The 144,179-nt window shown below is 46.0% G+C and overlaps 1 long non-coding RNA gene across 1 annotated transcript; it reads right to left on the minus strand.

Moving 5' to 3' along the window:
• Positions 1 to 21,431: 21,431 nt before the first annotated feature.
• On the minus strand, positions 21,432 to 111,715 carry LOC138258751 (uncharacterized). The gene is made up of 3 exons (XR_011198548.1): positions 111,640 to 111,715; positions 23,754 to 23,813; positions 21,432 to 22,276 (listed from the first exon to the last, which is right to left on the minus strand). It is a non-coding gene; the product is annotated as an uncharacterized lncRNA (long non-coding RNA).
• Between the last annotated feature and the right edge of the window lie 32,464 nt (positions 111,716 to 144,179).

Below are 144,179 nucleotides of genomic sequence, written 5' to 3' on the forward strand. Positions count from 1 at the left end.
GTAGGGTGAGCATGCAGGGGATGGGATGCATGTATTACAGGTATAATTCATACAAGAGGATTATAGGTGACTTACCAGTTTCCAGTTCTCCGGGGATTCCACTGAGACCCTCAGAGTGCAGGATCACCAAGACCTTCTCCTCCCATGATGTGATCTCCAGGGAAGGAGGTTGGAGCCCACTGCCAGTCTTCATGAGTGCGATTTGGTGTCTGGATGCCATGGACTGGACCTTCCCCCTCATGTCATTCCATCTCTTCCGTATGTCATCCTTTGTGCGTGGGTGGCTTCCCACTGAGTTCACCTTGTCGATGATCCTCCGCCATAACTCCATCTTCTTTGCCATTGATGTTTGCTGGACTCGTGCCCCGAACAGCTGTGGCTCTACCCTGATGATTTCGTCCACAGTGGTCCTTAATTCATCATTGGTAAATGGGGGTGCTTTTGTCGGGATATGGTGAGTGTGATGTGTGTGTGAGTGTAAAATATTTTAAGTGAAGTGTGATGCATGAGAGGTGTGCAGGTGTCTGTGATGTCTGTGTGCAGTGCGATCTTCAGATTGGTTGTGCAATGTATGTCAGTTGTTTGCCGTAGCAAGGGGTTGTGGGTTGTGTGTGTGTGTTTTATAGTGGGCGGTGGTGTGGTGTGTGTATGTGTTTCAGGTGTGGGTTATTCGAATTGGCCTATGTGGTATTGTGTTGTAGTAGAGGTTCCATTTCGACCTCCATGGTCCTGACCACCAATGGTTTACTGCCACGCTATGACTGCTGAGCTGATTTGTGGGTCGTATTGGGGGGAGCTGTCTTTTTCTGGCATGGCAGTGTGGGTGGTGGGGACGTCTGTCTGCCGCCATCATTTGGCCTGGCGGTGTCAGATTTGTGGTTGTGTTCTGTCAATTTTGTTTTTGTGTGTCGTAATTGGGCGGGTGGATTACTGCCACCTCTGTGGTTTTTTGGCAGGTGCCAACACGGCGGTCTTCGGGAAAGACCACCAATGTCATAATGAGGGCAAAAGTGTCATAATCGGTCTTTTACTTTAGTGTGAATGAGTGCCAGAGCGCTCAGAGAGTAAACATTATGTTGTATAGATGGTTGTCAGGTTAGCGTAGAGTTCCAATCTTTGACAGTTGGGAGGGACTGGCAAGGAGGGAATTCACGCCTGACCTGTGCCACTACTAAATTCTTAAAAGCACAGCTACTGCCTCCAGAGTGATTACATTCTGACATATTTTTTGCGACGAGCTGCTATTTCTTCTTGTTCAACAGCTAGGTCAGAACATGACTGGCGAACGTTGAAAGGCCCCAAGGCCTCACTGTTTACATCGTGAGTGCTTCAAGAAAGTTTCTGATAACATCGTGAGTGCTTCAAGAAAGTTTCAGCAATTAGTTTAGACATCAGAGGTAAGCGCAATTAGCCCGGCGCTTAACTGTATAAGAAGAGACTTAATTGGAACACCGAGGCGTGACCACGTGCAATTTTGTTACCGGCATGGTCGTGCGTTGCTTCCCTTACGTTAAATAGAACGTCGCAAAATGTGCGATGCAGAGTGCTTTACTGGCATTCATGTTTGATTGCGGACCGGCGAGACAGTTTTATTAGAAATTCTTACTGGCACTTTCAACCACTGTGTGGGTTCATCAGCGTGGAGCTTCTGGGACAGCAGAAGTACACACCCATCAGCTAATCAGTTCAAATTTAAAAGGACTGCATAAAAAGTGTTAGAGGAAATGCCCTGAAGCTGTGTTCTATAAGTAATGCATTGCAAATATAGACAAGTCCTCTCTTGTATTGTATAATCTCAAAGACAAAGTAAACAGGAAAATATAGACAACTATCATTATATATACATATATTAATTTATCTTATCAAATATGGATGTTCAATCGATTGCAGCACCTCCACCATTTTTTTCACAGCCAGGAGATCCATATATAGAATGGGAGGAGTGGTTAGACATTTTTGACAATTATCTTGAAGCATTAAATGGCCAAAGATTTCGTCTCAGTAGGAAGAAAGCTATTTTATAAAATGCTTTAGGGAAAGAGGGTCGACACATTTTCAAATTCTTACCGGATTTGAAAATTCAAGGAGATGAAGTGGACCTGGATGTGTATCTTGAAGCACGGAAAAAATTGGAATTGAGGTTCACCAAAATTTAAAATGTAGTCATGAGGCAACATAAATTTACACTTAGCCTCAAAGGGAAGGGGAATCGATTGACAATTTTGTATCAAGACTGAGGGAACTATCTGTAAATTGTCAGTTTGGTCAAATGGCAGATGAGATGATAAGAGATCAATTAATTGTTCAATGTAGAAGTAAAAAAACTGCAAGAGAGGCTAGGGACTGCAAATAATCCTACATTAAAAGATGCTGTAGAAATAGCAAAAGTGGTGGAAGAATCAGAATATTGTATGAAGGTGAGGGACAAAAAATGGCAAAAGAAGAAGTGGCAGCAGTAGGAAAGTACCATAATATGTCTACCATGTCAAAGACTAAGAACATTAATAACAAGTGAGCAAGAGAAGTAACTAACAAGTCTGCTAATAAGAAAAATGCACGAGGTGTAGTAGTTACAATCATTCCACCGAAGCAAAATACTGTTTTGCAATAGGGAAGGAGTGTAGAAAAAGCGGCTTGAAGGGACACTTTACCAGGATGTGTCATAGTCAGATGAGAGGGAAGGTAGCTGCATTGTCAGAGGATGGTGGAGATGATAACATGCAGGAAGGAGAAGACAGAATTCTTTATGTTGAGGATGAGGAGATGACTAAGATGAGGAAACAAAGGCCAAGAGCTGAATTTGTGGTTCAGGGGAAACCATTAGAATTGATGGTAGATTCTGCGTCTTTATATACAATTGTTCAGAGAAATTTGTTCATGTCTGAGTGGCCACAAGTAAGACTGCTTCCTACGGACATAAACCTAGGAGGAAACCAAATAGAAAAAATAGATATTAATGGGTACATGATTACAGAAATTAAATTTGGGGGAAAGAGTACTAAATGAAAAGTTTACGTACCAGAAGCTGGGCCACCAATTTTGGGATGGATTCATCAATATGACCTCCACATTGTCATAAATCCTCGAGCACGTAGTCAAATTTTAGTTGTTGAAGAAGTAACGTTACAAGACATTATTAGGGATGCAGGTGATGTCTTCTGTGAAGAAATGGGACCATTGAAGGGTTATTGTCATAAGATTAAAAGGAAGGTGTTCAATCCCTGTTCAACACAAAATCAGGAGTGTAGCCAGGGAAAAGGTAAAAAAAAATTGATAGATGAAATGTTGACCAGTGGGGTGATAGAATCTGTAGAAGCATCAAATTGGATTTCTCTAGTGATTATTACAGGGAACATGGATGGCAAACTTAGGTTTTGCGTTGACTTAAGAAGCCTAAATCAAATTGTGATTATGGACAATTTTCCCTTTCCCAACATCAATGAACTTGTTTTGATGTTAAAAGGGGGAATGTTTTTTTTCAAAACTTGGAATCAGCATGCAGTTTTATCTGGTGATAGGCATGTTTTAATTCAAGCCGTTGACGGCCTTCATAACCATGGAGGGCATGTTTCAATTCACTAGAATGCCGTTTGGACTATGTTTTGCATCAAGTGTTTTCAAGAGCGTGATGACTGATTTGTTTAAGGGGATACAGAATGTTATCTACTTTCGGGATGATCTTGGTATTTGGGGATAATGTGGAGAATCACAATTTGACATTGAGGCACGTTTTAGACAAAATTTCAAAATCTGGTCCGACTTTAAAAAAAATAATGTTTTTCTAGCAACAGAGGTAGAATATTTAGGCCATACCTTATCACATGATAGAATCAAACCCAAGAGAGATCTGTTAGAAGCTATCAAGTTGCCACCACCACCTCAGGATAAAGACCAGTTAAGGTCTTTATGGGCTTGATCAATTTTTTTTCCAAATTTGTAAAAAAACTTTGCAGAGTTTTTGAAGCATTTTTTGAAGAAAGGGGTAAGCCTTGTTTGGACTACTTCTCAAGAACAAGGTTTTGAATCTATAAAAAAAAGACATGTGAGGCTAACATTTTGGTTCTTTTGATGTGAAAGGGAAGTCTGTCGTTACCGTGGATGCTAGCGTCACTGGGGTTGAGGGAGTTTTGTCAGAGCTTCATGGAGCCTGTGAGAAAACTAGCATTTGCATCATGCTATCTGACACCAACTGAACGTAATTATTCTGTAATAGAAAGAGAGGATTTGGCAGCAGTTTGGGATATGGAACACTTCAGGACCTACATTTGGGGAAGTCAATTCAAGTTAGGTACTGATCATAGGCCCCTGATTTGAATTTTGTCTCCAGGGGAGCTAGTAAAAGTTTAGCCAGGTTAGCGAGGCTAGCAGCGAGATCGCAGGACTATAATTATCGTAGAGAATATATACCAGGGTGGAGGAATGTGCAAGCTGACTGTCTGTCACGATTACCACCAAACTGGCAAACATTTGACAAAGAAGCAGTGATTAAAAGTGATGGAGAAAGTGCTGTTGCAAGTGTTGGAGATGTCCAGTGTTCATCTGGAGCAATAAGTAAGGAAGAGTGGAGTGAGGCTATGGTGCAAGATGATGTGTTAAGTGATGTAGTAAAATTGATAGTAGGCAGGGGACGTGGGGAGAGCACATTACCAAGGGCGGTTAGGACATATGGTAACGTTTTAGACAAATTGTCTATGGTAGGAGACAGAATATTGGTTCGAGGTGAGAAAATTATACCTCCCTTGGGAGTTAGGAAGACATTCTTTGATATTGCTCATGAGGGGCACCCAGTGCAATCCTTAACCAAGAAAATGCTCAGGGAGGATTTCTGGTGGCCAGGTATGGATGAGGATGTGGTGCATTGGGTGGAGTGATGTAACATGTGCATGCACATCGAAAAGAGACTGAAGGTAGGAAAACAATCAGAGTTTGGCATCATAGGTGACCCAGGACAAGTATGGTACACAGTGTGTGGGAACTTTATTAGTCCCACGCATGGTGTTAAACAGGAAAGTGGTTGGTGGTAAAATTCCTTTCGGAGATAACCACATCATCTACAGTACAGGTACTATCCGACATTTTTAAGAAAGAAGGGTTTCCTGTATGCTTAATCACAGACAACGGTAAACAATTTACCTCATATGAGCTGAGACTTTTTTTGCTTCTTGTGGAGTAAAACATTCTCGCACATCTCTTTACAATCCTCAGGCCAATTGTGGAAAGGGCTAACAGGCTGGTCAAATATTGTTCCATATTATATATAGATTGGAATTTTCTGTGTTTGCTCAACGGGTAACTAATCATTACTTAGATTCCATTTGGAACTATTGTAGGAGGAGGTTTTTTTTTGTCTCTTTTGTTTACAGGTCCCTGTCCCGCTCCCCATCTGCATTCTGGGGCACCTGTACATTGTTTTTGGCACCAAAACTGAAAAATGCAGCTACACTTTTCTAAGAATGGTGTACTTTAGATCATCACTTATTACATATTACTAATAGCTAACTATTTAGAGTACATGAGAATTCTGAGATATTTTGATGTTGAGTTGTCAAACTCAAGACATAGGCTTCTGATACTCCGTGTACACTACTTTTTAACAACTTAAACCAACTTAGCAGCATATTGCAATTTTTTACTGCTAGGCATTTATTTATTCAAACAGTTTTCAGTAGCCATGGTCTAAGGGCACTAGTGCACTGTAGGAAATGCACCTTTTTATGCATATTCAGCCCAGATTTTCCACCTTTTGCTGGACCCCATTTTTTGATGGCTTTTGAACTCTGTGCACTTTACACCTACTAACCACTAGTAAAGTGCCTATGCTTCCCCTCTGACCATGGTTAAATTGGCTTATTCCCCATTAGCACATTCAACATGCCTTTAAGTCCCTACTATATGCTGTGAAAAGTGCAACCAAGGACCAAAAACATATACAAAAAATTATGGCTGAATTTCTTGAATTAATCTCAGCCACTGGTAATCACTCAGGCCGTATCCCATTCCATTGTTATTTTGCACACCATGCCACCTCAGTTGGGACCCAGCCATATGCAAATGAGTCTTGACCTTTCTCAATCAGGAACAGTCTAGCCCACCAGTTTCACTCTTATTCGGGCTCATCAGTCATGTGTAGTTTGGTTCCAGTGACACAGTGTGCCCAGGACCCAGGACTAGGCATAACAATTCTACTTAGGGCATCACACTGAAGTATACAAAAAAGAAATGGTTGGACTGCTTTCATTATTCTCAGCTACTGGTAATCACTTGGGACCTCACCCTAGTCCATTGTTATTTTGCAGATCTTGCTACCTCTGTTTGGATTCAGCTATATGCAAATCAGTCTTTACCCTGCTTCAATAGGAACAGTCCACCCCTGAACTGGAACACCACCCAAGACCTGTTTCTGTCTTATTAGGGCTCATCAGTCAGGTATAGATTGTTCCAGTGGCACACTTTTTTTTTTATATATATACCTGTGGACTGCAGAACCTAATGTGTTATCCAGTGTAGTGGCAGTGCAAGCATGGCTTCAGGCCTACCGTGTGTATCCTGACAGTTTCCTTGGAAATATGCACTGCAACTTGTCAAAATAACTCCCTTTGGCAGGTAAAGCCCTCCCTTTCAATTATTCATAAGTCACCCTTATGGTAGCCATGTTTCTCACATGTTGCTTAAAAGTGAGACATGTCGAAAAGGTGATGTAACCATGCCCCTACAATGACAAGACCCAATACATTTTAGCTGTGGCAGATCTTGCTGTCCTATGTAGAAACCAGAGAACACATTAAATACTAATACTGTATCTCAGGAATGGGGCCAGCTAAAAACAATGAAACTACTATTTTTTAAAGTTATTAAAATCAAATTCAATGGTGAAATCAGATTTTCAATAAGTATTAAGTAAAATAACTTCTAGAAAGTTACACTTTACCTGCGTGAACTGTCAGAGGCTAAACAATATAAGTCTCTGCCAGCCCACAGCCTTAAATAGGTGTAAAAGTAAAAAAAATTGTGAAATGCCTTTCAGGAACAAACAATAGGGCGACCTGAATGGGCAGAGATGACTCATCTAAGCTCCACACAATGTGCAGGGGTGGGACTGCAGGCATCCTTTTTTAATACTACAATGTCAAATCCTGCTTTACAGATCTGTTGAGCCACATGTAACATTTGGAACACATTTGAAAGGGAAATAACATTATGTCAAGGCAATTCTTTTGGAACAACTATCTGGGTGCTGGAATACTCTGTTTTTGCCCCACTAGATGTCTGCCTCTAGGTTTTCTGTATGTGCAATGTCTGTCTCAAAATAGAGTTTAGTGTGAAACGTGTGAGGACACAAGGCCCTCGCCTCAGCCCATGCCTCAGAGCCGAAGTTGACTATGAGGTTCACCATCTTGGAATTGCCCTGACACATTGCATTTTGAGCATGTTTGCAGTCGGGCAAAAAGAAACCACTGCAAAAGTAGGTAGGTCAAGGGCTGAAAACGCTTACCTCATTGGTTAGGGAGGTGCCGGGTGTCAACTTCACTCACTAGCTCATGCCAGGCAGAAGACTTTTTGAACTTGCGTAATATCAGAAGATGACTAGACCTGATGGCTGAGACATGAGAGGAGCACTGAAGGACTACACCTGCTCTATCTTGTACCCAGGTAAATGTAATAGACTCCAAGAGTCATTTGGCTGACCTCCTGTGTGCCTACAGGGAGACAAAAAGCTGCAAGAGACATTTCCCAGGAAGTACCCAGCTGGCCTTTGGGAGCTGGACCTGGACTGGACCCTATTGTTGACCTCTGCCTGACACCCTGTGTGTCTCTAAGCATCTTTTCTGATGTTTTGGGTGGCTTTAGAACATAAAATCCTTGACCAGGACAAACCTGCTTATTGTATATGACCCTTGCTCCTTTGCTGTCAGCCTCAAATTATACCTAGCTTCCGGTCTACCACAAACATTGACTAACATTGGTGCTTTTTGCTTTGAGGACCTATTTCAACCTAAAAATGTAAAAAATCATATCTGAAGTAGCCCTTATTGGATTTTTGTAATTTTGGTGTAGTTTAATTTAATTACATTTACCCTATTTTTCTAATTTAGGTTGAGATTTTTATTGTTTTGCATTTTGACTTTATTACTATTTTGGTACTGCATGGATACTTTAAACATTGTCCTAAGTTAAGCCTGTCTGATCTGTGCCATGGCTATTGGGGATTGAGTTCAGGTTAATTTAGTAACTTTGAGGGTTCAGCCTGACAAGTGTTGTGATTATTCCTTGAAGTGGTCATCCATCCCTTCTCAAATAATAATCCAACATCTTACAATCACGATAATTAACAAATGCTACTAAAGAAAAATAGGTAGCGTGTCAAACAGTCAGAGCCAGTCACAGATTATAGCTAGTATTGTAAGACTGTAAAAGGTGTTCTGGGTCTGAATTAAAGCAGTAGATTCATCAACATTTTGCACTGGTTACAGAAGCAAAAAGTGATGCAAACCAGTGTAAAGTGTTAATAAACTATTTAGCTTCCATCTCAAAACATTATTTGTGCTGGAAAGTAGCCTGTAAAGTAACATAATTACTGCTTTGCACTACTTTGTGTTGAAGGGGTGCTTCATAGGTGGCACATGGGCATTTCCATGCTGTGACCCATAGTTTGTGATGCAAAGCCCTTTCTACAAACAATGGTAAATAGGGCTTTATGCCAACAAAAAATGCCAAACTTTTCACATTGCATTTCTCCTGCACTGAGTAATCTTCATGAGAACTGTCACAGGTGATGACTTCATAGAAGTGGAGAGGATGATATTTCTGTATACAAAGATACAAACTATGGTTGGACGAAGAACTGGTGGAGGCATAAGAAGTGCAAATTGTGATCTGGCCATGTTTAGATGTGCCATTGTCTATGAGTGAAATGACAGTCTGGTGGTGAATTTGAAATTTACACTTTGGCTTAGTTTGGTGAAGACCCTTTCCTGTTTTTAGGTTTAGGTTAAGTTTTTGATTATGTTTTTGTGTTGTGCAAATCTCACCCTTGGAATCATGTCATGGCGCTTAAAATCAAAGAAAGGAGATCTAAGCTGTAACCAGCATAAAGGAATAGATGAATTTAAAAGAAAAGCAAATAGTGACATGTTTGTCATCTTCTACTATTTCAGTGGTTCTTAAACCGTGGTTCCGGGTCCATGACTGAGCAGAAAATTAAATAATGTTAACAGGTTAATCATGTGTATGTAAATAAAAAAGCACAATGTAAAATTAAAATATTTAAAACTAAATATGTTGACATTTGCAATTGGGGGTTGATAATGAAGTTGGTGTCCTTAGATTGATTCAGGGAAACAGTTCAGATGCATCAAACAGAAAATAATATGGGTAATGAGTGGCCTCAATTGAATTTAGAAAAGCACCAGCCTTTCCCTTAAAATGAAAATGTTCATTTTTTGATGTTTGTGAATTAAATAAAATATTCCATCAGCTGGATATCTGTAATTTCTAACGAATCCTTGAATCTCTATTTTTGTGTGTTGTTTTTAGTTCCACATCATCCAACTTGCTTAAGCCGGAGTCCCTGGTTTCCAGTAATGACTCAGTGGAGGTCGACGGATTCCAATAAAGATTCTGTGGGGGGTTTTCGGGTTCGAGCAATGATTAAGTTGGGGCCCATGAAAGACAAAAATTTAAGAACCAGTGATCTACTATTTCTGAATTTGGAAAGGAAGGCCCGGGCATCAGTGACATGAAAGGCAGAGCACCCCTTGTTCTGAGCAGGGGATCTGATGTGGTGAGCAATGGTGTCACCACAGGGGCCCATTGCAGATTATCATGGCGAGTAAGTTGTGGAGCTTGATTTTGGTGTCAAGCCTGGCTGTCTGATTGACAGGCTCAACCTTCATGGTTGGGCCGGTTAATGTTCCTTTGATGAGAGAAACCCTGAAATTCGAAGGTTTTACGTATCTCCCCGTGTGATGATGAGGGACATGGTCATACATGCTTCTCTCTAAATGAAGCACTGACATTTAGCAGAGGCACATTTATAAATTACTTGTGTAATGATCTCCTCCGTCTCATCATGTAGATTTGTTCTGTCCTGTAAGTTTTATGTTGGAATTCTTTTGGCTCACTACAGACTCCATAGAAGTGTGACATAGTTGTTAGAGTGGAATGCAATAAAAGCTTGGTTTAAAATATTGAGTTTGCAGTTACACACAGAAGAATAAATGTGTGTAATATTCAGCTCCGTGTGTGTTGCAGTCATTGGTGGGGACCCAGGCTGGGTGGGGAGGTCTCTACAGTGTGCACATGCTGGCTCATTTATTTAGGCTAGAGTAGAATTTGTCCACAGATTCATCTGACTTGTGTACGGCTTGGTGAAAGAGAGGATGTGGCGTAAAGCCAAAGCTGCTGACTTTGGAACTGGGGAGCCTGGTTAGAGTCTTCGCGCAGGCTGGATATCCTGTGATTCTAGACAAATCACTTCAGGCCATATTTATTATAGGTTTTGCATCACCCTGCACCAGTCAAGGAGATGCAGGGCACTGCAAAACCTACGATGAGATTTCTCAAGCCACACAAGGCCAGCCTGCATGGCCCTACCTGGCTTAGTTGATGTAGTGTAACGCAATGCAGCTCAAGTTGCTGCCATGCATTACACTTCATGGTGAAGGGGTTACATGGGTGAAGGAAGGTTGTTCCTTCGCATCCAGCCATGTATTCTGATAAATTCCCAGATATACCAAGAGTGGTAGACCTGGAAGTGTGTAAGAATTGTATGCCTTCCCCCAAGAAACACAGGAGAAATATCTTTATTTGTCCTCGTATTTCCTCTTCCTGCGGGTGCTGCACACTACAGCACATGCTCAGAAAGAGGAAAATCCCTCTTAGGATTGTTTTTGTGCAGGAAGGTGACCCTTCCTGCACAAAAACAATGCTGCCTACAAATTGGGGCCCATATTTGTACATTTTGTGCGCCGCATTTGCTTCATTTTGTGACGCAGAAATGGCTCAAACTTGCAAAATACAATTGTATTTTGCAAGTTTGCGCCGTTTTTGCGTAAAAAAGAGGAGCAAATGCAGCGCTAAAAAAGTTTAAATATGGGCCTGGGTGCATACTTGACACTAGGCAGCAGTTTGTGCCCCAGCCCAGGCAGAGATCAGGAATGCGCTGTATAATGTTAAATAAGGCACATCCGAACCCTCTCCCTTTCACAGATCGCAAAGTGGCATTGCTGAACAGTGTGAAAGTTTGTTAATTATGCCCCTTAATCTCCCAAAATCAAAAAAAGGAAAAAAATAATTTGTCCTTGTGTCATGTAGCTGGTGCTTATGTAAAGTGCTCCAATACCTTCGGGTCGAATTCGCTCTGTATAAAACCGCAAAAAACAAATTCTCAAAAAGGGTTCTGTTTCAGAGGAGCTCTAAATCACATATTGCATTAAGACCTCAAGATAGAATGTGGAAGGAAAGCAGCTAACTTAGTTGACAATGGAAACTTTGTGAAATTTCGCTCATACAGTAAGAAAGAAGAAAAGACAACAGATATCAGTTGAAACTCAAGTGCAGTCGTTTGTAGTGCACACCGGCCTTGGATCAATTATGTGCATGAGAACATTGAAAGGCCTGCAGCTCTATGTGAAAACGTGTAATTTCAGCTTTTTTCCATGGAGGTAGGAATGCACAAAAATCATAGCATGTTTTAGGGGAAATTAGACAATGAGACAGACGTCTCTAGTAGTTTCCGAGACCCTCCTGCAAAGAAGACGTCGTCCTTTCATCCCTAGGGCATGTGCATCCCAGATGTGTTGAAGTAATCAGAAATACATCAGGAAAGTAGCTGGCAGATCTGGAGTTCTTCGCGGATCCGGAAATGCTAGTCTGGTTTGCTGTGCATGACAGGCCATTAAAGGAGAAAAGGGAGAGGTACACCTGTCATACTAGAAAAGGTGTTTGTGGCAAAAAAGCCAAGAAGTAGTAGAAAAAAAAGACATATTAAGTGATATACCCAGAGGTACTATTTTGCAATGCCTATATAAGCAAAAAAGACAGTTCAATGAAAGATCCCCTAATAGATTGCTCTAACCAATGGGAAGTTGACAGAGAAGTGTAGAAGAATGTTTAGGGACAGCTAAGAGGTATGCAATAAGTATAATCAGGAGACTTGCCTTGAGGGAAAAGACAAGAAAACCAGGACAGGCAGGCAGTGTAGGACGCTGGCTCTCTTTGTAGTGTAGTAAAATGAAGTAGACCGTGCAGAGTCCAGTGGATCCCCAAAGATGTGCAGAGGCAGAAATAGATAGGCCTAGAGCTCTATTTGTGGTAGTGTGAGCAAACAACTAGGTTTATCAAGGAGTTGTGTTAAGCATTTGTTGTACTCACAGAGGCAATAAATGACACACACACACAGTAAATCCGAGATCAATTTGGAAAAATAACAGTTGCTTTTATATATGCTTTGAACCAAAGAACTTCGTAATAAGGTAAGCAGTTTTCAAATTAAAAATACTTTGCTGTTTTAAAAATCGATACACTGCAATTGCAATTTTCAATAATAACATATGAAGGTAAACAAAGATGTAGTTTTGCAGGTAAGTACATGACTTATGGTCCCAGTCTTTAGGGGTTTAGTCTAGCACTGGGCAAGGTTCAGGTTGGTATCCTAGGTGCACCCGCAGCAGCAGAGGGGACGGCTGGGTGCAGAGGTTGAAGTTGAGGTGGGTGCCCAATATTAGTCAAAGGAGGATGGGGGTGAGGGATGGGAATTGACACGTTGCTCACAGGTAAAGACTAGAGTTGGCAGAGGTTGGTCTCCAGGGGTTAAGGTGAGCACTGGGGGGGTCACAAGTTAGCACCAAACATACACCCTCAGCGGCACAATGGCGGCTGGGTGAGGAGTGCCAACACGGTGTATGGTGGCCAATGTGTTCCAATGGAGGCAGGGGTATCCACTGCAGCGCTGCTCACAGGTGAGTAAAGCTGGGTCAGAGGTCAATCTCCTGGTATTGAGGTAAGTACAAGGGGGACCACAAGTTAGCATCAAACTTACACCCTCAGCAGCTCAGGTGCGACCAGGTGCACAGTGCCAGTACAGCATCTGGCACCAATTGTATTTCAACTGAGGAAATGGCTTCCAGAAACGGGCTGCAGGCTCGGGCCAGGACGCCGGGAGGGGTCAACCCATGGCTACCCAGGTAAGTTGAGATGCCAGGAGTCATAGGGACATTGTCGGTTCAGCACCCCAAGGCACAGGGGCTTCGGGTGCAGGGGTGTCTTTAGACATTGCAATCAGCTCACAAGGCAGGTGGCTCTCGGAGAGATCCCTCAGATTTAGGTTGCAGACGTCCCTGGGGAGTCCGGCACGGGTCAGCCCACGGTGGACTCTTGGTTGGAAGCACAAGGGGACCTTTACTGGACAGGTGGGCCACGTGGACTCATGAAGTGGGCACTCCTATTAATATACTTAGTTTTCCTGCCAGTCCTGCTGCCAAACGTGGGTTCTGGAACTGGGGGTCGACCTCCTGCACCCTTTGGAGAGGCCTGGCTCGCACTTCAAAGGCAACAAGGCCTTTGAAGCTCCCCTCCCTGAAATGTTCATCCGCATGGGAGAGGTGGTCACACCTCTGCTCAGAGCAGGCCTTTGTTCTGACCCCTCAAGAGCACTGGCTCTCACCTCAGAGGACCACAACTTTGTCTAAGGTGGCTTTACTGGTTTTGACCAGTCAGTGCACATGTTAGGAGTTGGTATGTTTTGCAGGGGGCACCTCTAATGTGCCCTCTGAGTGGATGAATTAATAATTCCATCAATGGATTCAGTGAGGGTTTATTAATACAGGATGTTTGATACCAAACATCCCCATCTTCAGTGAGTCCATCATGTAGCTGGGGACCTCGTGATGACCAGGGTCCAGCACCAGCACCAGCACATGTACTCAAAATGGCTTCACAGTTCACTTACTATGTCTGAGAATCGACAAAGACATAGCAGGGGCATATCTGCTCATGCAGGTATGCCCTCACATGTAATATAATGCATCCTACCTTCAGGGCAGGAAGGCCTGCCAGAGGGGTGACTTAAATATATTGCATGCAGTATAACTGGACAGGTCACACAGGCTGTGTGCCATGTAGTGATTTCATTTTGGGTCTGCACCAAGACACGCAATCTGCAGAGGCAGCACTGGGTGCACTTAGGTGAGATGGTCCCTGAGGGTGGCACAATCTGAGCTGCAGCCCTCAGGGGCCTTCTTTTAGAACCTCATGCCCTTGGTACTAGGGGTGCCATTTACTAGGGACTTAGGGGTATATTTATGAAAAATGACTCACAACTCCACGAGCGCAGTTGTGGTCATTTTTATTTACATGAGCTAGCGACATTCGTTAGCACCCTCCTTGCACCATTTTTATGAAATGACCCAGGGTGGCGTTAAGGAATGGTTAGCGTAAAAAAAAAGAAGGTACTAATAGCTGCGCAATGCCTTAAGGAAAAATGACATTAATGCTGCAAAAGTGGCGCTACACTGTTTTGTGGCACGTAAAAATGTCGCACAAGAGTTAGCGCCATTTTTACACTGCAGTAGCATCAAAACAAAAGGCAAAAGCAGAAAAGAGTGCACCTGCAAGAAAAGATGTAATCATCAGTCCAGGAGAAACCCCAGGGAGACCCCAAACACCCAAGTACCAGCCAGGATGGTCCAAAAAAGTCAGAGGAGAAGGAGAAGAGAATGCGCAAGTGTCGCTTTAGCAAGGAGGAGCGTGACATTATGGTCAGAGAGGTGACGGAGCACCAACACCAGCTCTTCTTCACCTCCAAATTGCCAGTTGGTAGGGGAGATGCAATATGGCAGCAAATAGTGGACAAAATCAAAAGTGTCGCTGAGGTAAAGAGGACTGTCGCTGAGGTAAAGAGGACTGTCACTGAGGTCAAGAAGTGCTGGCAGATTGCAAGCGTAGGACAAAGGACAAACTTGCCAGGAACCGTAAGGCAGCACTGCAGACTGGAGGTGGAGGTCCCACACCACAGGAGGACCTGGATGATATGGAGGAGATGGTTGCAGCAATTATCCCGGAGGAGCTGGTCACTGGAATTGCAGGACAGCGCAGACTACAAGGAACCACCACAATTGCAAGGTAAGTGTCAGGGGGGGATATCTGGAACTCCACTAATGACAGAAGGGGGAGGCACATAGGACAAACTCAATGCATGCTAAAGGGTTGCATCAGGACACATAGGCCCTGAATCAAGATGTACCATCCTCACCCAAGCCACGCATGTGCAATCCACACCAACATATACACAACGTCAACATAAGCCACTCACTATGGTTATACTCCACCATGTAAATAAGCACCACATTGCCTGGTAGGGACGTGCAAATAGTGTGGCTGTGCCATTACAACACCCATTGCCTATAGTCAAAGCCCCTGTACAACACAACGTAGACATCAGAGACTAGGACAGAAGTCAATACCACCTCAATGGTGGTGTCAGGGTGGTGTCTCTGGCCAAAATGCTTCCCTTCCTCAATGTCGCATTGTCTTTACTCATGTGTGCTGGATCTTGCAGCACACATTGACATGCCAAATCTGCCCTAAAGCTTGCAACATGTGGAACACAACCCATACAGGGTGAACCCATAACAACTCACACACAACCATATGCATCATATGGGAATGGGCACAAAATAAAATGCATACAACACATTGTGCATGTATGTGAACATCATGTGTGCAGCTGAACAAGTGGCTGTAATCTCACCATTTGACAAGTTAGAGGGCTAGATCAAACAGAAAATGATGGTGTGTGCTGCTGTGCAAAAATAAGGCAGCATCACGAACTGTCATTTTAAAAACGCAGGGATGTGCCATATTCATAAGAATACACTGCACCCCTGTGTTACCCCCCCCCGCGCAAGTGAAATCAGATGTTGTGTGCGAATGCAGCCACCCTTGCGCCATAGTGCAAGGATGGTTGCATTGAGGGGGAGCATGTTTATTTGCAGGAAGGAACACTGTCCTGCACAACAACAAACTTAGAGGCATATTTAAGAGCCTCTAGCGCCACCGGAGCATCCCTTTTAGTGACGCTCCGGTGGCGCTATGCCCTGTGCTGTGTTTACAAGGTGGCATTAAGCCACTTTTTGTGGCTTAATGCCACCTTGTAGGAGGCTGGCCTGGCTTATAGTGGGTACCTGATGGTACGTATACCTTGTGCCAGGTCCAGTTATCCCTTATTAGTATATTAGTAGTGTTCTAGCAGTTTAGGCTGAACTAGGAGACATGCAAAGCTCCTACTATACCACTTATATCATATAGCACTACAGCATAAGAATCACAATACTCAGAGTTACTAAAAATAAAGGTACTTTATTTTATTGACAATGTGCCAAAAATATCTCAGAGGATATACTCCCTTAGGAGGTAAGTAAAATACACAAAATATTCACACAAACCAAAATCAGGTAAGTAAACAGTTATAAAAGTAGTGCAAACACTGTAGAATACAATAGGATGCAATAGGCCTAGGGGCAACAAAAACCATATACTAAGAAAGTGGAATGCAAACCACTTAGGGACCCCAGGCCTAGTGTAGTGTGTAGGGGGTCGCTGGGAGTGTAAGAAACCACTAAGGGTGTCCAAGATACTCCACCCCAAGACCCTGAAAAGTAGGAGTAAAGTTACCCTACTTCCCCAGATACACACTAAAGTCGTGATAGGAGATTCTGCAAAGACAACAACTGACTGCAAAGCACTGAAGACGGATTCCTGGACCTGAGGACCTGTAAAGGAAGGGGACCAAGTCCAAGAGTCACGAAAGTGTCCGGGGGGGGCAGGAGCCTACTAAACCCCAGATGAAGGTGCAAAATGACTGCCTCCAGGTGGAAGAAGCTGAAGATTCTGCAACAACAGAAGATGCCAGGAATTTCTCCTTTGCACAGAAGATGTCCCATGGCGTGCTGGAGGATGCGAGGTTGTTTCCACGCAGAAAGACCGCAAACAAGCCTTGCTAGCTGCAAAGGTCGCGGTTAAAGAAAATGGGTGTGTCCCAGGAAGGACCAGGAGGTCACCCCTTGGAGGAGGAGACAAGAGGGGGTGCTCAGCAACACAGAGAACCCACACAGACGCAGGCAGCACCCGCAGAAGCACTTGAACAGGTGTTCAAGAAATCTGAGCACTGCAGTCACCTCAACACTACAAAAGAGGGTCCCATGAAGTCGGTGGTCAACTCAGCGAGTTGAGCAATGCAGGACGGAGTGCTGGGGACCTGGGCTATGCTATGCACGAAGGATTCCTTGCAAAAGTGCACAGAAGCCCTAGCAGCTGCAGATCACGCAGTACACAGGATTACTGTCTGGCGTGGGGAGGTAAGGACTTACCTCCATCAAATTTGGACAGAAGGACCACTGGACTGTCAGGGCCACTTGGATCCAGCTCCGGTGTTCCAGCGACCATGCTCGTCCAGATGAGGGGGGACCCAAAGGACCGGTGATGCAGAAGTTTGGTGCCTGCGTTACCCGGGGGAAGATTTCGTCGACCCACAGGAGATTTCTTCTTCTCTACCAGTGCAGGGTGAAGACAGACAGCCCTCAGGGCATGCACCACCAGGAAACAGTTGAGAAAGCCGGCAGGACTAGGCGCTACAAGGTTGCTGGTAGTCGTCTTGCTACTTTGTTGCGGTTTTGCAGGCGTCCTGGAGCAGTCAGCTGTCGATCCTTGGCAGAAGTCAAAGAGAGAGATGCAGAGGAACTCTGTTGAGCTCTTGCATTCGTTATCTGAAGAGAAACCCACAGGAGAGACTCTAAATAGCCCTCAGAGGAGGATTGGCCACCTAACCAGGTAAGCACCTATCAGGAGGGGTCTCTGACGTCACCTGCTGGCACTGGCCACTCAGAGGCCTCCATTGTGCCCTCACACCCCTGCGTTCAAGATGGCAGAGGTCTGGGACACACTGGAGGAGCTCTGGCCACCACCCCTGGGGTGGCGATGGACAGGGGAGTGGTCACTCTCCTTTCCTTTGTCCAGTTTCGTGCCAGAGCAGGGGCTGGGGGATCCCTGAACCGGTGTAGACTGGCTTACGCAAGGAGGGCACCATCTGTGCCCTTCAAAGAATTTCCATAGGCAGGGGAGCCCTTAACATCTATTTCCAAAGGGAGAGGGTGTAACACCCTCTCTCAGAGGAAATCCTTTGTTCTGCCTTCCTGGGACTGGGCTGCCCAGACTCCAGGAGGGCAGAAGCTTGTCTGTGGGTTGGCAGCAGCGGTAGCTGCAGTGAAAACCCCAGAGAGCTAGTTTGGCAGTACCCGGGGTCTATGCTGGAGCCCCGGGGATGCATGGTATTGGCACCCCAATACCAGATTTGGCATGAGGGGACAATTCCATGATCTTAGACTTGTTACATGGCCATATTTACCATTGTGAAGCTACATATAGGTATTGACCTATATGTAGTGCACGTGTGTAATGGTGTCCCCGCACTCACAAAGTCTGGGGAAATTGCCCTGAACAATGTGGGGGCACCTTGGCTAGTGCCAGGGTGTCCTCACACTTAGTAACTTTGCACCTAACCTTCACCAAGTGAGGGTTAGACATATAGGTGACTTATAAGTTACTTAAGTGCAGTGTAAAATGTTCTGTGAAATAACGTGGATGTTATTTCACTCAGGCTGCAGTGGCAGTCCTGTGTAAGAATTGTCTGAGCTCTCTATGGGTGGCAAAATAAATGCTGCAGCCCATAGGGATCTCCTGGAACCTCAATACCCTGGGTACCTAGGTACCATATACTAGGGAATTATAGGGGTGTTCCAGTGTGCCAATCATAATTGGTAAAAATGGTCACTAGCCTGCAGTGACAATTTTAAAGACAAAGAGAGCATAAGCACTGAGGTTCTAGTTAGCAGAGCCTCAGTGACACAGTTAGGCACCACACAGGGAACACAGGCAGGCCACAAACTATGAGCACTGGGGTCCTGGCTAGCAGGATCCCAGTGAGACAGGCAAAAACAAACTGACACACAAGTGAAAATGGGGGTAACATGCCAGGCAAGTTGGTACTTTCCTACACAGTCCCTTCACGTGCAGCCTTTTGCGTGGAAGGGACGTGCAATGGGTGTTGCTGTGGGCATTCTGCAGCACGCATAGAAAGAGCAAAATGCCAGGCATATATCATTTCAAAATTACGCTTTGGCACTACTATGTGCGCTGCATTCTGCACCACACACAGAAGTGCTAAATTGCCACAGGTGATTGTGTATGTGCAGGAAGGGACACCTTCCCACACATAAACAATCAAACCCTTCCACGAAGTCATCCTTGCACGAAGGTGTAAGGATGCCTGCATTGGAACTAGGCAGCTCAATTTAGCGCCAGTGCAGGGGACAACCCAGGGGTGTGGCGTATACAAATAAATATGGCGCATCCCTGCATTTTGAAAATGACCCAGCGGGCCGCTGCCACTTTTAGTGCATTGTTGCGCTCCATCATTTTCCTTTACTAGTGAGCTTGAACCATGTGTGATGCATAATGTTACACATAAGTACAACCACAACCCTGGGTCAGTGACATGCCACTGAGGCTCCAGTAGCAAATACATGATGTCCCATGTCAACAGCCAATGCAAATTAATATTGATTTTACACTATCTCATTGCAGAGGATGATGGCTTACCTTCTGCCGACCTGCCTGTCCTGGATTTTCGTGATGACATGGATGACCAGCTGCCAGCCATCAATGAACAGACTCTCCAGGATGTCCTAGGATCACTCCATACAGCACCTCCATTCGCAGGGAGGACACACAGAGTTGCAGGGTCGTCACATGAACCACCCATCCACCAACACACTGCACCAGCTAGTACTCATACAGCCATGGCCTCAGAGGACCCAGAGATCAGCTTTCAGAGGATAATGGTAGGAGTCCAGCGGGAGCTAGCCAAGGAGGTTCAGGTAGGGATGGAGACCATGGTAGGTAGCCTAGAGGGAATGTGAACGTGCCTCTGTCCAAATAAGGACAACTCCGCTGCCATCAGAGGACCCACTCCCAGCTACGTGGACTCCAGCAGTTCTTGCGGGCATAGCAGCTGTCATGAAGCAGGGGCTACAACAAATGCCCTCGCAAACTGCCAGCAGTATGCAGAATACCCTGGAGTCCATACAGTGGGAAGTGGCCTCCCTCAGAGAAAACATGGCTGGCTACCACCGTGATGTTGCAGTGTTGAAAAATCAGCAGTTCCTCCTTGCAGGAGTGATGCCTCATGTGTTGCCACAAATGGCAGCTGCAGGCACCATTGACTCCACATCTCTTTTCCCTGAAGTGTGTGTGGCCCCCTCTACCACTCCAAAAGCATCAGCCATGGCAGAGGAGGCACCACACACATCAGAGGATGAATATGTGGCAGGAATAACATTCACAAGGAAAATCACCTGGTAGCACCAATCTGTGCCACATGTGTAGTGTCTCCTTAGTTCTGGGCTTAAGATCATGGCAATGATGCGACAGTAGGAAATGTGCCCTCTTCACCTAACCACTGTTGAATTGTCTGCTATGTGATGTCATTGTCTCTTCCATACCAATTGGCCATGTTTTTAACTCCTCACTAATGCACACTACTCCTAACCTTGTCTTATGACATGTTCCTCAACCCTGGCCTCTGATTGTGCTACTTGTGGTAAATGGCTGTTGTATAAAAATAACAATTACAATTGCACCTATAAATAAAGCATCTAATACTCATGTTACATTTCTACATTTAATTTGATCCATCTACTCAGCTAAAAGATAGCATTGTGTCAATCCTTGTCAATTTGTTCAGAATATCAGTACATGAGTGCATGACTGTCAGACACTAAGCCACACACTAGGATCCTTCACAAGAGAAAGCAGAATGATGGTGTTGTCGGCTACAACCAATTTACTCTGTATACTATATGATTTTGAACCCATATCCTTTGAAGCAGACATACGGCATGTATGACTCTGAACTAAATCAATGGTCTTTTACCTTCCACGTATTTGTGTGGAACAGGAAAAGCTAACCCTATCAGTGACGGCCATCTGTCTGTGTTGCAGGATACAGTTCCAAATGTGCCTGTTGTCAGATGTACCACATTTGCCAGAAATGAAATTGCAGGACCCCACCAATGACAGGTGAAGTACCATATTTACCTGTTTAAGATAAAGAATACATACACATTGTGAATGGCTGGAACACTGAATGGCAAATGTATGCACTAGTAGACAGTATGTAGCAGCTATTCTGACAGCTCCTTGGTCATAGGGGGATGCACATGGGAAACCAGGGAAATCAAGACAGTAAGCATACCCTAGGCCATTCTCCCATCTTGGCCAGTGCACTCATGAGAAGCCCTAGACACTCAAAGTACAAAATTATTAGGTTAAGATGAACAGGATTTATTTTAAAAACATTTACCAAATGAATACCTAAAACCTACCCTATGCTAAACTAACCTATACTAACTATACTTAATTAACAACTACACCTATATAACCTATTCTAAACTTATCTTACACATGTAACACCATACTCTAAACGTGGGTCGCCTACTCCCTTAAGAGAGAAGCTACAAGTAGGACAACATAAACTATGACTCCACATGTCCTAACCTAACCTATGGCCTAAACAAATGTATATTTTTTTGCTATTTTTATTTTATTATATATATATATATATATATATACCCCAACATGTACCCTCACCCAAGCCCCAACAATAAACAAATGTTGACAAATCCACCACCCACTATACGTAACCTAACCTATGCCTACACTACACTAACCTAAAAATACACATCTAAAACCCAACATAAAACTTTGTAAAACAGTAAAAGGGAGGGGAAGGAACGGGAGGTTGTACGACACAAAAAAGTTAATTTCCTGCTTTTCTTAATCTTCTTCTTGATGTATTGCATAATGCTCCAGTTTTCTGCTGATTCCGCCTCCAATGTTTTAAGTCTGGCTAAAATTTTCCCTTCTCATGTCTTGTTCAAACTGACTCGGGACTACTGCTGCAGGTGGCTGAACTGGTGGCTGGGTTATTACTGGTGCAGCTGACGTGGAGGGCCTTGGTCCAGCTGTGGCCCCCTGCAGCCCTGATGACTTTGCTCTGGTGTCCTTGTGTGGCTGCTGTGGAGGTCACACAATTTCCCTGATACTTTCTCACTTCTGAACCTCCTGCCCATTCTGCAGTATCCGGTCTCAACCTCTTCTATGTGGCGGTAGCATTCAGCCCTCTTGTGGAAAGCTCGCTTCTGTTCTTGTGTCATGTTGGCAGCTGAAATATGAGGAGAAGCAAGCATCAGTATCAGCATTAGATGGAGGTTGTACAGACATTTAATGTACACTACAACTGAAAATAACACATACAGTCCAACACACATTCCTCAACAATGCCTTACTCCTCATCTATGACTATTTCCTACCAGCCATCAACAGTATCATGTACATGTCACTGGGATGACAGCAATCCACTGTTAATCAATAGGGCCCAGAGCTGATTGGACAAAATTGTCCATTATCAACTTTTGTGTCACCTAACTTGTGAGGATCACACGCCCCAACAAGTCTGGATTTCCTGTGTCCCTGTGCATAAGGGGGGCTTTACATGCAATCCATCTCCTCAACACCCCTGGTCAAACATTAAGGCTTGCCCAGACATCGTGGAGGCAAGATGTGGGTCATATGATAGGGGGTCTGGTAACTTCCCAATGGCTATTCTAAGGTTTGGTAAATCAACATTCATGTGTCTTGGTGTAAGACCTGGCCTGAGCATACGTTACAAGGGGACACGCCATTGCCCATGATGTGCCAACATGTTCAACTGATGCATTGTTCCCAGGAAGTTTGGCCAAAGCCTGAGCTGCACATCAAAGTTGTCAACACATTACAGAACTGACACCCCTACCCTGTGCTATGTAGTGCTACATGTGTTAAACGGCCCACAAATGGTGGCTGTATGGGTGCCCTTAGGCCCACAGTGAGTTTGGCACTGCACTGGGTGATGCAACAGTATCCTGAAACATTGAAACATTGTACATCATTTGCACATGCATGTCAGACATCATCAAAGTACCAGGTTTGCACACAGCATTCACATTATATGCATATGTGATGTGACCTACATCACTCATAAATATCATGGTAGCAGGACCATGTTGTGAAAACTGCAGAGATCTGGCGTGGGAAGCATCATAGACTTTTCCCACAACCATCTGGAGCTGAGTTGTCTACTTATTGTGTACACTACTGACAGTTGTGCAGCACAATGTGGCTCCTTGCAGTACTACAGACTCATTCTATTTGAAGGGTACTGAGACATGTGTCTCCTACATAAGCCCCCTAGAGGCCTGTGCTGGTATAACCCACATCTGTACCATTTTGTCAGTAAGTGTAAGCTTTATGTGGGACACAGTGCTGACAATGGTGCTGTGACAAAGTGGTTGTCAACAGGCATGCTATGTACATAAACAGCTGCCCTGAGACCTATCATGATATACATCAATGAATGAGTGACCAGCCATTACAATTCCTATTTCACACAAGACCATGTCAGCCCATTTTTGCTCCTTGAACTACAAGCAACCCATTCTCATTGCACAACATTCCAACATACATGATGTCACCATCCATTCTCCAATCATATCATATCATATCATTGGTCAGGCAAAACCATCTTTCATAGAATTCCACATTTCAGACTGACTTACACCAAACCCTGGATTAGCACACAGGACGCACAAGATGACACTTACTGGATGCATTGGGGTCTTCAAATCAGGCAACCTCTCCTGCGGTGTAGGGCGCAGATCCACCTGCAAAACATGAATGGAAAACACTGCTTAGTGTAATTTTTACAAATCAGTTAATGGACAACACTGTTCACTAAACTTGTTAGGCTGAGTGAGCAAGTCATCCTAGTAGTAGATCACAGCAACTGACAAACATCTATGCTCAGTCAATCATACATACTCTCAGATAATGTAGACCCACGCACCTACAAACCATCACTGTCCCTGACACTCCTGTGGTGCTTCTCACTGCACCATTTATACATGGCATTGTCATGCAGGTGCCTGTTAGCACTACACCTCCATGACCATATGGGACTGCTTGACACTGTATATTGCACGTGAAGGGCATGTGATGGCTGTTGCAGGGTTGTTGCAGTGGCTTTCCCAATGTGACACCCATAGTATTTGAGCCTGCCTTAGATGTAGACATCTACTTGATTGTCACAGCAAACTGACAAACTACTACTGCCCAGGGGATCTGTGGGTATTCCATGGTGTTGAGGAATGCTGTGATATATCCTTCAGTGAAGTAAGTAATATGTGTGTGCCATCACAAGGCACACATGTAATCAAAAATGCTATGAGAGTTTACACATGTGAAGATAGTTGTACGTACCTGCACATTGACTGATTAAAATCATAGATGTATTGCCAATAGTGTGTGACCAGCCATTGTTGCCATGGTATACCATTATTTGTCCAGGGAGGGATAAGAACATGGGCATAGAAATATGCCTCAACACGAAAACACTTGCTCAGTGGTCTGAGGATGCCTTTGTTGGTGCAGGTTACTGAGTGATGTACCAGTGATGGAGCAGATGTTGGGAAGCCCCATACTGCCAGTGAGAAGCGGGATGCCTGTGGAACTGACTCTGCACATGTGTGTGGTAATAGACATAGTATATGGTTTATGTGATACACAATGAACTGAAACAGGGAAGTGCTAGTAGTCTGGACCCAGTGCATGGTCAAGCTCCCTTACATGGCTTTGACCAATGACACAAAAGGGGCTGATAGAACAACAGTAGTGCAGCACCAATTGCATCTATACAGTCCTTGTGGCCCTCAGTGCACCCCTTACCCCCACCATGTGTGCGCATAATGAAAATTAAGGCACAGCATGATGCAGGCAGGGTCCAACTGCATCTATTTATGTGTAGGTAAATGAGGTACTCAGCAGGAGTTGCAACAGATCATCTCAACTTCTGCTGAGTACATGGTGGCCCATCTCATACATTTATGTGCCCCCATATCACACCTGCTCTCTGCAGCCATTCAGAGTGCATGACAAATTTAAATAAGGGATTTCTAATTTTTCCTAGTGGATTATGCATTTGCTTCCCAAAAACAGGTTTTGTGACCTCTTTCCATACATGTTGCATGGCGCAGGCCTCATTTGGTAAGACATCCCACACATTCCAAAGATCTAGTTTTCAGTAATGTAGCTGGCCTAACTTCCTTGCCCCCTATTCCTCTGGCCCGGTCAGACCACTTCTTAATTTCCCTTAATTTGGCCACCCCTGCCGCATGTAGATCTTCACAAGTTATAACCCAACATTATAGGCGCTGGCACATGCTTAATGCTAGTGACTGGATTAGCACTTTGGAGAGTTTGAAAACCTCCTGACTGGAGAATAAGGCCTGTCACTTAGATTAATTTAATGATTGCATCATCAAATGCTCAGACACTCTTCTTCCTATTACAACTAAGTCTGGGGGCCGTCTGAAAAAAAGGCACCCCTTGGTTCTCCTCCCATCTTCTCCAACTTAAGAGGGAATGCAGACGCATGGAAAGATGATGGAGAAAATCCTATGATATTTCTTTGAAAGAAGAATATAGGAAAGCCATTAGATTTTTTCACGCTGAAATTAAATTAGCTCAATGTACATATTATGCTACCAAAATAGAACACGGCTCTAACTCTCCTAAAGAGATTTTTCATCTACTGAAAGAAATTGCTCAACCCCACTCTCACAGTGAACTTGTTGAAGCCTCCCAAGAACACAGCAAGAATATGGCATCAGTATTTCAGCAAAAATAATCAGATATTTATTTGGCCTTCCCGACTGGTACCCTCTTTTCTCAAGCCCCTGGAGAGGAGCGTATTAACTGTTCTGCAGTGCTTTCACAGTTTTCGCCTCTATCCTTGTACTTGGTCTCTAAATTACTCTTTACCCTAAGGTCTGGCTCCCCACTCGATCCTGCTCCCCCTTCAATATTGGCCTTAGGGTCTTCTGTCATAGCCCCAGTTTTGACAGACCTGCTGAACTCTGCGCTGTCTAGTAGCACTATCCCAGACCAGTAGAAACATGCTATAGTTAAACCCCTGTTGAAAAAACCTCATCTTGACGGAACCATGCTCAATAATTTTAGGCCCATCTCCTTGTTGCCAGCTCTATCTAAAATGATTGAAAAACACGTTAATGCGCAACTCTCAAATTTCCTCGAAGACAACAATATTCTTCGTCCCTCTCAGATGGGCTTTAGACCTCTATGTAGTACGGAATCACCTCTAATTGCAGTTATGGAAGAGGTCAGGAAGCGTCTTGATCGGGGATGCGTGTCTGCTATTATTCTCCTGGATCTTAGCGCTGCTTTCGACACACTCGATCACAACATGTTACTTTTAAGAATGAGGGAGATTGGAGTTACAGGCAGCGCTCTGAGCAGGATCTCCTCCTTTTTAGAGGAGAGATCATTTCAGGTGCTAGATCAGCCATTTTTCTCCAGCTGCTTTTAGAGAAGCTGTGGAGTGCCACAGGGCTTGTCTCTCAGCCCCACATTATTTAACATTTATATGTCTCCCCTAGCAAAGATAGTGGAGCCATATGGTCTTTCATTAGTGTCATATGCAGACGACACCCAGTTGGTGGTCTAATTTTCAACTAATCCCAGCTCTTATGAGTCTTCACTCTCCCCTCTGCCTACAGGCAGTGTCGGAATGGATGTCTGAATGTAAGCTTGAGCTAAATGGAGATAAGACCGAAGTAATGATTCTAGGACATTGCTCTAAGCCAGGTCTTAATTCCCCAATGTTGCAGTCTTAAGGGGATTTTTCCCCTCCCAAGGAATATATCAAGAGCCTAGGCGTTTGGCTTGATCCTTGGCTTACCATGGATCATCACGTTAAGAAAACGTCTTCCACAGGTGTTTAAAATACTTCCACTCATTGAGAAAAGACTTATCATCCAGGCGCTCATTATTTCTCATTTAGATTATGGTGATGCCTCGTATCTTGGGGCCCCAAAATATGTGAAAAAAAGCTACAGGTGGTGCAGAACACTGCTGCCCATCTCCTCTTTGACATACCCATGCATGAATCTGCAAATTGGCCATTTCTTCTTTACATTCACTCCCAGTGGAACAACGTATAAAGTTTAAAACGTTGTGTTGTATCCACAGGGCACTATACAATAAAGGCCCCCATTTTTTAAGGCCCCTTGTTTCTTTCCATAAGCCTGTCAGACAGCCCAGGTCCTCATCAGCCGCACTAGCCTCAATCCCCAAAGTAAAAAAATCCAACTGAGGCGGAAGGTCTATGGCTTATCTTGGAGCCAAATTGTGGAATTCTCTTCCGCTTGGCCTTCAAATAACTAGCCAAGAACTTACCTTCCGACGTTCACTCAAACTTGACTGTTTTAAAGCTTTTCCCTCAGTCTGTGTCTTTATGGTCTGTGACTAGCGCTGGGAGGTCTACGAGTAGCCATGCATTTTACAAGATCCTATAACATAACATAACATTTGGTGTTGCTCATTACCGAGTTGCCCTATGCATGCATCACAACACTTTGTGATGGTTGTGCAGGGAAAATGGCACATCTGTCCTGCATCGGCTTCATTATTGTACATTTGAATTGCAGGCCTAAGGTGGCACTGGGACTGTTCATACAGGTAGCATACAACATGTCCAGATCCACAACCATTACATGCAGCACTCAACCGTATCTGCAACTGTCATGCAAAGGCAAAAGAAAGGACTTTGTATGGAAATGGCCAACTAACCAACTGCTCCACCAATCTCAATGCCCAGATGATCCAGAAGATCTAGCTCCCTTGTAATGAGATCTGCCCAGTGATGCTTGAGTTGGTGGTCGTTCCTTCCTGTCCCAAAGATCTGTGTTAAGTGGTGGAGCACCTTGCCCCACCGCAGCCGCCGTGCCTCTGTGGGGGAGCCAAGAATGACACAGCCTTCCAGTTGCAGTATCATGGGGAGATAGTGTTGATCAAGCAGATAAACCCCTCCAGCTCATCAGCCGACGTCCACGCCATCCTTCCTTTCCCAGACATACTGGACTGCAAATGCAGTTCACCCAAAACAAAAAATAAATATACCTAACATCTAACCCAAATACCCCAACAACTAAACTACCCCAGACAAACAACCCACATTTCAGAGATAAAAACAGTATACTTACAACTCAAAAGACAAGTTTAAAGAAAAATAAAACACAACACCTACAGGACACAGCACAATAAACACTTGAAACACTCAAAACACTCCAAAACTCCTACAACACCAGCTCCACACATCCTCACACAGTCACAGCCAAAAAGACAGTGAAGTGAAAGCGAACTCACTGTGCCATGTTTGCAGGCAGGATGTCCTGTTTCATCACTTCCTGGGAGTGTGCGTCACGTTTCCAGTCATGCCTAATTTGGTTTTAACGCATGACAGTAATGCGTCGTTTTTCTCACCTTTAGCATGAAATTGCCTGTGGGCATGTGACAGACATTCAGGGGCTAAGCGACTTTTAGCTTAGGGGAATTGTATGGTATATGCGTATGCATGAAAAATGTTGACGCATGACAGTCATTTTTCACCATAGTGCATTAAGAGGCGTGTGAGCGTGTAATTGCCGCTGAGGGCCCAAGCTTAATTTTACTTACGTTGCAGTGTGGAGTTGATGCGTTTGCATCATTTATTTTTTACGCATGACGGAATTGCATTGCATTGTAGGCCTTGAGTGCACCCTGATTCACTTAACATGTCACACGGGCTGTGCTACAATGTTGTATATGCGTTATGGCTACATGTGTGTGACTATCCAATAATGTAATTACGCTGACATTGGTAAGTTGAACCTATAGGTTTGTTCATGAGTCTGCTGCATGCGATTACTCATACCTTGTGCATATGTGCATTCATAGCTACACTGTGTACAAATACATGTTGGCACATGTATGCTATGTGTGTACATATGTGTATGAATACTAATTTGTGCTAGGTTGCCTTTTGTTCAGAATCCATACATATTACCATGCCTGAGCTATTATAGTGGTACATGTGTGTTGAGATATGTGTTATATGTGTGCATGCCTCCAACTGGGCACTCACATTTGTTGACATCGTGTTTTTTATGACTGTCACACACAATGGCATACAACTGTGTGGAAGTGTTGTAGTCTAGCATAGATGCCAGCCTACTTATCATCACCACTGTGTGAGTTTGTATGGCAACACAAAGCCATGGTTGCATGTGAAGAGGTAGGTTACTGGTGCTCCAGTTTACTCAGCCCCCTATGCACATGCATCAGGCCCCTGACAATGTCATACATTGATGTAGCTAGATCCGTGGTGTGTGGGTTTATTGAGCAGGGACCTAGACTCTTCATGATTGCTACTCATCAGAACTATGCACGCTCCCCAGCAGAAAGACACATGCACAAGTGTGGTCATACAGACCAGGATATCATATTTCCCTCTGCAGTACTTGATGTGAGCTTTCCCCTCACATGCACAGCGCTCGGGTGCTTGCACATGTGGGACATGTCTCACTATTTGATGCCCTTAGTTGTTTCCATGGTCAGCTTGTTTAGGGCTTGTATATTTGTTTTGACTTCAATATTGGAAACTTGGCAGGGTACAGATGGTGTTGTCTGTCACTGCCTCCTGTCATTGTGGCATGCAATGGCAAATACTATGGTATGCTAGTGGCAAACATGACTGGGTTATGTACTTACCTGGCACCATCTCTGTACATATATTAAATGTTGACATGTAGACATTAATGTGTTATACAGTCAGTATTGGTGTATGTGTGTCTCTTCTCCATGTTTTCCTGCATTACTGGTAAGACATGTATTGTCTCCTACACTTCACCCATTCTTTAGGCTGCTTGCACTTTGCACACATCTTCTATAGAAACATTGTCTGGTCATACATGGACATGATACAACATGTGACTTGCGTAATTTGTAGATGTACAGATCTCCTACTACTGACTACTTGATAGCTACGGTTCCATTGACAATAACCAGGCACAAAAGTGGGGGGGCATGTCAAAAGAGGCACTTTCCCACAGGCAGACAGACAGACACACACACCCACCCCACCCCCAAAAAAAACAGGCAGTTGCACAAAGAATCCTAGTGACTTTGGCGGTCATTACAACCCTGGCGGTCGGTGCTAAAGCGGCGGTAAAATCGCCAACAGACCGGCAGGAAAAAAAATGGAATCACGACCGTGGCGGAAACCGCCAACAAAGACAGCCACTTTAACACTCCGACCGCCACGGCGGTACAAACAAACAGCGCGGCGGTCACCGCCAACAGACAGGCGGGAGTCAAAGTACCGCCCACAGTATCACAACAGTCCAATCCACCACCTTTTCCGGGGCGGATTCACCGCTGATAAAAACACGGCGGAAACAGCCATTTCGAAGGGAAAACGCTCACCTCTACACACCCCACGAGGGACGAGGACACCATGGAGCCGGAACTCCAAATCCTCCCAGCTATAGTCTTCCTGCTCCTCTACCAGTAGCACGTACGCCGGCGCAGAAGACAACGGTGAGTACTGCACCTACGACACAGGGAAGGGGGGAGGGAAAAAACAGTGACACACACACGCAACACCCCCACCCCCACCCTCACCCACTACAACACACACACTAATACATATCTATACATCACAGTTACACCCCCCAGACCCCCTGGAAGAATGCAAAGACAACAGGAAATGACTGTAACCATTGAAATATATTGAAATACAGCAATCAAAAATATATACACACTAAAAACTATTATATACACCAAATTCACAAGTCAAGGCATTGTACCAGGTATTGTCCGTGGACCACTGGGCCCAAAAAACATGGGCAAAGTCCACACCGGATACCTGACCTCAATGGAGAGAACACTGCTGGGGCATCAGATAGCAAAACTACAGGCACCTCAGGGGGAAGGGAAGGGGGGGCACCTCAGCCGGATGACTGCACCACACCAGATCCACGAGGGGGCTCCATGTCCACTGTTCCATCCTGGGGAGTGCAAAGCCACAGTCTCTCAAGTCTCTACATTGGGTGGGTTTCCACTGTTTCATCCTGGGGAGTGCAAAGCCACAGTCTCTCAAGTCTCTACAGTGGGTGGGTTTCCCATTGTTCCATCCTGGGGAGTGCAAAGCCACAGTCTCTCAAGGGGATAACAGTCTCCACTGGTTCTGGAGGGTGCCTGTTGGCCAGAGTGCTTCTTCCTGTGCAGGAATGAGGTAGTGGATGCATGTCTCCACTGGTTCTGGGGGGGGCCTAGTGCCCAGAGTGCACCGTGCAGCCCTGTCCGACACAGATGCGGCACTGCCCCTGCCGCCCATGGGCCAGCGGTGCGTGAGATGGCGGTCCCCTTTTCAGCGGTGCTTGGGATAGCTGTGCCCTGTTCAGCGGTGCTTGAGATGGCGGTCCCCTGTTCAGCGGTGCTTGGGATAGCCGTGCCCTGTTCAGCGGTGCTTGAGATGGCGGTCCCCTGTTCAGCGGTGCTTGAGATAGCGGTCCCCTGTTCAGCGGTGCTGGCCATGCCGGGGTGCTCATGTGCCATCTGGCTTGGGCCTGGCGGGGCCCTCTTGCCCACCTGTCCTGTGGGTGCCGGGGCCCTCCTGGGCAGCTGTGCTGGGGCTTTTGGTGGCCTCCTGGCCAGCTGGGATGGGGCTTGCGGGGCCCTCCTGGCCAGCTGGGCTGATGGCGGTGTTGTCGGGCCTGCTGCCCTTCCCAGCCTTTCCTGCTCTCCTTTGGCCCTTCCCCACCTTGGCCGGTGTCCCAGCTGCCTCGACACTCCCGCCGGGAGCCCTGGTAGGGGTTTTTGTCCCTGGTGTCTTTACCCTCTGCCGCCGTGCACTGTCAATTTTTTTATGTTTCTGAGGGGGGGGGCTGGCTGTGCTGTGGCTCCGTACCAGACTGGCTGCCCTGGTGGGCGGTGCACTCCAGTGTCCATGTACGACATGCACCACCGGGCCCGGTGATGTAGTGGCTGAGGTGCTAGCTCTGGGCCTATGACATGGACGGGGTGGGGGAGTTGAGGGAAAGTGGTTAAGTTTGGACAGGAATTTTTTTGGGGAGCAGTGGGATGGGTAGGTGTAGTGGGTATGGGAGTGGAGGAAGAGGTTGTGGTTGTAGGAGGTGTAAGTAGGGTGGCTTTGGGTGCAGGTGCCTGGGCTGTAGGCTGTCGTGAGGTGGATGGCTGTTGGGTGGGTGGCTGCCTGCGTTTGTGTATCTTGGGAGGGGGCGACACAGACACACTGGGAGAGGACACAGGGGACGTGTAAATGGCAGTGGGGGTGGTGAGTGCACGTGTGCGGGGTGTTCTGGTGTGTGTGCTGCTGAGGGACGTAGTGGCTGAAGATGCTGTGCATGCAGGTGTGAGTGGAGACAAGACTGGCAGGGAGGAGGGAGACGTGGAGGAGGGGGACACAGTGGAGGCAGTGGATGTTGGTATGTCTGTATGTGGATGTTGCTTGTGTGACTGCCTGTGGGATGTGTGGTGCTTATGTCTGCGTGAGCTGCCCTTGGGTGTTGCGGTGTGTGCAGGCTGGTCTGATGGTGTACTTGGGATAGGCAGAGGTACAGGGGATTGGGTCTGGGTGGAGGAAGTTGGAGGGGGGAGGCTAGACACAGGGACAATGGCTGCCATTAGTGCTGAGGCCAGAGATTGCAGGGTTTGATGAAGGGCAGCCTGACCAGAATGAATGCCCTCCAGGTATGCATTATTTTGGTGCACTTCCCTTTCTACACCCTGGATGGCATTCAAAATGGTAGACTGCCCAACAGTGAGGGACCTGAGGAGGTCAATGGCCTCCTCACTGAGGGCAGCAGGGGTGACTGGGGCAGGGCCTGAGGTGCCAGGGGCGAAGGGGATGCCCGCCTTCCTGGGTGAGCGGACACGGGGCAAACACTGAGGGGCTGCTGGGAGGGCGGTGCTGGTGCGGGGGTGGCGGCTGTACCTGTTGTTGCAGGGGGCAGAGATGTTGCCGCCACCACAAGGGAGCTCCCATCAGAGGACGAGTCCGATCCACTAATGTCCGCTCGTGTCCCCGCCGTGGAGCTCCCCTCGCCCTCTGTCCCACTTGCGATTTCAGAGTCGGTAGTGTGGCCCTCCATGGCCATGTGGGATGCAGCTCCCTCGTGCTCCGGTGCCACTGCTCCTCCGCCTGATGATGCTAATGCACACATGAACAGGAAGACCACAAAAATGGGGGGGGGAACAGAAGAAAGACATGTTGAGTGCATGCATTCCCGCTACCGTTGGCGGACAGCACAGACACAGAAGCCCCCTGCACTACGCCACGCACTTGGGGTCCACTTTGCAATCCCTGGGACATGGCCTACAAGGCTATGGACGACATCTGCACACATAGGTGACACAGGGCCATGAATAGCTGTACTTGGCATCCTACAGAGGTGGGGAGCGGGGGCACAGGGCCGTGCCTTACGGAGGGGCCTCGCCTATGGAACTCGCCCTGGCCTAGGGATACCCACAGCCCTCCTCCCCCACCCAGACATCTTCACAGCACGCAAATTTAGCAGAATGTGAGAGTACTCACCCCCTTGTATCTGCTGTGATGCCCTCACGCGCCCATCCAACTCGGGGTAGGCCACCGCCAGGATCCGGAACATCAGGGGGGTCAAGGTCCGACGGGCACCCTTCCCACGTTGGGAGGCCATCCCCAGCTGAGCCTCCGCCGTCTTCCTGCTCCATCTGCGAATGTCCTCCAATCTCTTCCGGCAGTGGGTGCCCCGTCTGTGGTGGACCCCCAGGGTCCGGACGTCCTTGGCGATGGCACGCCAATATCCGTCTTCTGGTGGGCGCTGACCTATATGAAATGCACAGGGGGAGAAGAAAAGTATTTACCTTCTGCACCATCAATGTGAGTGCCCCCCCCATCCCTACCCTTGCCATGTGGCACATGCACTCACCGTCGTTTGAAGCATGCCTCAATCTCTCCCCCCCCCATCTTTCATCCACCCCACTCAACACAGGCATAGCCCATACAGCATGCTCCCAGTGTATTTACCTGTTTGTCTGGAGGACCGTAGAGTAGCGCGTACTGGGGGAGGACCCCATCCACAAGCTTCTCCAACTCCTCCGATGTGAAGGCAGGGGCCCTTTCCCCAGTCGCATGAGCCATTGTCCCTTCCAGACCGAGGTAACAGCAGCACTTGCAGTGTAGGTCCTCTCCTGTCGAAGATCAGGTATCGAGTGAATTAACAGAGAGAAAATGGCGGTCACGTCCGCGGCGGTGCGTACCGCGACTGCCGGCCCACATCGTCATTGGCTTCTGAGACCCATAGGGTCCAATGTTAACCAATGCAGCATTGCGCCGCGGTCTTCGACCGCCTACCGCCACGGTGTACAACGCCAGCGCAGTTACCTCACATCCCATTGTCACACTTTACAGGTCAGGCAGCCACCATTTCAGGAGCCTACATGCCTTACTTTTTGTACTGCGTCACACATACCTAGGCCTTGCATCCACACTCATACAAGCCATTAAATGGGTTAAGATCCGTGTTTTTTGAAAGCTGGGGTTACGTACCTCTGGAATGTTTGACTCTGTGCACGCTGTTGTCCTTCATAGGCATCGTCCGCTGGGACATGTGAGGAGATGGCGGCATCCTCCGGTGTACAGACCGCTGGTGGACCTGTCGACAATGGAGGAGAGACATCTCATCCTGACATAGAGGCTTGACCGTGCCACTATTCTGGAACTGTGTGCCCAGCTGGAGCCAGACCTGATGTCACCCATCCGCCATCCCACAGGAATCCCCCCTCAAGTGCAGGTGCTGTCAGTACTCCATTTCCTAGCAAGTGGGTCATTTCAAACAACAGTGGCCATAGCATCAGGGATGTCCCAGCTATGTTTTCCAACGTGTTGTCCAGAGTGTTGTCTGCCCTGCTGAAACACATGCAGAGCTACATCGTTTTCCCTGAGGTGGAGGATTTGGCTACAGTGAAAGGTGACTTCTATGCCCTTGGACATATCCCCAACATCATAGGTGCCATTGATGGGACCCATGTGGCTTTGCCCCCCTCCCCACAGGAGTGAACAGGTGTACAGAAAGCAGAAGAATTATCATTCCATGAATATCCAGATGGTATGTTTGGCAGACCAGTATATCTGCCATGTGAATGCCATGTTCCCTGGCTCAGTGCATGACGCCTACATCCTGCGGAATTGCAGCATCCCTTATGTGATGGGACAGCTCCAGAGGCACCGTGTGTGGCTAATTGGTGACTCTGGTTACCCCAACCTGTCATGGCTACTGACCCCAGTGAGGAATCCCAGGACTAGGGCAGAGGAACGCTACAATGAGGCCCATGGGCGAACTAGGAGGGTGATCGAGCGGACCTTCGGCCTCCTGAAGGCCAGGTTCAGGTGCCTCCATATGACAGGTGGATCCCTATTCTACTCACCAAAGAAGGTGTGCCAGATCATCGTGGCCTGCTGTATGCTTCACAACCTGGCTTTGCGTCGCCATGTGCCTTTTCTGCAGGAGGATGGTCCAGATGGTGGTGTTGTAGCAGCTGTGGAGCCTGTGGAGAGTGAAGAGGAGGAAGACGAAGAAGATGACATAAACAACAGGAACACTGTGATACTGCAATATTTCCAATGAACAGAGGTAAGAATACAAACCGGCCTACTACATGTACTTAAACACTACTACCTCTGTACTGTATGTCCTTTTCACCCAGTGTATGGTAACTGAGTTGTCACTTTCCCTTACGATTTCAGAGATCTGGGTGCCACAGTGTGACATCTCCTTTGTTCCCCCATGGACTACAGCTGTGTGACATTGGTATGTTGGCATCACAATGTAAATAAGCATTTTGGCACTGTAATTACAGATAACTATATTCACATTCACAGACAGACTCCTGATTGTTTTGTGCAAAAACGGTGTTTATTAAGGTGCAAAATATTGGAGGGGGGTTGTAAATAGGTGAGGGGTGATGGTGGAGGAATGTCCATGGCAGAGTCCAGTCTATTAGTCTCACAGGTGCAATGTCCAAATGGGTCTGGGAAGTGGAGCTGGGGCAGTTTAAGGATGGACAGGGTGACAAAGTGGGACAGTGGGATGACTATCAGGGTGGTATCCTTTCTTGGCGGGGGTCTTGGCATCTTACTCTGTCCTCTTCCTGGATATCTGGGACCGCTTGCGGGGTGGTTCTCCTTCTGCAGGGGGTGGGGTGCTGGTGGCCTGTTGGTCCTGTGGCGGTGCCTCCTGTCCACTAGCGCCGGCGGAGGTGGTGGGCAGTTCTTGGTCCATGCTAGTGTCAGGGGCCATTTGTGGTGCCACAGTGTCCCTCAAAGTGGTCACTACCAGATTCAGCACCCCTACGATGGTGCCCAGGGCGGAGCTGATGGTTCTGAGTTCCTCCCTGAAGCCCAAATACTGTTCCTCCTGCATGCGCTGGGTCTCCTGAAACTTGGCCAGTACCGTAGCCATCGTCTCCTGGGAGTGGTGGTATGCTCCCATGATGGAGGAGAGGGCCTCGTGGAGAGTGGGTTCCCTGGGCCTGTCCCCACCCTGTCGCACAGCAGCCCTCCCAGTTCCCCTGTTTCCCTGGGCCTCTGTCCCCTGGACCGTGTGCCCACTGCCACTGCCCCTAGGTCCCTGTTGTTGTTGGGGTGGTGGGTTAACCTGGGTGCCCTGTAGTGGTGAACACACTGCTGCTTGACGTGTCCCGGAGACAGAGGTGTTGGCCCGCTGGGTGGGTGCTGTGCTGGTGTTTCCAGAGGGGGGTAGGGGGGTAGGTCTGCAGTGGCCTGTGGCTGTGTGAGGGGAACCAACTGTCCTGAGGTCCCCGATGGGCCGGGCTGGTCATCTAGATCCAGGTCGACAGAGCTGCTGTCATCACTGTGGGCCTCTTCTGGGGGGGGGTGGACTTTTGTGGACCCTCCTGTGCGGTGACGTTGCGTAGGGGTCCTGTAGGGGTATAAAAGCATGATTATTGCATCTGTGTGTGGAATGGTGTGCAATGGGTGGGTGCCCGTGTCCCCCAGTGCTTGCATTCCTGTGTGGGGGCTTTTGTGTCGGTGGTTTGGGGGGGGTATGGGTATGTGCAGTGGGCATGCTTTGGTGATGGGTGTCCATGCTTTGTGGTCGCATGCAGGGCTTGGTGTTGGGATGGGTGGGTTGTGATGGTGGGACATTGCAAGCAGTAGGAGTGATAGGGGTGAGGCTGAGGGTGGGGGTATGTGTTGGCATGCAGGTGGGGTGGGGGGGATGAAGTAGTGAAGATGTGACTTACCAGAGTCCATTCCTCCAGATACTCCGCCGAGGCCCTCAGGATGCAGGATCACCAAGACCTGCTCCTCCCATGTCGTAAATTCTGGGGGAGGAGGTGGGGGTCCGCCGCCAGTCTTCTGCACTGCAATCCGGTGTCTGGATACCATGGAACGCACCTTCCCCCGTAGGTCGTTCCACCTCTTCCTGATGTCATCCCGATTTCTTGGGTGCTGTCCCACTGCGTTGACCCTGTCGACTATTCTGCTCCATAGCTCCATCTTCCTTGCGATGGACGTCTGCTGCACCTGTGCTCCGAATAGCTGTGGCTCTACCCGGATGATTTCCTCCACCATGACCCTGAGTTCCTCCTCCAAAAACCTGGGGTGTCTTTGCGGTGCCATGGGGTGGTGTAGGTGATGTGTGGGGTGGAATGTGTGGTGATAAGTGTGGTGATGTGTATTGGTGTGTTGTGTGAAGTGCGTGGTATTTGTGTGGGTGATGGTAATATGTGCATCTGGGTGCTCGATACTTCTATATGGTCTCTCTCTCTGTGCGTCGTCCCGATTTTTTTTTGGTGGGGGTTTGTGGGTGATGTGGGTGGGTGTTTTATATTGTATTGGGTGTGTGGGAGTGGTGTTTGTATGTGTATCAGGCGTGTGTATTTGGATTTGTCCAATGTGGCTGTGTTTTGTAGGAGTGTGTGTATTTTGAGCGCGGCAGTGTGTACCGCCAATGGGATACCGCGGTTGAAAGACCGCCGCGTGGATTCGTGTGTCGTGATAGTGTGGGCGTATTTCTGTTGGCGTGACGGTGTCGGTTTGGTTATCGCCAGTTTATCGCTGGCCTTTGGTGTGGCGGACTTCTGTGGGTGTCTGTATTTTGGCGGTTTCCGAGTTGTGGGTCATAATGACCGTGGCGGTTTACTGCGGCCGCGGCGGTGTGTTGGCATTCTTCTGCACGGCGGTAAGCGGCTTTTACCGCCAATGTTGTAATGACCCCCTTTATCTTTTAGCACTCATAGATGTTTTTGTACTTCACAGCTGTTTTCCAAGACTGAATCATTGAGAGGACCGTTTTTGGTAGATACCCTTTGTACATGTACCTAAAATATTCACATTACCTGAGAATGCTTTAGGGTCTGATATAGAAAGCAATTTTACTTGTCGCAAACACTGCGATTTGTTAAATCAGAGGGGTTGTGACAAGTAAAAAGCCTGTTCCAATATAAAAAAACATTTAGCGTTTCGAAAAGGCTGGGGGTAACCCCTGACCCACAGGTTTTCCTACTGTAGAGGTCCACCTCCTACCCTTTACTCTTCATCTGGGGCACCACACCCTCCTTTTATGGACATAACTCCTTAAAATCTGTGTTTTTGGGGTGCCCAGATTGACTGTCCCTCATGGCTCCTTTCTTGCCAGTAAGAGCTCATTTCCAAGGATGTAGTCAGTGGTGCCTGGGGACTGACAATGACCCTCGTATATGCAAGCACTGATTCCATTCTAAGGATACCATGGCCATAGGGAGTAAAACACTCTGCCCAGGGGCCTGGGCCAACCTACATTTGTGTCATGTTTTTGGGAATCCATCTATGCTCCCACCAAGGACTGGATGGCACAGGTAAGCTGGAGAAGTGTGACAGTGTCTCCATTTATGAGGATATCCTGGATGTGATGATTACCACCCTCCAGGATCACAAGCTTCCCTTCCGGGTCCACCTAGCAACCAAGGGATACTAGGACATGCTCTACCCTCTCCTGGGGATAACCTCCCCTTAGGGCTACAATAGCCACCCCTGTGGTAATCCCACATGCGGATGGCTTCTTGGGACATACAGAGTCCCCCTTCATATGTTCTGACTATAGACAGCCATAACATTGGGGTGGCTGAAAGGGTGCCCTGGGCTTCTGCCCATCAAAACCTTCTGCCTTGTGTTCTGTGGGGGAATCAAAATCCTTTCCTTCCAAATGCTTTTGGGGCCCTTTGGGGAACTTTTCTGATTTATCCTAGCCTTACGCTGCCCTCTGCTGAGAAGAACCTGATCCACCCTTCCTGTGCTCATCCCTGAGTATCTTAATGGATACTCTTTTGCTCATCCAGAAGGTATCTTCTTTCACAAGCTTTCTGAGCTCAGTGAGCTTGCTGTCTATCAGGTACTGGAGCAATTCTGTAAAACAAATACTTAAAATGTGCTTTTTGGTCATCAAATTATACAGCCCATCATCATCATTTATTTTTCTGCCCTTCACCCTAACATCCAGTGAATTGCTATAAGAATCCACAAATTCACCTGTGACTGGTATGACTGCTTCTGTCTATCCCTGACATTCAGACAATATATCTCAGGGATCAGACAAAAAATAGTGATTAGGGCTTCCTTTATGGGACCACACTACATCTAGCCAGCTACATCAAGGGCATATAAGGCATCCCTCCCTGCAATGGGAATGTGAGTCACAGACTGGCCCACTAGTCCTCTTCTGCATACATATGGCTACCTCATATGCTGCAAACCACTTATCAATGCCATTCACCAACCCATAGCTATGCACCCGGTCTTTGCGGGTGTAGATTTTTTTTACCTCTCCTGCGCACTTCACTATCACTGCCACCATTTTCACTGGACTTAGATGCACTTTGGGTTCTCAAGACCATCTTTTACTGGCTCCTCTTGCAGGCCAGAAGACCCTTCTTCCCCTCCAAGTCCAGTGTTTACGTCTTTTCCTCCAGGCCCAAAGTTGCTGCTGCTTTTACCTATTTCTCTTCAGAACCCAGAGATAAGTTTTTCTCCTCAAGAGCAAAGGGTAGCCAGCTGCAATTTCAAGGCCCTCTCTGCCTGTCTGTTCTACAGCTCTGATTAGCCCAGGTTATGAGAGGACATGCTGCCCCCTGCTTTGGGCATTGTAGGTGATCTAGCCCCTGTGGGCCCATCCTCCTCTTGCTCTGGAGCCTCTTCAGTATGAATATTGTTTCCTCCCTACTCCTTTTCTTCCTCACCAACTTACTCCTGTGAGGTATGCTGTCACATGTGTACTTCCTTCAAGGCTCTGTGGGGAATCTGGTAATTCTTCTTCTTCTTCTTGGATGCCTTCACCAGCTTTAGGCTCCATTCTTTGCACACGGTCTTCTGATCTGCCATTGTGAGGCTGTCCATGCTGCTCAGAACCACTTCAATTCTTCCAAAAATCACAGGTGCAAAAAGTTGTGGGAAGGAGTGAATTCAGGAAAAATCAAAAATGACCAATTAAAAACAAAAAAGGGATTTTGATTTTAACTGATATCACTAAGTGGACCACAAGTCTTAGATCCCACTACTGAACACCATTGTAAGAAATTGGATTGTTATCTGGGGTGGGCGACTACCCATCTCAAGGAATAATCACAACCTTGTCAGGGTGAAGTTCAAAGTCACTAAATTAACATGAAGTCAAATGCCTGGTAGCTATACCACAGAGCAGACAGGTTAACTTAGGGCAATGTGTAAAAGATCTTTGCAGTACATAAACAGTAGTAAAGTTGAAAGGCAAAACAATACAAATCCCAAACCGAATTAGAAAAATACTGGACAAAGTGACACATAATTGACACCAATATGACAAATATCCAATAAGGGGAACCGGAGATATGAATTTTGAAAGTTTTAAGTAAGAATAGCACCAAGAAGCACAAAGGGGGTCATTCCAACCCTGGCGGTCGGTGTTAAAGCGGCAGCCAATCCGCCAACAGGCTGGCAGTCCAAAAAATGGAATTCCGACCCTGGCGGGAACCGCCAACACAGCCCGCCACTTTAACACTCCGACCGCCATGGCGGTACAAACAAACAGCTCGGCGGTCACCGCCAACAGACAGGCGGCAGACAATGTATCGCCCACACTATCACGACCCACCAATCCGCCACCTTTTCCGGGGCGGTTGCCCCGCCGATAAAAGCACGGCGGAAACAGACTTTCCTAACGGAAAACGCTCACCTCTACACACTCCACGAGGAATCGGAAAGCATGGAACCGGAACTACACATCCTCTCAGCCATTGTCTTCCTGCTCCTCTACCAGGAGCACGAACGCCGGCGCAGACGACAACGGTGAGTACTGCACCTATGACACAGGGGAGGGGGGCGGCAAAAAATTACGGGGACACACATACGCCACACACCCACCCCCACCCTCACCCACTACAACACACACATCAATGCAGAGCAACAAGTCAGAGTGACACCCCCCAAACCCCCCCGGAAGAATGCAAAGACAAAATAAAATGATCATTAAAATTGAAGTATATTATAGCATATTTGAAGTTAAGTGAATTATGAAATATCTAAATAAAATATATTACATCATCAACAATATATACATAGGTCAAAAGTCCGGTCCATATTGTCTATCATCCATTGTTCGTGGGCCAATGGGCCTAAACACATGGGCAAAGCCCACACACAAGAACCGATTCCATTGGAGAGAACACTGCAGGGGCATCAGATAGTAAAACTACAGGCACCTCAGGGGGAAGGGAAGGGGGGGCACCTCAGCCACATGAGTCCACGACACCAGATCCACGAGATGCCTCCATGCCTACTGTACCATCCTGGGGAGTGCAAAGCCACAGTCTCACAAGTCTCTACAGTGGGTGGGTTGCCCACTGGACCATCCTGGGGAGTGCAAAGCCACAGTCTCACAAGTCTCTACAGTGGGTGGGTTGCCCACTGTACCATCCTGGGGAGTGCAAAGCCACAGTCTCACAAGTCTCTACAGTGGGTGGGTTGCCCACTGGACCATCCTGGGGAGTGCAAAGCCACAGTCTCACAAGTCTCTACAGTGGGTGGGTTGCCCACTGGACCATCCTGGGGAGTGCAAAGCCACAGTCTCACAAGTCTCTACAGTGGGTGGGTTGCCCACTGGACCATCCTGGGGAGTGCAAAGCCACAGTCCATCAAGTGGATTACAGACTCCACTGGTTCTGGAGGAGGCATGGTGGCCAGAGTGCTTCGTGTAGCCCTGCCCGACACAGATCCGGCCCTGCCAGTGGGCCAGCGGTGCTTGCGATGAACGCCCCAGAGGAGCGGTTCAGAGACGGCGGTGCCCAGCGGAGCGGTGCTTGAGATGAAGGGCCCAGCGGAGCGGTGTGTGAGACGGTGGTGCCCAGCTGAACAGTGCTTGAGATGAAGGGCCCAGCGGAGCGGTGCTTGAGATGAAGGGCCCAGCGGAGCGGTGCTTGAGACGTCGGTGCCCAGCGGAGCGGTGCTTGAGAGGAAGGGCCCAGCGGAGCGGTGCTTGAGAGGAAGGGCCCAGCGGAGCGGTGCTTGAGATGAAGGGCCCAGCGGAGCAGTGCTTGAGAGGATGGGCCCAGCGGAGCAGTTCAGAGACGGGGGTGCCCAGCGGAGCGGTGCTTGAGATGAAGGGCCCAGCGGAGCGGTGCTTGAGATGAAGGGCCCAGCGGAGCGGTGCTTGAGACGGCGGTGCCCAGCGGAGCGGTGCTTGAGAGGAAGGGCCCAGAGGAGCGGTGCTTGAGATGAAGGGCCCAGCGGAGCGGTGCTTGAGATGAAGGGCCCAGCGGAGCGGTGCTTGAGATGAAGGGCCCAGCGGAGCGGTGCTTGAGACGGCGGTGCCCAGCGGAGCGGTGCTTGAGAGGAAGGGCCCAGCGGAGCGGTGCTTGAGATGAAGGGCCCAGCGGAGCGGTGCTTGAGATGAAGGGCCCAGCGGAGCGGTGCTTGAGACGGCGGTGCCCAGCGGAGCGGTGCTTGAGATGAAGGGCCCAGCGGAGCGGTGCTTGAGACGGCGGTGCCCAGCGGAGCGGTGCTTGAGAGGAAGGGCCCAGCGGGGCGGTGCTTGAGATGAAGGGCCCAGCGGAGCGGTGCTTGAGATGAAGGGCCCAGCAGAGCGGTGCTTGAGAGGAAGGGCCCAGCGGAGCGGTGCTTGAGAGGAAGGGCCCAGCGGAGCGGTGCTTGAGATGAAGGGCCCAGAGGAGCGGTGCTTGAGAGGAAGGGCCCAGCGGAGCGGTGCTTGAGAGGAAGGGCCCAGCGGAGCAGTTCAGAGACGGCGGTGCCCAGCGGAGCGGTGCTTGAGATGAAGGGCCCAGCGGAGCGGTGCTTGAGACGGCGGTGCCCAGCGGAGCGGTGCTTGTCTTGAAGGGCCCAGCGGAGCGGTGCTTGTCTTGAAGGGCCCAGTTCAGCGGTGCTTGTCACGGCGGTGCCCTGTTCAGCGGTGCTTGTCTTGAAGGGCCCAGTTCAGCGGTGCTTGTCTTGAAGGGCCCTGTTCAGCGGTGCTTGTCACGGCGGGGCCCAGTTCAGCGGTGCTTGTCTTGAAGGGCCCTGTTCAGCGGTGCTTGTCACGGCGGTGCCCTGTTCAGCGGTACTTGTCTTGAAGGGCCCAGTTCAGCGGTGCTTGTCTTGAAGGGCCCTGTTCAGCGGTGCTTGTCACGGCGGTGCCCTGTTCAGCGGTGCTTGTCTTGAAGGGCCCTGTTCAGCGGTGCTTGTCACGGCGGTGCCCTGTTCAGCAGTTCTTGTCTTGAAGGGCCCTGTTCAGCGGTGCTTGTCTTGAAGGGCCCAGTTCAGCAGTGCTTGTCACGGCGGTGCCCTGTTCAGCGGTTCTTGTCTTGAAGGGCCCTGTTCAGCGGTGCTTGTCTTGAAGGGCCCAGTTCAGCGGTGCTTGTCATGGCGGGGCCCAGTTCAGCGCTGCTTGACATGTCGTCCCAGGGAACCATATCGGGCCAATATTTCCCGCTCAGTCGCCATCCGACCTTTCACTTGCGGGGCCCGCCTGTGCTGGAGTGCTGGGCCCGTGGGTGTCCTCATTCACACCCGAAATGGGGCTGGTGGGGCCCTCCTCCGCAGCTCGCCTGCTGCCGGACTTGTCCGCCCTGCTGCCCTTGCCCTCCTTCGCGGATTCCTTGGGGCCCTTGCCTCCCTTTGTGGATGTGCCAGGGTAGTGTCTTTGGGGGCTGCCGTCTTAGGCCTCTCGCTCCGGCCCTTCCCTTTATTAGTTCTTTTCCCAGGGGGTGGGCTGGCTGTCCCCTTGCTGCTGCCCGATGTTCCTGCCCTAGGAGCTGGTGGACTCCAATAGCCCTGGACAATGTTCCTTGTAGGTGCAGGGCTTGTGGTGGCTGAGGTGCTGGTTGGACTCTTACGAGATGGAGGGGGTGGGTCAGGTGATGCAAAGAGGTTAATTTTGGAGAGGAAAAACTTTTTAGGAGCAGTGGGAAGGATAGGTGCAGTGGGTATGGGAGTGGAGGAAGAGGATGTAGTTGTAGGAGAGCCAAGTGTGCTGTCTTTGGGTGCAGGTGCTTGTGACAGAGGCTGTTGTGAGGTGGATGGCTGTTGGGTGGGTGGCTGCCTGCGTTTGTGTGGTTTGGAAGAGGGGGTGACAGACACAGTGGGAGAGGACACAGGGGACGTGTAAATGGCAGTGGGGGTGGTGACTGCACGTGTGCGGAATGTTCTGGTGGGTGTGGTGGTGATGGACGTACTGGCTGATGGTGGTGTGCATGCAGGTGTGAGTGGAGACATCACTGGGAGGGAGGAGGGAGACGAGGAGGAGGGGGACACAGAGGAGGCAGTGGCTGTTGGCATGTCTGCATGTGGATGTTGCTTGTGTGAATGCTTGTGGGATGTGTGGTGCTTATGTCTGGATGAGCTGCCCTTGGGTGTTGATGTGTGTGCAGGCTGGTCTGTAGGTGTGGGTGGGATAGGCAGAGGAACAGGGGAGTGGGACTGGGATGAGGAAATTGGAGGGGGGAGGCAGGAGACAGGGACAATGGCTGCCGTCAGTGCTGAGGCCAGAGCGTTGAACGATCGCTGATGGGCAGCCTGACCCGAATGAATGCCCTCCAGGTATGCATTGCTCCGATGCACCTCCCTTTCTACCCCGTGGATGGCATTCAAAAGGGTAGACTGCCAAACAATGAGCGTCTGGAGGAGGTCAATGATCTCCGCACTGAGGGCAGCAGGGGTAACTGAGGCAGGGCCTGAGGTGCCTGGGGCGAAGGAGATGCCCGCCTTCCTGGCCGAGCGGGCATGGGGCGAACACTGAGGGGCTGCTGGGAGGGCGGAGCTGGTGCGCTGGGTGGCGGCTGTACCTGTTGTTGCGGTGGGCACGGATGTTGCCGCCACCACAAGGGAGCTCCCTTCCGAGGACGTGTCGGTGTCGCTGATGTCACCACGGGTCCCCGTTGTGGAGCTCCCCTCGCCCTCCGTCTCACTGGTGAACTCAGAGTCGGTTGCATGGCCCTCCGGGGCCATGTGAGATGCAGCTCCCTCGTGCTCCGATGCCACTTCTCCTCCTCCTGATGATGCTAATGCACACATGAACAGGAAGACCACAAAAAAGGGGGGGGGGAGAAAGAAAGACATGTTGAGTGCATGCATTGGCGACACCGTTGGCGGAGAGGACAGACACAGAAGCCCCCTGCACTACGCCGCGCACTTGGTGTACACTACTCAATTATTGTGACTTGGCCTACAAGCCTATGGACGACAACTGCACACATAGGTGACCCAGGGCCATGGATAGCTGTACTTAGCACTCTACAGAGGTGGGGGGCGGGGGCACAGGGCCATGCAGTACGGAGGGGCCTAGCTTACAGAAATCGCCCTGGCCTAGGGATACCCACATCCCTCCTCCCCCACCCAGACACCTCCACTGTGCGCTAATATAGCAGTATTTGCTGATACTCACCCCCTTGTGTCTGCTGTGATGTCCTCACGCGCCCATCCAAATCGGGGTAGGCCACCGCCAGGATCCGGGACATCAGGGAGGTCAATTGCCGTGTGGCACCCCTCCTGGGTTGGGAGGCCATCCCCAGCAGAGCCTCCGCGGTCTTTCTGCTCCCGCGGCGGATGTCCTCCCACCTCTTTCGGCAGTGGGTGCCCCGTCTGTTGTGGACCCCCAGGGCCCGGACGTCCTTGGTGATGGCACGCCAAATGTCGATCTTCTGATGGGCGCTGACCTATGTGACATGTACAGGGTTTGAAAAGAAATATCATCACTTTTCTGCAAGGTCGATGTGAGTGGCCCCCCCTCCCCAACCTTGCCATATGGCACATGATCTCTGTCGTGCGATGCATGCCTCATTCGCTCCCCTCCCCACCATTGTTCATACACCCCACTCAACCCAGGCATTGGCCACACAACATGGTCCCAGTGTACTTACCTGTTGGTCTGGAGGACCGTAGAGTAGCGCATACTGGGGGAGCACCCCATCCACGAGTGTCTCCAACTCTTCTGAAGTGAAGGCAGGGGCCCTTTCCCCAGTCGCAGCAGCCATTGTCTCTTCCAGACCGAGGTCACAGCAGCACTTGCAGTATAGGTCCTCTCCTGTGGATGATCAGGTCTCGAGTGATTAAGCAGATAGAAAATGGCGGTCACGCCCGCGGCGGTGCGTACCGCGACCGCCGGCGCACTTCGTCATTGGCTCCTGAAACCCATAGGGTTCAATATTAACCAATGCGGCTTAGCACCGCGGTCTTCGACTGCCTACCGCCACGGTGTGCCACACCAGCGCATTGACCTCACATCCCATTGTCACACTTCACAGGTCAGGCAGCCGCCATTTCAAGGGCCCACATGGCTTAATTTCTACTGCGTCACACAGGCCTAGGCCTTGCATTGCCACTCATACAAGCCATTCAATGCATTGAGAATCGTGTACTGTGCAAGCTGTGTGAACGTACCTGTGGGTTGCTTGACTCTGTGCTCCATGTTGTCCTTCCTAGGCACCGTCCCCTGGGACTTGCGAGGAGATGGAGGACTGTTCCCGTGTACAGGCCGCTGGTGGACCTGTCGACAATGGAAGAACGACATGTCATACTCACATACAGACTTGACAGAGCCACCATTAATGAACTGTGTGCCCAGCTGGAGCCAGACCTGATATCACCCATCCGCCAACCCACAGGGATTCCCCCTCTAGTGCAGGTTCTGTCAGTGCTCCATTTTTTGGCAAGTGGATCATTCCAAACAACAGTGGCCATTTCATCTGGGATGTCTCAGCCTATGTTTTCTAAGGTTTTGTCCAGAGTGTTGTCTGCCCTGATGAAATACATGCAGAGCTACATTGTTTTCCCTGAGGTGGGCGATTTGGCTACAGTGAAGGGTGATTTCTATGCCCTTGGACATATTCCCAACATCATTGGTGCAATTGATGGGACCCATGTGGCTTTGGTACCCCCCCAGAGGAAGCGAACAGGTGTACAGGAACAGAAAAAATTATCATTCAATGAATGTCCAGGTGGTCTGTTTGGCAGACCAGTACATCTCCCATGTAAATGCCAAGTTCCCTGGGTCAGTGCATGACGCGTACATCATGCGAAATAGCAGCATCCCTTATGTGATGGAACAGCTACAGAGACACCGTGTGTGGCTAATTGGTGACTCTGGTTACCCCAACCTGTCCTGGCTACTGACCCCAGTAAGGAATCCCAGGACAAGGCCAGAGGAATGGTACAATGAGGCCCATGGGCGTACTAGGAGGGTGATCGAGCGGACCTTCGGCCTCCTGAAGGCCAGGTTTAGGTGCCTGCATATGACAGGTGGATCCCTAATGTACTCACCAAAGAAGGTGTGTCATATCATCGTGGCCTGCTGTATGCTTCACAACCTGGCTTTGCGACGCCAGGTGCCTTTCCTGCAGGAGGATGGTCCAGATGGTGGTGTTGTGGCAGCGGTGGAACCTGTGGAGAGTGAAGAGGAGGAAGACGACGGGGACGACACAGACAACAGGGACAGAGTGATACTACAGTATTTTCAATAGCACACAGGTAAAATTCAACCCCGGCATTTTACAATTACTTACAGTCTCCTGCCTCTCTACTGTCTGTCCTATTCCCCCAGTGTTTGTTAACTGAGTTGTGACTTTCCCTTTAAATTTCAGAGATGTGGCCCCCACTGTGTGAACTCTGCTTTGTTTCCCCATGGACTTCAGCTGTGTGACAGTGGTATGTTCTCATCACTGTGTAACTGGACATTTTGGCTGCGTTATGTTTAATACATTTGTTCACAATACAGGCAGACTCCAGATTGTTTTTGTGCAATAAGGGCTATATTTATACTCTGGTTGCGCCGAATTTGCGTCGTTTTTTTCGACGCAAATTCGACGCAGAACTAACGCCAACTAACACCATATTTATACTCTGGCGTTAGACGCTTCGGGCGCCAAAGTGCCCGGAGTGTGCGTCATTTTTTAGCGTGAACCCCTTCCTTGCGTTAATGATATGCAAGGGAGGCGTTCCCGTCTTAAAAAATGACTCCCAGGCCTTTACGTGGTATTTATACTCCCGGGCAAAAGAGACGCCCGGGAGTGGGCGTGGCCAAAAACGGCGCATTTGCGCCGCTTTTTAACGCCTGGGTCAGGGATGGCGTTAAGGGACAAGTGGGCTCAAAATGAGCCCAGAGTGCCCTCCCCTGCCCCCAGGGACCCCCCCTGCCACCCTTGCCCACCCCAGGAGGACACCCAAGGACGGAGGGACCCATCCCATGGACATTAAGGTAAGTTCAGGTAAGTATTTTTTTTTTTTTTTTTTTGTGGCATAGGGGGGCCTGATTTGTGCCCCCCTACATGCCACTATGCCCAATGACCATGCCCAGGGGACAGAAGTCCCCTGGGCATGGCCATTGGGCAAGGGGGCATGACTCCTATCTTTACAATGATAGGAGTCATGTTGATGGGGGATGGGCGTCGAAAAAAAATGGCGCAAGTCGGGTTACGACGATTTTTTCGACGTAACCTGACTTGCCCCATTTTAAGACGCCCATACGCCATTTTCCCCCTACGCCGGCGCTGTCTGGTGTACGTGGTTTTTTTCCACGCAAACCAGGCAGCGCCGGTCTGCTTGCGCCGGCTAACGCCATTCCATAAATACGGCGCCCGCATGGCGCTTCAGAATGGCGTTAGACGGCGCTAAAATTTTTGACGCTAAACTGCGTTAGCGCAGTTTAGCGTCAAAAAGTATAAATATGGGCCTAAGTGTTTTTATTTAAGTGCAGAATTTATGGACATGGATGGAAAATCGGTGATGGTTGATGGTGGAGGAATGTCCATGGCAGAGTCCAGCTTTTCAGTCTCACAGGTGCATTGTCCATATGCCTGTGGAAGGTGGAGCTGGGGCAGTTTCAGGTTGGACAGGGTGACAATGTGGGACAGTGGGATGACATCAGGGGGTATCCTTTGCTGGCGGGGGTCTTGACATCCTACTCTGTCTTCTTACGAGATCTCAGGCCCCGCTTGCGGGGTGGTTCTTCTTCTGCAGGAGGTGGGGTTCTGGTGGCCTGTTGTTGTGTGGGGGCCTCCTGTCCACTAGCGCCGGCAGAGGTGGTTGCCTGTTCTTGGTCCATGCTAGTGACAGGGGCCCTTTGTGGTGCCACATGGTCCCGCAATGTGGTGACAATCTGGTTGAGTGCCCCTACGATGGTGCCCATTGCGGAACTGATGCTTCGGAGTTCCTCCCTGAACCCCATGTACTGTTGCTCCTGCATGACCTGGATCTCCTGGAACCTGGCCAGTACTGTCGCCATCGTCTCCTGGGAGTGGTGGTACGCTCCCATGATGGAGGAGAGGGCCTCGTGGAGAGTGGGTTTCCTGGGCCTGTCCCCCCCCTGTCGCACAGCAGCCCTCCCAGTTCCCCTGTTTCCCTGGGCCTCTGTCCCCTGGACCGTGTGCCCACTACCACTGCCCCCAGGTCCCTGTTGTTGTTGGGGTGGTGGGTTAACCTGGGTGCCCTGTAGTGGTGAACACACCGCTGATTGACGTGTCCTGGAGACAGAGGCATGGGCCCGCTGGGTGGGTGCTGTGCTGGTGTTCCCAGAGGGGGGTAGGTCTGCTGTGGCCTGTGGCTGTGTGAGGGGAACCGACTGTCCCGAAGTCCCCGATGATCCGGGCTGGTCATCTGGGTCCAGGGAGACAGAGCTGCTGTCATCACTGGTGGCCTCTTCTGGGGGTGGGATGGACATTTCTGGACCCTCCTGGGTGGTGTGGTGATGTTTGGGTCCTGCAGGGGTATAGAGGTATGGTTACTGCTTCAGTGTGTGCAATATCGGTCAATGGGTGGGTGCCCGTGTACCCCAGGGCTGGCATTCCTGTGTGGGGGCTTTTGTGAGGGTGGCTTGTGGGGGAGATGTGTATGTGCAGTGGGCATGCTTTGGTGATGGGTGACCATGCTTTGTGGACGCATGCAGGGCTAGATGTTGGGATGGATGGGTTGTGATGGTGAGACATTTGCAGGGAGTAGGTGTGATGGGGTGGGGGTGAGGGTATGATTTGGGATGCAGGTGGGGTGGGGGTGGGAAGAAGTAGTTAAGATTTGACTTACCAGAGTCCATTCCTCCAGATACTCCTGCGAGGCCTTCAGGATGCAGGATGTGCAAGACTTCCTCCTCCCATGCTGTGAATTCTGGGGGAGTAGGTGGGGGTCCGCCGCCAGTCTTCTGCACTGCGATGTTGTGCCTTGATACCATGGAACGCACCTTCCCCCGTAGGTCGTTCCACCGCTTCCTGATGTCATCCTGATTTCATGGATGCTGTCCCACAGCGTTGACCCTGTCGACTATCCTTTGCCATAGCTCCATCTTCCTGGCAATGGTGGTGTGCTGCACCTGTGTCCCGAAGAGCTGGGGCTCTACCCAAACTATTTCCTTCACCATGACCCGGAGTTCGGCGTCTGAGAACCAGGGGTGTCTTTGGGGTGCCATAGGGTGGTGTGGATGAGGTGTGGGGTGGTGTATGTGTTGTAGAGTGTGGTGAGTGTGGTGATGTGTGGTGTTTTGTGCGTGGATATTGTGTGGGTGATGGTGTGGTTTGCCTCTGTGTGATGGTGTTGTCTAAGCAGTGCTGTCTATCTCTGGCTTTCTGTCGGTTTATTTTTTTGTCGTAGGGGTTTGTGGGTGATGTGGGTGTGTGTTTTATATTGTGTTGGGTGCGTGGGAGTGTTGTTTGTATGTGTATCAGGTGTGTGTATTTTGAATTGTCCAATGTGGTGGTGTTTTGGAGATGTGTGTGTATTTTGACCGCGGCGGTGTGTACCGCCAATGGAATACCGCGGTTGAAAGACCGCCGCGTGGATTCGTGGGTCGGAATGGCATGGGCGTATTTCTGTTGGCGTGACGGTGGAGGTTTGGTCATCGCCAGTTTTTCGCTGGCCGTTGGTGTGGCGGACTTTTGCTGTTGTCGGGTTTTTGGCGGTTTGCCAGTTGCGGGTCAGAATGACCGTGGCGGTGTTATGGTGGTCTTCTGACCGGCGGTAAGCGCCTTTTACCGCCGAGGTCAGAATGAACCCCAAAGTACCAATGATAGTCAAAGGTTGCAGCAGACTGGTACCTAGACGGAATTTGACACTGACCGCAATGGAGCATGAGTTGGATATAACAACTAGGGTAGTCCTGTTCAAACACAGGTAAGTGTTTGTAATTACCAAGTAGCTAATTTTTTAGATTCCCTATTTGGTAATCGCAAAGACCCATGAACAAATGTGTGTTTTACACATTTTGTTAGTCCCAGGCCTACCTCGTGAATAATATTGAGGTAGGCCTCGCTTTGTGACCCATTGGGAATCGCAAAAAATCACAGTAATGGTGGCCCGCCGAGGTCAGCAGACCACCATGTCTGTGATTTATTTTCAATAAAGCAATCCTTTCTTTTAAGTACAGCCTGTTTTCCTTAGAGGAAAATTAGATGTTTAAAAAAAAAAGAAAAGTTTTCTTTTAATTTGTTAAGAGTAGACAGTGGTTTGCAGGGGCCACTGCCTGCTCTTAAAAAGGTTTTATAAACATTCAAAAAGGTGAGGGTGTCCCTTGAGGACCCGTTCCCATTTGTTAATGGGTTATCACGTACTTCACGTAGGTGGTAAAATGTGAATGTTTTACAACCACATTTCAGTGGCAAAACATTCTTACATACCATTGTGATTCGGTATTAGGAACTGATGCCCTAAACACATCCCTTCCTAATACCGAACCGCACACCCAATTTGAGGTTCGGTAATAGGTTACCAAATCGCAAATAGGGTTTTGTACACTTCCAAAAGTATTTTTGTGTTTGCAAACACTTTGCACATGTGGCCCTTAGTACCTTAAGTCCCAATCCACCATAGGAGTACAGTTCTAAGGGCCCCTGAACCTCAGGGGCGGTACTTTAGAGACTCACAGCATGTAAGGCAGAGGTCAACAGTAGGGCACAGTCAAGGCCTAGTTGCCTGTGATCAGCTGGGCATTTGCAGGAAAGGCCTCTTGTAGCTTGTTGTATCCCTATAGCTTGACAAGGAGGTCAGCCTTATGACCCTTGAAGTCCACTTCTTTGGCCTGGGTCCAAAAGAGAGAAGGTCTCGTCATTCAGGCCTCTTCTCAGGTTGCAACCAGCAAGTGCATGAGTGTTCTGAAGTGGATGACTGGAGGTGATACGTTAATGCCTGGCACTAGCTAGGCTAGTGGGTGGGAATAACTCATGGGCACTCCCTAACCCATGGGGTAAATGTTCCCAGACCAAGCCTACCTACCTTTGGCATTTTAAAGATGGTGAACATTTTTGGCCAAACTAAACTTGGGCTCTGAGGGCTGGGTGTTATGTAGGGACTGTGCTATGGTAATCCTAGTGTCCTCCCACTAAACTTCCATCTAACACTAAAATTCAGTTTGAGACAGCCACTGTACCCACAATAAACCCAGCAGACCTGTCAAGCAGTATCTCACAGTCAAGCGGTATTTGACACTTTAATGTCAAAAAGGATTCATACAGCCCACCCTGCATACTCTGTAAGGTTCTGAGGAGTTTTATCTGTCCTTTGAGGTCAGCCTGTCGCTTGATTCTGGGAGGTGCTTTACACCTTTTTCACACCTATTCAAATGCTAGTTAGTTGCTGGCAGAAATAGAAGAGCAAATACAAGTTTAGCTTCCTGGAACTTCAGGCAAGAAAAAGGCAACTTTTTAAAAGTCACTGCCCCTTAATATGTATTAAAACCCAACTACACCATTGAATTATATTTTTCTAACTAGTCCCATTTCTGGGATACAGCATTAGAAATGTAATCTGTACTCTGATTTTTTTTTACGTAGGACAGCTATGAATGCCACAGTGAAACACGGTTGTTGGGTGCTATTCACTGTAAGCACATGTTAACAATACATGTCTAAATGTCCTACCTTTAAATACCATGGTCCCTGCTTTGTTGGTGACAAGGTGTACATTGAGTGACAATAATATTTAAAAGGGAGGTTTTGAACTGTAAAAAAGATTATTTTGACAGGCTGAATTGCAGTGTTTAGAATGCTACAGTCAGGCTATACCGGTAGACCTGAACCCATATTTGAACTGACCCTGTATTGGCTGACAGAATAGCAACTGCAATTCAGTAACTTCCAGGCCCTAGGTGCATCTTGTACCATATAACAGGTATGTATAGGTAGGTTAGATATCACAATTAGAAATATGCCAATTCAATGTTTAAAGGGGGAGCACAAGCACTTTACCACTGGTTAGCAGGGTTAAGGTACACATAATTGTATAACCAGCAAAAATATAGGGTCTAGCAAACGGCGAAAGATCTGGGCTGAAAAGTCAAATTTCATACACATTTGAACCGTTTTTCTGGGAACAACCCATGGATAAGTTGACGCCTCTCAAACTGGGGAGGTAACTGATTCGCAAAGGGGAAGGAGTCTGCTTTAGACCCCTTTCCCTTTGAAAGTCAAGGTGACAGCTTCACAAGGATTAGGCTTTGGTCCAGTGGACATCAGCCTGCTCTCAGTTTTTCAAAGCAGAAAACTTGTTTTAATGCAGCCATGATCCATTTAAGGAATACAGGATGCTTTAGTAAAAGTTTTCTGTTCTGGAAAGCAATCAGATCTTTCACAATTTGTTAATATTTAGTATTAAATATAATAATTTTTTTAACAAATAACCCTACACATTTTTTATATCTTTTACCAGTTTCCTTTTTCTTTGTACACACACAGACACACACACATACATAAATTCATACATCTATACATATGTATGTACACATATATGTGTATGAATATATGAATGAATATATTCACACATATATGTAGGAATATGAGTGTGTGTGTGTATACACACAAACACACACATATGTGTGTGTGTTGCTGAAGATTTTGTACGTCCTCAGTGATGTAGTACGTGCAGTTATGTATAACCGGTGAATTTCATTTTTTTCATGGTTTAAAATCAGTGTTTTTTTTATCATTGCAAGACCTATGCATAACTCCACTTTCCCCTTTGTTTTCTAAGGTTTTTTACCATAATATTACAACCTTACTTATGTAGAATTTCACATTAATCTTATTTTTTTCTGTGAATTTCTATGTTTTTTTAACATAAAGTAATCTTAATACAACATATCTGCAGCATCCCTCGAGTTGCTAACCCCTCCACTGCTATGGTATGGCTAACACAAGCTGGCACAAAATGGAGGGTGGAATACAGTTCTCGGGACAGTGATGTGTTTTGCTTCTATTCTTGAGATGAAGGAAGGAAACCCAGACACTGAAGTGTGGAAGAACGCAGACAGGACTAACCTTAGAAATTGTATTAGAACCTTTTAGGGGTGGTGTGCTGATTTGACATTCCTAATCATTGTCATTTGGTGGATGGTAAGGGAAAAGGGATGGGTCAGACGAGTTTGTGGTTAAGTATGAGGAGGTTTCTATGCATGGCTGTCCTTTTGTCTTTCCCTGCTTGCTGCATCAGCAAGACTGATGACAGCCAGGTGCACAGTTTTCAGACTTCATTATTCCCAGGTTTTGGGGAACTCTTGCCTACATCACTACCTGCTCTGAGAGCCATTCCCTTGCACAAGGACTGTGTCTGTGCTGAAGCCAGAAAACTACAGTCGAAAAAAAACCCACCCACACTGGTTCCAGGACATTCGACAGTGGGTCAACATCCCTTATGGAATATGGGTATAAAGGGGGACCCAAACAATGCCATTTTGTTCTGGTTCAAAGTTCTTCTAGACCAAGGAAGGGAGTGCTCCACAGAGGACTCAAACAGCTGCTGTGAGCCAGGGCTGGTATAGACATTAAAGCCAGTCTGGCTGGTATAGACATGAACCCCAGTCTCCCTGAGGTGGGAGGATATTACTTGAAACTTGCACAGTGTGCTGGAGAAGCTGTAGGTCTGCCTTGTGCCCAAAAAAATGCCCACCTGCCTGTGGTGGGTTGTACATTTAGCAGGGAGGGGGGCCGTCAGGGCACAAACACACACAAACATTTACTCACACTCATGCATTCACACATGCACACCCACATCAATTTACAACACACTCCCAAATATTCAAGCACTCACGCACCAAACATTAAAAATAGAATCGTACTTACCTGCGCAGTTGTGCCTCGAAGATCCCACTAGGGTGGGACTGCTGCTTTCCCTCACTTGCTGACCTTAGATTAGCCAATGAGGGAAGACAACAGTCCCTCACTCGTCACAGAGTGGGATGGAGTCAGTGAAACTGCTGACCCTGCACCCCACTCTGAGATGAGGTGTCAGTGATTGACACTTGACCTTGGGCACTTTAGGGCTTAGAAGTGAAGATCTCAGGTCCGAGGCAATCAGTGATGTGCGCCCTCATCACGAGGGGGAGGGCCTTGACGTGCTTTGCCAGGCTGAAGATGTCACACCCACACCCCAAAATTCATATCTTTGCTTATGTGTGTTGGATTTTTGTCGTTTTATGCTTGTTTTATTGAGATTAATGTTGGCTATTTTTCTAAACTGGTGTGAAGTCATTTGTAGTGTTTTTCCTGTTTTACTGTGTGTGTATACCAATACTTTATACATTGCCTCTGAGATAAGCCTGACTGGTCGTGCCAAGCTACCAAGAGGGTGGGCAGGGGTTATCTTAGCTGTGAGGCTCCCTTACCCTGACTACAGTGAGGGTCTCTAATTTCTAACAGGTATGCATACTTCATCCCACGGCAACGAAATATACATGCCACCACCATACTGGTCTTGCCCACCTGATTTAGATGCGGATGTACCTTAGGTTTGACTAAAGAAGCGACCACTCCTTCTCCGTCATAGCCAAACCTCTCCGACAGCCCAATGGCACAAGGGTGGTTGGAGAAATGGCTATATGTCTCCCTACCCAATCATGATGGGCAGACTTCTAGCCATTTTTTTACTGTCTGTCAACGCCAGGCAAACACTGGCAGTGAGGGACAGTAAAATGCAAATAACCCCCTCTCTCTATGGGAGATGAATCTAATGGTGAGAGGAGCATGACTTTTTTTATTTACAGAAAGAAAATCTCAATTTGGGATTTTCTTTTTGAAACAAAAAAATAAAGGCCCTCATTCTGACTTTGGCGGGTGGCAGAAGCCGCCCGCCAAACTCAAACTGATGGTAGACCGCCATTGCGTTCTGAACACTGCCTGCCCTATAAAGAGTTCACCTGCGGTGAACAGTGCCTTAACATTGACACCGGCTCGTAATCGAGCTAGCGCCAATGTGGCGGTGCACCAGGGCAGCACCAGTCACGCTTTCCACTGCCCGTAATTCGGGCAGTGGAAAGCGCAACGGGGCTGTCCATGGGGCCCCCTGCACTGTCCATGGGCAGTGCAGGGGCCGCCATAGGGCTCCTGGCACCCCCTTTCCACCAGCCTATGCACGGCAGGGCTAGTGCCATGCGAGGGCTGGCGGAAAGGGGAGTCGCAATCCCCAGGGCAGTGCTGCAAGTAGCTCTTCCTTGTAGATTACATCCACAGAGACCGCCAGGCTCTCGCCTGGCAGCAACCTGGCAGTCCCAGGAGTCCGACTGCAGCGCTTTCTCCACGGTCATAATGTTGCTATCGAACTGTCGCTTTGGTGGCAGGCCAACCGCGACCGTCATAATTAGGCCCAAAATGTTTGGTGCGGGCTGTGTATTGTTGATGCAGCCCTGCGCCAAACAGCAAAATGCACTAGCAGAAACCACTGTGACTGCGGTTCCTGTCAATGCTTTACAAATGACCACCTGCTTGGTGGTCATTTATAAATTTGGTGGGCAGGCCCTCTGCCATCAGGATGGAGTTATTTACTCCATCCCCCCGGGCAAAACAAAGGGTCATATGCCAAATTATAAATGAGGCACTAAGGCAGAGGGGCTACCTATGCCGGAAGGAAGAGAGATATGGCCATTACAACAGAAAAAGCAGCAGACCCTTGAGACATGGACGATTGCTTATGGACATTTGGAAACCCGGATATTAGATTGGAGAGACCAGACATGGGGACAGGTGGATACACACAATTTGCCAGAAATACACTGACACAGCAGGACAGAGAGACTTATGCTCACAGAAAGGGTGACAGATACTAGGGCAGAGAAAAAATGACACTTGGATACAGAGACACAAACTCTCTTACAGGAGGCACAAACAGGGAAACATGGGCAAAGAGATACACATTGTGGCAGAGACAAAAAGGCAGGGACAGGTAGATACAGGAAGAGAGACATAGGCCTTGGAGAAGCAAGACGTGATCTCAAGGGCCAGGAGGCACAAACACTGGAACAAGGAGACACAGAGTTGAAGGCAGACATGGTCAGTAAGCCAGGGGCCCACACACATACCCACATTTGGACAGGCACTCAAGAGAGGGGCAGTGAAAAACAGGCACTGGTTTGAGAGACATGAACTTTGGGACAGTATGAACACACAAAGCTTATGGACTACATGGACTCAGACACTGAGATAGGAAGACAAGGACATGGACACTCTGGTAGTAATAGATGATAATAGTGGGAGGAGATATAGATGCTGGGCAGAGGAAGAGACAGTATCACAGGAGTAGGGAGGCAAAAATGCTGCGGCAAGGAGGCACAGATACTGGAGGAGGGAGATGGTTATACTGGGCAGAGGTCACTGAGACCTGGAGATAGGACACTAGGCAGAAAGACAGAGAAAATTAGGATATTGGATGTACATTCCTTGTAATACCAGTTAACAGCATGACTAAATATGTAAGTATAATCACACACTATCAACAGGTCGTTTTTCTTCATAAAAACTGCATTCTGAATAACCTTAAACATGCCTGGCTGATACATCTGTTGAAGAAGCCATTGTTAGATCCTTCAAACCCAGCCAATTATCACCTGATAGTGGGAACTCCTTTTATAAATGCATTTTGAGGACAGTTGTAACAGCTCAGCGTTCATCCTATCTTGAATCCCATTACATACTGAAGGAATGTCAGACAGGTTTTAAACTGGGAAAAGGTATGGAGTTGGCCTTGTACAATGTCAGAGAAAAGATTGCTCTCGACATCGGTTCAGCAGTCTGATTGCTACTGTTGGACCTGATGGCTGGCTCCAATACCACAGATCATGGTATCCGGGTGGAGTGTTTTCCAACGGTGGCCAGTGTGCCAGATATGCCACCTTGTTTAGGAGACTCTCAACTACTGAGTCATTGGGCTCAAATGTAATGACTCCTTAGTAAGCTGTACTACAACAGACAAATTAATAAATCAATTGCAGATAATATAAATGTTTGTTGTCTGGACAAATTATGGATCTCCTAAATTTGCTCGTGTGACATTCTATGAACTGAAATATATAATGGCTCCCCATTACATTTATAATAGAATTTTATATTCTGATGCTTGTATATAATTTACCCCGTTGAAGTGGTCCGGCTCATTGGCTAAGCATGGTTCTTGAATCCAGCCCTACTGTGTGTGTGTGTACAGATAGACCTAACATCCTTCTCATAAGCAAGTGTGGCTTATCCAAAATTGTAATAACAGAGAGACAAGCATAATCCTTTGAACCCATGCTCATGTGGAAAAGTTCAGAAATTAGTCAACCCACCTTTATTGGTGCACCAATATTCCATCGTTTTATTAATAAATATAAAACAGTGAAATGAAGTACCCTTGGTGAGTTTCCAGTAGATTTATTGTAATGACTGCAGGACAAAACAGCCTTCCTCTCCGCACATTTCACTGGCCCGTCTCCACACACCAACTGCTATCCAGCGAATCTCCAGCCCCCTGCATTCCAATTCCAGGACAATTCCCTGTGCACGAGAGAGTGGCGCGTTCTATAAAATGCGACACAACACATCTTCCCCCCTTTTAATCAATCATAAACAATTATTAAATATTAACAATTAAAAACAAGAACGTGCTACAATACCTAAAGAAGTATCCAATCTATGTACATAACAACAAATTAGGTATAAGACTTCCAATATTCTTAAGATTGGTCCATAACATAATCTTCAAATCTCTTAGGTGGTCTGACAACTCTGGTGGGAAACTTGCGTGGACCTGAAACTTCCTTCCTCTAGTGTTGTTTAAATTTTCCGCAATCCAGGGTTAAGGATAATAAAATTTTGTCCATGTTCCCCCACTTTCCATTCTCCAGTTTCACAGCACTGTCTCCCACTCGCACAATTTTTTTCCTTGCACAAAATGTCGATTGACCTTTTGAAATAATTCTCGGACACCTCACTCTCACTCCATCCCCTTCCTTCTAAATGAATCTCCTATTTTTCGTCCAGCTCCCATTCGCCCCCAGCTGACCCCTCCCCCCCCTCCTACCTCATATGGCGGCCGCTGCGCGACTGCGCAGCGGGCGCGCGCAGCGGGTGCGCCGCTGGCGCTCCAGAGGCGCGCCAGAGGCAAGCCCGTCTGCGCCCGTCTGCGCCTGGCCCGCGCCCAGCGCCACGACCCCTGGCCCCCAGCGCTCCCAAGCCCCGATGATCCGCTACGACCCCACCACCCTCCATGCCCTCAACCCAGGACGCTCCAACACCTGCTTCCAAGCTCACCCCAAACGCACCCATGGACCCTTCGCCTGCAACTCCTGCAAACGCATCTTCCACCACGCAACAACTAAGCCCACAAGCCCACACGCCATCAACCACCTCAAGTGCATCCTAGTCAACGCTCGCTCCGTTCACAAACACGCCGTTGAACTCTGGGACCTCCTAGACTCCACAGCACCGGACGTCGCCTTCATCACGGAGACCTGGATGAACGCCTCCTCTGCTCCAGACATCGCCACCGCCATCCCCGAAGGCTACAAGATCTCCAGGAAAGACCGCACCAACCAAGTAGGAGGAGGTATCGCCATCGTCTTCAAAGACTCCATCAGCGTCACCACCTCCACTGAAGACTCCCCTCTCGCCGCTGAACACCTGCATTTTCAGATTCGCACCGACCCGAGGACCATCCTCAGAGGATCCCTCGTCTACCGTCCTCCCGGACCTCGCGCCCCTTTCAGCGACGCCATCGCCGACTTCATCTCCCCGCACGCCCTCGCCTCATCGGACTACATCCTCCTAGGCGACCTCAACTTCCATCTGGAACAAAACAACGACCCCAACACCACCACCCTGCTCGACAACCTCGCCAACCTCGGCCTCAAACAACTGGTGAACACTGCCACCCACATCGCCGGACACACACTCGACCCTATCTTCTCCGCCAGCAAACACGTCTTCTTCAGCCACGCCTCCGCCCTTCATTGGACCGACCACAGCTGCGTCCACTTCACATTCCGACGCGAGACCCGCCACCTCCGCACTCAACCCATCCCTCGCCGACAGTGGAACAAGATCCCTGAAGAGCAACTCTTCGCCGCACTCGCCGCCAACCAACCCACCCTCACCACCGACCCCAACGTCGCAGCCCTCAACCTCACAAACTGGATCTCCAACTGCGCAGACAACCTTGCTCCCCTCAAACGTTCGCAGCGACAGAACAACACCAAGAAACCCCTCTGGTTCTCTGACACCCTCAAAGAATCAAAGAAAACTCGTCGCGCACTTGAGAAAGCCTGGCGCAAGGACCGCACCGCTGACAACATGACTGCCCTCAAGAACGCTACCCGCAAACACCACCACCTGATCCGTACTGCCAAAAGGAATTTTTTCACCGACAGACTGGACAAAAACAGCCACAACAGCAGAGAACTCTTCAGCATCGTCAAGGAGTTCTCCAACCCCAGCGCCAACGCCAACGCCGTCACGCCCTCACAGGATCTATGCGAATCCCTCGCCACTTTCTTCCATCGCAAGATCAGCGACCTCCACGACAGCTTCGGACACCAGACCCAACCAAACACCACAGAACCCACCTCCCCGACCATCACCCTCAACAACTGGACCCACATCAGCACGGAAGAAACCAAATCCATCATGAGCTCTATCCACTCCGGCGCCCCTTCGGACCCCTGCCCGCACTTCATCTTTAACAAAGCCGACGACATCATCGCCCTGCACCTCCAGACCGTCATCAACTCTTCTTTTTCTTCTGCTACCTTCCCCGAATGCTGGAAACACGCCGAAGTCAACGCCCTACTAAAGAAACCTACGGCTGACCCGAGCGACCTGAAAAACTTCCGCCCCATCTCCCTTCTGCCTTTCCCAGCCAAAGTAATAGAGAAGACCGTCAACAAACAGCTGACCACCTTCCTGGAAGACAACAACCTGCTCGACCCCTCACAGACCGGATTCCGAACCAACCACAGCACTGAAACTGCCCTCATCTCAGTCACAGACGACATCAGAACCCTGATGGACAACGGTGAAACAGTCGCCCTCATTCTTCTCGACCTCTCGGCTGCTTTTGACACCGTCTGTCACCGCACCCTAATCACCCGCCTCCGCTCCACCGGGATCCAAGACCAGGCCCTGGACTGGATCGCCTCCTTCCTCGCAAACCGCTCCCAAAGAGTCTACCTCCCTCCGTTTCGCTCAGAACCCACTGAGATCATCTGCGGCGTACCTCAAGGCTCATCACTCAGCCCGACACTCTTCAATGCCTACATGAGCCCCCTCGCTAACATCGTACGCAAGCACGACATCATCATCACCTCCTACGCCGACGACACCCAACTTATACTCTCCCTCACCAAGGACCCCGCCAGCGCCAAGACCAACCTACAAGAGGGTATGAAGGACGTCGCAGATTGGATGAGGCTCAGCCGCCTAAAGCTGAACTCTGAAAAAACGGAAGTCCTCATCCTCGGCAACACCCGGTCCGCCTGGGACGACTCCTGGTGGCCCACGGCCCTCGGCACCGCACCGACCCCCGCAGACCACGCCCGCAACCTTGGCTTCATCTTGGACCCCCTTCTCACCATGACCAAGCAAGTCAACGCCGTGTCCTCCGCCTGCTTCCTCACCCTCCGCATGCTCCACAAGATCTTCCGCTGGATCCCCGCCGACACCAGAAAAACCATGACCCACGCCCTCGTCACGAGCCGCCTGGACTACGGCAACACCCTCTACGCCGGGACCACAGCCAAACTCCAAAATCGCCTACAACGCATTCAAAACGCCTCGGCCCGCCTCATCCTCGACGTACCCCGCAGCAGCCACATCTCCGCACACCTGAGACACCTGCATTGGCTCCCAGTCAGCAAAAGGATCACCTTCCGACTTCTCACCCACGCACACAAAGCCCTCCACGACAAGGGACCGGAATACCTCAACAGACGCCTCAACTTCTACGTCCCCACCCGCCCCCTCCGCTCCTCTGGCCTCGCACTCGCCGCCGTCCCTCGCATCCGACGCTCCACGGCGGGTAGGAGATCTTTCTCCTTCCTGGCGGCCAAGACCTGGAACTCCCTCCCCACCAGCCTCAGGACCACCCAGGACCACTCCGCTTTCCGGAGACTCCTAAAGACCTGGCTGTTCGAGCAGGATAACCACCCCCTTTGTCCCTAGCGCCTTGAGACCCGCACGGGTGAGTAGCGCGCTTTATAAATGCTAATGATTTGATTTGAGTGATGATCTTGGACATACCTCTTTTGCGCACACTCCCTTGTCCTCATCACATCATCAACTTTATCCCAAGGTACCCCAAATTGACCCATCCACTCCTTTACTAACTTGGAAGAGGGAATGAGACCTCACAGCAATACAAAAGGTGAGACTGTGTGTCAGCATTATTAGTAGTACGTACTGCCCAAACAAATTTTCTATTTCAGATTTACAATTCAACCCACTCACCTTGGACAATTGTATATTATCTTTTATGACTCTATTAAATCTTTCTACAAGACCATTGCTTCTCCAGTGGTACAAAAAAGTCTTGGTGTGTCTGATGCCTAAAAACTCTGAGAATGTCTCAAATTGCTCAGATGTAAATTGACTGCCATTGTCTGTCAAAATTTAATCTGGAATTCCTTCCCTTGCAAAAATATATTCCAACCACTTGGTACCTTTATGAACTTCACTTCTGGGCAACAACTATAATAATCTATCAAAACTATTCCATATTCCAAAATACCACTCAATAAGTACATCAGTACAATGATATCAATTGCTAGCTTACCCCACGGCTTATCAGGCATCTTAACAGCTTCCACAGGACTCGGACAAGTCACTTGGGACTTGTCACTGATCGCACAACTCATAAACTGTCTAACAAAATGTTCCACACTCTTGTCAACACCTGGCCACCCAAAACCTTCTTTAATTCTCCTTTTCATGGCTCGCATACCAATGTGTCCCTCATGTGCCAAACTCTTAGGATACCACTAAGGATTTCGCACGGAACGATAAGTTGTTGACTACAGATAACTCATCAAACACGTGGTTGTACTTATTACTAAGATCTTCTCCAGGATTCCACTTGGACCAACCCATGACAACCCCTTGCATTACCAATTTAGGGCCAGATGTAGGTAGTTTCGATTCGCAAAATCAGATGCAGAACGGTGTCTCAGACACCGTCTGCGATTTGCTATGGGGCCGCAAAGACCCACCTCATTAATATTAATGAGGTGGGTCGCATTTTGCGACCCCATAGCGAGTCCCTGCACTCACAGGGATGGTGGCCTGCTGAAGACAGGAGACCCCCATGTCTGTGGCTGCTTTTCAATTAAATCAGTTTTTTAAATTTATTTTGCAGCCCGTTTTCCTTAAAGGAAAACGAGTAGCAAAATTAAAATAGTACCGAAACCATTTGGTTTCGTTTTTTCAGAGTAGACAGTGGTCCATTGGACCACTGCCTGCTCTGAAAAAACATTTTGGGCAACATTCACAAAGGGGAAGGGGTCCCATGGGGACCCCTTCCCTGTTGCGAATGGGTTACCACCAGTGTGAAACTGATGGTAACTGCGAATTGCTTTGCGACCGCATTCGCGGTCACAAAGCAATTTAGCATAGCGATGCGAGTCGCAAATAGGAAGGGGACACCCCTTCCTAATTGCGAGTCGCATTCACAATTTGCGAGTCGGTACTGACTCGCAAATTGTGAATGTGCATCGCGATGGGCATTTTGCATGGCGCAAACTGCGATTTTCGCAGTTTGCTCCATGCAAAATGCTTGCTACATCTGGCCCTTAATGTCCTGGTCTGCTTCACACGCATCTTTTAACTCTTTTTCCAATAAGGCTCCTTCCAACTGATCACTTATAGAACACACAACTACATCACCATCCTCACACCCATTATTGGCATCAGTTGTTACATGCGCTTCACATGAGCCAACACCAGTTCATCTAGACAAACAGTCTGCTAACATATTTCTTTTCCCTGGAACATACTCGATCTTGAAATTGTGCCCGCAAAGTTTATATTGCCACTTAGCAATTCTGGGAGTAGCCTTGTCTGCACCCCTCAGTCGAAAATAATTGTACAATCGGTTTTTGATCTGTTCTCACCGTGAACCGAGTGCCCCAAACATATTGTTTGAAATTATTTATGCCCCACCAACACGCTAAGGCTTCTCGCTCAATTACTAAACAAACGTTGTCTAAAAAAATAGTCCAGTTAGAATTAAAATTGAAGTCTGCAAAGTCCTTTGTACACTATAAGCAAAATACAATATTTGTCAGACTAATGTTTCTGTTTGTGCCAAGCAGTGAAAATAAACATGCCCCAATAAGACCTATTATTATTTAAACGACTGTACTAATAAACACACATTTATTACTACTGTAGAAACGTGAAATTCGAGTTTAATGCCATAGAACAACAAAATTAACGTGAGAAAAACATGAGTTATTGCCTCATAGATTGCATTGTAATATTGATTTACACTGGAAACAACTTTCCTAATAGCCAGGGGGCCTCTTCAATGTTATTTTACCCTACTGCACACATTTAACCCCATGCATCCTGATTTTGGTTAAATATCTTTAGTTAATTCAAATGCACATGAAAAATGCATGGCATAAACCATATATGCAGATGCACAGAGTGTAACGTTATTTATTAGTATTATTGCGGGAGGGGAATCATAACTCACTTGAGGCTTTACCTCTTGTGAATCATGCCCCCTCCTCAGGGTCAGACTGGCCAGAAAATAGGCCAAGGCACCAAAATAGGTTGCCCCCCCATTACCGAAGGAGATAGCAAAAAAAGTGGCACACATATGCAAATGGAGGCAGTTTAAACTTCTAAAGACGTGCTGTGTAGGGAGGCTGCATGGATTTGAGCTTGCAGTAGGCAATGTTTGTGCTAATATCACAGAATCAACAATAAAAAATATAAAACCCTACTGACGGCCAAGAAAACGGGCCACACACTGACCTGACAGACCAGCCTTCGGCCAGTCTGACCATGCCCCTCCTCACACTAAACAATGGTTATAATAAATAGCATTTTACACTCTGTGTATCAGCATATATCCTATAAGTGATACTCAGACAACCAACCAAACTTTAACAATCCAAAGACCTCATGTATACTCTCATTAGTTCTGTGCATTTCTACCGTCATATGGCCTGCCAGAACAATGACATCACTCCTTCAGAGACTGGGCCACAGCTCTGAAATTCTACCCTGAAATGTTCTCCTAGTCTCTGGCCTCTGAGGATATCTGACACTGCTGCGAAGCCCGGCATTATCTACATATTTAATACTCACTTTTCACCTGTGACTCTCAGACAGCCAGTCTGCACTATTGATTCTAAAGTAACATAAAAGGTGCCTCACGCTTGTGGGCTCTTGTAATGTAATATGTGCTGTAAATTGACAGGTACTCCCAGGTACTGAGTGCCTGCACTTCTCAGCAGGGGTGCTATAAATAATTATAGATTACCCACACATCACTGTAGCAAACATTGGGCCTGATTTACCAAAAAAAGGGGACATCAGCTGTAATGCGCCACTTTTCTTGCGCCCTCCTACCGGCAGCTAACGATACCATGGGAGCGATGTATTTACAATATGGCACACCATGGCGCACATTAGGACAATAGCGTCATAATTTATGATGCTATTGTGGTACTTTGCAGGGTGAGCGCCATAAATACTGGTGCTAATCTTGCAAAGTAAAGGGAGGCCCATTGAAAGTAATGGGCGCGTCATTTTAACTCCTGCACTGAGCAGGTGTTAACACTAATGCTAAAAATGACGCAGTGAAATGTAAATTTCACTGTGCCATTTTTAGGGGCCTCCCACTACCAGGACGCTACCCTCTCTTCCATACATAATGCCTGGTCGAGGCATAATGTGGTGCAAAGGGTCGCAAAGTGGTGCAATGCAAGCATTGCACCACTTTGTAAATATGGTGAAGGAGAATGGCCTCCATAATGCCACATTAGCATAAAAAAATTACACTAGTGTGACGCTAAGAGGTGCTAGGGCCTTGTAAATCTGGCCCATAGAGTAGATTTATACATGCACGTTAGAATACTTGCTCAATTCCAGAAACAGCCGGAATAAGTTCTATGCCTTGAAAGATTGATCATTAAAACTGCATAAAAGATATACCCCCGAACGTGCACACTGAAGACTTCTGCCTGCATAGAGTCGAACCCTACACCTCCGACTGACTGTCTTCACATTCAGAACATTGTATGACAGTATTCAGGGTGCTTCACTATCTCGGCATTTGCAGTTTTTTTTCAAAAAGATTTCTCAGACTTACTTATTTTTTATACAGTCAAATTTAGACACATTGGCCCTCATCACGAGTCATGAACATGACCGCCACTGCCAGACTCGTGGTGGCAGTCGCACTGCCAACAGGCTTGTGGGGGGACCTCCACATTATGACCGTGGCGGAGCCACCATGGTCGGCCCATCTACACTGCCAGCTGGCAGACTGGCGGTCCCAGAGGTTTTAATCCACCAGGGCAGCGTTGCTTGCAGCACCGCCCTGGGGATTACGAGTCCCCATACCACCAGCCTTTCCATGGCGGTTTACACTGCCATGGAAAGGATGGTGGAATGGGGGTGCTAGTTGGAACCTGCACTGCCCATGCACTTACAGATTACAGGCAGTGGAATGCGCGACGGGTGCTGTTGCACCCGCCACACCGCCACATTGGCGCCGGCTCCATTAGGATCCGGTGTCAATGTAAGGCCCTGTTCACTGCAGGGCCGGTGGGCGGATATGTTGTTTCTGCCCGCCGGCCCTGCAATGAACTCCTAATAGGGCCGGCGGGGTTCTGGCCGCACAGGGGGCCTGAAGGCGGAAAGAGTTTGGTGGGTGGCCTCCGCTGCGCGCCAAACTCATACTGAGGGCCGTTATTTTTGCAATGCCTATAATATAAAAATGAGTTTCATATGCTCACATAATCACACAAATTGTGCTCTTTCTTAGATATTCTTAGTTTACAATTTTTGCCAAATTCATACTCACACTAATCTCTGTCTGCTGTAGAAGGTATTCTTGGGTGTGTAGTTATTGTAACATAGCTACTTTTCTTTGCATGTCACTATAAAAATGTAGGCATACGAAAGGGCAAAGCTTCTCTATGTTGAGGGCTTGTGCAGAACCAATTGCCAAATCAAAAGCAATGTTTTCAGTCTATAATGCTTCCATCCCAGCAAATAGCTCTAAATGAAATTAAGATTTTTTTTACATATTTAATCCTTCTTTTTAAATTTTTCATTTGAGAAATACTTACCTTTCTGTAGCTTCTGTGAGCTGTGATAAATGCAATGGATCCCACATTTATTGCGAGGTTACTTCTTCATAATCTTTGTTTTTTATTAAATCTAACACAAAAATGTTTCTAATGCTAATTCGCACTCTGTGTGTATACGCTTCTGTGGTTTCTTGCTTCAGTGTGTCATCATTTATACTACATCTGTGACAAAATACAGGCCTGTGTAGATTTAAAAATGTGAAGGAATGTTCACAATGGCCCTGATTACAACTTTGGAGGAGGTGTTAATCCGTCCCAAAAGTGACGGTAAAGTGTTGGATATACCACCAGCCGTATTACGAGTTCCATAGGATATAATGGACTCGTAATACGGCTGGTGGTATATCCGTCACTTTACCGTCACTTTTGGGACGGATTAACACCTCCTCCAAAGTTGTAATCAGGCCCTACGGGGGTCATTACAACATTGGCGGTAAAAGCTGCTTACCGCCGTGCAGAAGACCGCCAACACACCGCCGCGGCCGCGGAATTCCGCAACAGCTATTATGACCCACAGCTTAGAATCCGACAAAATTCAGACACCCACACAAGTCCGCCACACCAAAGGTCAGTGATAAACTGGCGAAAACAAATCCTCCACCGTCACGCCAACAGAAACACGCCCATGCTATCACGAACCACGAATCCATGCGGTGGTCTTTCAACCGCGGTATTCCATTGGCGGTACACACTGCGGCGCTCAAAATACACACACATCTCCAAAACACCGCCACATTGGACAATTCAAAATACACACACCTGATACACATACACACACCACTCCCACACACTCAATACAATATAAAACACACACCCACATCACCCACAAACCCTTACGACCAAAAATTTAGACGAAGGCCAGAGAGACAGCACAGCATAGACAAACCCACCATACAGAGGCACACAACACCATCACCCACACTACTTCCACACACAAAACACCACACACCACTACATATCACCACACTCATCACCACATACACCACCCCACACATCACCTACACCACCCCATGGCACGGCAAAGACACCCCAGGTTCTCGGAGGAGGAGCTCAGGGTCATGGTGGAGGAAATCGTACGGGTAGAGCCACAGCTATTTGGAGCACAGGTGCGGCACACCTCCATAGCTAGGAAGATGGAGCTATGGTGAAGAATTGTCGACAGGGTCAACGCAGTGGGACAGCACCCAAGAAATCAGGACGACATCAGGAAGAGGTGGAACGACCTACGGAGGAAGGTGCGTTCCGTGGTCTCAAGACACAACATTGCGGTACAGCGGACTGGCGGCGGACCCCCACCTCCTCCCTCACAACTAATAACATGGGAGGAGCAGGTCTTGACTATCATGCATCCTGAGGGCCTCAGAGGAGTCGGTGGAGGAATGGACTCTGGTAAGTCAAATCTTAACTATCATATCCCCCACCCTACCTGCATGCTATCACAGACCCCCACCCTCAACTCCTCCCCTATCACTCCAACTCCTCACATATGTACTACTAACACAAACCACCCATCCCAACACCAAGCCCTGCATGACACAACAAAGCATGGACACCCATCACTAAAGTATGCCCACTGCACATACCCATAACACCCCCCTCAACCATCATCACACAAGCCCACACACAGGAATGCTAGCACTGGGGTACACAGTCACCCACCTATTGCACACCATGACACACACAGATGCAATAATCATGCTTTTATACCCCTGTAGGACCACTACCCAACGTCACCAGACAGGAGGGTCCAGACATCTCTACCCCACCCATAGAAGAGGCCCACAGTGATGACAGCAGCTCTGTCCAACTGGATCCAGATGACCAGCCCGGACCATCATGGGCCTCGGGACAGTCGGTTCCCCACACCCAGTCACAGGCCACCACAGACATTCCACCCTCTGGTAACACCAGCACAGCACCCACCCAGCGGGCCCATACCTCCGTACCCAGGACATGTCAATCAGCTGTGTGTCCACCACTACAGGGAACCCAGGATAACCCACCACCCCAACAACAACACGGACCTGGGGGCATTGGTAGTGGGCACACGGTCCAGGGGACGGAGGCACAGGAACACAGGGGAACTGGAAGGGCTGCCGTGCGACAGGGGGCGGACAGGCCTGGGGAACCCACTCTCCACGAGGCCCTCTCCTCCATCATGGGAGCATACCACCACTCCCAGGAGACGATGGCAACGGTACTGGCCAAGTTTCAGGAGACCCAGCGCCTGCAGGAGGAACAGTATTTAGGCTTCAGGGAGGAACTCAGAACCATCAGCACCGCCCTGGGCACCATCGTAGGGGTGCTGAAGGAGATACTTAACACCAGGAGGGACACCGTGGCACTCCAAGGGGCCCCTGACACTAGCATGGACGAAGACCTGCCCACCACCTCCGCCGGCGCTAGTGGACAGGAGGCACCGCCACAGGATCACCACACCAGCACCCCACCCCCTGCAGACAGAGAACTACCCCAAAAGCGGTCCCTGAGATCCTGGAACAGGACAGAGCACGATGCCAAGACCCCCGCCAAGAAATGAGACCACCCTGATTGTCATCCCACTGTCCCACTTTGCAACCCTGTCCATATTGGAACTGCCCCAGCTCCACTTCCTATGCCCATATGGGCAGTGCAGCTGTGAGACTAATAGACTGGACTCTGCCATGGACATTCCTCCACCATCACCCATCACCATTTTACCACCCCCTTCAATATTTAGCACTGCAATAAACACCCTTGAAGCACAAAACAATCTGGAGTCAGTCTGTGATTTTGAAAATGTATATTAGCAATGACAGTGACAAAATCCGTTCTCAAATGTAATGTCAACATACCTATGTCACACATCTCAAGTCCATGAGGAATCTAAGCAGATGACACACGTTGGTAACCACACCTGTGAAACCGTAATGGAAATGTGCAACTCAGTTACCATATACTGGTTGAAATCGACAGACAGGATAGACGTAGAAGTGTTAAAGTACTTGTAGTAGGCAGGAATGTGTTCTCACCTGTGTGTCACTGGAAATATTGCTGGATAACTGAGTCCCTGTTATCAATGTCTTCTTCCTCTGCTTCCTCCTCATCACTGTCCACAGGCTCCACAGCTGCCACAACACCGTCATCTGGACAATCCTCCTGCAGAAAAGGCACCTGTCGTCGCAAAGCCAGATTGTGAAGCATACAGCAGGCCACGATGATCTGGCACGCCTTCCTTGGTGAGTAGAATAGGGAACCACCTGTCACATGGAGGCATCTGAACCTGGCCTTCAGGAGGCCGAAGGTGCGTTCGATCACCCTCCTAGTCCGCCCATGGGCCTCATTGTAGCGTTCCTCTGCCCTGGTCCTGGGATTCCTCACTGGGGTCAGTAGCCATGACAGGTTGGGGTAACCAGAGTCCCCTAATAACCACACCCTGTGCCTCTGGAGTTGGCCCATCACATAAGGGATGCTGCTATTCCGCAGGATGTAGGCGTCATGCACTGAGCCAGGGAACATAGCATTTACCTGGGAGATGCACTGGTCTGCCAAACATACCATCTGTACATTCATCGAATGATAACTCTTCCGGTTCCTGTACACCTGTTCACTCCTGTGGGGGGGACCAGAGCTACATGGGTCCCATCAATGGCACCTATGATGTTAGGGATATGTCCAAGGGCATAGAAGTCACCTTTCACTGTAGGCAAATCCTCCACCTGAGGGAAAACGATGTAGCTCCGCATGTGTTTCAGCAGGGCAGACAACACTCTGGACAACACGTTGGAAAGCATAGGCTGGGACATCCCTGATGCCATGGCCACTGTTGTTTGAAATGACCCACTTGCAAGGAAATGGAGCACTGATAGCACCTGCACTTGAGGGGGGATCCCTGTGGGATGGCGGATTGCTGACATCAGGTCTGGCTCCAACTGGGTACACAGTTCCTGGATTGTGGCACGGTCAAACCTGTAGGTGATGATTAAATGTCGCTCCTCCATTGTCAACAGGTCCACCAGCGGTCGGTACACCGGAGGATTCCGCCATCTCCTCACATGTCCCAGCGGACGGTGCCTAGGAAGGACAACAGCGACCACAGAGTCAAACAACTCAGAGGTATGTACCCACAGTCTACACAGAACACGAAACATAATCCAAAAAGTTGCCTGTATGTGTGTTGAGTCTAGGCCTAGGTATGTATGACGCAGCTGAAAATGAACCATGTGGGCCCCTGAAATGGCGGCTGCCTGACCTCTAATGTGGGACAATTGGATGTGAGGTAACTGTGCTGGCGTTCTACACCGTCGCGGTAGGCGGTAGAAGACCGCAGCGCATTGCTGCATTGGTTAACATTGGACCCTATGGATCCCAGGAGCCAATGACGAAGTGCGCCGGCAGTGATGATACGCACCGCTGCGGATGTCACCGCCATTTTCTATCTGTTGAATCACTCGATACCTGATCTTCGACAGGAGAGGACCTACACTGCAAGTGCTGCTGTGACCTCGGTCTGGAAGAGACAATGGCTTGTGCATCTGGGGAAAGGGCCCCTGCCTTCACTGCAGAGGAGTTGGAGAAGCTCGTTGACGGGGTCCTCCCCCAGTACACGCTACTCTACGGTCCTCCAGACCAACAGGTAAGTACACAGGGAGCCCGTTGTATGGGCTATGCCTGAGTGTAGAGGGCTGGTTGTAAGAAGGAAGGGGCCACAGTTCTGCGTGCATGAAGGACTGTGAATGCATGTGCCACATGGCAAGGCTAGGGATGTGGGCCACTCACTTCGACGGTACAGTTGCTAATGACTTCTCTTCTTCACCTGTACATTTCATGTAGGTCAGCGCCCACCAGAGGAAGGATATTTGGTGTGCCATCGCCAAGGACGTCCGGACCCTGGGGGTCCACCAGAGACAGAGCACCCACTGCCGTAAAAGATGGGAGGACATTCGCCGCTGGAGCAAGAAGACGGCGGAGGCTCAGCTGGGGATGGCCTCCCAACGTGGGAGGGGTGCCCGTCGCACCATGACTCCCCTGATGTTCCGGATCCTGGCGGTGGCCTACCCTGAGTTGGATGGGCGCTTGAGGGCATCACAGCAGACACAAGGGGGTGAGTACAACATCATTCTGCGGACTTTGCGTGCAGTGAAGGTGTCTGGGTGGGGGAGGAGGGCTGTGGGTTCCCCTAGGCCAGGGCGAGTTCCGTAGGCTAGGCCCCTCTGTAATGCAGGCCATGTGGCACTCCACCCCACCTCTGTAGAGTGCCAAGTACAGGTATACATGCCCCTGTGTCATCTATGTGTGCAGATGTCGACCATAGCCTTGTAGGCCATATCCCAGGTACTGCATCTGTAGAGCCCAACAGCGCGGCGCTCCCAGCAGCCCCTCAGCCTTCGCCCCGTGCCCGCTCACCCAGGAGGATGGGCATCACCTTCGCCCCAGGCACCTCAGCCCCTGCCCCTGTCACCTCTGCTGCCCTCAGTGAGGAGGCCATTGACCTCCTCAGGTCACTCACTGTTGGGCAGTCTACCATTTTGAATGCCATCCAGGGTGTAGAAAGAGAATTGCAACACACAAATGCATTCCTGGAGGGCATTCATTCTGGTCAGGCTGCCCTTCATAGAACCCTGCAAACTCTGGCCTCAGCACTGATGGCAGCCATTGTCCCTGTGTCTAGCCTCCCCCCTCCAAATTCCTCCACCCAGACCCAATTCCCTGTACCCCAGCCACACCATCAGACCAGCATGCACACACGTCAACACACAAGGGAAGCTCAGGCAAACATAAGCACCCCACATCCCACAGGCACTCACGCAAGCATCACACACATACAGACACAGCAACATTCACTGCCTCCACTGTGTCCCCCTCCTCGTCGTCTCCCTCCTCCCTCCCAGTCTCGTCTACACTCTCACCTGCATGCACTACCACTACAGCACACCCACCACCACACCCCGCTCACCTGCACTCACCACCCCCACTACCATTTACACGCCCCCTGTGTCCTCTCCCAGTGTGTCTGTGACGCCCCCTCCCAAAGTACACAAACGCAGGCACACACACACCCAACATACCTCCACCTCACGACAGCCTCCAGCGCTTGCACCTGCACCCAAAGCCACAAAAGTTACACCTCCTACAACCACCTCCTCTTCCTCCACTCCCAGACCCCCTCCAGCTACCCGTCCCAGTGTTCCTAAGAAACTTTTCATGACCAAGCTTGACCTCTTTCCCACTCCCGCCCCTCCAATTCATAGGTCCCGTACTAGCACCTCAGCCAAAAAATCTCCGGGACCAGTGGTGCCTGTTGTTACAGGAATGTGGAGTGCACCGGGTACCAGGGCAGCCAGTGTGACACGGAGCCACAGCACAGCCAGTCCCCCCCTGTGAAGCACCATAAGTTGGACAGTGCCCGGCGGGAGTGGGGGAAGACTCCAGCCAGCAAAGCCGCTCACAAGGGTCCCGGGGGGAGTGTCCACTCAGCTGTGACTCCTCCCAAGGTTGGGAAGGGGCAGAAGAAATCACCAAAGTCTGGGAGGAGCAGCATGGCGGAGAAGACCGCCATCATCCCCGCTGCCCAGGAGGCCACCGCCAGAGTCAGTGCCCAGGAGGGCAGCCCCATCGTCAGTGGCCAGGAGGCCACTGCCAGAGTCAGTACCCAGGAGGGCAGCCCGATCGTTACTGGCCAGGAGGCCACCGCCAGTGTCAGTGCCCAGGAGGGCAGCACGATTGTCACTGGCCAGGAGGCCACCGCCAGAGTCAGTGCCCAGGAGGGCAGCCCCATCGTCAGTGGCCAGGAGGTCACCGCCAGAGTCAGTGCCCAGGAGGGCAGCACGATCGTTACTGGCCAGGAGGCCACTGCCAGAGTCAGTGCCCAGGAGGGCAGCAAGATCGTCACTGGCCGGGAGGCCACCGCCAGAGTCAGTGCCCAGGAGGGCCGCCCCATCGTCAGTGGCCAGGAGGCCACCGCCAGAGTCAGTGCCCAGGAGGGCAGCACGATCGTCACTGGCCAGAAGGCCACCACCAGAGTCAGTGCCCAGGAGGGCAGCCCCATCGTCAGTGGCCAGGAGGCCACCGCCAGCCACAGCCCAGCTGCCCAGGAGAGCCCCGGCAGCCACAGCCCAGCTGCCCAATGAAGGACCGCCAGCCCCAGCCCAGCTGGGCAATGAAGGACCGCCATGGCAAGCACCGCTGAACAGGGCAAGTACCGCTGAACAGGGCAAAGACCGCCATGTCAAGCACCGCTGAACAGGGCAAGCACCGCTGAACAGGGCAAAGACCGCCATGGCAAGCACCGCTGAACAGGGCAAGCACAGCTGAACAGGGCAAAGACCGCCATGTCAAGCACCGCTAGCCCATGAGCGGCAGGGGCAGTGACGCAACTGGGACCGTCAAGGGGAGAGTGATGCACTCTGGGCACCAGTCCCCCTCCAGAACCAGTGGAGACATGCATCCACTCAGTCTGTCCTTAACAGGATGAAACACTCTGGGCACCAGTCCCCCTCCAGAACCAGTGGAGACATGCATCCACTACGTCTGTCCTTAACAGGATGAAGCACTCTGGGCACCAGTCCCCCTCCAGAACCAGTGGAGACATGCATCCACTCGGTCTGTCCTTGGCTGGATGAAGCACTCTGGGCACCAGTCCCCCTCCAGAACCAGTGGAGAGATCCATCCACTACATCTGTCCTTAACAGGATGAAGCACTCTGGGCACCAGTCCCCCTCCAGAACCAGTGGAGACTGTTATCCACTTGAGAGACTGTGGCTTTGCACTCCCCAGGATGGTACAGTGGGCAAACCACCCACTGTAGAGACTTGAGAGACTGTGGCTTTCCACTCCCCAGGATGGTACAGTGGGCAAACCACCCACTGTAGAGACTTGTGAGACTGTGGCTTTGCACTCCCCAGGATGGTACAGTGGGCAAACCACCCACTGTAGAGACTTGAGAGACTGTGGCTTTGCACTCCCCAGGATGGTACAGTGGGCAAACCACCCACTGTAGAGACTTGAGAGACTGTGGCTTTGCACTCCCCAGGATACAGCAGTGGGCATGGAGCCCCCTCGTGGATCTGGCGTGGTGCACTCATCCGGCTGAGGTGCCCCCCTTCCCTTCCACCTGAGGTGCCTGTTGTATTTCTATCTGATGCCCCGGCAGTGTTCTCTCCGTTTTGATCAGGTATCTGATGTGGGCCTCGCCCATGCATTTTGGGCCCAGTGGTCCACGGACAATGATTGGTGCATTACCTGCACTACTAATCGTGATGTATATTTTGTTTAATGTGTATATATATATGTATATATTTGGTTACTGTATTTTGATATATTACAATGGTTCCACTCATTTCCTTTTGTCTTTGTATTCTTCCGGGGGGGTTGGGGGTTGTTACTGTAATGTTTGGATATGCATTGGTGTGTGTGTTGTAGTGGGTGAGGGTTGGGGTGGGTGTGTTGCGTGTGTGTGTCCCTGACTTTTGCTTCCCCCTCCCCTATGTCGTAGGTGCAGTACTCACCGTTGTCTTCGCCGCCGCCATTGATGATGGTCGTATAGGAGCAGGAAGACTATCGCAGGGAGGATTTGGAGTTCCGGTTCCATGGTGTCGTCTTTCCTCGTGGGGTGTGTAGAGGTGAGTGTTTTCCCTTTGAAATGGCTGTTTCCGCCGTGTTTTTATCCGCAGTGAATCCGCCCCGGAAAAGGTGCCGGATTGGTAGGTTGTGATACTGTGGGCGGTACGTTGTCTCCCGCCTGTCTGTTGGCGGTGACCGCCGCGCTGTTTGTCTGTACCGCCGTGGCGGTCGGAGTGTTAAAGTGGCTGTCTCTGTTGGCGGTTTCCGCAACGGTCATAATTCCCATTTTTTTACCGCCGGCCTGTTTGCGGTCTTACCGCCGCTTAAACACCGTCCGCCAGGGTTGTAATGACCCCCTATGTCTTTGATCCGATTGGGAAAATACATACACACACAAAAAATACATTTGTTTAAAGAATCTTACATGAAGTCCGAGGTAAAACTGCTGTCTACAAGTCTAGTCTAAATCATACCACAAATCCATACAGTTATGTCATTACACCAATAGCTTAAACCCATTAATACAACACCTTGTACTTACCATAGCCCTAAAAAATGGAGGGCATATTTATACTCTGTTTGCGCCGAATGTGCGTCAAACATTTTGACGCACATTCGGCGCAAACCTTTCCCCATATTTAAACTTTGACGCCCGACCCCGCGGACGTCAAAATTCCACTGTGAGCGTAATTGTTTTGGAAGCGGGAAACAGCCGTTAAGGGACTTGTGGGCTCAGAAGGAGTACAGAGGTGCCCTCCCCTGCCCCCAAGGACACCCCATGCCACCCCCAACCCACCCCTGAAGGACACCCATGGATGGGGGGACCCATCCCAGGTAAAAGCAGGTAAGTTAAGGTAAGTTTATTTTTCTGTTTTCTTTTAAGTGGCAGAGGGGGGCCTGATTTGGGCCCCCCTACATGCCACTGTGCCCAATGTCCATGCCCAGAGGACAGAAGTCCCCTGGGCATGGCCATTGGGCAAGGGGGCATGACTCCTGTCTTTGCTAAGACAGGCGTCATTGCAATGGGGCTTGTGCGTCAAAAAATGGCGCAAGTCCGGTTTGAGGCCTGATTTTTGCCTCAGACCTGACTTGCACCATTTTTTGACGAACAACCCCCATTTTACCCTACGCCGGCGCTGCCTGGTGTGAGTCTTTTTTTTTTACTCAGACCAGTCCGCAGCGCCGGCTAACGTCATTCCTTAAATAAGGTGCCCGCATGGCGCATTGGAATGGCGTTAGCCGGCGGTAAACTTTTTGACGCACAACTTCGTTGGCGCAGTTGTGCAGCAAAAAGTATAAATATGGCCCTGAATATTCACGTATACGGTGCAGACACTCAGCAAGATCTGCAATTTCAGATACTAGAGAAAATAATAAAATTGTTCATTCTTGTGACTATAAACGTCATTAAATGCTGTGTAGAGATGGAAATGGCAAATGAACAGGAGATTTTTGTCGCGTAGGGTGGAAACAGTGTAAGGTCAAGTCCTGCCCCATTATCCCAATGCAAACAAGCATTTGCAATGCAATGGGTCTCGCATTTGCTCAAGTTAGAGCTACTAGCGTTGTAAATTCCTAAATTGACTTTTCTTGCCACTTAAATTGAAAATGAAAAGTAAAACAGTTGACATATGCGAGCTGATTCAAAGCACCATGGCCGCCACGAGCTTGAGCGCGAAGGAGAGACACAAAAAGAAGTTTGCTTGTAGTAAAATGTTTTGGCAATCGTGCAATCATCCATGTAATAGGGGCAGTCTGCGAGGCATTAACAAAACCATTTACCAATGCTACCAAAGGAATTTTGAAAAGCAAGTCCACAAACAAGTGAAAGTGGTTGGTGTGCGGTGGGCGTGGTTAAAAGCCCACAATACTTAAAACAAGTCAAAGCGCTTGTGCACCTGACCTAAAAAGAGGCCATGTGCAGCTGGTTCTGTGGAAATAGAGACTGGCCACTATTTCTAGGGTATTGATGCAAGATTGAAGGCAAAGCAGAGAAGAATCTGTGACATGCAGGGGGAGAGTGGGAGGGTGCAAGACATGCCTAAAGCATCTTGTCCTGTCCCCTGAGCCCACTGCACATGTCTAAAGGCGGTGCAGTATGGATCCTGTTGGGCTGGGTCATCTGCTCCACATGGTTGAAGACTGAAGTCCACTATCTGTGCAAAAGTGTCTTGCTTTGGCAAGCGACCAAAGTAAACCATTACAAAATCCCAAAACACACTAAAATAATGTTATTAAAGCTGAATTATGGTTTATCAATGAGACAAAATAATAACATTCATTATTAAACAAATATTGAAAATCCTGTGAAAATCTTCAATTGAAGAGACTTTACATTTATGAGATAGAGCCTAAATAAGTACTTCGAACGCAATAGGTCTTGCCTTTAAAACGTGACAGCTAAGTTATTGTATTTCCCAAAGCTTATGTGCAAGAGCAGTGATAATATTTTAAAGCATCCTAAATAGCTGGCAGTACAATGCATGTGAATGCTCCATGGTCATCTTGGAATGCTTTGTCTTTCTGTGAAAGATAAGATGGTCTATGGTGCATCATATCACACATGGACACATGGATTCCCATTTTGAAACACATTTTGACAAAGAAATAACACAACAAAATAACATTCCGAAGTACTCACCATCCTGGCCCTTTCCCAATCGTGTAGACATGTCCTCATGTTGAACAACAGTCAACAAGTCCCCCCTTTGTTTCATTCTGCTCCTTACTTCTCAAATATATCCATAGAATTGTCTGACATGTACCATGTCACTGTTGAGTAAGTGGGCAGAGCATCGAAGAAGCATTGATGGAGAAACTGGTCTAAAGAAACTCCACCTTTGCTTCAGTTGTTTATCTTTTGAAGAACACCACTTTCTCTATTGAGTAATGGATTTTTTAAAGGCAGTTACTTAATCTTGTAGAAAGCTTGGCTTCCATTGTCAAAATCATTTGACTGCCAACGGCATAGATGGGGTCGTTTTTTAGGTCGAGCCTAGCAGCACGCATGCGTTGCTCTCTCAACATGCTGTAATCTACTCTGTGGGCTGTATCCACACCCATCTCACGCCCATCACTTTCATTTGTTCCTTGGACTGCCTTTCACCACAATTCCCTTGATTTCATGGGTAAATGCTTTACGTTTGTCCAGCCTTGAGGCTCGTTTTGTTACTGACTTGGAGACCAACCCTGTTACATGGATTATTGCAAGATCGGCCATATCACTTACTGTGGCGAACTACTTTTTTCTTTTGCCTCTGAAAATCTGTAATGCACTATACCCTCTACGGGCTAAATATATGGTTACACTGCATTACATTCTGCCATTCTGTTTTCATGTGGTTATGTTCTTTAGGGGGTGACTATATGGTTATACGACCATGCTTCTTAAAAAATGCTATTTTTATTATGGTGCTCTCTAGGGGCTGTTCGGAGCATTACAGTCAAGATACTACAATATTCGATGCACTTGGAAACTTGCCCCCTAATGCTTTGCAGGGCATTCCTTTTACAAAATATTGTTGCTTATAACTCGCCGTGTGGTGGTCCTAGGAAAATGGGACCACTATCAAAACATTCAGCACACCACACTCTTTCGGCCTATGTCATCTCTGGGTCCCCACACTAGGTTGACGGGACCCCAGAATAATAACACCTCCCACCATTCAGTGTTTTTTAATCTCTCTCATGGCTGGAACTTTTATTTTACAGCTGGGAGTATTTTGCGTTTTAAGGGCCTTGTTTGTAATATTGTTCCAGTAGGCCTGCTAGGTCTGAAAATGTGTAATGCACTGTGCCCTCCAGGGGCTAAATATATGGTTACACTGCATTACATTCTGTCTTTCTGTTTTCATGTGGTTATGTCCTCTAGGGGTTTACTATATGGTTACACAACCATATTTCTTACAAATGCTATTTTTATTGTGGTGCCCTCTAGGGGCTGATCTGAGCATTACAATCAAGATACTACAATATTCGCTGCACTCGGAAACTTGCCCCACAATGGTTTGCAGGGGCATTCCTTTTACAAAACATTTTTACCCATAACTCAATGTAAGGTGGTGATAGGACAATGGAACCACCTTCAAAACGTCCAGAAGGACACAGTCTGTTTAAGTCATCTCTGGGTCCCCACACGAGATTGGGGAGACCACAAAATAATAATCTCTCTTACCATTGAGTTCTTTTTAAGCTGTCTCAAAGCTGGACCTTTTTTTTTTTTACAGCTGGGAGTAGTTTGTGTTTTATGGTCCTTGTTTGTAATAATATTCTAATAGGCCTGTTAGGCCTGAAAATATGATTACACTGCATTGCCTTCTGTCATTCTGTTTTCATGCGGTTAGGCCCTCTAAGGGCTGATATATGGTTACATGACCATGTTTCTTCCAAATGCTGTATTTATGGTGGTGCCCTTTAGGGGCTGTTCAGAGAATTGTAGTCTAATGCCAGGTGTATAAAGGAATGCACAAATGCAAAGTCTATTTCTGATAAAGGTTTTTATTGGGTTTACAGGATAATTGTGTATATTTTATTGATCTCTCCTTATTGCAATTATCACCATGATCCATGCCAATGTAACGTCCTTATAACACATTCCCAAGTGATGTACTGCAATAGCACTACGATGGCGTACATGCTTCTTAGTTCCTGGCATATCGAAAATCACCAATGGAAGTATCATGGCATGCATGGTACGTGGCGAACCCACAGGGTCCAATTTGCTCACTCTGTGTATATACAGGAACCCAATGTTTTGAGGTTGAATGCGCAAGTGCTGGGACGTGTTATAATCTATCTGGACCTGTAACCACGCCCACCGCACGCCCATCACAATCACTTGGTCATGGGCTTGCCTTTCAAAAATCCTTTGTTACCATTAGTAAATGCTTTAAGTTTGTCCCTCCTTGGGGCAGTTTTGTTACCGCCTTGGATATCAACTCTGTTACATGGATAATTGTACTTTTGCTGATACGTTAGACTGCGAGCGAACTTCTTTTCTTTTTATGTCTCTCCTTTGCGCTCATGCTGATGGCAGCCGTGGCTTTTTCAAATGGCTCGCTTATGTCAACTGTTTTACTTTTCATTTTCAATTTATATGGTAAGAAAAGTCCAGTTAGGAATTTACAACGCTAATTGCTCTAACTCGAACAAATGCGAGACCCATTGCATTGCAAAAAGCTTGTTTACTGTTGTTGACAGCCTATCGTACATTTCTGGGTACCTGATTGTTTGATGGTTCAAACCTGGTGATGTTTCAGTAAATTTGAGATATCTTCAAACACACTGCATATTCACATGGGGCATTCTAAATACTTTTCCCAGGGGAAGCTGCAGATAAATAACAATAAGTAGAAACGTGAAATCTGCTTTAATATTCCCAAAAGTCATACCAGACAGACATCTCTAAGTAACAAATGAATATATTCAGTTACTCGTATAAGCCAATGCTTACTGGTGCGGACTCAGAACTGGCCCTCGTCTCAAAAATACTTCCGGCACGTCTGTCCTGAAAGTTAAATTATAGCTAAAAGGAAGAAGGGGCAGATTATTTTCAGGCCTCCACCTCTTTTAGACTTAGAGGGAAATAATTGTTTTGTTCTTAGTAAGTGAGCCACCGCAATTAGATTGTGAGTAACAAGTTATATTGATTTATAATTCTGATTCTGATAAAACTGTAAACTTTTATAGTACAACTTTTATTTATATGGGGAGAGTGTGTTTCCCCTCATAAAGGTGTGTTCAGTCGGGGGATATGATATAAAATGTAACGATTTGAGACCAAAAAAAGGTGAATAATGTAATTAAAAGGGAGAATTTATTGGAAATATACTCCGGCACGTGTGGCAAGTTTATTGGGAAGGAATGCTAAGGTAGGAGGGAAGGCGCAGTGCTTGATTGACATGCAGATCTAGGGTTGCTGTGGGGACGGAAGGGGTGTCAGTGGCGGGAAGGATGGGCTGTGATTAGGTCTTGCTAGGGGGAGGTTGTGTCATTGATAATAATTATAGGGGGTTGTAGAGAGGGCTTGATTATAGGAAGTTGATTTTGTGGGACTGGCAGAGGGAGAAGGGAAGGGAGAGGACGGGCCTGCAGGGGAGCGGATGTAGGAGCAGTGCTTAATTTGTCCTTGTCGTTTCCGGTGCTGAGCACCGGCACCTATTTTTCAGGGCTGACGCTTATTCTTCGGTCTCAAGCATTTGCTGCGAGCAAAAGACACATGTGGGAAAGACCGATGAAGGGAAAAACGAAAAAGCGTCACAAAAGGAGAAACTAGAAAAGCTGCAAGAGTGAGCTGAAGGGGCAGGGAATAGCTTTATATGGATGGAAGAGGCCCGAGATGGCTTCAGAATTACGCTGCCTCAGTATTCCGTGTTCCCACATTTAATTGCAGCAGCCCCGTGTTTAAGAGAAGGGCTTGGAGCACCCCCTTCTTTTTATTTACAATTTAAGCACTGTGTAGGAGTGCTGTGGTAGGAGGGATATGTAGCAATAATAATACAGATCTGAGTCGTGTCAGTGGTGGGGATGGTAGGCGCTATGGAAGTCACCTTGCAGATGAAGGGAGGTGGCATTGTTGGGTATGGCGGCGCTGTAGGAATGCTGCGGTAGGACGGAGTTGCACGAGTGTTTTGAAATGGGGCCGTTGTCAGTGAAGAGGACGATTAGATGATTCTCCGCTCAGGAGTGCCCTGGGGTCAGAAATACCTCTTTTGCCTCCGAGATTATCATTTATGACTGCTGTTCTAGAGACCCCATCTCTGCCGCCTCCTCCGGCGGAGCAGGAGGCCGGCGCCGGCACTGCTGGCCAGCCTCAGTAGCTGAGTATTAACAAACTCTAAACATCTGCCGCACAGCTGTACATGCAAGGGCGTGCGGATCATGAAATGTGGCCCTGTCGCCCCCTCCTCCCACAGCGGACACGCCTCCATGGACACAGGACACACTGCGGAGCGGGGAGAGTCTCCAAAAGAGATGGCGAGCTGAGCACCTGGCCTGGGGGTTTGATGTCAGAAGTCCACAATGCCTTATCCTGGCTCTCCCCCCGACTTCAATCCTAGCTCTAGCCTTCACTCCCTGTGTGATTAATGCAAGGAACTTTCTTCCCAGTTTCTTCATTTAATGTGGAAATACCGCTATTGTATACGTTTGGTAAATAATATGTGTTATAGAAGAATGCAGCTTCAATATGACACAGTTCGCTGTTTGTGGTTGCAATGTCATTGCATAATGTTATAGAATGGTTATTTGTCATTGGATATACATCCCAGACCCTCCCTCCTGGTGGTATGTGCTGCCTCGTGACATAATTCAACTTCATTCTGCAATAACTTCCTTGTTCCGTTGTCACTTCCCACACATTGCGACGGTGTGTTCTGCGTCCGTTTCCACAACCCACTGATTAAAAGCTTTCCTTGGCTGGCCTTTGACTGTGAGTTTAGTCCACCCTTTCCTGTTCTAGCCTTTGGGCCTGTGGTTCTTAAAAAGATCTTTCTGGTGTTTCCTGACCCAACCCTACTTATGCTTCCCATCTTGCTTGTTTTCCATCCCTTTTCTGCCTCACTACTAGCCCATCTCATAGGCAAATTTACATTTTGTTTGTATGTCCTGTGGGTATGGAACTCGCATATGCTTTACTCAGTAAGAAAGTATTCTTCCCTGTTCCTCTTAAATCAAATCTGGTTTTACGCCTCAAGAAATTTCTATCTTTCTATTACCCACTGATTGGAGATCAAACACTGCCCTTTATGTAATTTCACAGTTACATTTCTGGCTTCACAAAATGAGTCAACCTAGTCAGAGGCTTTAATTCCAAGCTATAATTTCAGGGGGACCAATCTCACAGCAGATATTCTTTCCATCACAGTCTAATCAAGCATGCAAATATTGACATAGTCAACATCGGTTTGCCAACAAAATGCATTTTTTCAAGCAGGGCTGCTGTGAGTGCACCACAGCTCAGTGAATATCCCAACATTGTTCCAACACAGAGGGTAATCTTACTGTTGCTCAATAGAAGCAGAAATGGTTTAATTGGGTATTGGAGAAGCCGAGTTTGAGCCTGTCTTGAAGGTCCAGTCTAACCTCTTTCTGTACCTCTACAATGCATATGTGATGTCCTCAGGGACTCTGCAGCCAACATGGTCATGATTGACTACCCATTGGTAGACTTCTTGAGATTTGACAAAAGGGTCAACGGACCTGTAAAACCAGCAGTGTGTCCAGCCTTCCATCAGCTGCTTGCAGTTACAATTGCAGGTTTGGGACTTGTTAAAGGATATCACAGTGAGCGAGAGAACAGAACTCAACATAGAGTGCCTGTTGGGGGTTGATTTCATTACACTTGGATGGTGAGTAAAGTTCTGACTAACTTTCAGACCACAATTTTAGAAAGAGTTCAGGAGAAGAAATCCTCTCAGTGAAACTTTATGGCACGTGGTAACAAAAACTCAGTCCGAGGAGGAAGCAGTGGAGTCAATGGAAGCAATCCAAAAGGCAGCAGAATGTTGTACAAGCTCAAATAAAGCATAAAGTCAATGAGTGAGAGGAGCGGTAGCTGATTTCTAGACAACTAATCTGTTGTGATGTCGTAGCACTCTGAAGGTAAGTAGGTGTTCGAGTCTGGAAGCCTTCCAAAGATACATAAATTGTAGATTGGTGGAGATCAGGAGAAAAATTAGTTCTGTCAGTCTTAGGCAGAATCTTCTACTCTGGAGGGACTTCACAGGATGGCTGAATCCAAATCTTCTTCCTTCCCTTCTGGGTGCTTCTTGGGAATTTGGGTTACTATAGAGTACGCTTTCTGACTCCGGATCTGGTGCTGGCTGGAGCCCGGCTGTCTCCAAGGTGAACAGGACCTTCTTGTGAAAGTTGGACCATGAGACATCCTTGTCAAGGCATATCAGGTCAAGAAGAGAACCAAAGAAAATATTATAATTTCTAATAATCAAACATGGGACACAACTTCAAACTAACTCTGTGCCGTGGTGTATCCCACAATATTGCCTCTCTTCACATGGTCTCCCAGTGAAGAGCCATTATCACAAGGTAGAACATAAAGTGAGTTGGAAACCACTGGCACAGTTGGTTTCCTGCTCCTGTGAGGAGGATCTGCTCAGTTGATGTCCATTACTGGTTTTGAAATCGTCACTATATATCGGCAGCAGCATCAAAAGCTTTTGTTTTTTATGTGGGGCAGATAGAAAGGCCTTAGACTGTGCTTGGCATGAAGCCCCACCCTATTCGAGGCCCTGCCCCCTTCTCTCACACAGTGCTTAGTTTTTACAATTTGACCCATATGATAGGAGTAAAAACACAGAGATTTTGCTGAACATGCCCAACTTGTTGAGTTAGAAGTAATTGAACACAAAAGGTTTGCATTGAAACACTGACAGTGGTTAGAGTGAGTTTCCTATGAGAGAATGAAGATCAACAAAGCTTGTCCCTTGTAACCCCCAAGAGTCTTGGGAGTAGGTACATATCTATTGCTGTAGACCTCTACATAAGATACCCAAGTCTGTGTCTCTATAGTGACTAGGGCTCTCATTTGGATATTCGCTCATGTTGGGTTCATCAGCACAGTGATCTCTGCCAACAAATTTAACTTCATGTCCACATACTTGAAGGTTGTGTGTGGTAACTGACCGTTTCTTCAGCTCATACTACTGCCAGACCAATTTGTTGGGTGTATATTTTAATAAGCGGTTGAAAACATTGAGATGTATTTTATTAGTACCAAGATAATGAAGTCAGAAATGCTTCTGCCATGCTTGGTGTTTGGCTGTCAGACGGTACTACAGCTGGAAGTAGGCTTCAGCCCATTTGAATTTCTGTATGACTCGGTTATCCATATCCACCTCATTTTGGGGATGAAGGGTTGTGAGGTTAGGAAAATGAAAGGAAAATGTCTTCTAACGATGCTGTACCATGTGCCTGTTCCCATGGAGAAGATGCCTAACCAATGCCAGAGAAAAGTATACCTATTTTGTGAGACAAGACCCCGATTAGATAAGGTACAACCAGAAGGCATCCCTGACTAGTCAGCAGGAAGCTCACGAGATCCCGATCCTCAAGCTGCTTTGTCTATAGGCTATGAAGCACAAAAAATGCACTCTATCCTGCGAGGGGAATCGCTTGTTTGACCTTGGACCTTGAACATGCAAAGCCACAGGGAACCATATGTATTTAAGGTATGTTATGGTATGGCCACAAGCATACATATAGTGTAATTCTACCATTTTTATGATTTCCATAGTGATTTCAGATTTTGGGAACCTTTTATGGATACTGGAGTCAAAGTGGTTCGTAGACCTTGTAATTGATTATGTTATGTACGGTATTGAATGATCAGTAATAAATCATAGTGTGTGATGACTGGCAATAGTAGAGTAGATCAATTCATTGTTTGACCTCCTGGAACAGGCACCATTCATAATATCCTCCTAGCATCGCTCCTTTCTTTAGGGGTCTTGAACATTTGGGATGAAGACCCTAAAATGTCTTGTGCAAAGCAATGACTTGGCAATATGGACAAACAAAGCTATGCCCAACTAATTAATTTGCCAACTCATGAAGCTGGCTACAGTTCGTGCCTCCTTTTCCATAAGCTGGTCATCAAAATCTGCCAATCAGCTTCCTGGTCAGATCATTCTCTCATCCACTTTTCTGTGCAAGATCCTCTCTTAAGGAGAAGGGAATGCCCCCCCTTCCCACTCATCCCGGACTAGAGGCCTAAAAATGGAGCAAACTGAGAACTTCCACCATTCTCTTACAGTGGAGGATCTCAACCATTCTGATTACCTGACTGACATCCTTAAATGCTGCCTCCACATCACCCTGCTGGACATGAGGAGACCAAGACTGACACAGAAAAGAAACTCAAATCCACTAAAATTAAACACAACAGTGCTTGTCTGGAGAGCTTTGTCTCTTAAAATGTAAAAAGTCGATCCCATAAAAAGGGTGGAAAAGGTCTTACCTCCCACAAAACAGATGCACTTGCCACATTCTAACAGTGGCTGCATTGAAGCTATTCTTAACGTTTCAAAAGCATATTACCAGTCTCGTATTTCTATAACGAACAAGTCTTCCAAAGAACTCTTTCGCATCTATTAAAAAAATATCTTAATTCCTTCACTCTCTCAAGAACTCTGTGAGGACCTAATGTCCTTTTTCAAAAACAAATTTACCAAACTCCTGCTCAATGTAAAACTTAATCTGCCTCAGAAGAAAGCACTTGCACTTTTACAAAATCTAGCTCAACTTGGACATAATTGACATTAATAACCGAAAACACAATTGTCAAGCTAATCAATTAAATCAAAATGTTACCACAACATCAGACCCCTGCTTTGCTTAACTATTAATTCTGGACAATCTGCATAAGTATCGAAAAATTAGCACATTGGTCAACACTCCCCTAGTGGCAGACACCTTATCAGTTCTATTAATGTCCTCCCTAGTGACGTTACCTCATAACACACTGTGACCAAAACATCTAGTTGTCTATGATTAGAGAATTATAAGAGCAGTGCGTTCACTGCGTTCTGTTGGTGCAGGGTCACATGAAAAAGAAAGAAATCAGGTTTTTGGTATTTAGGGGCAGATTTAAGAAACGTGGTGCTGCATCCAGTGCGGTGCCACTTTTCTTGCGCCCCTTAGCATCCCCCTAATGCCACCATGTGTGCGCTGTATCTAAGATATAGCGCACCATGATGGTAGTTAGGAAACTAGCGTCAAACTATTTGATGCTAGTTTGGAGCTTTTCAGGATTAGCATCAAAAATGTTGATGGTAAGCCTGCAAAGCCCATTGAGGCCCATTATAAATATTGGTGTGCCTCCATTTAACGCCTGCTCTGAGCAGGTGTTAAAAGTGCTAAAAAAATGACACATTTTTTGGCCCCACCTATTGGGAGAACGCCCCCTTTGCATACATCATGCATGGCGCATGCATAATATAGTGCAAAATGGTACAAAGTGGCACAATGCATGCATTGCACCACTTTGTATATCTCATGCAGCGTTTTTGGCCATCCAACGCCACATTAGTGTAAAAGAAAATGATGCTAATGTGTCGCTAGTAGGTGACGCAAGGGGCTCTTAAATATGCCCATTAGTGGTTAGGTGTTCTCGTTGACTGCAGTCTAGAAGGATTGGTGTAATTATATTTCGTTAGGAGTATCTATGTAGAGTTACATCTATAGGAGATGTATGTTATATTAATTGTTGTTTTGTCCTGCATACATCGAAATAATGCACACCTTAACATTTTACATATGTATATCGCAGTACAGTTATTTAGTTAACATGCAAACATTGAAAACATCAAATAAGTAAACTGGTGCATTACTTACCCTTTCAATTGAGGAAAGGACAAACTAAGGCAGATGTAAATATCATGGCAGTGTGTTGAGTTTCACCAAGGCACTCAGCCTAATGTGAGTATGTGAAGCTTCAGGTCAGGCCCTGAAGATACAGGCTAGGATGGAGAAGGCAATTGGATTACGTGTCTCCTACTGCTAAGCGGCCTCCAGAAGATGAGGTAAAGTGTGGGTGACAAGGAATTCAAGATGATCTTTAGGAGAAACGAGGAAAGAAGAAATTTTGGGGAGCGAGTGAAGCTGTCAGAACAGATGAGGACAGGAACGCGAGTCAGAGGTAATGAAAATAAAATAAATTGCAAAATAGATTCTGCCCAGAAGCTAGAAACAAATCAATATGTAATGCCCACCCAGTTGCAACATGAGCAAACGAGCAGAGAATATAGCGAGGAAGGAGTGGTACATGCGTGTGATATAGGTGCCGGTGCTACATATATTGAGGGGCTCAACTAGATTCACCACATACGTGATGAACTATAAAATATCCATGCATACATATCGAAGTCTAAGTTTGTTAGTATAGTATTACACATTGTGATATGTAGGCGTGCCTAAAATAAGCGAAAGATATTCTGCTTACAGAGTCTTCGGCAGGCACTAGAGGGCTGTTCACATAGCTCTGGAATGACAGCCACCTGCCTCAGCCAACTGGACAATGCACTCAAGAAGATGGTAAAAAAAATATGTTACCCCGCTGGAACTCCAAGTCGGCATTTATCAGCTCTGCTATACCCAGGGTTGGTACCAAGTGGCTCATTGGAAATTCAGACTCACAGTTCTGGAATGCACCTTTGCAGGGCCTTCATTTCTGATCACTTGTAGCTTCTGGTGTGAATTTTGCTGTGCTACCTGTCAGGGCGCTGTGGACTGTTTACAGGTCATGACTGGAAAATGTGGATTGCGCATAAGCATTCTCATCCAAAGGCATCTTGTTGCTAGGCAACACCCAGTAGGAGGAAGCAAATGTGCTGGAACAGTGTTGGGAAAAATTGATTTGGCAGGGAGATGTAAATTTCTGTAGGTCACCAAACACAAAGCTTTAGAGCAGAAACCAAATGAACACAGAACATGCATCCTGTTATGTTTACATGGGATCAGGGGAATCACCATTTTGTGCAGGCAAACACTGTTCCAAATGGACACCTTTCACACCCATACATGGTCGCATGATCTCAAACACAAGACATACATGTAACACCCCACTTATATATGATCCCATTTATAGTGCATTGCATGCATTTTCCATGGCAGAGACGCATACCTGCTTCACTATCCAATTGACCATGTAAAAGATTTGTATCTATGTGAACAGCCTCATTTGCATTGAAGCATATGTCACTCCATGGTCTGGTGTAATAGCCGTCGTCAATTTTAGGGCAGTGTACACTTTCGGGGCACTCCCCAACCAACTAGGCTCTATTGGCAAACGCCTCATCTTCAGTACGGAGCACCTCCAGTTGATTTACAGATTTTTTTGCCCAGTGAGGGGAATTTGGAGAAAGCGGCCAGCATGCCCAAAGCCTCCGAAGACTCTGGTCGCTACTCTTCCCATACCTAAAAATGCATGAAATCAAGAGCACAAACCTAACACAACCAACGCACAAGAAAAAAACAAAAATAATTACCAACCTACTAACTACTAATCTTGGGATCCAGAATAGCATGCTACTTTCCTAAAAAGCACTTCAATGTTTTGCCAGGGGTCTCAGGTGCTATATAAATACATTTGCAGTTACAATTACAATATTCTGTGCAGTCAGCAGCCAGTTTTTAGCTAAACCATGCAAATAGCATGTCCATGAACCCTCACTTCAGGACACAAAACCTGTCTTTAAAACCCAACAAGCATTTGCAAAGCAATAGGTCTCACATTTGCTCGAGTTAGAGCTATTAGCGTTGTAAACTCCTGACTAGACTTTTATTGCCACACATATTGAAAATTAAAAGTAATACAGTTTCACATAAGTGAGCCAATTCAAAGTGCCACACCATGAGTGTGAATGAGATACACAAAAGAAAAAAGAAGTTCTCTCACAGTCACGACTAATTGCAAAAGTGCAATTAGTCATATAACAGGGTCGATGTCCAAGGCGGTAACCAAACCGCCCAAGGAGGGACAAACGTAAAGCATTTACTAATGATACAAAGGAGTTTTGAAGGGCAGGCCTATGAACAAGCGATAGCGATGGGCATGAGGTGGGCATGGCTAAAAGTCCACATAGATACCAACACCTTGGAAAAGCAGCTCTTGCGCGCGGCTATGCTCAACCTAATGGTCCCACTCACGAGAGACTTAAATTAACAACGTTTTTCTTTTTTTTTTCAGTACAGCACACAATTCATGATACTCTTTTTAATATATTACTATAACTCATAATGCATCTTACTCCTTTCACTAGAATGTTCCTGTTTGAAAAACAATCATACATTCTAAGCCAGTGTAATTCTTGTAATGTCAAAAGTGTGAAAAAGTAAATAACAACATAACATAGCATAGCAGTTTAAGAAATTAGCATCCTACTTAGCATACAACATACCGCACACAAATACGACAACATGTCAAAAGGTATGTTACAATGTAAGAAAACATAAATGAATACCACACCCAAGAAATGAAATTGCACTTGTTCGTGGGCTTGCAATAGAACGAGGGCTGCTTTATGAGTGAGAAAGCTAAAAAAGCTGAAAAATATCAACATAATAAAATAAAAAAGAGGTTCTTCTAAATGGTGGAGAAATTCTGTACATGTCTCAGGCTAGATATGTAATGGTAACATTGAGGGCGTTGCAAGGATGGAGTGCTCTAGCAAAAAACATATTTGGGCAGAGTGCTACAGACAAATGGTTTGTTTTCATAACACCTTCCGAGCATTAGGCCAGGCCTGTTGAATTAATCTATTCTTGTGTTTTTTTTTTGCTGAGCAAGAAAAGGAACAAGCAATGGCAAAGCCAATAGGTCTCGCCTATACAAGAGCTATTTGCTTTGGCTATGTGTTTTGCCATGTTGTACACCAGTGTGGCTTCTGTTCAGCAAGGCTAAATGTTAGTGGCATGGAGTTTCAGAATGGAGTGAGGGAGTAGAGTGTTGTAGCGTGAATTTGTTTGAATGTCCTAGAGTAGAGTAGGAGTAGGTGACTGTTGCAGAAGGGAATAGAGTTCAGTGGCTCAGTGGCAGAGTGTGTGCTAGAGTAGAGTGGAATAGGGTGGAGTGGGTTGGTGTGGATTGAGGTAGTGGGGTGGATTGGATTGGAGTAGAATGGTGTGGGGTGGTGTGGATTGGATTGGAGAGGGGTGAGGTGGATTAGATTGGAGTGGGGTGGACTGGAGTGGGGTGGATTGGAGTGGCGTGGACTGAACTGGGATGGGGTGGGTGGATTGGACTGGAATAGAGTCGATTGACTGGGGTAGATAGTGATGGATTGGAGTGAGTGGGGTGGATTTGAGTGGGGTTGATTGAGTGGGGCGGATTGGATTGGAGTAGAGTGGAATGAAATGTGGTGGGTAGATTGGATAGGGGTGTTGTGGGCTGCAATTGGATGGATTGGCTTGGAGAGCGGTGGGTGGATTGGATTGGGGTGAGTGTATTGTATTGGGGTGAGGTGTGTTGGATTGGATTGCGGTGGATTGGATTGGGGTAGATTGGAGTAGGGTTGATTGCTTGGCGGTGATGAGGATTGAGTGAGGTGGGGCTGATTAAATTGGGCTGGACTGGATTGTAGTGGATTGGATTGGAGTGGGGTGGATTGAAGTGGAGTAGGCTGGATGGATTGGCTCGGAGTGTGGTGGACTGAACTGGGGTGGAATAGGGTGGACTGAGGTGGATTGGAGTGGAGTGGGGTGGATTATAGTGGATTGGAGTGGGGTAGATTGGAGTTGGGTGGAGTGGATATAAATGAGGTTGGGTGGGCTGGAGGGGTCGATTGAATTCGGGTCGGGTGGCTGGGATGGATTGGAGTAGGGTGGATTGAAATGTGGTGGGGTAGATTTGATGGGGTGTAGTGGGCTACAGTTGGATGGATTGGCTTGGAGAGCGGTGGGGTGGATTGGATTGGGGTGGGTGGATTGTATCAGGGTGAGGTGTGTTGGATTGGATGGGATGGATTGGATTGGGGTGTATTGGAGTAGGGTGCATTGCATGGCGGTGATGTGGATTGGGTCGGGTGGATGGATTGGAGTGGGGTGGGGTAGACTGACCTGGGATGGTGTGAGGTGGGGTTAATTGAACTGGGCTGGACTGGATTGTAGTGGAGTGAATTGTAGTGGAGTGGATTGGAGTGGGGTGGGGTGGATTGAAATGGGGTAGGCTAGATGGATTGGATTGGAGTATGGTGGACTGAACTGGGATGGGGTAGGGTGGACTGGGGTGGATTGGAATGGAGTGGAGTGAGGTGGATTGGAGTGTAGTGGGGTAGATTGGAGTTGGGTGGGGTGGATTGGAGTTGGCTGGAGTGGATAGAAATGAGGTGGAGTGGGCTGAAGGGGTAGATTTAATTGGGTGGGGTGGATTGGACTTGGGTAGATTGCATTGAGGTGGGGTGGATTGGATTTGCATGAGGTGAATGAGACTGCAGTAGGGTGGACTGCAGTGGGGTGTACTAGAGTGGGGTGGATTGGATTGGGGTGGATCGGATTAGGGTGGGATGAATTGGAGTGGATTGGAGTGAGGTGGATTGGATTGGGTGGGGTGGATTGGATTGAGTGGGTTAGATTAGGGCGTGGTGGGGTGGAGTAGGTTGAATGTGATGGATTAAATTGGGGTAGATTGGATGGGTGGGGTGGATGGTTTGGGGTGGGGTTGATTGGATTGAGGTGGGGTGGATTGTAGTGAAGTGGATTGCAGTGGATTAGATTGGAGTGGGTCAGACTCGATTGGAGTGGGGTGGATTGGATTGGTGTGGGGTGGATTGGATTGGTGTGTGGTGGATTGATTGGAGAGGAGTTTACTGGACTGAAGTGGGGTAGATTAAGGTGGTTGGAGTGGGGTGAATTGGACTGGAATTGGGTGGATTCATGTAGACTAGATTGGACTGGAGTGTGGTGGATTAAAGCAGATTGTATTAGTGTGGGGTGGAACTGAGGTGGATTGGGTAGTGGTAGACTTGATTGGAGTGGGGTGGATTGGACTGGAGTGGGGTGAGTTGGGTCGAGTTTGACTAGAGTAGGGTGAGTTGTATTGGAATGGGATGGTTGGGATGGATTGGAGTGGGGTGGATTGGACTGGACTGGGCTAGATAGGGGTGGATTAGATTAGTGTGGGGTGGATTGGATTGGTGTGGGGTGGACTGGATTGTAGTGGGGTGGATTGTGGTGGAAGGGAGTGGGGTGAATTGGGATGGAGTAGGGTGGTTTGGGGTGAGGTGAGGTGGATTATATTGGTGTGGGGCAGATTGCTTTGGACTGGAGTGGGTTGTATGGGATTGTACTGGGGCAGGTTTAAGTGGGGCCGGTTGGAGTGGGGAAGGTTGTGTTGGGTTAATGTTGGGCAAATTGGAGTGAGGTAGATTGGAGTGGGGCAGATTAAAATGGATTGGAATGGGGCGGGTTGTTTTTGATTGAAGCGGGCAGACTGTTTTGAATTGGAGTGGGTCAGATTGCTATGGATTGGAGTGGGACTGATTGTTTTGGATTGGAGTTGATCAGACTGAAGCGGGGCATATTGGAGTGGGACTGATTGTTTTGGACTGGAGTCGGGGCAGACTAGATCAGGGAAGATTGTTTTGGATTGAAGTGGGGCAGTTTGTATTAGGGCAGATTGGAGTGGGGTAGACTGGGTTGGTGTGGGGTGGATTGGATGGGAGTGGGGCGGATTGGGTGGGGTGAATTGGGGTGGAATGGGGTGGATTGGATTGGGGTGAGGTGGATTGGATTGGAGTGGGGCGTATTGTTTTGGATTGGAATGGGGTAGATTGGAGTGTGACAGACTGTTTTGGATACGAGTGGGTCAGACTCGAGTGTGGCGGATTGAAGAGGGCAGACTGTTTTGGATGGAAGTGGGGCAGATGGGAGTGGGACAGAAGATTAATTCTGGCAGGGGGAGCAATGACTGCTCCCCTTTGTCAGATAAAAAAAGTCAGGGCAGAACGGAGGCAGAGGAAGGCATGGATGCTACTGCAGCCAAAGCCTCATGTGATTTTACTGGCCAAAATTACCAGGTGGTAAATTTGGCTCAGGTGTTCCTGCACAGTTGAAAACCATGTGCAGGAAAAACACCAGGCCAGTTGTGATCAAGCAGAGCAGCTCCCACTCTGTGGTACCACCCTGCCAGAAAAGTAATCATGCCCTTTCTGTTCAATATGAGATGCCGAGAACTCTGGCTTCCTGTGGAATCCATTGCACATAACATTTCAGCTAGGAGTCAAATCTCAGCACAACGGGTGGCAGGCTGAAGCCACAGCAACAATACCTGGGATCTTGCCTTGCGCCAGAGAAGGAGCCAATAGTGACCTCATCAAAGTGACATCACCACAGCTCTCAGAGCCAAGCTGCTTGTTGCTATGAGCCGCAGAGCTATTTAGTTCCAGATGTGGCACAGATGCACTGTCCTGTACTTTATAATCGCACAGTGTTGCTGATCCAAGACTCTGCATGCAGTTGGCTTTGCCTATGTCAATCAGCGACTATGTGAATGAATGTTGTTTTGGAACATACAGTGTAAACTGAGTTCCTTTGAGGTACTCCCAATAATTTTGCAAGATACAAGGCACAGGGAGATAACCTGGTTTGCCTATGGCCATCCAATTTGGTCAAGTTGGGGAGACAGAATTCAAACACAAATCTGCCACTGAGCCAAACGTCCTTATCTCCCAAATGTCCTATTTTGATCGTTTAGCCATTAGGAAAGTTGCTAACTTTCCTGAATGGTTAGGTCCTTTGAATGGTCAGTACACAGGCACTTCTTTTCATAAGTGAAAACACTGGGCTGGACATTTCTTATTATCAATTATTGTGTTGGATGTTGAATTGTGGGTCTCTAATGCCACACTATCTTCTTGACTAGGTCTTGGGCTGCTCATCTGGCTACCCTGAGAGTCAAGTGCTAAAGGGGTGTATTTGTTGCTCAGTTATCAGTGACCATGGTAAGTCAAGCATCAGGATTAGCAAGTGGAGACAAGTGGTGGGACTAAATAGATTCCAGTTCCACTGTTCATAAATAATAAGTTAAGCATCTGTATACTACACTACCTGCACAAAGTTATGTTGGACACCAGGTTGGAAAAATAGATTTGAGACAACCTATCCCTCGACTATTTAAGGAAGCTGTTTTGGGATAAGGGTTGGGGAGGATGCAAGGATAGAGAAGTATTTTTTGTTAGAGACACTAGGAAATGAGAAGAAAGTGGTGGTAGACTCTGCAAGAGTACTGTGGAAGTGACCCAGGTAGAAAGTGCCTGTTTTTCAAGCTCTCTTAGCTCATAGTACAGGGCTCCCTTTAAGCACACCCTTAGTACAACCCCAAGGTTGATTTCCATATTGTTGCTGAGACAATCCTCTTGCAATTTAGAGGGTACTCTTGTCACCAGTACCAGTGATTGCCCCTTTAGGTGGGTCCGCTGTTGGCCCTTCTGGAAACTAAGGCTGAGAAAGAGAAGAAAAGGCTAGGAAGTTTGAGAGGGTGATCCTAAGACTAGATCTCCAGAATCAGGAGGAAAGGTAAAATGAGAAACAGGAGTAGTGGGCCTGAGAAGAGAAACAAAGGGAACGAGAAGTTGGGAAAAGGGAAAGGAAAGATAAGTTAAGTAAAAAGCAATACGTGGAGAAAGCATTGAAAAACCTCCAGGGCAGCAGAGAGCTCTTGAAGACGTATTTTGATCAGAAACAGACACTGGCACTAACTAGGTACCAATAGAGTGACAAGGCATCCGTTTTGAACTCCATTTACCATGGGCTTTGAAGGACAACAGATGTGGGTCACAGAGGGTGGTCCAGGAAATCTCTGATGTTACTTTCTTAGTCGAAAGACGTGCCACATAAGAACCCAGAAGGGTGTTGCATGTGAACAGGCTGATAGCCACAAGAAAGACTATATAGTGAACATCCTGAAAATGGCAGAGAAGATTGAGGAGGAAAATTAGCCAGTACCTTACCGTATTGCACAGTGATGATAAGGATGACTCTCTGGACTGCTTAAAATTTGCCCATGACTGGACTCCTAGACATCAAAAAGAGTGTAAGGAGGCACTGGGATGGTTTTCCCATCTCTTCTCTCTACCTCCAGTGTTGACACCCATCTATGTTCACAACATAGTTTGAGGGGACCTCTTGCCCATGAATCGCAAGACCTTTAGGATGCTGGATCAGGTTCAGGGAAGTATCAAGACAGATGTTACTAATAGGTTGCACGTGAGAGTGATTGAACAATCTTCTGGTCCATGGGACACCTGGTGGTGTTCGTCCCAAATCAAGGGTCAGTGGACCTAGGCTTTTGCATGGATTATTACGGTCTCATTTTGGTGACCAAGACTGATGCATACCTGATGCCCCGAGCTGAGGAGCTGTTGTACAGGATGAATGCACGAGGTACTTGAGTACCTTTGATGTGACCATTGGCTACTGGTGCCTAGTGCCAAAGAGAAGACTATGGGCCATATGCACAAATATCAGCAAATTGTGAGTCACAAAACCTGATGAACAGTGTCAATGACACGGTTTGCAATTCTCAGTGGGGTTGCAAATGGCCTACTTCATAAATATTCATGAGGTAGGTCGCATTTTACGACCCCCATTGGGAATGGCCACACTCACAGAGATAGTGGCCTGCTGGGGACAGCAGACCACCATGTCTGTGACTGCTTTTAAATAAAGCAGTGTTTTTTTAAATGCAGCCTGTTTTGGTATTTAAAAAATAGAAAAGTTTTATTTTTTCATTTTTTCATCCATTCACAAAGGGGAAGGCGTCCCATGGGGACCCCTTCCCATTTGCAAATTGGTTAGCACCAATTTGAAATTGGTGCTAACTGATTGTTTTGTGACCATGTTAACGCCTCCCTTTATGATAATTTTTTACACATCAGGACTCGTTTTAGGCCAATTAATCTTTTGACCCAGTTGAAAGACACCTTAGAACGAGATAGCTAATCAATATGTCAATCAATACGTTTATGATGTCATCAATATTTATCACAACAATACATTTCACTTTAGTCAGATTCATTAATATTTAAAACACTACCATGACCTTTCAGCCATGAATAACCACAATGGTTTAGTAGAAGTTTATAAGTTTTATTCCCTATTAGTTACAATCTACTAGTAGGTGCGTCAATCTCAAAACCAAGAAACATAATAGCACAGTAACGATATGGCAACTTTGATAAGATTTAATTAGAGCGAGAATCACAAACATCAGAACATAACACAGCATGAACATAGATCAATTTAGCAGAGTGTCAATAGCATCTGTTCAACAAAGCATGGATTCGGTCGTTTATCTATTTGCGTCAATTTGGTGAACACCTGCCCTAACCACTGATTAGCATTCGCATGTTGGGCTTCATGCAAAAACAATTTAGAACATCAATTTGGAAAAACATCTAGCTATGGTCTCTGTCAAAAGTAAGCAGTTGGTACCTAGAAAGGAAAAGCAAACAGACAAATTACAAATGCATTGTCATAATTACCCTCCAAGGATTAGGTCAGCACACAGGTTCATTTTTCGTCTTCAGGACATCAGTCAAATCACCATCTGTCAGAACTCAGCTCCTGGGCAAAAGGGCACTTCCCTCATAAGGAGGTAAAGTGTAAAAATTGACAATTCTAAGGGCGAGGATGGTTTTAAGTAAACCAACAAGTCATCAAATAGAGTGACAAAGTTTCTGGATAAATCAATAGCATTCCCTACCTCATTCTAAGTGGCTCTCCGTGTCGTGGGTTTTATCCCTTTTCCGTTGTACATTCCCCCTAAATTCTATTGGACATTTGTTATACCCCACTATCTTTAACCTATCAGAAAATTCATTAGGTCACCCAAATCTTCACCCCATATTATTTTACAAGTCTTTGATTGGTCTCCATAATTGACGTCTTCAGAGGTGGCACGTCCGGTATGATTTCATCCTTTTGTAACATCTTTGGTCAGTAACTTCATTGTCTCACCGGTTTGAATGACCTTGTACATTACATTAATCTACACTGTTTCATTTTAATTTTAACATTTATTCTGCCAGCAATGAAGAACGCATGAGAACGGATCTAACATGGTTACATTCGTCTTTAGGCTCATGCTAACTTAAGGCCTATAAGGATTTCAGCACAGATTCAGTAATGCAATCATTAGTACAAACTTATTTAGACATAATATAAACATTTTAGTCATCATTATTAGTCTACGTATACATTGGTGGCCACTCCCCGTGGTCACATTTCAGGTGCACATTTAAGCAAATTACTATTACAGTTTCTACCCAACATTATCACACATTAATTCATAAACATTTTATATTAATATGGATTATATAAGCTATGCTCTCTCAACCACATTCACGGTCACAAAACAATCATACATCACACTGAAACTCGCAGTTAGGAAGGGAATGCCCCTTCCTAATTGCGACTCGCAAACCCATTTTGCGATTTGGTAAATAGATTACCAAATCGCAAATTTGGGTCTGTGATCGCAAAATGCTTTTTTCTTGTCGCAAATGGGCCTGATTCTGCAAATCGGCCCAATTGCAACAAAAAAAAGCTTTGTACATCTTGCCCTATGTTCTCTATATCAGGAGGCTTATATACTTGGGCTGAAGAAAGCTCTTGCCAATTATAAGTGCCTCCTCAACTTCTGTCAGAGCTGGAAGAGTTCTGTGTGGTGTATCTCTACAAGATTGCTTTATGTATTTATTCATAGACACATGAACCTCCTGGAGGAAGTGTATGTGAACCTGCAGGGAGTTAAATTGACCATGAAGGCCACCAAGTGGTGATTTCACCAGTTCTCTATAGTCTACCTTAAGTATCGGTTTGGCAATGGGAGAATTTGCCCCTTGAAAGGCTCCAGCAGTGTTGGGTTGGGAGTTATACATAGCACACACCTATGTGTGAGCTGTACTAGGTCTCACCTGGTACAACAGGAACTTTGGGACAGTTGTTGCCTAGCTGACAGCCCTTACTTTCAAGAAATAGAGCAGCAGATTTATCTATATCAGCCATTAAAGGGCCTTTAACAAGGGAGCTGGCCTTCAGTGGCCAGTATAACCCATCAATGGCACGCTATAAAACTATTAGAACATTTCGTCCAATCAGGGCACAATGTTCTAATTATTAAAACAAGGGCCTCACAGAGCCTGTGGCGGTTAAAATTCCCTTAGGCTCTGTGAGGCCTTTGTTCACAATTGTTGCTGTGAAAGACAAACATGGGAATGCAGGAGCTGTGCTTGTACCAACCATTAGAAGTCTAGAGCTACTCCATTGTCTTCAAAGGAGTTCTCAACGTTCCAATCATCTATTCTGTGGAAGGTCAGTAGGCCTCTGAGGACCTGAAATGATCATTATGTCATGCTTCCGTTCTGAAGGGACCTTAGAATGGTCAGCTCTTGATTGTGGAGGCTGATGCTTTTAGTAAGAGACTTGGAAGGTTCTCGTTCACTTAATTGCAAGGGAAGGGAGCATCCAGTTGTATTAATCATGTACAGATTGCTTCCTAGGGAAAAGACATTGGTGGCAATTGAGAAGGAGCACTCTGTATTAGTCTGTACCCTTTGTAGATTCCAGCCCTACCTACATTCATGTCTGGAAAACTATTATGAGAAAAAAATAAATGCTATTAAAAAAAATGATATGGCACAGCTGTAGGAAGCTGGCTCTGTATATACTATACTAAAGTAAGGTATAGTGTGTACCGAGTCCAGTGGATCACCGGAGGCTTTACAGAGGCTAAACTAGATAATACTAATGCTCTCTTTTGTGGTAGTGTGCTCAAGCAGTTAGGCTTATCAGAGGGTAGTGCTAAGCATTTGTTGTGCACATGCAGTCAAAACATTAGGAACACACTCAATGACTAACTCCAGGCCAATGTTTTATGTATCAAAAAATATACTTAGTTACTTTATTTCTAGAACAAAACAGATCTTTGTTGCAGGTAAGTACAGTTTCAAGAATGTATCGCTTTCAAGTATCGGATGCACTTTGTTTGGAATTCACAGATAAAACAGTTTTCAGGTAAGTAATACTTTTCAATTTCAAAAGTAGGCACTTAGTGCAATTTTTCATAGAAAGCAATGCATTCCTGGTGGAGGAACAGTAACAACACAATTTGCAAATAAGTACTTGACTTACGATCCCAGTCTTCGTAAGTTAGAGTGTCCACAGGGCAAAGTTCAGGAAGACACCAAGGGTGCACCACCAGCAACCTGGGCCGGCCAGGTGCAGAGGTCATAGTTGGTGTTGGATGCCCAGTTGAATCCTATGGAGGCTGGGGGCACTTAGAAAGAAACAGCTTGCAGATAAGTACCCATGTCTTTAGGGCACAGGCCTAGGGGGTATTGATCAGAACCTGGGGTGGCCACAGGTCAGAACCACACACACACTCTCAGTGGCACAGGGGCGGCCGGGTGCACGGTGCAAACACCATGCCAGACGCCCAATGCTTTTCAATGGGGTGAAGCCAAAGAGGCTGCAGGCTTGGTCCAGGGAGTCAGCTGGAAAAGATCAATGGCTGGACAGGTAAGTAGGGACCTCCCTGGACGTTGATGGACCATAAGTTGGGTTTACCATGGCCAGGGGGCTGCGGGTGCAGGGGTACCTTTAGGCATTGGGAAATCTTCACCTGAGCTGGTCGCGGTCAGGGGGGTCCTCTGGATTTAGGCTGCAGGCGTCATTGTGTTGGTCAGGAGGGGTCAACCCATATTGGACTCAAAGTCAGAATCACCTGGGGAACTTCTCTGGACCGATGGGCCCACCTGTACACGGCCATGAGCGTCAGGTGCAGAGTGGGCAGTACTCACGGATCCGGGACCATTCTGGAATACTCCTTGGGGGTTTCTTTGTGGACAGGGCCACTGTCCTCAGGAGTTCTTGGTCCTTAGGTAGGCAGGCAGTCCTCTGAGGGTTTGTAGAGATTGCTGGACCTGCAGGATGCGTCACCTTTTTGTAGCAAGAGTCTTGAAGCTGCAGACAGGTCGGTAGGGCTGGGGCAAGTCAGTTGTCGTCTGGAGCCTTCTCTGCTGGTGCATCTCTTCAGCCCATCTTCCTTTCAAGTTGCCAGGAATCTGAAGAGCAAGGTTCAGGGGTGACCATAATACTAAATTTAGGGTCATTACAGGGGTCTGAGTGCAGTGGTCAATGGCTACTGACCCTGAAGGGTGGCTGCGCCTTTCCCCTGCCCACTCCCTTTGGGGAGGTGTGCGCATTCTTAACCCTATTGGCTATCCTCCTCTGAACTAAGATGGAGCATTCTGCCAGGAAGGGTTCACCCCAGCTCTGGGCACATAGGGTTGTCCCAGCTGGGGTGGATACTCCTCCTGGTGTTTACTAATTTTCACACCAGACCTGCCGCCAAAAGTGGGTCCTGGCCCGAGGACGGGCATCTCCACTAGCTGGAGTGCCCTGAGGAAGCAAAACAACAGGCAGGAGCCTTTGATGCTCACCTCCAAGTGTTGCTGTTCCTGCAGGGAGGAGGTGTGAAGCACCTCCACCCACAGCAGGCTTTGTTCCTTATCCCTGAGAGCACAAAAGCTCTCACCCCATGGGGCCAGAAACTCGTCTGGTAGTGGTAGGCTGGCAGAGACCGGTCAGTCACACACTAGAGGGTTGTGTGATTATCAGGGGCATTTCTAAGATGCCCTCTGTGGGCATTTTACATTAAATCCAACACTGGAATCAGTGTGTGTTTATTGAGCTGAGAAGTTTGATACCAAACTTCCCAGCATCCAATGAAGCCATCATGGAGCGGTGGAGTTCATAATGATAAACTCCCAGCCTATGTACTAAATGTGGCTACACTGCACTTACAGGGTCTAGGAATAGGCTTAGCCACTTTAGGGGCATATTGTTCATGCAGCTATGCCCTGCCTTAGGGCCTTAAGGCCTGCTAAATGGATGACTTACCCATGCCACAGGCAGTGGTTTGTGGGCATGACACCCAGGGATGGGTGGCATTTCGACTTTACCTTTTAATTCCCACCAGCACACACACGCTGCAATGGCAGTGTGCATGTGTTTGGTGAGGGGTCCCTTAGGGTGACATATTACATGCTGTGGCCCTTGGTACACTGGTGCCTTTTACAAGGGACTTGGCTGTGTGCCAGAGGTGTGCCAATTGTGGAAACAATGGTACAGTTTAGGGAAAGAACACTGGTGCTGGGGCCTGGTTAGCAGGATCTCAGCACACAATCAGTCAAATTAGCATCAGATATCACGCAAAAAGTGTGTGAAGGGGGTAACTATGCCAAAAGGGACACTTTCCTACAACATCCAGTGTTGATTGTGTCATAGTACCTTTTTTTTACTTTCAGCCATGCTTTACAGCAGCTGCTCCACACAGCAGCCATGCAACAACATGGCTAAAAAAATATTGACAGAGTCAATTGATCTTGCATAGGAGAGACCTATTGGTTTGGCAGCAGTCGGACTGCTGCGCAACATGGCTAAAAGTATTGACAAAGTCAATATTTCATATAGAGGAGACCTATTGGCTTTCCCAGTGCTTGTTATTTGGGCCCATTTTCTGTCTTAGGGTGGCTGTGCCCCTTTCAGTAAAGCATTGCCACATAACATTTCTAAAAAAAACTCAATCCGTCAGCTCAGTAAACGCCAGCAACTCGCTTCACAGACTTTCTCTATCTAGAATTAATCATGAACAAATATTTAGCCGTGTGGTGCCTCGCACTGCCCATTGTTTTCTCAGTATTTGCAAAAGTCATTTGGGTGGATTTTACCTTGTTGGGTACTGATCTATGACCTGGGAAACCAGCACTGTGTGTCTTTTCAGGAAAGACCCATGCTATCCGCAGAGCCAATTACTCAAGGGGCAGACTGCAGCATGGGAGCTGACCACCGGCTGAGGTCGTGCTGCGTCTATTCATGTACTGAGACAGTGGGATGATTGAGATTACCAGGGCTACGTTCAAGTGCCCAACAAGAAGGGTCCACGATCAAGCCGGAAAGGTATGTCACAAACTCAATGCACAAATACATAAAATAAACAAATTAAGAAATAAGGGTACAGCTATGTTATGGTTAAGGGATTTTTTGTATTAGTTGTCACATTATAAAAGCCACCATGCCACACCGGTGAACCACAAGGATTAGGAAAGTCACGTTTAACAGATTATTTTACAAATGCAGATAAAATACATTTGACACGTCTGCCTTGTGGGCTTGAAAGCAACAGATTTTACATTCCAGGCTTTGAAGTGAAGGAAACTAACAGGGGAAGGAGGGGAGACCTACACTGTTTGCAAGCCCTGAATTCAGCCTGAGAAAGGATTCAGACAAAGCATCAGTGGGCCCAAAAGTATGCGATCTGTTTAGAACTGTAATGTTCTCTCAGAAGCTTCTGGTTTTTGTACTACATGTTAACCCTAATCTGCATCAAATACTGCCATTTTACAATCACATTTCGCCTGCCTATGTTGATGCTATACAAATAGTAAACAGTAACATGGAGCTAGTGGGTCCACAGAAGCACACAGTGCTTCAGAGCATAAAAGAGGGTGGGTGGGGTAACCAATGGAGGAGGAGAGGGAGCAAGAGCTAGAGAAGCATACAATAAAGACATCTGGAAAACACATGCATTTTCATGGAGTGCTTCATGAAAAAGGAAAAAAAGAGTTCCTGAAAAACCGGCACTCGTGGAAGAATAGAAGGAGCGAGCCAGTCAGAGAGGTGGTAAACAGGCTATGGACAAAGGCAAGCTGGACAGCCTAATACAAATATTGCTAGCTAATAGGAAGTAAGCAAATTGAGATCCTACGGGTGATTAGTCGCACTTCCTCAGAAAGTGTTCGCGTGTTGCTGTGAACAGGTTTAGCTTTGAGGCTTATCAGGGCTTCATATACTTCAACCCACGCGCTCAACATCCAACTTTCCTGCCGCTGCTCGGGCAGCGTGACTATTCTTAGTTTTACTATTACAATAAGATCTTTTTCCTTTTTCTCCTACTTAAGCCCACTTAGCTGCCCACTATCTACTACCCTGACCGCACGGCCCAGCCTTGATGAAGTCACTTGTGTGACGAAACACGTGTTGGCTGTATTTCTCTGATGACATCATGATTTCTAATTTCCACAATTAAAGACACCATCTAGCAACAAGACTCAAGATTGTCTCTTTACCTATACTTCTTCAAAACCTTCAACGTACCACCGGGGATCCCTTATCCTCACTACATGATTGGACAATATATTCTGTGTGCTGTGGCCAATTTGTTTCAATTTTGCACTTTAGAAATTACTGATTGATTGATTGAATATGAGTGACAAAATACAAAGCCAATGGTAAGCAATAGACAGAATGCATTACTATGCAAGCATATCCCCAATAGGTCTTTGCAGCCAGACAGCCCCGCTGTCTGGTAGGTTTCAACCTAAAAAGGACAGAACACAAAACACAGAGAGTCACCGTAGAGAAAGGGCGGAATTCAGAGCCTTTAGTCAGCCATGATATGGCGTAGGTTTGTTCCATAAGATAGGAAGATAGACATTACAGTGGGATATCAGAGATTCCTACCGGAGGCATAGAACATTACCATAGTGCTTCAAATTCAAAGCACTGAAAAAAAAAGCTGACTCTTCATTTCCGTCTGGCAACCATTCAGTATCTTAGTTTGCTCTTATCTTCAAGGCCTTGTTTTTAACCACCTTACTCTGCATCTATTCTCTAATAACTTACTCACTCCCCTTTCATCTGGCGTCCACCTACTCCACTCTACTGTGACCACTCTACTGAGACAGCACTCACATCTGCCCTACTTATTCACTGAAGCCCATCACAAACATCTATCAATGATGCAAGTGATCACCCCTCCTTACTTTCCTCCCTCAAAGTCCTAAGCAAAGCTGGCTCTACATCAACTAGCTCTCTTTGTCCTCAGTTACCTGGGACTCCAAGACTTTGTTTGAATCCTCTCTACATGTCCTCGTCCCTTAAGGCTAATGCCTTGTTCTGCTCTTGTTTTCTCTTTACCCCATTCCCTTTGGTGACAGCATCTCCTCCCTTGATTTTTCTTACTACCTGTACACTAATCATGCCAAATGTTTCTTGTATTCCCTACCTTATCACCCTTCCTCCAGTCATGCATTTCAAATTGTTCTACAGATATTTACCTCTAGGTAGCACTACACTTGCTGAATTAAGACAGAGATCTTACGCCTTTCTTCATCTACTGCACCTGTTTTTACCGCTCTCCATCAACTTCCTTCCTGACATTCTGACAGTCGCTGCCACTGTGAGAAACTTTGGCTTTCTCCTATCATGTGATATGATTCATATCAATTTCACTGCCGCCACAACTCAGTACCAATTACGGAAAATGTAAATTCTGAAGCTGCTCCCTTTCCATGCAGCCAAAGCAAAGATTTTTGTTCCCGGGAGCTGGGTTATTGTAAAAGTACCTCACTTTGCTGACTACTGCTTTGCCACTCATTAGGCACACTTCTCCTCTTCATAGCGATACATGCTTACTGCCTCTCTCTCTCTCTCTGACAAAAGTGAGACCTTAATAAGTAATCAAGGCTACTCTTTAAAGGTATCTATGGCTTAACACCTATCTTTTAAGCACTTTTATCTGCTGCACAAAACGTATAAGCTACTTACCAGAATTTTCTGGTATCACCCAAATAAATGAATAATAGAATTAAGTGATTAACAGAAGCAACAGAGAAATTGAGAAGAAAAAAATCCCAGCAAATTTCTGAAATGCTTTGTTGGTAGGTTCGAGGAGGACATGGAGGGAGGACTCAAGCAAACTTCCAAAATGTTTTGCTAAAAGGATTGAGAAGGCTATGGGGAGAGAAAATCCTGAATAAGATACTGAAATGCTTTGGTGATAATATATAGAAGATATAGATATAAGATATACAAGGGTTTAAAGGCAGAACATTCCAATAAGCGCCCAAAATGTTTTGCTAAAGTGAGTGAGAAGGCTATGGGGAGAGAGAATCCTGAATAAGATACTGAAATGCTTTGGTGATAAGATATAGAAGATATATATATACATGATATAGAAGGGTTTAAAGGCAGAACATTCCAATAAGCTCCCAAAATGTTTTGCAGGAGGGTAGCCTGAACGAGGATTCAAGCTAGGCAAAGATCTGCTCTATCACCAATAGCTCTTCTGAAAATGTAAAACATATCAATGAAAGAGTGCAGATTATAGTACTTGAATATGTATGTGATTAGGGGTCTTTAGAACAGCTTATAAACTATCCACATTTTACATAGTATGTAGTATAGAGAGAATTTAAGTAAGACCTTGTTGATTCTAATGAGTCCATACTCCCTTGTATAGTCCTGAAGTGGCCATAAACAGATTGGCCGAAACGCATAGACTATATACTATACTATTCCATGCTGACAGTTGGAAAAGATCAATTGACTTAAGAACTGCCAGCCTAACCACACTGGATGTTCTGCACATTAACATTAGGTGAGGGCTACAGTTAAAGTGGACTATATCTTGATGGACCTGGCTTGACAATATGCATTGGACATTCTATTTATATGTATACCAGGATACTGTGACTGTGTTTTTAAAGATTTTGTCATTTCCCTGGCATGAAGAATTTATACGATAAATTGTTGAAATTGTATCGTAAATTGTTGAAATTGTATCGTAAAACTGAATGAGGTGTCTGTTAATAAATTGGTCAAAAGATGCTGTTTTCCAATAAAAAAAGTTCAATTAATAAATTGGTCAAAAGATGCTGTTGTCCAATAATAATTCACGTGGTATTGTCGACTAAAGTGATCAAATGTATCCCGCTAGAGTTACTGTTGTTATTTTTCTACACAATTTGCCCAAACTTTAGAGGGTCATTTGGGCTAACCTGCCACCCTCCCCACCCACCTAGATTTGTATGAAATAATGACAAAAGCTGTGGTTGCAGTAATAAGAGCAAGAGCGAGGAAGAGCCTTATCACCACCCTCATAAATGGTGTATGTTTGCAGTTTTGATCGCTGGTGGTGAAAGTTTCAATGGCGATACTGGGGTAACCGGTCAAGGATTGTAGATGGGTGTGTTACCAGGGCTTGTCACATGCCTCTTTTTTTCCTTTCTAAATCTTGTTCTGTTGTTTGTTTATCTGGTCATCCTACCTTGGGATGACTTATTCCTCACTCTTTTGCTTTTTCTTTTTTGGCACAATTTTTCACTTGTTGGTCTTTTTTTCCAACTCTCTTGCTGACCCTTATTCACAGGTAGTTTGACAAATGGCTATAATATAAGGATAAGCATATGATAGGGTGTTGTTAGAGTTTTGGATAGTATTTGTACTCCGTACTAGAAATTAACATCATACACACATCTTGACAGCTCAAGCGATTTTCCTCCAGTTTGCCTCTGAAGAGAACATGTACAATAATACTACTTTCCCTAAGTGCCTGGCCACAGAGCTGGATAGGATTTGGCACCAGTACTTTGTGGAGAAGCACCCTGACGATCTGCAGCTTGTATGTGGAGCTGCATTATTTCTGTTTCCCCCTATCTGCCATCAAGCTAGGAGACCTTCCGCTAGCCATAACTAGATTTACAGGTCTGCTGAAAATTTTGTCAGCTGACTAGAAACATCCCCGACAGTAAGGACTCCACCAACCAGAGGTTTTTAGTGATTACCCTTATATATTGCCACCTGTGTCACAGCATCCACTCTCTGAATTGCTGGCTTTACTCAGAGTCTGTGGCCACCAATGCTGTGTGATTTGAGGGTCTGAAGTCCCCCTCTACCCAGTGAAATGTTAAGGTTCAACAATTAGTAGCCCTTTATTGGATCCTTTAATAATGGTCGTTGGTCCATATAAAAGCACGTCCACCTGCCAGGGGAGCCTTCTTACACTAGTCAAAGAGGGCTAATGACTGAATGCACCTTGCGGGCAATGAGAAAATAAATGCCTCTGAACTAATGCGGTGGGAGATTTCTCCAAGCGCGTGAGAGACATGTATGGTTATTTTCTGCCAGAGACACCATGTTTGACATCGAGGTCCCAGACAGGAAAGATATCAACTGAATGGTGTTAGAGTGGCTACTTTAAATAGAGCGTCCTCTCTGACGCCATTACCACAGGCTTCAGATACGCCCCAGCTTTTCCAGATGTTGGAGCGTCCAGTGGTCCCGCTGTCAAGAATGCTATGTTCAACAACCTTTAAATTAACTTAGGTGAAGGCCTATATCAGTTTGGAGGTCTGCCGTGAGGTCAGACCTTTAGTTTTGAAAAAAATATACATATACAATGCATTCATGCATACAGAGGCTTTCAGCCCTCACCTCTTCATCCCTTGGACTCTTGTAGCCTCATTCACATTTTGCTTTCACCCACCATAGTATACAGCATGGGACACAGGCTCAATCAACTTCAGCCTTTGGCTTACCTGACTGTGAGTGATGGCATTTTGCTCTTCCACGATGTGCCTATCGGTACAATATTTACTCCACTTCAGTGATAGGGACTATTAGTGGAATTCTGCTTTTTCATTAAAAATACATTTTGGCTTTTGGACAATAATGGTTATAGTTAGGTGAGTGTCCGACAGGTCCCCCAACACTACTACTGGGCTGCTTGTGTGTCAGTTGTGATCATACAAAAACCATCACAAACAAAATAAGCATGGGCAAACCCAAAGGTCAGCAGCCAATGCCAGACCTGCTGACTTTGCCAATGATTATAAGCAAATGCTGTGTTTCTGCCCTCCAGTAACTCAGACTCTTTGTTCCCTCACATATTTTTTTTAAAATAGTGATTCCTGGAGGATCTGGAGGCAGGGACTTCAAAGAGATTGTGGCTCAAGTGCTACAATTACAAAAATTAAAATTATATAAAACAATTACAAGTCCTGCTCATAAGTTACTGTAACTCTATTCAAATCATAAATGAAAGCCGCCATTTTGTGTTCTGTTGCACACAGTTTGTAAAAATGTTTCTGGGGCCTTATCTCTGGAACCATAAGTTTACACCGCTGTCAATGCTTAGTTTGTGTAGGGGCTAGAAGTGTTGGACACTAGCTCTCAAATAAGAGGACTATGACTTATTCTTATCATATGACTTTGGGCCTGATCCAGAGTTTGGCAGATGGTGATCCGTCTGTCAGGGTGGCGGAAGACATTACGTCCGCAACCCTGACAGACTACTATCTGCCAAATTTAGTGGTCACTGCTGACCCAGTTGCCCCAGGTGATGGACTTAAAAAAAGGTCATTAACCCATCCATCTTATATAGGGTGGACAGTGTAATGCTTTTCCTTTTATGGCCCCTACTCCAAAGGGCAGACAAAGGAACCTTTCTGCCGAAGTGGCCAGCTAATGTAAAGCTGGTGATTCTCCCGACCCCAACAGGGCAGCAGGTGGACGGTCAGTCTGGCGGACAGGTCACTTAGTTGTGTTTGCAGCAGAGTAGCCTGTTCACCAAACTTCAAGTCAGCCACTTTCCGGAGCAAGAGAAAGAATGACAGGAAGGAAAGAAAGGAGGAGCAAGACAAAAATAGGATAACTGTGAGAAAGTGAGAAAGGAGAGATGAAAAAGAAGAAGCAAAAGTCAGAGGAAGAGAAGGGTGGTGGAAGAAAGAGGCAAGAGGTGTGGCCAGGACAGGATAGCCAAATTTTTCAACAACACTGGCGTTTGGCAGCACCAGTAACAGACTACTATAAACAAACAAAAAAGTAAAACACAATTTGGGTCCCTGTAACTATTTATTTATTCGTATATATTATATATGAATTTATATTCCAAATTGGGCACTGACACATTGTTGCATTTGTAAAGCGCTTTGATGTCAACACAATGTGATTCATGTTATAGAAAACATCAAACAAATAGATAAATAAACAACATGCCCATTATAGAAGAGGGATTTCCTTTGAACGGTTTGCACAATAGCTCTATAGAGCCAGCCAACATGAAAAACAATGGGACATTATGGAGTCCTTATTGTTGGTGTCTGAGACTAAGTAAAGAGTCTAGCTTCTCCACAGCGGCCGTCACAAAGAGACTCTGCGGTCTATGTTGTGTGTCCTGTATAAACGATCAGTGTTATAACAATAGATTAAATCGGGTCACTGAGATCCGGCAGTGCCTCGTAATTAGATTTGTGTCTCCTGAGAGGTCAGCTCCTCGGAGGAGCCGGCCATCGGATACCCTCTCGGACTCCTGGGCCTCTCCGCGCGACCCCCACACACACGCACACCAACCGCCTCCCGGGAGGCAGCGCCCAGCGGCGCGCGTGGCGCAGTTGGATGACTCGCAACCATAGAGTTGTGAATGGGAGCCCGCGGGTGGGCGGTGACCTCAGGCCTTGTCGCAGCCTCCGGCCCATTGTGCGGCACCGAAGTGCGTCCGGACTCGGGGCAGGAAGAGCCTGACCCCGACAGGTGCCGTGGGACCCCGGATTGCCTGTCAGGCGCTGCACTGTAGCGGAAAATGGGAAGCGAAGCTTGTCCTGTATTTCTAAAGCGCTTGCGCCTCTCTGTGACTCCCTACCTTGGCGCCTCGTAGCACTCGACCGACTTGTCATCCTGGGCACATCTGGTGAACAGGACTCGCCTTTGTGTTAGACCGCCGAAGTGTGGCTTATTTAAATTTCTGTCTGTATTGTGCTTGCCGGGCCTGTGTATATTGCTTCCACATGTTGTATTGTAATTACATTTACATGGCACTTACTAGCCTCGACGAGGCGCTGAAATGCTTTATGGCGAGTACCATACTGCCCCAGAGCACCAAAGTCAGCAGGTAATTTACTTCAGTTTGTTAGTGAATTTTTCTTATGCCAACCTTGGCTCTCATAGTTCGTGATAGGAACATCCTACCACCTTGTACTATCTCCCTCTACTAAAGCTACACCTTTAAATGTCCGCAATTATAATCACACTTATCTGCACCATAGCCCATTGTCATCCTGGTTACATCTTTTGATCAGGCTTTGCCTTTTGTGTTGAGGATAACACATACCAAGATTCCATTGAATCCCAGGCAAGAAAGCATTGGGCAATGGTTGCCCAAGAACCATATCAAGGTGACCACCACCCCCAAGGTTATTACAGACTGTAATTTCACTGTTAGGCTTATGACAGCGTAATGCAGTGTGGGTGCTGGAGGCTTCTTTGAATTCCATCACACTAATTAGATGAGTTCATTTGAAATCAGCGATTTGTAAGTGAATGGTTCTGGAATGGAGACAGTGTCCATGCTGACCAGAAGTGAGATGGTGACCTTAAACCAGAACCAAATCTCTTCTACAAGGATTAGAGGCATGATCACATGCAACTTTCTCCCAGTAAAGTTCATAATCCTTCATGCAGAACCGCAGCTGCAAAATTGCAGCAGTATGAGAATGCAGTTAATATTATGCATGACATAAATATATCTCCCAAATAGGTTTCACTGACAGTTGTACTACTAAATATAAACATGAACAATATCTACAAACAAGAACGTTGAGGACAGAATATCGAGGGTCAAAATATCAAAAGTAAGTACATATAGGGAAGTATCCACATCCACCTACCTTAAAGATGTATGTAACGCATAGGTACATATGTGAGAAGTTAAGTATAGAAATAATATAATGCTTGTGCTTTCTATCCCTCACCACTTTTCGCTCTGTCATACAATTAAATACTGACAGGCTGTGAGCACCACTATGCTCATTACACACAATGCCAAAAGACTGCCAAGATAGGCCACACTGCAATCTAACATCCTTTCAACCAAGCTCGACATATGGAGTACCCAGCGATCCATTCACGTTTCAAAGTGCTTCCGAGCCCATCCAGAGATATGAAACGGTGAAAACATTTAACTTGACTAAATACAGTATGAATGAATGAATGATTAGAATTTCCAAAGTGTCAGTGACATTGAAAGGTATCCGGCGCTATCTGTAGATCAAAAGAAAAGGCCAGAGAAAACCCTAATTCAGACCTCTAAAAGAGCCATATTTTAATTTCGTTGCCTAATTGTAGATGCTTGGTAGTCTGATTAAGATAGAGTTGACGTGTTTACGACTTGGCTGCAAGACAAACAAGCATTTTCAATGCAACGGGTCTCGCGTTTGCTCATGTTAGAGCTGAACGCGTTGTAAACTCCAAACCCGACTTTTCACCTATCGGGCAAAAGTGCATTTATGTACCTAACCCGAAAAAGTGAAATTAACTATGTAAAGCGCTCAACTTCTGCCAAGCGAGATTGCGCTTGTAAATTAGAGAAAAAGAAGTCCACGAGCCCGATGGAAAACAGCAAGCCTCGCATGTTTTCTGTACTTCGCTGCGCTCGAGGAGGGCTAGCCACCGGAAAAGGCATGCCGTATACGTGCCTTCGACTAATGAAAGCAAGCAGATTTTATTAGGCAAGCCCACAAACCAATAAAAAACACTGACTTGACGTTGACAGGGCTCCGAGCTCTTTTCTAAACACTAAAGCGTCCCGCTGCGATACGCATGCGCGAGCGCATGCAACGCAGGCTCGACCCTAAAAAAGGAGCTACCCTTGTCTGATTTGAGGGGGACAAATAGAGTGGCTGAAGAGAATCCTAGACTGCAAGAGAATCCTAGACTGCAAGCAGACTCATAACAGCGAAAAGGTATCTGAAGAAATAATGTGTCTGTATAATGAAGAGGTTTGTGAAAAGTGCAAACATTTTTAAATATAATTAATTCCACCACCAGGAGCCAGTTGAACTAGGGCAGTGCTTTAAACAGAAAGATAGAAGAGCAAGTGCTCTTTATCCACAGTACCTGTTTGATCCTGGGACGTGCCAGTACCCTCCCATTAAATCAGTGTTTTTCAAATGTTTTAATGCCGCCCCCCGGGAAAAACAAATCATTGCCCGCCCCTCAGAAATTTTGAGAATTATTCTATAAAGTTGGCAATGTTTAAATATGTCCAGACTTAATTAAACATTGCAGTTAAGTTCCGTTACATTTTTAAAAATGTGATACATTCTTTTCTGCTTAAAACAAAGCACTGTTATCTACATAATGCTTCTTTTGGCCAGAGCCTGGCGCCCCCGTCCTCCGGGATGACTTGAGGCAGTTTAAAGACCCCTGCATTAAATGCATTGCAGCAGTGTTGAAAATTGTAGGCACGCTCCCTTTTTAGTTAAAGATGTGCAATTACCCAGTGCCAGACAGTACATGTCCATTTAAAGCACTGAGCTGGGGACACATATAAGTTTTGGATCTGCTGGAGTTTGTGCAATATGTAGGAAGGCCCCCACAGGTGGTGTTCTCAGAAACAAGCCGGGCGGATTTGATTGTCTGAGTAACGTTTGAATGGTACCAAAGGGCAGAGGAGGAAGACTTTTGTGGAGAGATCTTAAAGCAACGAAATAAGGAGTTACTTTTGCAAACTGATGTTTGTTTGAGAGGGGTAAATTAAAGGGAGATTTCTACCTCTAGAACCCATGCTCATTTATATTTAGCTGCAAATCTGTGTCCATTTTTAGCTCTGTATCCTTATTATATCTATTTTGGATACTTGGGGGCATATTTATACTCTGTTTGCACCAAATTAGCGTCATTTTTTTAAACTCTAATTTGGTGCAAAACTAACTCCATATTTATACTTTGGTGCTAGACCCGTCTAGTGCCAAATATATGGAGTTAAAGTCATTTTTTGGAAGTGTAAACCTACTTTGCCTTAATGAGATGCAAGGTAGGCGTTCCCACGCAAAAAATGACTCTATGGCTTTAACGCGATATTTATACTCCTGTGAAAAATGGTGCACGGGAGGGAGGAGGGGTCAAAAAATGGGGCAAAACTTGCTTTGCCCCATTTTTTAACGCCTGGGTCAGGGCAGGCGTTAGGGGACCCTTCGGCCTATTTCCATGGTGGAACACAATGGAATAGCCCCACAGGTGCCCTCTCCTGGCCCCATGTACATCCCAGGATGGGTGTTCCCATCCCAGGTAAGTACAGATAAGTATTTTAATTTATTTTTTAAAGTGCCATTGGGGGACCTGAAATAGGCCCCCCTACATGGCACAGGGTGCAAAGGCCATGCCCAGGGGACCCTGGTCCCCTGTGCTGGCCATTGCTGGCCATTGGGGTGGTGGGCATGACCCCTGTCTTTTTTAAGACAGGAGTCATGTGGTATGGATGATTTTGCATCAGAAAATGACTCTAGGCAGGTTAGAGTCATTATTTTTTTTCACTCTAACCTGCCTAACATCATCTTTTGGTGCAAAAACCCCTTCTTCCATACCGCCAGCCCCACCCAACTAAAGTCATTTTTTTTGCCACTAGACTACCCTTTGCACCGGCTTACACCATTCCATAAATATGGTGCATGGTTGGTGCACAGAAATGGTGCAAGCCGGTGAAAAACGTTTTGGTGCAAAAGTGAGTTGGTGCAGTTTTGCACCAAAAAGTATAAATCAGGTCCTTGGGCCCATATTTATACTTTTTTAGCGCCGCATTTGCGTCATTTTTTGACGCAAAAGCGGCACTAACTCACAAAATACAATTATGTTTTGTAAGTTTGCGCCGCTTTCGCGTAAAAAAAATGACACAAATGCAGCGCTAAAAAAGTATAAATATGGGCCTTAATGTTTTTAAAGCAGTTCACGCATCCAGTTTAGACATGGCTCTTAGCACGAAATTCCTCAAAGGATTCAGTATCTATGCAAAAATGGTTTGTTTCCATGATGGTTGTATGCCAGCACTTTTTGTGATGTTTCAGAGAGGCACAATCTGACATTCCACGCACAATACTGTCATTCCGCCAGCTCACGAGGTGTCTAAAATGTCATCATCAAATGCCTCTCTTAAGTAATGTAAAGATACCTTCGGGCGCTTTATACAATGCATTTGAAGTGTGTAAATGGAAAAATTGGTTTTAGGACACCACCTAGTGGTTTTCTGAGAAGCCTGCTAGAAGACATGGCGACTATATTAACCACTCTGGGAAAAAGCGACAGATTGATTCCTAGAACCAACGCTCCTTCATATATTTACCTTAAGTTGTAATTTACCCACTTAAAACGACAGCACTTTTGTAAAGAAAAAAAAAAGTCTGTAAATGGTTTTGAAATAAATGAGGATCTGTCAACGCAAAAATGATTTTATTCAAAACTAGCTTGTCCTTACAGAGTAAATAACCACGCACTTCAGGGGCTTTAACCTAATCAACCATTGCGTCTCAGCCCCGACATTTGAAACCTGCATCTTGAAGTAACGGGACAGTTGTGCCAATTAATTTCAATCCTGACTTTGGGCCTTTCCCCCTTTGTCCTCTTCCTCACTCCTTTTCAATTGTTCAGGCAAATTGTGCTGGTCCCGTGCCCCAGTGATGGGGGCCAGAAGATGTTTATTATGATGGGGACCGTGGGCGTTAAAGGACTGCCCTAATTATACAAGGCGACAGTGTGAAGCGAGCTAGCCTGGCTTCCGTGAAGAGAGACAGACCAGGAGCGAGTACTTAAAGAGCCCGACCTTTCCCAATTTTTTTTGAAGAAATAGGGACACATTGAACATTTTTTCTCTGGCTCGGGCACAGGACACTGCGGTTGCAGAGACCTTACACTTTCACAAAGCAGACACATCCGTTAGGTTACACTATATGTACAGAAACCAGCTTCAGAGAGCAATAGTAATAAAGTCATAAATGCAATACCTACACAGGTGATAAAATGTCTCCTCATGAGTTATGAAATAACAACAGTGTAGCAGCAATAGAAGTCCCATCTCAGCAGTACTTTTCATTCAGATATCAATTATAAATAGATTATGGAAGTGCAAAGTGTTTGCTTTCAAACATCAAACAGATATTTTCTGAAAAAACACACATTATGCTTCATAACACCAACTTTCTTTTTGTGGTAAAACATAAACAACTCCATTTTCCCATCAAAGGCTTTCAAGTTTATAAACTAAACTCTTTTTTTATCTCCCACTTATCAAATTTTCATTTGGAGTAAATATATATGTATGGTCCCTAAACATCAGATGGTCCTTTTCATGAAGTGCTCCCATGTATTGCTGCTTAGTGTAACCACGTATCGCCATTGCATCAAAGATGCGAGAAAACATAACTATGTACTTGTGTTGCCTCAATAAGAATACTTCCCTGCACATATATATCCCAACATGCACTGATGTTTTAATGTCGTTTCTGTGTTAAAATGAAGTGTTTATTAGCATTAACCTGCAAGCTTAGTTTCATGATTTTCTCAGGCCAAGCGGTAATTTTATTCGAGATAATACATGTGCACTTTTTCTGCAACCCACAATAAAACGTAGGCTCCTGTTAATGTTGGCAATTAGTAGCATGATTTTCAGAAAAGTAATGAGTTCAGCAATATTTTCATATATATATATATTCATATATTCAGCAAAATTTCCCAAAATACCGAGGCTCCAACGTAGCGGTCTTGACATGGGAACGGGAATCCCATAAATATGTTACACGTATTTTCTTCTCCAATAAAAAGAAAAGTCAAGACACCAATGATCAGTTGCAAAATATATCAACAAAACAGAAAGGGTCTTCCTCCCAACGCGTTTCAGCCGTAGCCTTGTTCACGGATGGGGGAGAGTTTCATTAAGCACAATTAAATACACACATAAACATAAAAAAATGACTCAATATCGACTAATATATATACCAGTTTAGAAAACAATCGGTGCCATCTTGTAGTGGATTATAAATTGGTTTTCATTTGGATCACATACCTGAGTAACAAATTATCGCCATCAAACTAATTAATTACATATATTCTGTACAATATTAGTTACTATTTTTTTTAAAGAAACGTATTATACTCAAATATTTAAACGTACATTCTGATAGTTTTGATACTGATTATTGAGTCTAAATGAATACCTAACCAATGTAACGAAAATTATCATTATTTTGATGGTCCACCCAGATGTGTATCTAAACCCCAAACAAACAATATGACATTACTAATAGAATAATATACCAACAACCCTCAGCTCGTGTTGTGATGCCTACACGTGTAGTAACAGAAACTATCCAAATAGCCCTTTACCTTCCAAGATGCATATTCATTTCTTCACTCAAATTTAAACCATTGGGGGAAAGAGTCATAAACTTAATAATGTATTTAGATTCAAGAATCCATAGCATTTTTTGTCTGTCCCCACCCTTTGGATTTAATTTAATTTGGTCACACACCAGATAGCTTAGTAGTCTTTCATCGCCTTGGTGCATCTCATGAAAATGTCGTGCCACAGGATAACTGCGATCAAAGTTGCGAATAGCTCTAACATGTTCTAATATACGCTTTTTCGCCTTGTGTATTGTACTGCCCACATAGATTTTGTTACATGGGCATCTCAAGCAATATATGCAAAATTCTGTATTACAGGTGAAAAATCCCTTGATCACTTAACCTCTTTGTTCATTACCCACCTGTATACATTTACAGGCATTACTGTATCTGCAAGCTTTACAATGGTGACAGCAGAAAAAACCTGAAACTGCAGATTTTCCAATATCTAATTTGTTTTTGCTCGTCACCATGTTATGACTTATGTTATCCTGTAATGATCTACCCCTGCGATAAGTTAACACACGGCTGCTGCCTAAAAATTCCTGTAAGTCTGGGTCAGTCTGGACAATATATTGCTTGAGATGCCCATGTAACAAAATCTACGTGGGCAGTACAATACACAAGGCGAAAAAGCGTATATTAGAACATTTTAGAGCTTATTCGCAACTTTGATCGCAGTTATCCTGTGGCACGACATTTTCATGAGATGCACCAAGGTGATGAAAGACTACTAAGCTATCTGGTGTGTGACTAAATTAAATGAAATCCAAGGGGTGGGGACAGACAAAAAATGCTACGGATTCTTGAATCTAAATACATTATCAAGTTTATGACTCTTTCCCCCAATGGTTTAAATTTAAGTGAAGAAATGAATATACATCTTGGAAGGTAAAGGGCTATTTGGATAGTTTCTGTTACTACACGTGTAGGCATCACAACACGAGCTGAGGGTTGTTGGTATATTATTCTATTAGTAATGTCATATTGTTTGTTTGGGGTTTGTTTATTGGTTTTTAGATACACATCTGGGTGGACCATTAAAATAATGATAATTTTGGTTATAATGGTTAGGTATTCATTTAGACTCAATAATCAGTATCAAAACTATCAGAATGTATGTTTAAATATTTGAGTATAATAAGTTTCTTTAAAAAAAATATAAAATAGTAACTAGTATTGTACAGAATATATGTAATTAATTAAAGTCTGATGGCGATGATTTGTTACTCATGTATGTGATCCAAATGAAAACCAATTTATAATCCACTACAAGATGGCACCCATTGTTTTCTAAACTGGTAAATATATTAGTTGATATCGAGTCCTTTTTTTATGTTTATGTGTGTATTTAATTGTGCTTAATGAAACTCTCTCCCATCCGTGACCAAGGCTACGCCTGAAACGAGTTGGGAGGAAGACCCTTTCTGTTTTGTTAATATATTTTGCAACTGATCATTGGTGTCTTGACTTTTCTTTTCTTTTTATTGGAGAAGAAAATACATGTAACATATATTCACATATATATATATATATATATATATATATATATATATATATATCTGAGGAAAATCCTGCCTTCTGCTTATATAGTTTTGTTGAAATAACAGTCTCTGTCACATGTTCAAGTCCTATAGACTTGTATTGAGAGAAAAAATATAAGAAAACTCAAAAAATGCATACATTTTAGCATTACATGCTCCAACTGGCTTTTTGAGGAAATGCTCTGGTCGGTTAAAATGACAATTGTCACTTATTTTCCTACGCCACCTGGTATTTTTTCATTAAACACATTAGACTTTTAGGCCTCTGATGTGCCATGTTATATTTTTTTAGAAGCCCTGGATTGCAGCCACATGCCAGGTTTACTTGTGTGCCTCGTAATAGCAACACTAATACAGGGATGGCTGCAATGATGTACATCAGTGGTTCCCAACCTGTGGTCCGGGGACCCCTGGGGGTCCGCGAAGCCTTCTTAGGGGGTGCGCGACTGCTTACAAATTAAAAAAATATTAACAGATTAGGTCCCCAGCTTTCAATAATGGCTCGGTGGGGGGGTCCCCGGATTCCAAAAAGGATTCCGTGGGGGTCCCCGATTCCAGTAAAGATAAAATGGGGGTCCACAGAAGTCAAAAGGTTGGGAACAATTGATGTACATTGTGTTCAAAATATGACTTGCTTGCCCACAAAGTGTGAGGACCCCTACAAAAGCCGTAAATTGACACCATGATACAAAAGATGTTCACAGAATTCCAAGGGTTCCCGCTATCATACCAGACATTATGCAAAGGACGGCCACTGTTGTTTTAGTGATCATCATCACTGTTCCTGACATGACCACCGTTATGCCAGAGATGGGCCCTGGAAATCAAATGCTAGCCAAGATAAGGAAAGGGTACTACTATTCATGGGTCACCATTACACCAAGGATTGCTACCAAAACTTGTAAAGCTGCCTGTCATTCAGAGACACAGTAAAGCAAACAATTGCTTAATTTGCATACTTATGCCGGAGATGGCCGTCCATATACCAGAGTTTCTAAATAATGCCACAATGCAAGATATGGAACAATAATGTTAAGCCTCCCACAATTTATCAAACATGGTCACCCCACTACAGAATGACAGTGAAAGCCATCATAGTGTCAGTGGCCTTTGCCATGTCTGCTACAGCTTCCTTTTGCCAGTCTAAGGGCCACAGTAATAACACAGATGAACACTGGTTGCAAGGCCTACCATGTGGCGTTAGTTCTTGGCTGCTACGTCACCATTAAGTTACGCTGTCCATCAGATGCATAGCATGACTTCACTCTGCATCCTTTCACCAATCATATATATATATATATATATATATATAGATATAGATATACACACAAACACACACACACACACACTCTCTCTCTCTCTCTCATGGATATGCATATGCAAACTCACACAGACACACACAATTGAAGGAGCTTCCCAGTTGCGTGCACACCGCACTCATTGCTCTGCTGCACTCATATTGTCAGATACTGCATCTGTCTGAACCCATCATGTCTCTCTCATGGCACTCCCTTAATAGAAGCACACTGGCTACCGTCGTTAGAAACTGACACCCTCCTCGAACCTAATCTTTCAGTCTAACTTACCTTGGGAGCGCCACAGATTTGCAATGTGGATTGTTAATCTTTTTGTTTAACAACGCACCTTGGGCCCAGGCTGGGCATAGCCTCCATGTGAGGTGCTCCGATTCCTTACAACTACTACCATGGTGTCGCAGCAAGACAAACCCATCCCATGGCCTTGGGCGGATTGACAGTGATGTGATTAAAGCAACTTTAGTGATGTGCCTCCCTTTCCTGCATCATATGGCTTAGGTCCAGCATTTAGGATCTATCCCTGAAACCTGGCATACCAAAGAAGCAGATACATCAGTCAGAGATGCACATCTGATGGGCCCATGCTCTTCTGGTGCCTATGCTAAACAGTCTCATCCTGCTCCACCTATCCTTCGTCATTTAGGGTGTGGTCTTGGGTGGAGGAAGAGTCACCCAACATATGAGGCCCAAGGCTGCAAGTCGTTTCCGTGCCTCCATAGATCTAAGTTAACTGGAGGAGCATTGCAGATAGGGAGAGATCCTTTCACTAGATCCTGGATTGTCCCCATACCATATCCAACTATAGGCCGGATTACAAACTGTAATCCGGCCTTTAGTTGGATATGGTATAGGGACAATCCAGGATCTAGTAAAAGTAAATGGTAAATCAGGGTGAAGGAACTGGGACACTTGTAATCAGTCAGAGAGGTATCTTTCGCAAATACCATTCTGCTTGGCTCAGAATTAGGGTTTCTGATTTTATGGTATTTATTTTTTGACATTTGCATCTGTATTTTTCCATATTTATTTTGTTGCTCTTTTTATCTGTATTCATCCCTGTGCTTAGTGCAAAAAATGAAGCCACAATTGTTATATTTGCACATTTTATAGAACCGACAAATGTTTACTCATGTTTGAGTATTCCATTGGTTTTAGTCATCTACAGTACAATACAGTCATCGCTTGTATTGTGGACACGCTGTACCAGCTGTACTGCCGCAGTTATTTAAGCTTCATTGAGAAATCTTTTTTTATTTTTTAACTCCTTTTCTTGTCAGTCTGCACAGCCATTGACCTTTCATGCATGACTGACAGTAGTGAGAATGGTCAAAAGGAAAATCTATTTTATGTACCTTTCGATATTCAAAAGTAAATACACACAGGAAAATACGTTGTTTTCTATCTGTGAAAACCAGTAAAAAGGGAAAACTGGGAGTCTTACTCATAATCAGGCCCCTTGTGATAAGTATGTGGTAAGAAAGGGAATTCTCAAATGCTCTGATGAGACCTTACTTGAACAGGCCATACCGCCCTCCTCGGGATTCGCAGGCCACGTTTTGTCACAAACCATAAGAAAGGATATAAGAGGCTTGTGATAACGTTTCTACCCACTATTATAGGATGGAAAATGAGAGTAGGAGCTGCTGGGCTGTGCTCCTTCAAGTCTTATTGCAATCCATATCCTGTGACTGCTGAATGTTGGCTGCTTCAGGAGGTCAACCTGCCTCTATCAGAAGTTTGTCTGAATGCCCATTCACATGAGGCCAATTGAAAACAGCCATTACACAAATCATATCTTCGGGCTCACGCTGCTGCTCAGTATTAGGCAAGCAACTAAGTTCACTCTACAACATAGGTATCTTAGCTTTCAGCTTGTAATTAGTACACTGGAACATTGTGTTTGTATTTTTTTTTACCATGGGCCTTGAGAGGGATAAGATGGTATTCTGAGGTTGGACCCCAGCCAATGCGAAAAAGACACCTGCTTCTTGGTGGAAAAGGGAGATGGTTAGGTGATGTTATCTTGGTTTTTTTGTGTTACGCTTTTTGTAACGGTAAGACAATATTAAAGGGTGAAGAAGGTGGGTGCAGCGGGCAGGGGGTCTGTAAAAAGTGGACCAGGAAATTGTAATGTGGAGGTAAAAAGAAGTGCAGAAATGTAGAAAATATCCACTTCTCCAAGTGACTGGATGCTACAAAAATCAACCTGTCCCATAAAAATCCATTTGTCTCTTTTGGTGCCATGTAGTGAGGTGACAAGCTACGATATTGTTCTCATTATATCAGATCTGTGATGAGAAGCTCTCTGATTATGTTAGAGCTCAACGTATAAATCAAGTTTTTGATTCAGGTAAGATTTTTGATTTTACCACCTTTCCGCAAATACACAAACAGGGCCTGAGAGAAGGGGTAGTGGTGTTTCCAGAGATTTTATGGCCTCCTGAGTTGGTGCACACCCACAAATATTTAGTGGTATTCAAACCCTACTCTCTAGCTTATTCTTGCATTGGACAAGTTTGGACATTTACTCCTGACAAGGGCAAGGGCAGCATTTTTTAAGGTTGGGTGAAAAGGGGTTATAGAGAAAGTGAATTGTAATTGCTCGGTACATTTTTGAATTAGTGTATATAGTTTATATAGTCTCATGAAAAATAGAAATCACAAAAGTTTGCTAGGAGTACGGTTTCTCGACTTACTTCTGTAAACTCTGGTAATTTCCTGAAAATTGTAAATCTGTACCAAAGCAGGGGCATTTATCTATGGGTGCAGTTTTGTGACTTTCTTTAGGAATCTGGCCCATAAACATTTTACATTGGTTCGCCAATACTAATATTTTTTAAACATTAATACAATGTTTTATGTGAACTTTTATGGTTATTGTTAATCGAAATAAAGTTTAATTAACTAATATTAGCATGCATCAAACATGTTTTATTAAATTATGCCTCAGAGAAATCACATTTGAAGTTGTGCAACCGCTTAGTCGAATAATTTTTTTAAATACATTTTGTATTGAAAGCAAAGAATCACCAATCTTGCTGATGCTTATGTGTATAGTTACTTATTTGCTTATAATAAATGAGCATTCTGGGAGTCTTATAAATATCCTCTATCAGTAATGATAGCTAAGGTAAAATTTCATTGCATTGCATTAGAGTGTGCACCCTAATAGTAAAGACTTTGCATCAGCGAGTCATATATAATAGTTTGAACAATGTCTGCTTATGGATACAAACTATTTTCTTTTGTTTTAGTTTTAATTTTCATAGTCTCCAAACAAGACATTATTTCAATTCATTTCAAAAGCAGAAACTATACACTATTATACATACCATTGCATTAACAATGTTCAGAAATTCAAACATTTGATTAGGGGAACGAGTCCACCATCGCAATTGAACAAGTGCATCGCTTAGTTCTATTTAAAGTAAAGAAAGCATGTAGCCATCAATAATCCTTGTATTTTTTTTTTTTTTTGTAAACCCTAACAAGGTACGTTTGGAATAGTTAATACATTGGACATCTAAGTCTGTTAATTCATTTCACTAAAGTGCATTCAGTAAAGTGCCTGAAGCATTTCCAGAACTTAAAAAACTTCTTACCCGTTCCTACCCTTTTAGCATATAAGTTCTCATTATTATATACTGCCTGTAACTTATTAAGCCATAATTGAAAATCAGGTATCTTCCTTGATTTCCAATAATTGGTGATCAGGGAGCAAGCTATTAAAATTGCTATATACCACCAGCCTCTCAGATTTCTAGTCTTTCTTTAGATCCAGGTTGTAAGGAGCTGCAAAAAATATTGACTTGGGTTCAGGCAAAACATGGATTCCTAGGACCTCTAGTATACACATTATAAACTTGTCCCAGAATTCCCTTAACGTTTAACATTCCCGAATCGTATGCTCTCAGGTCCCCTTCATACCACATCTAGGGCAGCTTTCTGAGATGTTCATATTCCAATTTTACAGACTCTTAGAGGGTAATAAACTAACCACTGTGAGACTAAATATGCGTACAATTTTCTCATCTGAACACCTATGAGTTAAATGCCAATATTTCTATCTGTTCTCCCCCAGCCAGATTTAAACCAACTTACTTCATCCATTTGTTGTGGGTAAGGCAAAACATTTTATTAGCATAATTATGAGGCCTTCTAAACTAGCTAATCCAGTGCTCAACCTTTTTGGTGAGATTTTTGGGGTTGGGCATTTCCATCACTATTTCCCTTGATTCCTCCTCTATGTGAAGGGCTAAAAATCCTTAATATACTTTGAATCTGTAGATAATTTCGAGTGTTGCAAGCCTGGGATGAGGGAAGTTTTGCCAAAACTCTTTCACAGGATATGAACTCATCATTGCTAGTCCAGTCTCCTATTCTTCAGAGCTTAACTCTTTCCCATCTCTTAGCTGTTTGTTGATGGACATAGGCGTTTGAGAGGGGTTGCAGCATGTATTAAAGGGATGTTAAGATGGCGCCATAGCTGATTTTGTTTCTGCTAAAATAAAATGGCTGTCTAGTATCCAATTAGTTTTGGATTTTGGTCATGTGGCCTTGAAAGGCTTAGGTACTGGGGTGGGATGGATTTTAATTGTAAAACGTTAAAGTCGTAGAGATATTATAAAACCTACTGCGCATAGCCAAAAGGCAGCCGAGTAATGCGTTTTTCAGTTTGGGAGCACCCTCCCTCTTCCAAATGAAGATTTAACTTCTGCAGACTTATCCCAGGGGTAGACTTGTTCCATTTATAACTGAACAACTTAGGGCCGTATTTATACTTTTTTTAGCGCCGCATTTGCGCCGCTTTTTGACGCAAAACGGGGCAAACCTACAAAATACAATGGTATTTTGCAAGTTTGCGCAGTTTTTGCGTCAAAAAACGACGCAAATGCGGCGCTAAAAAAGTATAAATACGGGCCTTAGTGTTGGTTCCTGGAAAAAAAAACAGTTTGTTAAATGTACTGAGATTGCCAAGAACACAGACTTAAACAGGGGCAAAACATGCATTTTTACCATCGCCACCCTGGCTATGATTGAAATTGGAAATTTCTGCTACCGATCCAACTTCTTTTCGACCTTCCTAATAAGAAGGGTATAATTCCGCTTGTATAAATCTTCAAGGTTGCTTGTAATTTTAAGCCCCAAGTATCTGACAGGATCTTGACTAAGTAACATTTCTGTTTTAGCTGTATTTATTCTGTGTCCTCTCTGAAATGAGGGGAGGGGAGCTCCCCCCTTTGCGAATATGATTAATTAACTTAGTGAGGCAATTTTTCAAAACAAATAGAATTTCGGCCTACGTCAAGAAATGTATAAATTCCTTGTCTAGGGGTTTTACATTTTCTGCACATATTAAGCAAAAGTGTTCAACAAAAATGGATTCTATTCCCTCTGTATACCCTTAAATTTTCCGTGTTCTGAAGTCTTTTATTTGTGTAATATTATTTATCAAAGTTCGGATTCACGTGCGCCAAGTCAGTAGCCTACCACTAAATTCTCCCACCTCATATAGCTGTTGACCATATATCTGTACACTGGTAATTTCCTTCTTCAACAGGAGATTCTGGAGTTCCTTCTTAGCTGCTTCTCCAGCTGAATTTCTCTGCTTATCCATTCTCGATCTTTTTGAGAGTGCTTTCAAAAGCTGTTATCTCCCCCATCATTATCTTATACGCCTCCCAGATATTTTTCAGCAATGAAGAGAATCTGTTTTCCACAAAAACGAAAAGTCCTATTACCCATTTCTAAAACAGACATGTCCCTTTGAAAATAGAGCTTTACGACCACATATACAAAGGGTCAGTTATTGATGGTAAAATAACTTCTAGGCAAACCACTGTGTGATCTGAAAGACAGTAAGCAACATGGGAAATACATGTCTTTGGCATAGAATATGAAATGAGGAACAAATATATCCTCGAGGATGTTTGAAATTGAGCAGAGAATAAAGTATACTGCTTTTGATTAAGATTTAGCAAACTCCCAGGGTAAAATAACCCCATCTCACTCTATCCTATTTATGGCTCGAGCCATATTTGTTTTTTTTTATGCCATTATGGTCACTCAAATCCAGCACTGGTATTTGAACAAAAATAATCACCTCTAGTTATAATATTCTTCATAAATTGGGTTAAGTGAAAAATTAAGTCATAAACAGGGCCTGGTTCGTCAAACATGGCCCATGCAGCAAGACTAATGTAATTAGCACTTTGTTAAGAATTGGGTTTCAAGCTGGCAGAGATGTGGACCCTGTCCATTCAGGATCCACAATCCCAGTCAGGGTAAGTCACAAACACACCCTAGGTTAGCCTGTGTTCACACTCTGGTAGCTTGGCAAAGAGCATCAGGTTTAACAGGCAATGTGTAAAGTATTTGTGGAAAACTTCAAACAGTAAAACAGTGAAAACACCACAAAAAATTATCCAAATCAGGTTAGAAAAGAAGAGATTACATAATGAACAAACAAGACCAAAACAACAAAAATCCAATAAGTAGAACTTAAGATATGATTTTTTAAAAATTAAAATGCAATACAGTGCTTAAAAGCATAAAGCACCAACCAGGGATATCTGGTTGTGGTAGACAGGGTTAAATCCAAAAGTTCAGGCCGACCGCGATGGAGCGCGGTCAGATACAGTCTTAGTTAAGTCCTACTGAAGTTTTACCTTCTCAAGATTTGGGCCAAGAGTCCCGTTCTCGGGTAAAAAATTCACCAGAAGAAAGGAGAGTGTCGCTAGCAGTGGTCTGTGGGCACTAAGAGATGGCCAGGCGTTGTGGGTGGGCAGGCTGGAGCCTCACAGTCGCAGGTGGCGATGCATGCTGTGCAGAGATTAACTTGGGGCTGCGCGCACTGATTCTTCGGGTGAGAGGTGTGATTCTGGATCAAATGGGCCTGTCTGCAATCATGAAGTGCCCAAAAGAGGCGCCTCTTAGGGGTCTGGAGCTCGTTGAAGATGGGTGCAGGAGTTATGGGGATCCTGTTATGTGCCTGAGGCTCAGATCAGGAGGCCAGCCAACTAGCCCTTAAAGTCTCTCTGGCGTCCTGCGTTCAAGGTGAAGTGCAGGTCCAGTTCTCCTTCCCCAAGCAAGAGGGCAGCAGGTAAGCACAGCAGGTGAGCAGTTCCTTGTAGAGCAGCAGTCCAACAGAGTAGCAGTCCTTGTAGCAGCACAGCAGTCCTTCCTGGCAGAGTATCCACAGGTCCAGAAGTGTACTGAGTTGTTAGTGTCAGAGGTCCAGTACTTATACTTCAGAGGTCCAGTACTTATACCTAGTTGTGCCTTTGAAGTAAGGGAGACTTCAAAGAAAGGTCTTTGAAGTGCACAGAGGTCCTCCCTTCCTGCCTTGGGTCCAGACTCACCACAGGGCAGTACGCAGCCTTTTGTGTGGGGACAGAACACTGCCTTTTCAGGTGTGTCAGCCCCCCCCCCCATCCTGCCCAGGGTGGCCCACCAGGCTGTGGATGACCCATCAGTCACCCTTAAGCTCCCTTTGTGGGTGGCTGTCTAGAGGGAATGTAAAAGCCCTGCCGTCGCCCCACCCCAGATGTGTAATGGAGTCAGGCAGTAGGCATCAAATGGCTAATGTAGGAATATGGCAACTTTCTAAAAGTGTCATTTTCAGAACTGCAATTTATAATCCAACTTCACCAAAAGTTGTGATTTTAAATTGTGAGTCCAGAGACACGAAACTTGACAAAATAATCTCTTCCAGATTGGGCGTTACATTTACAAGATGCAATAAGGTAATCCCAGTGTTATCATATGGGAGAGATAGGTCTTGCTGTAGTGTAAAACGACTATGGGAGCTTTTCACTACCAGGATATGTAAAAATGAAAAGTACAAGGCATTCCTTTTAAATGCTTTGCATCCTGCCGCTGGGTTGTCCAGGGCCTACCTTAGAGGTGACTTGTATTTATAAAAAGGGAAGGTTTGGGCCTGGCAAAAGAGTTATTTTCCCAGAATAACATGGCAGTGTAAAACTGTACACACATGCTCTGCAGTGGCAGGCCTAAGGCATGATTAGAGGTCTACTTAAGTGGGTGGCACAATCAGTGTTGCAGGCTCACAAGTATCATTTAATTTTCATGCCCAGGGCACATGTAGTGCATTTTACTAGGGATTTATAAAAATAAATTAAATATGCCATTGAGGTTAAGCCAATGTTACCGTGATAAAGGGGTGAGAGCACAAGCACCTCAGCACCGGTTAGTGGTGGTAGAATTCACAGTCCTAAAGCCAGCAAAAATGAGGTCAGAAAAGTGGAGGAGGTAGGCATAAAGTTGGGGGGAAGACCACCCTAAGGATGTCAGGTCTAACACACATGATCTATTAAAGTCTCTACAATCACCCATCTTCCTATTTTATCTGTGTTTTTTTAATAACTTTGACCATAAATTTCTTGCTAGCCAATATTGCAACTCCCTGTTAGCCGCAGAGGTAGAAGAGTGCTACATTTATTGAAATGAAGCCCATTTAAGTGGCTTTAGCCTATCCTTGTTTATATATTTATCCAGAAGAACCACAATAGATGATTTTTGTTTCTGTAGCCAGGTTAACATGGCCTGGCTCTTCCTTCTATTATATAGTGAGGGGGGATTACAGGTGCAACATGGATACCTACACTCCACCCACCTCACAAACTGAAACTTGTACTCGCAGCAGTTGCACGTGTCTGAGCGACTAAATGATGTAATTCTAGCGCTACAAAAGAGAGTGGATGTTAAACTTGAGTTCTAGTTATTGTTTCATGCAGGCATGCAGATTTTGAATATTTGTGATGTGAACAAAATTGGACACTCCTTACTGAAAAGGTCTTATTTAACATATCAAAGGAGCCAACATCACATTGTAGATTGATTTGACAGTTGTGTATATTTAAAACAATTACAAAAAATATTACCCCAGGGTTTACTTTTATTTATTAGGTCTGGCATGACAACCCAGCTGTTCCTGACCTTATATGACCAACAGATAGGGGTTTTGGCTTCACTCAAGTGTTGATCTTTTTGACTACAGAATTTGATTGGCCAGAGAGTGTGTGCTTTTGCCTAAAAGGAGTGCTTGCATTGACTTGTTGGTTTGTCTCGGTTTAATATACAACTGAGTTTCTTATGGAGCTAAGCCAATGTTCAAGGATAAAGGACTGGCTTGCTAATTAATAAACGATATAACAAAGGCAATAGGCCTGTCTTATTTATTGTGAAAAAAATCATTGTCTCAGATTCGGTTTGTGGTGCTGTTTAGGGTGCTACACCCCCCGATAAATGCATTATACACTTGTTAGTTGGGTTTTGATTTTTTTAGTTGGTCTGACAGTGTCTCTCTTTGATTTCCCTTCTCATTAGCAGCATTTGAGACAGTGGCATGTCCACTTTAATGTTTGAAGTGTGTTGATCAACCTGAAATCACACGCTATCCCTATTGTCAAAACACTGAATTATTGCCCGCCCGGCTCCTCAAGTTGGGCCTAAATCACAGAAAATTAGTGTACTTCACTGAGGTTTACAGCCTCACATGAATATAGATGTATTTATTTTCAGAATTCACAAATGTTTTTCAGGTTACATCTAGAAAGGTGCCTCAGTCACAAGTTTCTAGGTGTACTCCTGGAAAAGATTGATTGATCCTATTTTCGCACATGCAAGTTAATGTGCTTATGATTATACTTGCAAAAAAATCAGAAGGTGCTTATGATTATACTTGCAAAAAAATCAGAAGAATGGCAACTACACGTGTTACCCTTCTTTCCGCACAGCTAAATATTTTCCCCTTTGCAGAAAACACTTTCCCTAAATCCCCACCGGTTTTGGGGGTGATCCTTTGCACGTTTCATCCTGGAAGAATGGATTTACTCTTGCAGTTGAAAGGAGTAAATTGACAATCTTTTTTCACATAGTAAAGAATGTTCGAGAGTAGTTTGAGAGCACAAACTTCCAAGTTTGTGTGAGTTTTCACACTCACTGGATATTTGTGTCCTGTACCACCCATTCCCATCAACAGACCTGGTCGTAGATATCCTGACACAAAAATCTTTGTGTTAGTAAAACCATATACCTGTGCTTTAAATTTGTTTTTGGAAAAGAGTCATATGTAACTTGACTTATGTGCACAATTAACTTTGAAATTAAGGTCCATTCTCTTTTCGTAATTCTATTTTCAACCAGGCCACATGCACCTTTCAGCCACACCAAATGCACGCAGTACAGTTGTATGTGCGGCCCCTTTAAAAAAAAACACATGCACACACACACACCCTTCCCCCCCCATTCACTTGCATTAGCTATTACATGTAGCTATCCCTCTGTTATAGGGGCAAGTAGGATATTTTGGGAGTATGGTGGGGTGGTGGACAGCAGCAAGGCAGTGTAAGATGTTTTTTCTGCTTAGCAGCCCGACAGGGTGGAAAAAGTAGGATATCCGGGCTCTTTGGGTGTGTCGAATATTCCTGAGATTCCTTCAAGTACTGGTTCCAAGCAGTGCTTAATTTGTAGATAAAAACGTGCCGGTGCTCAAAGCCCTCCTTTTAAACACGCGGCCGATGCAATTAAATGTGCGAACACAGAATACTGAGAGCGTGATCCCGAAGCCATCTCAGGCCTCTTCAATTCATTTAAACTCCTCCCTGTCCCTTCTGCCCACTCTTGCAGCATTCTGCTTTCTCCCATTGTAAAGCTTTTTTGTGTTTCTCTTCGTCTGTCTTTCCCAAATGTGTTTTTAGTTCGCTGTAAGTGCTTGAGGCAGAACAATAAACGCCAGCCCTCAAAAATAAGTGCCGGTGCTTAGCACTGGTTACAACAAGCACAAATTAAGCACTGGTTCCAAGTAACCTTTTTTAATCCTTAGGATTAACCTCTCTGGGGTATACAAGCGCACCTTCCCCCTTAGATAAAACCCAAATCCAGTGGCTTGCTTTGTGAGTACTGTGCATGCCCACTGTATCGGCAAGAAAATCAGGATTCCTCTTTTGTCAGGGTGTTTGGCAACCCAGGGAAGGTAATCCTACAGTATCCCATGATGCCTTAGGTTGCTGGAGTGGCAATAGCCATTTCTCCCTGAGGCTCAGAGCATCTATGGAGATTCCACCCAGCACGTTAGTTGTGTGCAAGAGCCTTAGGGAATTCTGGGAGATTCCTTGAATCTAGATAAGGGACAAAAAGGAGGACTACCATCAGCTCTGTGGTGGCAGTCCGCAGCACCATCTTCGTGTCAAACCATGTCAAAATTGTGTGGAGAATACCACCAACCAATATTACAGCCTGATTCCTAGTTTTTGGGGGGTTTGTGACCTGATGGCAGGAGCAATAGTGGGAGGTAAGGGGGCCACTGTCTGACTGGCCCCAACATACCCTCTGCTTCGTAATTGGTGGAGAGCTAGCTTGCTTATAGACCACATACAGGTACTCAAATGCTCATATGGATTGAACGACCTCGAGACTATTGCTTACTCTTCAAAATATCACTCCCTTCCCCCAAATCCCCTGAACCTTGTACCCTCTCAACTTCATCAGTATCTCATCTCCTGCTCATTGGATCATCTCTTGTGAATGGGTTCAGGTTTACTAAACTTCACGCAGCCTAGCACTGAGGTGAAATCTGCGGCACCACGTTTTGTAAACGAGAAAAAACAACGCAGAGCCATATTTACCACGTAATTATGGGCCAGATGTAGCAAAGGGTTTTTTACCCATTCTGTGTCTATGGGAAAATGTGTTCGTACATATGGCCCTATGTGTGATAAATACGTTTTACACGAAGCTAAGCATTGAGCTTTGGTGCAAAGTCAAGCCATTTTTTTGCACGAAATTTGAACTTGAGTTTCCCCTTCCAGTACGAATTCCACACGATGGCAATCGCTCAAAAGTAAGTTGCACACAGTGTATTTTTCTGGAAATTAAACATGTTAGGGGTGGGAATAAAATGTGATAACCACTTGCTTCATGTTTGTGCCTGCTGCCATATGACACAAGGATTTCATGAAAAATCATGTAACACTACTTTAATCTAGCATTGTGTAAACCTGTATCAGTGTTTGTGCTCTTCTTTCCCAGTTGGCCCCCCTCGGCATAGGTAACAGGAGGACCAGGACTGACGCTCCAGGCTGAAAATCCATTTTACGTTGTGCTTACGTCAAGTTGTCAGTGCGCAATACAGTTTGGTCAATGGTGTTATTTGCATTGTGCTATCCTGTTAGTGTTGTGCTAAATATTAGCAAAGCAGGGCCTTTTATGTGTACACCACTGCGGCTTTTTGGTCATTTCAGCATCACAGCCTCCAATTTCACTGACCAAGCTACGACCCTGAAAGCATAAGTTAAAGCCAATATGCATTTAAGGGTTGATTGTCAATACACTGTACGAGAGCGTGTAAACTGTGGTTTTTGTTTTTGTTAGCCCTTTAAAAACCCTTGAGGTAGACGATTTGTAATGTGAGAATTCTTGTTATGCTATATTAAGAAGGGTTGTATATATTTTGGCAGCTCTAATTGGGTACATATTTGTAATTTTATGGTTATGTTGTTTGAAAGCTTATGCAGAATGCAGTAAGCCTGGGTTTGTCATGGTAACAAGTCAGTGAAAAAGGCTAGAGGCCTAATTGGTTCACTGGAAAAAGTCATGTCATAGGCCTAATACTTTTATTACGAACATTTATACAAACACAGTAGACCTGACATATCAATTGTGACAGCCATATGTTAAAGTCAATATTACTTTAAGCCATATGTTGAAGCCAATTGGCCCTTATGGGTGGTTTGTGTTACACTGTGTTAACAACTGCACATACGAATTGCAGTACGTGGATTCTCACAAATTACTGCAGTAGGCAAAGTTTTGATGTTTGGATTTCTCACTCTGTTTTTCCCTTTTGAAAATCCCTGTGGGTAGAGGATTTGTACTTTGATACCCATTGTTAACCTCATTCCACAAAGCCATATTATCTCTGTCCAAACATATGGTAGCTAATTATTTACTGCAGGTAACGACGACCTGTATGGTACGATACAGTACAATCAAAAACCTGCATCAAATTGCTTTTGTTAAGCATTTATTCCATCTCCACTCTCAGCACAACATCCTGTGATTCTGAGCAAATCACTTAGGCCCTCATTACGAGTCTGGCGGTCCAAGCTCGTGGCGGCGGTCAGACCGCCACATTATGACTGTGTCGGTTTGGCCACGGTCGGACTGCTAGCACCGCCAGTTTCCCTCTACTGGAGGGACTCGAGGTGATGGCGGTCCTAATCCGGCAGGGCAGCCCTGCATGCAGCACCGCTCTGGGGATTACAAGTCCCCTTTCTGCATGGCGGTTTCGCTGCCATGTAAAAGCTGGCAGAGACGGGGTGCATGGGGCCTCATGGTGGCCCCTGAACTGCCCATACACTTGGCATGGGCAGTGCAGGGGCCCCCATGGACAACTCCATCACGCTTTCTTACTGTCTGCTGAGCAGACAGTGAAAAGCGTGATTGATGCTGTTGCACCCTACGTACCGCAACATTGCCGCCGGCTCGATTACGAGCTGGCATCAATGTTGTGGGCTGTTTCGCTCTGGGCCAGTGGGTGGAAACTTTCTTTCCGCCTGCTGACCCAGTGGGAAACTCATCATAGGGGCTGCGGGAAGGCCACCACACTGGCGGTGACCTGCCCGTGCCGTGGGATTTTGCTGGTCGGCCTTTTCCGCCTACCAAACTCATAATGTGGGCCATAATCTTCCCGAGCCTATAAAAAAATTGTAATGTAACCTGGTGCTCATGTAAAATGCTCTAATGCCTTTGGTCAAGTTTGTCCTATGTAAAACTGCAAAAAAAAAAAAAAAAGAAACCAAGACAGTATTTCTATCTCTACTCTCGAAGCGTAAAGCGTGCAACTGTGTCTTGTTTCTGGTGTTTGAAAGAGGGAAAGCAGAGCAAAAATGTCTTCCTGGCAGATTGAACAAGTAATCTATCAACTCACCACAGCCCATTCCTGCCTATGACTTTGCGTAGTATTGGATTAGGAAATGGTCATGTAGATAGGTTGGCCACCTGGCATAAAGGCAAATTTTGAGCAGTCGCTGTATTCAGGACAAAATTCAGGACAAAAGGTCAATTCCGGATAAAAATTCAGGGCAAAAGTTAAATTTTACAGGCACATCTCAAGAGGTAAAGCAATAATACAAAGGTTAATTGGCATCTGACGTACACATACAAGTCAAAATAGCACAATGAAACATCTGCACACTCCACCATCACTCTCAGAGCAGTGGACTACAACATGTGGCATAATGCACTACACCCACACCACTGTGTACTATACGACACAGTGAGACACCTCCTTCCACACTGCCTTGTTGGCCCAAGTTTTAAAGCAACAGCTCAGATAATACATTTGAAAAGCATGACTGCTGTTTTCTCTGGTCTACACCCTCAAGTACAGATCCTCGGTTCATGGTCATGTTTCACGTTTGCAGGACTTTAAAGCAAGCAATGTATTGTTCCTTGAAATCCTATGTTTTTGTTAATCCAATGTTTTTTGTTAAAAAACTAACTTTGATGGATAACACTGAGATATATGTAGTAACTGGTTTGTGTTGGGTAGGGTGGTGGGATTAGGGCAGGGGTGGTATTTTTGTGTGCTTGGTGCACCAGACCCAAGTATAATGGTAATAATTCCTTGCATATTGTGAGAAGCCATACTAACCATTGCTGAATTGAGGTAATTTGTGGCATACTGTGGGCATCCATTGTACCTCTCAATAGCAAAAGGGGCAATGGAGGGAATTCACACCAAGCCATGAACCTAAATAGACATTGATAAACTATAGAGTATGCGGAGTGGGATATGCCAACTAAAACAAACCATGAGCTCATTTACCAACTTGTAAATAGTTCAGCAAGGAAGATACATAACCTCCTACAAATCTAAAAGAAGGGCATTTACCTTGGCCGTTCTTCAGGAATGTGCATTACTGTTAGATCTGGCATCCTTGACAGGGCTTCCTCAGTCTTTTTGCCCTTTGAGCACCTGTGTTTCTGATTTCATTTTTGCTGGCCTTAGGGTTCTGGGCACTTTACCACTGCTGACAAGTGCCAAAGTGTAGATGCTCTGTACTCTAAACTTGGTAATATGGGCCAACCCACAATTGGCATAGTTAATTTACTTGTTAGTTCCTAGTAAAGTGCACTACATGTGCCCAGGAGCTGAAAATTAAATGCTACTAATGGGCCTGCTCTACTGATCGTATGACCCACTACAGTAGCTCTCTAAACATGTCTCAGGCATGCCACCCTGCACTGCAGAGCCTATGTGTGCAGTTTTGAAATGGTATTTCGACCTAGTTTTGACCTGGCGAGTGCACAAACTTGCCAGGCCCAAACATTCATTTTTATTACATAGGTCACCCCTAAGTTTGACCGTAGTTAGCCCCACGGGCAGAGTGCAATGCGTATAAAAAGTTGGACATGTACTTGTAATTTTAACATGTCCTGGTAGTAAAAAACTACTAAATTATTTTTTCACTACTGCAAGGCTTATCTCTCCCATAGGTTAACTTTGGGGTTACCTTAAAGCATCATTTAAATGTAACTTCCAATTGGGCAAATATAGAGATTTGGAGTTTGGTGTCTCTGGACTCACAATTTAAAATCACAACTTATGATGAAGTCGGATTTTAATTGCAAGTCTGAAAATGCTACTTTTAGAAAGTTGTCATGTTCCCACTTGAACCACTCTCTGCCTCAGCCTCTCTCTGAATACTTGTCTGTGGTGGATGACAGCTGGACTTTGTGCATTCCCTCTAGACAGTCACAGACAAAGGAAGCTTGGGTGTGACATTTGCATCCTGATGGCCATTCACTAGGCTGATTGGTCTTCCTAGGCTAGATGGGAGGGAGAAGCTGATACACCTGAATAGGACTGTGGCTCTACTCACACAAAGGACTGCATAACTCCCTGTAGAGCATCTGGACAAGGGAAGGAAGGACAGGGACCTTGAGCACTTCAAAGGCCTCTCTTTGAAGTCTTCCCCACTTCAAAGGCCTAACTGGGTATAAGTACTGACCCCAAACCCCACCAAATCAGAACCCTACTGGAACAGAGGACATTTTGCCAGGAAGAGGGACTGCTGTGCTGCCAGGAAGGACTGCTACTCTGCTAACTGTGTTGCTGTGTTGGCCTACTGCTTGCTGTGTGCTGTGTTGTAAGAGGAACTGCCCCTTTGCTACTTGCTTTGCTGTGTTGACCTGCTGCCTGCTGTTTCTTTCCTGGAGTGAGAAGGACTGGGCCTGTTCTCTACATCCCTGAACCCAAGATTCTCCAAAGGCTTGTTGGCTTGCCCCTTGTTCTCATGCAGTCTTGAAGACATCAAAGACTGCCTGCAACTCTCCTGGTGTTGCTGGACTCTGCTATCTGTGAGTCCAACCCTTGCCTGAGATGCCCCCTCCAGTCCTGTGATTCAGAAGTGAGTTCTGCAGCTGTTGTCTGCAAAAACTGGCACATTGTCCAAACTGTGTGTGAAAAATTGGTGCATCATTCCTCCGACGCAGAATCTGCTCGACGACAGTGGATCCACAGCCTGCGCGGCTCACCGATTACGCTTTGTGCTGCATGATAGCGACGCATTGAATTCATCTCTATGGAGTTCGACACTGATGCGGGACCCGACTGCAAGGCTTGACGAAGCAGTGACCTGACTGCTTTGAAAATATTGCATTGCCTTTGCATCTGCTCCTTGACATTGACGCTGGCTCCATACCAGGTACTGTATCAGGGACCCTGCGTGCGTTCTGTAGCTTGCCTACCCTCCTTTGCAGTCGGCATGAACTTGGGATCTGCACCGGTCTTTCGCAACCTCAAGTAACCCTTTGACCGCCAGTGACTTCTAAGCACCGTTCTTACATTTAATCTTTAATAATCTGTATCTCAATTTCTACTTATTGGATTTTTGTCTTTTGGGTCTTGTTTTACTCAGAGAAATAATCTCTATTATTCTAAACTGGTGTGGATTTTTCTAATGGTATCCTTCACAGTGTTGCTGTAATTTAAGTATTTGCACAAATACTTTGCACATTACCTCTTAAGTTAAGCCTGACTGCTTTTTGCCAAGCTGCCAGAAAGTGAGCATAGGTTAATTTACTGTGTGTATCTGACTCACCCGGACTAGGATTGTGGTCCCTATTTTGACAGGGTCCATACTGCTGCCAACTAGAGACCCAATTTCTAACAATTACCTTAGAGCAATGAGGAGCAGCCTGGGATTTACCAGCAGCAGAGACCAAGGGATAGGGGATTTAGTCCCTGCAAAAAAACTAAATATGGTATTCACTGCTGTAAATAATCTGGGACAGACAAATTTAACACTAGGAATGTACAAAATGCCACAAGGATCCATTGGCCAGGAACAAGGCCCTTCTTTTTGGGTGAAAGTGTGTGATGTTTTTGCTAAGGTTTTGTTAGAGTTGTCTGTGACAGTTCAAGGCTGTGAGAAGGCTACTGCCACCCTAGCCCTTGTTGATGGTGCCTCAGGGATTGGGATGGGTGGCGGGTTTCTGTGGCCATGGTGAAGCACCACTTTTTACTGCTTGTCTGCAGAGAACAGTGATACGGAGGACAGAAAGTGGCAGGGCTCAATTACATCACAGGTCTACTTACTTGATATGGCCAGAGTCCAGCTAGCATGTCAGACTAGAGAACACTATGCCAAGAGTCACATTCACCCAAAAAGTTTTTCCAAAATATGTAAAATTTATATTTGGTAATTAGGGTAGCTTAGGCTTGTATAACATTTGCCCGAAATAACAGGCGGTCCTTCAAATAGCAGACAGATGGTCACTGTTGATAGCGCGTCAGAGCCTTGATAAGTAAACTTACAAGGAGACACGCCTAGGTCGATGAACCATTGGACCACGTTCGGGGACAACCCAGTACGAGGTATCTTTTGAGCATCACAAATCAATCGATCAACAAACCAATCAATAATTTCCAATAACTAATTTAGCAACCCAATCAATAACATTAGTAAGAATCAATAAGTAGAACAAACCATGACCAAGTTAGTCACCACACCAACTTAGTTAAGTGTTAGGATATTTATTTCCCTATTAGTCACAATCTAATATAATTTCGGTTACTTTCATTAGCATTTCATCTCCTTAGTACTCTTCAGATTTGCAATTAGAACGCAATTTATAAATGTATAGAGAATATTCATTCAGTATTAACACGTCATCAATAAGAAGCAACTAAGCAAAGTCTCAGTAGTACATGATTCAACAAAGCAAGAACTCAGTCATTTGTCTATTTGCGTAGGATATTTGTGATCACCTTAACTTAACTAACCTCTAATCAGCATCAGCATGCTGTGCTTCGTGCAAAACATTTTAGCAAACACAAATTTGGAAAACATCTAACTATGGCCTCTATCAAAAGAGCAGTTGGTACCTAGAAAGAAAAGGCAAACAGACAATTACAATTTTGCATCAGATAGTTACCAATCCAACAGATTAGCAAACAGCGTCAGTCTTCGTCCTCAGGACATCAGTCGTTTTCATCATCAGCCAAGATGGGACAGGACAAAGTCTCAGTATAGCATAGCTAAGGAACGAGAGCTTCCCTCATATGGAGGAGAGGTAAGTATCAGGTAAAGGAATAAGTAAAGTTTGGTTTAGAGTATTAGGACAAACAATCGGCAAAGTCTCAAAAGGAAAAATGGGCCCCCTTCTCCTTGGGTTGTGCGGTTAAATCAAAACTGCATAATTTGCTCTTAATTCCTCATTGGAAAATAATTGGTGCTTCGTTTTCTCTGTCCAATAATTCTCCACGCACTTCATTAGAATTTTCCACAGAACACAGTTCTCATGTCGCTGATTGGCCCATGTTATTGACGTCTTCATCGGTTGGAATGTCAGGTAAGAAAAGTTACACTTTATGCTCCAGTCAGTAGCTCCATTGTTTTCTCCTACTCCAGACAGCCTTGCACCTGTTACGAATTACACTGTTGCATTCAGCAAGAATGTCTCCTTGAGCAAGTCGGGTCTCATGAGAAAGAATTTACTATGGCTACACACACAACTTCTGGAAAAGTACAGCTTCATGTCCTTCAGGGAAACAGCACATTGCACGTTAGAAAAATACAGTTTAATATTAGACCAGGCAGCTAGGCCCAGACCCTCGCTAAGCTAAGGCCTAATGATTAATTGAGCAAACCCCTAATACATGACTCTAATTAGGATATGCTAGTACAAATTTAAAACATTAGTACATAATTAATTCAACATTAATAACTTTCATTAGTCTTCGTATATATTGGTAGCCACTCCTTGTGGGCACATTTCAACGCGTGCATTATTTTCTACGTTAACACATTTTCTATGCAGTTTCATCACACAATACATTGCAAGCTTTTCATGTTAATATTGCTTTTAAAAGACACACTCCAACACTGTACATACCACAGGTGCAGTTTAATGACCAAACTGTGCCCAGAAACACAAGCATTGTCATGAAGAGCGCACACAAAGCTATGAAATCGATCAATCAATCATCCAATTGTAAAGAACACAGCTGCTTCCAGTGAAGCGTCCAGGCACCCAAGCAGACAGTTGACATCCAGGCCATCCAATGCTGGTAACTACAGTATGTTAGCATTTGTCAAAGAGAAAGGTTTTCAATTCTTTCTTAAAAATTTAAATTGAGGCATCTCCTTGCAGATTTATTGGTAGGGAATTTCATAGTTAAGCTGTTAAAACCGTGAAAGATCTGCCTCCTTGCCTTGTCCTCACAGATTTTGGGACGTGAAGCAGCAGCAGAGGATTTGATTTAAAGGCTCTACGTTGTTGATATGGGTGCAGTCTTTTTTATAACTATGCAGGGCCTTGTCCAGAAAAAGCTCTTAAAGCTATTGTTAGTGCTTTGAACCTGATTTGATTTATCACAGGTAGCCAATTCAGTTGTTTCAAGTGCCTAATTGGGCCTCTTCAGATCAATGTTTCAGCTGCATTCTGTACGATCTGCGAATTAGGAATGCAGGGGGTCCTAGGTATAGACTTTTTGCTTTGTCCAACTGGGAGGTGACCAACGTGTGTATCACTAGCTTGTCTGCTCTGGGATCAGATTCAACATCTTCCTTGAAGATCTGAATTTGGCAAAACAAACCAAGGACACCTGTTTGATTTGTGTGGAGAAAGAAAGTATTACTTCAAATATAACTCACAAATTTCTTGCCTGGTCCACAGGGACTGGCAGAGATCCAAGTTCCTCAGGCCACTATAAAGTAAAAGACAGGAGAGTTTGTGCCAAAGACGAAAACCTCAGTTTTATCAGGGTTTAATTTCCGAAAATTATCATTCATTCAGCCTGCAACTCTCTTGAGGTATTCTTTAAACTTACCCAAGGCTGAGTCTGAATTTTCTTGAAAAGATAGTAGGAGCTGTAGGTCCTCTGCATACAACACTATGGGGGTCATTCCGACCCTGGCGGTCATAGACCGCCAGGGCCGGGGACCGCGGATGCACCGCCAACAGGCTGGCGGTGCATCCAGGCCAATTCTGACCGCGGCGGTAAAGCTGCGGTTAGAAAAGGGAAACCGGCGGTTTCCTGCCGGTTTTCCCCTGGCCTGAGGAATCCTCAGGCAGCGCCGCCATGGGGATTCCGACCCCCTTAACAGGGCCCCACAAAGATTTTCAGTGTCTGCATAGCAGACACTGAAAATCGCGACGGGTGCAACTGCACCCGTCGCACCCTTTCCACTCCGCCGGCTCCATTCGGAGCCGGCATCCTTGTGGAAGGGGGTTTCCCGCTGGGCGGGCGGGCGGGCGGGCGGCCTTCTGGCGGTCGCCCGCCGGCCCAGCGGGAAACTCAGAATTACCGCGGCGGGCTTTTGACCGCGCTGCGGTATTCTGTCGGGGGAACTTTGGCGGGCGGCCTCCGCCGCCCGCCGAAGTCAGAATGACCCCCTATGTGTACACCCCAAACTTCAATCAGTTGCGCCACGGGGCTAAATAAAATTGAAGAATGTAGGGCTCAATGCAGAGCCCTGCGGTACTCTAAAACGGATGAGAAAGGCTAAAGATAGACTCTCTATCATTTCTCCTTTAAAAAGGACCTCTGACAAGAGAATATCTGCAATTTTTAATCTTTCTAAAAGGGTAGCATGAGAGACCGTGTTGAACGCCGCTGATAGGTCTAAAAGGATCACCATTGCAGCGTGTCTTACATTCAAATTTTCTTTGATGAATTCCGTGACTTCCAGTAAGGCAGTCTCAGTGCTCACCCCTTGACTAAAGCCAGATTGTGATCAACAAACTGTTTTTAACAAACCGTTATTCCCCAAATAGGCAGCAAGCTGTTTGTTTATCAATTTTTCTGTGATTTTTGCTGCTGCTGGCAAGAGAGAAATAAGTCTAATGTTGCTCAATATGGTTGGATCAACATTGGGTTTCTTCAAAAATGGTCGAAGAACAGCTTCAGTTCCAAACTTTGAACAGAAAGGTCTGTAACTGCAGCAAACTAAAAGTTATGAAACTAAATCATGCACAATTTTATCTCACTGTGTTTAGAGTTTTCCCTAAGACCCTGCAAGCTGTGCTGTCTGAATAGATTTTCTCCTTCTTCTCGGTGATGAGGCCCGTGAGGAGGATGTGTACAATGTTCCGAATGGTGCATTGGAGGAAGCTATATGGTAGATTTATGCAAAGTACATCATAAATTCTAAGGCCACCTCCTTACTCTAAAACAGCTTAATTAGACTGTTCAAGCTGAGCCACTGAGTGCTTCACTTCCATCTACTGATTGAGGATTAGTACAGGTCATCTGCTCTTCCCACAGTTTCAGATACATCTAGGTAATATATTGGGGGTATTCATCTGGCTGATGAAACAGTCATGGTGCTTTGCAATCTTCTTGGCAAATACCTCCAGCCATTGATTGGAGAACTAGCATTTTCTGTCCTAATGTGATCCATGGTGAAGCTTTCTGGGTGCTGCAGATAGCAGCATGGTGGAGGATAGTAAAGGATGAAGATGCATCCCTACTTAAAGCATTGTTAGTTGTAACAATGACAGCCTCCTTGCTGTTTTCAGAACTGGTGTTGGGATGGCATGGAAGTTCATGAGCCTAAAACTCAGCCAACTACTAAACCTATGCTAGCAAAATAGAAAAAGGGAACACTCTGCCTCACACTCCAGCATATAGTCAGCCCAAATGCATCCTGGTAAATGCAGTACAAGGTTGTTTTATATCCTTAAAGTAAACTGTCGTTTTTCACCTTAGTAGGTGCAGCAAGTGCTGTTAATCTCTGGACACGTGTTTCTGGGTTCAGCCCTTCATCAGCAGAGAGCAGCTTTGTCTGTGGGGTAGCTGGAAATGCTGCCAAAAGTCCTCCTACGTTAATGTACCACTCACTGACGCACAGGTGCTTCATCCTAGAGCTTGTCAGCCTGTTGGCTCAAGGGAGCCTTCTTAAACAGGCAAAATAGAAAAAGGGAGCACTTTGCCTCACACTCCAGCATATAGTCAGCCCCAGTGCATCCTGCTAAATGCAGTACAAGTTTGTGTATGCTATTCAAACAGTCAGTAGCTCACTATATTGAAAACAGCAAATGTAGCATAGGGTGACCTGTCCTTTTCACGATCAGAACTACCACAGATTTGAAGTTGTTAGAAGCCAAATATTACTGAAAGTTCATGGCGGCAGGTGCGTTAGCCCACTGTTTTATTAGCTTAGTAACAGAGGATGGTGCTACAGAAACGTGCAACAACAACCAACTCAAAGGGCAAAAGGGGAATGTGTTTTTTCCTTTTATCAGGAGCGTCTAACATTTAACTTAAAACAAAGGTGTGTGCGTTAGCGACACTGGAGCACTCATTTGTGTGCCTTTCCTATTGCTTTACTCAGTGCCAGATTACCAAATAGGCAAAGTAGGCACTGGCCTAGGGGCCCCACTCCTTTTAGGGGCTCTGTGACAACAGATCAAAATATTATTGTTTGATCTTGAAAGAAAATTACAATCAAGCTTTCTTAAATTGTTTCTAAAAGATAGAAATTAATTAATCAACTCAGTGAAACAAAAACTTTACATTAAAGACTCTAACAGAAAATACTGTATTAATATAATGTACCCAATAACAACTTAAAGTAGATAAACCGAAGACATCAGATTCACATAACAGTTTGTCC

Source organism: Pleurodeles waltl, chromosome 9 (assembly GCF_031143425.1).
Source record: "Pleurodeles waltl isolate 20211129_DDA chromosome 9, aPleWal1.hap1.20221129, whole genome shotgun sequence".
In the NCBI taxonomy this organism is placed as follows: domain Eukaryota; kingdom Metazoa; phylum Chordata; class Amphibia; order Caudata; family Salamandridae; genus Pleurodeles; species Pleurodeles waltl.